The sequence below is a fragment of the Bactrocera dorsalis genome, chromosome 2, assembly GCF_023373825.1.
Source record: "Bactrocera dorsalis isolate Fly_Bdor chromosome 2, ASM2337382v1, whole genome shotgun sequence".
Lineage (NCBI taxonomy): Eukaryota > Metazoa > Arthropoda > Insecta > Diptera > Tephritidae > Bactrocera > Bactrocera dorsalis.
Genome location: NC_064304.1, coordinates 80,839,800 through 80,961,925, shown reverse-complemented (window position 1 = coordinate 80,961,925; position 122,126 = coordinate 80,839,800). Strand labels below are relative to the sequence as shown.

The 122,126-nt window shown below is 36.6% G+C and overlaps 3 protein-coding genes and 2 long non-coding RNA genes across 9 annotated transcripts; 2 read left to right on the top strand and 3 right to left on the bottom strand.

Moving 5' to 3' along the window:
• Positions 1 to 6,350: 6,350 nt before the first annotated feature.
• Positions 6,351 to 16,975, bottom strand: LOC105226616 (ubiquitin-conjugating enzyme E2-17 kDa). Of its 3 annotated transcripts, none has more exons than XM_049446929.1 (4): positions 16,911 to 16,975; positions 16,041 to 16,405; positions 7,658 to 7,943; positions 6,351 to 7,579 (listed from the first exon to the last, which is right to left on the bottom strand). In XM_049446929.1, the coding sequence occupies exons 2-4, from the start codon at positions 16,082 to 16,084 to the stop codon at positions 7,454 to 7,456; spliced, it is 456 nt and encodes a 151-aa protein (XP_049302886.1). In that variant the 5' UTR covers positions 16,085 to 16,405; positions 16,911 to 16,975; the 3' UTR covers positions 6,351 to 7,453. The 3 variants fall into 3 exon arrangements, with proteins under 3 accessions (XP_049302886.1, XP_029406194.1, XP_011203885.1); XM_029550334.2 differs by having other exon boundaries at positions 16,808 to 16,971; XM_011205583.4 differs by lacking the exons at positions 16,041 to 16,405; positions 16,911 to 16,975 and adding an exon at positions 15,641 to 15,785.
• On the top strand, positions 14,734 to 15,633 carry LOC109579566 (uncharacterized). The gene is made up of 2 exons (XR_007421468.1): positions 14,734 to 15,202; positions 15,261 to 15,633. It is a non-coding gene; the product is annotated as an uncharacterized LOC109579566 (long non-coding RNA).
• Positions 16,976 to 17,886: 911 nt separating the features above from the next.
• On the bottom strand, positions 17,887 to 19,044 carry LOC105226617 (uncharacterized). Its single transcript, XM_011205584.4, has 6 exons — positions 18,888 to 19,044; positions 18,565 to 18,682; positions 18,349 to 18,509; positions 18,178 to 18,277; positions 18,071 to 18,121; positions 17,887 to 18,013 (listed from the first exon to the last, which is right to left on the bottom strand). Exons 2-6 carry the CDS (start codon positions 18,676 to 18,678, stop codon positions 17,927 to 17,929), a joined length of 513 nt encoding a protein of 170 aa, XP_011203886.1. The 5' UTR covers positions 18,679 to 18,682; positions 18,888 to 19,044; the 3' UTR covers positions 17,887 to 17,926.
• An 8,719-nt stretch (positions 19,045 to 27,763) lies between these two features.
• LOC105226650 (uncharacterized) lies at positions 27,764 to 119,118 on the top strand. The gene is made up of 20 exons (XM_029550361.2): positions 27,764 to 28,192; positions 29,837 to 30,504; positions 77,388 to 77,529; positions 77,971 to 78,227; positions 80,105 to 84,018; positions 95,969 to 98,442; positions 98,541 to 99,138; positions 109,221 to 109,481; positions 109,559 to 109,749; positions 109,821 to 110,171; positions 110,230 to 110,324; positions 110,385 to 110,607; positions 110,666 to 110,757; positions 110,825 to 111,552; positions 111,624 to 111,775; positions 111,833 to 111,900; positions 112,063 to 112,202; positions 112,267 to 112,388; positions 113,278 to 113,640; positions 113,697 to 119,118. Exons 3-20 carry the CDS (start codon positions 77,411 to 77,413, stop codon positions 113,854 to 113,856), a joined length of 10,308 nt encoding a protein of 3,435 aa, XP_029406221.2. The 5' UTR covers positions 27,764 to 28,192; positions 29,837 to 30,504; positions 77,388 to 77,410; the 3' UTR covers positions 113,857 to 119,118.
• On the bottom strand, positions 100,051 to 102,328 carry LOC125776598 (uncharacterized). 3 transcript variants are annotated; one of them, XR_007421851.1, is made up of 3 exons: positions 101,847 to 102,328; positions 101,475 to 101,786; positions 100,051 to 101,415 (listed from the first exon to the last, which is right to left on the bottom strand). It is a non-coding gene; the product is annotated as an uncharacterized LOC125776598 (long non-coding RNA). The 3 variants fall into 3 exon arrangements; XR_007421853.1 differs by having other exon boundaries at positions 100,051 to 101,398; XR_007421852.1 differs by having other exon boundaries at positions 101,475 to 101,768.
• Positions 119,119 to 122,126: the final 3,008 nt, after the last annotated feature.

Sequence of the window (122,126 nt, the reverse complement as noted above, 5' to 3'; positions counted from 1 at the left end):
CGAATTATGTTCCAACAGAGACTTATACTTATAACCGTCCATTTCACCTTCGATAAAGTCCGATTTTCTAACTCCAGAGGCCGCAACAGCTCCCCAAACCATTACGCTGCGGCCACCGAGCTTCACAATTGATACTACGTTCTTCGATTCAAGCGTGGCGTTAGTTTTCCTTCAAATTTTAGCCCTTTCTTCACTACCAAAAAGGGTGAATTTAGAATCATCTGTAAATGAAACTTTTTTCTAAAAATCCATTTCCTTTTCTTTGTGTTTTTTTTTTTTGCGAACTTTAAACGAAGTTTCCGATTTTTTCAGAAATAAAATTTTTCTTCCGTGGTGTTCTACTGTGGAATCCGTTATCGTTTAGAGTTTTTTTTTATTGTTCTTGGTTGGATACTCATTTGTGACGTACTTACTATGCGTTCGGCTATATTTGGAGCATTTACTTTTGGATTTTGGTCTACTTCGTTGAGAATCAGGCTGACGTCTCTACAAGATTGTTTTTTTGGGCGTCCACTGCGCGGTTTATTTTCGTTGGAACCATTATTTTTAAAGTTTTTTAGAATTGTCTGTACTGTTGCTCGACTCAAGTTTAAAATTTTAGAAATTTCACCATATGATTTTTTTTCTTTTCTTTCTTTTATCACCAAATTTCTTACATCAATTGATATTTCATTTCGCGGAGCCATTATAGCTATTGAAATGTTTAAACCACAACTAAATTCAATAAATATCAAACAATAAACATATTGAAATAAAAGAAAAAGTCTAACGTTACCTTACTGTTAATATAACAATGTACAAAGTATGAGATTTGAACTGTATGTAGACTTTTGTCAAAGCAATTTTTGAGTTTTTCTTCCATAAATTTGTTGCTTTATGTTAAATAATGAATTTTTTTAGTTAATTGTTATTATAATAAATATTAGAATAAAACTGTATAAATACATTTTTCTAAAAACTTTTTGTACTCTCATATCAATGGAAATAGGGGGTGTATGTAGACTTTTGTCCGCCACTGTACATAAGTAATAATAATTATGTGCTTCAATTTCAATATTTTTATTATATATTTAACTAAAAAATATTTCATATTTTACATATTTTTAAATATAATGAAATTATAATAAAAATATAAAAGATTCTACATAAAAAACTTTAGGCACACATGGAAAATATTGTATTGAATCTCATTTTTTTAATTATAATATTTTCCTAAACCTCCTTTAGCCTGAATAACTGCTGCTAAAAGTCGACTCATGCTTCCAACTGGCTTAGATGTTTGCCCATTCTGTACGTATGGCCTCTTTAAGAGAATCCACGGATGTTATACGGTGAATCCGTATTTTTTTTCTCCAGTAGGTGCCAAATATGCACTATAGGGTTAGTGTTTGTTTTTAATTGCTTACAAGCCATTACAGCCATTCTTGCACAAGAAAAGACGCATGCTTCGGGTCATTGTCTTGCTGACACAAGAATGACTGCGCACTTAAGCCCAACTTTTCAACGCTTGGCGCTAAATTTTCCTTTAAGATTTTCAAATATGAGTGCCCATCCATTTTATTATCTATAAAAACGAGATTTTCCACACCAGATACTGCAATGCATCCCCATACCATTACGTTACCGCCGCCATGTTTCACAACCTTAATTACGAGTATATTATTTTCCTGGAGCTCTATGTTTAATTCCTGACTCATGATAAACAGTAAAGTGTTACGTACAGTTTGGGGATCAAAGTTTTTTTCAAAGCTTGTTGTATCTCTTAACGCAGCTTTACTGTTGAAATCTTCGGATTCTGGGTTACTGTAGCTATTACAGCTCGTTTCTGACGTGGTGGGAATTTTTTGGGCGTCCAGATCTGTTCTCACGCTCTAAATTTCCGATGTTGATGTACTGTTTTATAATATTTAGCGCAACCAATTTCACGATAAGATTTTTGCTGCATGTTTAATATGTACAGTGGCGGACAAAAGTCTACATACACCCCCTGTTTTCTTCGATGTGAGAGTACAAAAACTTTTTAGAAAAATGTGTTGATACAGTTTTATTCTAATCTTCTTTCTAATAACAACAAACTTAAAAAATCCATTAATTAATATAAAACTACAAATTTATGGAATAAAAACTCAAATATTGTGTTGACAAAAGTCTACATACAGTACAAAAATATCTTAGTTCAGTGCGAAAAACTGTAAAAAATGCTAGTTATTAAGACGTTTTAGTATTTAGTTGGGTCCCCATTGGTATCTATAACTGCTTGAAGACGCCGTGGCATTGATTCTGCTAAATTTGTCAACGCTGCAAATGTAATGCTGTTCCAAGGTCCCAATATGCGCTCTTAGAGTAGAGCAGAGCTAGAAATTTGGTTCTTTCTAATTCTAACTCTCACATCGAAGAAAACAGGGGGTGTATGTAGACTTTTGTCCGCCACTGTATAATTATACGATAAGCTAAATAGAGAAAAAAATTAAAAATAAAACGTATATTTCCTATAAACTTAACTTACTCACAATTTCACATGTAACAGAATATTGCTTTGCTTACTATAATATGCATATCTACATGTAAATATGTACCTATGTATGTACGTATGTGCTAATAATACGTACTGTGTCGAAAATTGAACAACTTCAAAATAACTGTGAGTAATAAGCCGTAGAACCTTGAAAAAATTGTCATTTCAATTTTAAATATATTTTTTAGCAAAGGCAATGTCTGTGCCAAAACTTTCTTGATTCACAGTATCTACCAAACCATTCAACTAAATTCGCTTAGGCAAAAATCGACGTGGCACTGTCCACATTTAGATTCCTATGTTGGATACTGTAGTAGGTAAAACTTCTACTTATCCAGAATAGGCCCTGACATATCAAATATATGGTCAGCGTGCAATGAGTCCCCGCATGATACTGGGCACAACAATGGGTCGCTCGCTTCCGTTCTGGAAATTTCGATTTATACTGACGGATTAATGTCTCTAGCGGAAAAATGGCAAAAACTGGTCGACCGAAATTGTACATATTTTTTTATTTATTTATTATTATAAAAAATAAAAGCAAAAATAAGTTAAAATTTAATTAGAAATACGAAAAGGCATTTTCGACTACCCAATATATGTAATTACTTGGATTCCGATCCTGTGGTACTTTAATGTATTTTCCTGGCTTTAGTTCTAGCAAATTGCAAGAGTATAAACTATTCAGTTACAACCGAACTTAGCCCTTCCTTACCTGTTTGATATGAGAATTGTTTGACCATATACCTTTTTGATGCTTTTTTAACATTGAGAGCTCTGCTCTCTCCGTTTAAGTTAGTACCCAGCGGGATAATGGTTCACCGTTTACATTTTTCTTTGAAGAAAATTTTATGTAGAATTCTTCAAAACCAAGTAATGTATAAAAGTATAAGTAAGTATGCTATAAATTCTACAATCAAGCAAGTACGTGAGAAACGTTACGATACAATATAAAGGGTGATTTTTTAAGAGCTTGATAACTTTTTTTAAAAAAAAAACGCATAAAATTTGCAAAATCTCATCGGTTCTTTATTTGAAACGTTAGATTGGTTCATGACATTTACTTTTTGAAGATAATTTCATTTAAATGTTGACCGCGGCTGCGTCTTAGGTGGTCCATTCGGAAAGTCCAATTTTGGGCAACTTTTTCGAGCATTTCGGCCGGAATAGCCCGAATTTCTTCGGAAATGTTGTCTTCCAAAGCTGGAATAGTTGCTGGCTTATTTCTGTAGACTTTAGACTTGACGTAGCCCCACAAAAAATAGTCTAAAGGCGTTAAATCGCATGATCTTGGTGGCCAACTTACGGGTCCATTTCTTGAGATGAATTGTTGTCCGAAGTTTTCCCTCAAAATGGCCATAGAATCGCGAGCTGTGTGGCATGTAGCGCCATCTTGTTGAAACCACATGTCAACCAAGTTCAGTTCTTCCATTTTTGGCAACAAAAAGTTTGTTAGCATCGAACGATAGCGATCGCCATTCACCGTAACGTTGCGTCCAACAGCATCTTTGAAAAAATACGGTCCAATGATTCCACCAGCGTACAAACCACACCAAACAGTGCATTTTTCGGGATGCATGGGCAGTTCTTGAACGGCTTCTGGTTGCTCTTCACCCCAAATGCGGCAATTTTGCTTATTTACGTAGCCATTCAACCAGAAATGAGCCTCATCGCTGAACAAAACACGCGCGCGAAACACATTTCGAACCGAACACTGATTTTGGTAATAAAATTCAATGATTTGCAAGCGTTGCTCGTTAGTAAGTCTATTCATGATGAAATGTCAAAGCATACTGAGCATCTTTCTCTTTGACACCATGTCTGAAATCCCACGTGATCTGTCAAATACTAATGCATGAAAATCCTAACCTCAAAAAAATCACCCGTTACTATAAACAACAAATACAAATTGAAGGAATAAAATTTATAAGTAAATATTTTCATTATTTCGTCAAATCGTCAAGCATTTGAAGAAAATTTGCAGAAAGTTGTGTTTAGGTGAGCTGCTATTTTAATTAAAAATTTAATTTTATGTTTAAATTTTGAATAAAGAAATAATATTATTATTCTCGAAAAGGGATATGAGAAGACTAATTAAAAAACCACCAACAATGTCAGCCTGGAAATCCAACGCAGGATTACTCTTGCCAACAGGTGCTACTTCGGACTGAGTAGGCAATTGAAAAGTAAAGTCCTCTCTCGACGACCAAAAACCAAACTCTATAAGTCGCTCATAATTCCCGTCCTGCTATGACAACAACCGATGAGTCGACGTTGCGAGTTTTCGAGAGAAAAGTTCTGCGAAAGATTTATGGTCCTTGCGCGTTGGCCACGGCGAATATCGCATTCGATGGAACGATGAGCTGTACGAGATATACGACGACATTAACATAGTTCAGCGAATTAAAAGACAGCGGCTACGCTGGCTAGGACATGTTGTACGGATGGATGAAAACACTCCAGCTCTAAAAGTATTCGACGCAGTACCCGCCGAGGAAAGCAGAGGAAGAGGAAGACCTCCACTCCGGTGGAAGGACCAAGTGGAGAAGGACCTGGCCTCGCTTGGAATATCTAATTGGCGCCACGTAGCGAAAAGAAGAAACGACTGGCGCGTTGTTGTTGACTCGGCTATAATCGCGTAAGCGGTGTCTACGCCAGTAAAGAAGAAGAAGAAGAATTAAAAATTAATAAGCGAAGCACTTTGATGCGTTACTATTTGGTAAGTTTTTCGTGTTTTCATCAATGATGGAAATTTATAATTACATACAGTTTCATCTTTTTTTGTAGAAAGTGTAAAAGTAGAAGGCTTCACCGAATCGGATGTGTTCACCAAACTCAAAAAAGCATCAGACTCGCCAAAGGCCCTTTCTTTAAGTCTCGTTGCTTGGAAAAAAAGAAAAGAGACTCATCCATAAAATTAAAATAAAATCATTCCCTTTTATACATAAATACTTATTTTTATAACGAATTACTGTTACTGGGGCATCGAAGAATTCTTCGTCTCTATGGTAAGCGAAGGGGTGATCTGTTTCTTTTCGTAGGACATTGCCGTGTTAATTTTCATTGGTCGGAGCAAGCGATACAATCATACTGCATCATTTACCTTGCTCGCTTACCAATGTCTACCATATCCCGCTGGGTTGTATTCTCTCAACCCTCAATCACTTCATTTTTTAATTTTTAAAATATGTATGTATCCCACCAAATGCTCCAGAGTGTTTAATTTCAGTTCCAATAACTCTTTGTTAGTATTTGGTTCCCTAGTGATTTTCACTAGGAGTTTTAGTAAGAGTATAACTAAAATATATTGTCATCGAATATAATGGGATTTTAATTTTTTTGAATATTTGCAAAGGTTGTAAAATGGATTTTGATTTTACAATTTTATAGTATGCTAGGTATTCAATATCTTTAACCACATTCGTCTATACGCAAGTGTACAAACTCACATACTCGGTCTGCATTATTTCCCTTTGAATGACTTATGCTCTTACTTTTGGACTGCTTTCTAATAAAAAAAAATCGTGGATATAAAATAGCTTGTCCGAACTATAAAAATTCACGAATTTGTCAAGTATACTTCGAGTTGACCTTTTGAAAACTGAAATAAGAGACAACTTATATTATCATATAGTAATTCTTATAATGTATTTTTATAATAGTTTTATTTATGTTAAATATATGTATATGCTTCTGTTGTTTATTTGTAATTGCTTAATAACAGTAAAATGATTTCTGCTTTTTATTGGATCATGTGGAGCGTACTTAAATATACGATAATTTAAGAATTACATGCACAAAACAAATATCAGTAGCAAAATGAAAAGCTTCTTGGTCGTAGGAGTGAGTTTAATAAAGCAAATTCAAAAATTTATTTCAAACATCAGTTCAATTTTGCTACAAATCAAATTTCTCCATCAAAACAATTACAAAGAATGCGACGAGAATTACATTTTCTTATTTCCTCTTAACAATATTGACACTGGTGGTTTATATTAGTAATAATATTGTGAGTTAGATAATCAATGTGATTTTATTTCTAAAACGAGAGTGGTAATAAGCAAATCTTTTGAGCACCCATTCAATGTTAGTTGTAACAAGAGAGGAAGTAGGGTTTGCAGGTTGCTGACGTCACCAAACAGCCTGCGTATAGTAAGCTGGAGTTAGGAAATCTTAAATGGACAACTGGTTAGGTAACATACATTTCCGGCTAAACCTTATTTCAATGGCTTAAACTGCGTTTCTCGAAATTTAACAACGTCGGTCACTTATAGCGTTGGTGTTTCTATTTTCTAAATTTCCACTCAAATTACACTGAAGTTAATTTCCATTAAGGTACATACACATATTAATGTAATAGGTTTTTATTTGTTAATATATTGTTTTCTTCTACAAATTCTATTTATTTCTGAAGATGTGAAGCGCGACGAAACAGCATTTCGCAGATCAACATTAATCGCATGTTTTTCTTTAACCGCAGTATCGATTTAACATTGAATTGTTAACGACAAATCCTTCATGTTAATCGGTCATTAAAGAGTTGCACATAGCAATCACATTGCTATTTTTACGAATATATTGTTGAGTTCTCCATTTCGAGCTTTGCCACTTTTATTCATACAGTTTTGTTTTTGTTTTTTGTCTTGTTTGTTTTTGCTGCCATAAGTGCAACTTCATCTTTCTTTGATGAGTTTGTTTTTATTGCAATTTTTAGCAACACAACTTATCCGACTGAAAAAGATGTGCGAATGTGTATGATTTTTGTTTTTATGTATTGTATATTATGCATTATATATATGTATTTTAAATTTTAATATTTTAATTTTTTCTTCGAATTTTATTTCAATAAAACATTGTAGACGCTGCAGTTACAGTTCCTCTTCCTACTGCACTAGCAGCTGCAGTTGATTTGCGTGTTGTAGCTGCTGTGGCGGATGGCTAGTCGATGAAACTTTGTTCAACACAAGCTTTCACTCGCTTCTCATATTCGCGACGATTCTCTTTATAGAGCTGAGCAGCTGTGGAATTAGCTGGTGAATTTGGATTCGGATCACTTAATAGAGACTAAAAATAAATATTCAAAAAATTGTTGAAATGAGTATTAATCATTTGTTGACGTGCTGGGAATATTATGATACACACCTGTATAGATGTTAGAATAGCTGAAACATCATATGTGGGACTCCATCTGTTTTGCAAGATGTCCAAACAAATTCCTCCATCTGCATACACATTCGGATGAAATACTTTTGATACGAATCTAACCGTTGGCGGTTTATTTGGATACTCTTCCGTAAATTCTATTGTTAATTTAAAGGTACCGTCTTCGAATGGGGTGTCGTGTGGACCGAAAATCACAGCATTCCAAATCATAATATTGTTATCTGTTGGCGCTCCAGAAACTCCAGTTGGTGGATCTTCTTGAAGTCTGCAATAAAAGCAAAGATAGTCAATGCGGTGCAATTTTATTATCGGAAAATAATTTTTGTAAATGTGTTGTTTGATTACACGTAAAATTCTCATTTAAATGCATTGCATAGACCTTTTGAACCATATATGTATACATACAGTTGCGTGCAACTAATTAACAATGGCATGCCTGTGTATATATTTTGCACCTATTGCGTATGCCTCTCGACTGTCAAAACTCGTATTAAATATATTATATTTTGAAGAAATTGAGTTTTATTGAAAACGTGATAAAAAGCGGGGGATTAGTGTTACATATTAGCATATTTTATGCACTGTTTTTCTTATAATATTTTAATTATTATTTTTATTTTAATAATTATTTTAATTGAAAATTGCTAAATTTAATATTTTTAGTGAAAAAAGTATGGGTAAAAGGAAATATTGAGTTGAAGCAACTATGTTATCGCCCATTTGAGAGAGAATGGTAAACATATGGTGAAATCGCAAATTAGTTAAAAATTTCTTGTTGTTATTGTTGTTTTATTGCGGTATAAAACATTGCTGAAGTATCTTCGAGCCATGGTGCCGGTTAAAAATCCGGGTCCGTTCCGGTTTCTTCGACTTGACTATAGTGGGAACGGGGTTGGTAATGTTCTTGTGTAAGCATTTAATTCATAATATAATTCTCAAAATGTTTGAGATCTTAAACCGTTTGAAAATTTTATCAGGTATTTAAAAAAAAAAAATAAGATTTCATACTTCAAGACTTAAATAATTGTTACATATGTATATGTACATAGTTAGGGGTTTCATATAGTCTCATAAAGTTATAAGTTATAACGAACTGATAACATAGAATTGTAATTGCGTAAAATGTATGATTTTTATATAATTAACAATTGTAATTAAAATATTAATCATACATATGAATACTATCGTCACCTGAAATGCAAAATAACGTATCATCAAAAAATTCGAATTGAGTGTCTTATTGATTACGCTTCATTACTCCAAATTACATATGTACATACATAATATTACATATGTTCAACATTTTCAGGTTCTGCGGTCAGATATAAACCACTTTTAACCAATATTAAAATTTTGTTTCACTCATGTTCCATTTTATTTCGTGTTTCATTCATGCCACTGTAAATTTCCGAAAATGTTGTTACCTTATTTTGCATTTCAGATGACGATATGTACTTAATAACTACTTTTCATGTTTTCTTAAAATTTGTATTTTTAACATTAACGAAAACTGCAATCCAGGAACAGTTTTCGCAATTTCAAATAATGTATTAGGAGGCCCCAATAATACCGTATTCAAATCAGAAAATTAGCTTCGTTGGGACTTTGAAACAACAATTTCATTTCTAGTTTTCAAATTGGAACGTAATGATATTTAATAGCTCCTATATGTGCTTCTTTGGCTTTTAAAATGTTTATTTACTTGAACTAATGTATAAGTTAATTATATTTTAGTTCAAATGTATACTAAAAATAATATAATAAAGCAAAAATTTGATACACATTTGTTTTGTTTCATTCGCTAAGCACAGCACTGTACATATGAATATACATATGTATGTGCGTGCCATGAAGTACCTCTTAGTTGTTGTTGTCGTTAGCGTAGGCTACCTCTTAGTTCTTTCACCTCACTAATATGTAAATAAATATTTTTTTTTTTTTATATTTATACATCCACATAGATGTATGCACATATGTGTATATACAGATGATCCATCTTTCATTATGCAGTCGTATAGGATTATATAAACCAAATTTAGTAGAGTAAATGTACACCCGTATATACAGTTGCCCACAAAAAAAAAAAAAACAGTGGCCATATGAACAAAACGAATCTTTCAATTTTCAAGAAGAAAAATGTCTATTTTCTTAAAATTTTTGCAGAACATATTAACTTCGTTAATGATGTATTAATATTTCCACAGTCCAAATATTTCAATAGAACGTAAACGGATTCCTAGCATACATAGAATATTAGCGTATCACGCATCCAAGAAATAGAGTCTATGGGGCCCTGGTAATGTTGAAATGATAATCTTTCACAAACTCGTAATTGGATGGTTTTTGTTCAGCAACACTTTTTTCATATCGGTCATGAAGTTTTTTATGAGGTTGATAACAAAAATAGATTTCTGAAGCAAAACTTATGTGAAAGTTCAAATTTTATTTGTTGCTCATACACAATGACACGTAACCCTATCAAGTACCAACCAACTAATAACAAAAACGTGGAATGAAGCCAGTTGTCAGTGAGAGAAGTCAATTCAATTGTCAGATACTCAAAGCAGTTTCGATTTGTGGCTGGTCCAGATATAAAAGATGTCTCTAATGTAGCTTCAAGTATTAAAACTGTAAAGCGGCGTTTGCACGATCACGACCTGAGTGCCCACAGTCCAAGAAGAGTGTTGTTATTGACTAAAACGCATGTTGAAAAGACTTCGATTCGTCAAAAAACATTTAAATTGGTCTTCGACAAAACGCCGGAACAGTTTATGGTCGGACGAATCTTTTGATTGTTAAGTATAACGGAAAGAGATCGCGTCAATATGTAAGGCTCTCATCCAATACCGAACACCTGCCGTAATATACAACATAAACGGTAAAACATGGAGGTGCAAATATCATAGTTTGGTCAGGCTTTTCTTAGCAAGGTGTAGGACGCATTTATTGGATTAAGGAAAACATGATTGATGACGTCGAAATACTGTGGAAAACCATGCAGCCGTATGCCAGTGAAAAAATTACGCTTGTTTGGACGTTCCAATAGGAGGGTGGTGTCCTCTCCCCGCTTCTGTTTAACTTCTACATTTCGAAACTCCCCCCGCCACCAAAGGGAGTTTCCATAACCTCGTACGCTGATGATTGCACGATATTGACGCCGGGCAATGGAATAATATATTATAATATTGTTCTTTGAATATTTTTTTCAAAAGTTCAACAATTAAAAAATTGTACATACGGTAATTCACACTGTAAGTTGACAAATAATAACGGTATGATATTTACCTTTATTTTGCAGAATGTGCACTTGTTGATGATCAGTTGAACTTTGCAGGCGACAAAATTATGTATACCGTGGCAATATTTGTGCGTAGTGCTTCTTTGGGTAAATAGTTTTTGCAAATATTTAGAAACAAACTCGACAAAGGTAAAATTTCATGATTTCATTCTCGATAAAAGTGTTTGGGTAAATAATATAAAGATGTTATTTAGTGAAATGCCAAGATCTGCAGAAATAAGCGTTGACCTGCGAAAATTGATTGTTCATGATCATTTAGACGGAATGAGATACGGAAAAATTGCAAACAAATATTCTAAAAGCAAGACCACAATCCAAAAAGTGATAAAAAATTACCAAAAAAATGGTGGGCTCCAAGATCAGGCCGCCCTAGAGTAACTACAGTGCGCGAAGAGACAAAAATAGGTGAGAGAAGTGAAAAAAGATCCGACTGTATCAGCCCGATTTATTAAGCAGAGCCTTTAAATAGATGTTTCCGAGCGAACAATTCAATTCGAATATACGGGTATTCCCGCCACTACAAGATTAAAAACCCGTTCATCAGCAAGAAAAATTTAAAGGCACGATTGGAGTTTGCAAAAAAGTATTACAAACTGCCACCAAATTTTTGGAAAAAAGTAATTTGGAGTGATGAAAGCAAATTTGAATTTAAAAATACTAAAGGACGGCAAAAAGTTTGGCGAAAGAGCCACGAGAAGCTTCAGAGTAAATGCATTCAAAGCCCCATAAAGTTTGGAGGCGGAAATGTATTGGTTTGGTGTTGTTTTAACTACAGTGGTCACTCAAATCTCGTAATGATCGAAGGTAATTTGACAGGAGAGTCTTATGTTCAAATGTTAAGTACCAATTTGGAGCCAGCTACGCAAAAAATTGGCATACAGGATAACTTCATATACCAGCGGTACAACGACCCCAAGCATACAAGTCGGGGTGCAAAAGAATACTTCGAACAAAAATCGATAGAACTCCTACCATGCCCTGCCCAAAGCCCCGACTTATGGCAATATTTGGATGACAAGCTTGACCGATTTTCTTGCCGTTCAAATAAAGGCGGGATTTTTAATAAATTGAAAGACTCCTGGGAAAACATACCCTAATGACTTCTTCAAAACTTGGTTGACAGCATGCCTCGACATCTATTGGCAGTAATTAATGCTAAGGGTGGCAACACTAAATATTGAAACTCTAGTGTGAAGGTAACCTCAAAATTTATTCGGGTATACATACTTTTGTCGTTGCTAAGAATTTCTCTTTTTCTGATTACCGCGTATTTCGCAGTCACTAGCACTAAAATGCAGAAAATTAAATTAATTTAATATGTAGTGTACTAATAAGCAATAACAAAAACCATGCAAAAAATAAACTTCACTTTTCAAAAGATATGACAATTTTCTTTTCAACTTTGATGGGGTATACGGCACGATTCCGATTACTTTGGCGGCGGGGTAAAAAAACCGAATTTCCGTATAAATGGGGTATGTACGGATAGGGGGGCTTCTATAGAGGTGGAATATCCAAAAATCATGTGAAAATAGCTAATATTTTTAAAAATATTCACGTTTAAAAATTCAAAAATTCGCACTAAGACACATGATTTCTCCATGTTTCACAGAATTTTTCACGTTTTTCTTTCACTATAATTAAATATACACTCTTAACATTGAAATCAGTTCGATTTTCACTTTCATTTCTTAATTTCAGCCAAATTTAGTTACGAGGAAAACCAGCGTTGCCACACCTTATGAAGAATTTTTTAGCGTTTCACAGCGTTTTTATATCGATATTCGCAATATACGAGTCTGATCGTGAATTGGCAAAAATGAGAAATACATACTAGGAAAATTTATAATTCATTATTATTGCAGAAAGAAGAAGAATTTGGACACAGAAGAATTTTGAACACCGGGGTTTTGGACCGCTCGAGCGCTCGAAAAATAATATCCCTGGTCGGTCCAAAACCCCGGTGTTCAAAATTCTTCTGTGTCCAAATTCTTCTTCTTTCTGCAATAATAATGAATTATAAATTTTCCTAGTATGTATTTCTCATTTTTGCCAATTCACGATCAGACTCGTATACAGTATACTCTCGAAAAGTAAATCGATTGGTATTTTGGGTAATTTACTTTTTCGAATAATTTACTTTTCCAAATATATACTTAAATTATCTGTTTTCATAATATTAAATGCATTTTTAAACTTAAAAAATTCATTAATTTATTTGCTTCAATAAAACATATGGATTTACATGAAAAACATATTTACATTTAAATACATACATATGTATTTACTATGAAGAGAAAAAATCTTGAATATTCTTTTCTTTTGCAATATATTTTCTGACCATTTTTGTACGACAATTCAAAAAGTCTGACACCTGATTTGCATCGTTTTCATTTTTAAACCAGTGGATCAAGTTGTTTACGCTTTGAATTGCTTCCCCATATGTCACTTTGGGTTCCTAGCTGACTTCTTCTCCATCTGAAGTGTCTGACAAAATTTCTATTTCATCAGCAGTTTCTTTGTTTACTAAAAAGTCGCGATAAACAAGAAAGTAAGTGTTTTTGCAACATCGTAAAAAACGCTGCTTGCTTCGTTTCGAATTTTTTATCACACTCTCTGAAAAGTAAATTAAAAAATTTACTTTTTCGAGGTGCATGTGTAATCTTAAAGGTGATTTACTTTTCCGCGATTATTTACTTTCTGAGAATTTACTTTTCGAGAGTATACTGTATTGCGAATATCGATATTTTTATTTTTCCAATTATTATTATTTTTATAATATGTATTTCTCATTTTTACAAATTTTCTTTCTGACTCGAATATTGAGAATATCGATTTTTTAATTTCTTTTTATTTTTCCAATTAATAACATAAAATTAGATAACGCGCCATACATATTCGTTATCATCACATGGCAGCGCTCCATTTCGTTTGGTAAACAAATGAGGTTCAAAACAAAGATTTTTTAGTAAAAAACCTGTTAAATGTGTAAAATGTGGTTTTATTTAAAAGTTAATAGTGTAAATTAATTAATTTGAAGTGAAAAATGTGAAAAAAGTGCGTTTAATGTGGTGAAATAGCGTCTTGAAATGGTCCAATTTTGCGATTTTTCGGACTTTAAGGTCGAATATTTCGTAAACTAAGCGTTTGCGGACCCTATAACCCTATATAGGGGTATACATAGTCTCGCATGACACTGGCCTCCTCTTTGCATGCCCTGCCAACCCCTTTCCCTTTGGTCCGACCCCGTCGAAAAAGCACGTTTCCTGGCCGTCGACGACAACATGGATAACCCCTACTATCCGAACGGGGATTGATAAACCGTTATCACAACAACAACGTTTCAGCAGGATAACACAAGTAAAGTTGCTAAAAGGTGATTTGAGGAACGGAATGTCAATGAATGGCTGCCACAGACCCCTGACATCAACCCCATCAAAATTTTCTGATGACTGCGATGTAAGCCGACATCTGGCACGCAACTATGGGACTTAATGCCCCGACGCTGAGCTGCAACACTAAAAAATAAAGGTCACGCAACTAAATACTGATTACATAAAAAGTCAATATCGAATTTGAAAAAAAAAATAATAGAAAAATATTTTACTACCTTTTTTGTCGCAATTTTTTACTTTCAAGTTGTTACACTACTAAGTTTTTGACCGCTCCAAAATTCTCATAATTTTTTGGATATATTTATAATTTATTGAAATTAATTAAACAATTATTATTATTATTTTTTGTTATTTGTTTTACTTGCTGTTAGGGCTTTTATGGTTCCTCTTCTACGTTTGCACACTACTAAAAATTTGACCGCAGTGTATGTTATCCGGAAAATTTAAAACAATTTAATTTTTAAGATTCTTTTATTTTGAATCATATTTATTTCTTGGTATTTGGCTTTTTGATTTTAGTACCACAACAAAACGTACCAATTCAGCCAAGCTGTTTGGCAATTGTGACATGACAAACCTATATAATATATTGCCGTCATAATATGCACGAAAATCTAAACATTCAGAAAAATATATGTATGTATATACGCAATAATACAAAAGCAACCAATTTATATAGTATACTAATTTTGCTACAGTTATATCGAACAAACTTACACATTTGTACGAATCCCATGGGAACTTTAAATACATAAGTAACACAAAATTAAAATCTGATATCGCCCATTGTAAAATTATGTGTTTATATTGGAGTACTTCAAGGACGGGCTGGTAACATATAGTTGTGTTTTTAAAGAGTCATGTACATTTTCAATTCACATTCTTTCAGAGTTTTATATTTTCATAGCCATTAGTAAAGCAAAAATAATAGATTACATATGTATATAATTACAAAGTGAATTTCGCAAATATGTGGATGTTTATGAATAACAAAATCGTGATCATTCTCTCAACAGATGAGTCAAGGCAAATGTCTACCGTTTCTGTACCCACAAGTGGAGTCATACAAGCGTTGAACTAGGAAGTGAAAATCAAGAGGAAGCACCAAAAAATATCATGTAATCAATAAGTGACTTAAATATAAAAGGATTATTAAAAACAAATGATTATTGGATAAATACATTACTGTAGATAAATATGCACACATATTTTTAACCATTACGGTTTTTTAATAATAATGCATCATGATTGGTAAAAATTTATGCATACATTTTTTGAGATTCAAAGACAATAACAACTACCATGTCATAACATGAGGCTTAGGCGAATTTTCGGGAAAGTGTAGAAGTTCCGTAAAATATAATACGTAAAACACTAAATTCACAATGCCAATGCCAATATTTCTGTGGCCAAGTAAAACGCATAACGAAGAATTACATACATAGTTGTATATGTATGTTCAAATATTCATGAACAAACAAAATAAAAAAGACAATGCAAAAATAAAAACCATGTGAAGAAAATATCACAAGTAATTTTTCATAAGCACCTCTTTTAATAAACTTCTGCGTTATTTCGAAAATCATTTTCATGGGTGATTATCTACGATAAATTGGGCTGAACTTCAGCAAGTTTCACTCATCGTGTTCGAGAAGATTTCTGTTCTTACCTTTTAAAATCTCTCATAAGACGTCTGCGTGCGGGTGTTGACATTTTCCTTTTATTATTGTAGCGCTTTTACGCTTTTCAACAATGAAATTAACAATTTTTACAAATTTTAACTTGGCAGCGAAATTTTTTCCTTATTACACGAACACAACTAGAAATCGTTTCGTTTTACTTCTTTCTGCAATTCTTCTTTGCTGCGTTTTTATTCGTGTGTGTTACTACAGTTTTCTATTGCTTCTTCTTCACTTATATCTATATACGTTTTCTTATTGCTTTTACACTGTACGATGTTCGCCTCTAGGTCAATATTGAAATTATATTCCAATTGATTCCAATGATCTTTTTCCTTGCGCGTACAATTTTTTACTAAAAGTCAACGAAATATATTGACAAATTGGATGGAATCATCAACAACACACTAGTAAACCGATAACACTTCAAAAAACGACAGTAATACAAGACGAAGAAATAAACGATTGAGAAGAGACAAACAAATATATCATAATTGACAAGAACAAGCCAACTAGGTAAGGCACTTGTCAAGTCATCAGCTGACAGTCCCTCAAGTCACATATGCGCGAAAAAGACAGTAATCTGAGAAATAAATGAGTTAAGGCTTTTATCTCTGTTGCACGAAATTTGGAACCCTCATTAAAATAATCAAGTAGTTATCTCTTTCATTTAATTTCTATGATGCCCGACTGTGTGAAATACGCGTTCAATTATTTAAACTGTCACATATATAAATTTAAATTCCTTCTTATTCACCGATTTCTTGATGAATTTAATATACTTTAATAGGTATAGAAACTAGAGAGTGTGTTTTCACTACTTAAAACACACTTAATTATCCATGCTTTTCGAATCACACCTAAATAGACAATTTATTGGGCACAAAAATATAAACCGACGTCGACTACAGAGACTTTCTATGTGGCAATGCCAGAGGGGATTTAACATATTCAGTGTAACCATATCTAAAAGAAATCATCTTGGTTAAAAATTCATATTCGAAAATTGTATAATTCGAGGAAAATCATATAACATTTAAAGAGTTATATCCGCTTATGAATTTAAATTAAATCAAATTTTTCTTTTGCAAATGTTGCTAATGAATATATATATGAATAAAATATATAATATACTTGATATTTGAAGTTGATCCAGCAAAAAGTTTCGGAGACTTCAGAAAACTTTAAACGCGTTTTCGTGAAATGTTATGTCTTTTGATAATAATTTCGATTTTTAAGGTATTCCGAAATCTACAACTTTTTCATAAAACAACACAAAAAGTCTAATAACAAATATTTTACAAAAACGCGTTCTTTTTGTTACAATCCCTTAACATATATTTAAGGAAAAGTTAGTTTTTAGCTTCGGCTATGCATTTTAAAGTTCGACGTACATATATCGGTAAAATGTAAATATTTTATATATTGAGTTAATACAAAAACATAAGTTGGTCATTAAAAATTTTTATTAAAATATTTTAAGGTATATCAAATAGTTTTCGTTTTAAGGAAAGTTTCAAATTTATTAATGAACACAATCCATTTACTTAATACAAAAAATGGATAGGAAATGTGCGTTTTATCGTTTATATCATTTCATTCATTTAAAATTTACAAATTTGTCAGGGGAAAATATATAAGGTATATAGTATTTTTATCTCAGAAAGATATTTTTTTATACAACAAATGTATAAAAAATGGACGGAATGTTAAGTCTTTTCTTTTTTGTCATATAGAAGCATAAATATATGCTTTCATTTACGTAGAGGTTCGATATGTTTTACATTTGATATGTAAATAATTCTATATCTTAACAACTTAAGTTTCATTCGAATATTGTTTTTTTATTTAATCTGCAAGTGGAGTATCAACCACCTTAAAATGGCTCCAAGAGAACGATATTGGGATTTTGCATCTCCAAAAATAATTGGTACTGTGAGAACACGCACAACCAGCAATAAATCTGTAATTATATTGCAATTAGGAAATTTGATTTATTAACTGGGTAAAATTTATTTACATTGTAAGCCATCCAGCAAAAATTTAGAAGAGCGGAAAACGTTTGCTCGAGCTGTAAAATATAAAAATACATAATACCTATAATTATATTATGCACTTAAAACTTACATAAATGTAGTAGCCGCCAATAAGCCAAAGACCCCAACAAAACTGAAACAATATTCCTAAGCCGACTAATATTAGCCAGGGTAGTAGCCAACCTCGCGTACTATGGTATTTGTAAATATCGGGAAAAATAAATAACCAAATGTGAATGACACATAAAATATGTGATGTTACCTTATTCTTATTCCATAATATACAAAATATGATGCGATTATGAGGAGAATAAAGTAGGATATGAATATTGCTCCATAGACTGGCATCGAGTACCTAATATCCGTTTCAAAAAGTGGTGAATACAGTTGAGCTGATTCTCCGCCCGATAACATATAAGTGATCTAAAATGTAATGCTTTATATTATTGTTGGGACGAAGGTAATATTATTTGTTTACCAATGTGATAAAAATCACTGATACCGCCGCTGTATACACTGCCACGGCATAACTTCCGGTTTTCACAGAATTCGACCAAATGATTGGTGACCAGCAGGACTCCAAAACAACCATTGCGCTATAAAATAATTACATTTATCAGAAATTGTATTTTTTGACTGGCATCGCCCAACGACGCAAATCAATTTAAGCCCATCTTTATACTCATTGAATCAACTTAGGCGTGGCTTAAGTCACGCCCTTAGTCTTAAACGCACAGACTACACGCATTCGCACCAATTCATAAGGGATTTAAGGCCATTATTAATTATTTTATACCTCACCTTTAAAATGTTTGCCCACTAATAGTAATAATTGAATCCAATTTAGGTTTTTAATAATTCCCCAAAAGTAAACAATATATGTATATAATCAAAGAACCACTTGCAGCAATGAAACAAATTGGAATGAAACATGTAAACGAAATGACAACAATGTGATTAGACATATTTTACTTTGCCAGACTCATACGAATTAAACAAGTTTTTCCAATTAATATTTTTGTTGCTAATGCTTTCGTATTTGAGATAATGCATTTAATTAAATAAAAAAAGTTTGTTTAACTATTCGTACTAAAATATTTTGAATTTTAATTATACGTTCAAAAATAAAAATATATGAAATGAACTGAAAACCAAACTGCTATCTATAAATAACAAACTATATTAATTAATTAGTTTTCTAAATAATATTGATAAAATTACTAATGTTACTTAAGTTGATTTGAAAGACTAGAATAAGTTATGAATCTTTGGATCTATCAAATCAGAAACTCAAAGCCAAGCAAAAATAATTTATATACCCTGGTTAGGGTATGTTAAGTTTGTTGTGGCAACCTGCGCATATCCTTTTCCCTACAAGAAGCTGCTCCCTTGTTGGAATCGCTGATATCGGCCCTCTATAGCATATTGTTTCCATACAAACTGAACGACCATAAACATCGTTATTTGTTTAGGGTTTTTTAGCTTCAATGAAATCGAAGTTAACGTTTTTTCTATTTTTACCGTCACTTAGGGTGCCCGCAGAGTGGACGCTTAAAGTCCAGCCAAAGTTGACGTAAAGCGAGATATCAGCTTCCAAACCTCTATGTATATTTTCGTACTGAATTGCGCAGGCACCGCAGAGTAAACCCTGGCCAAAAGCCGAAGCGCATATTGGTCTCATGTTTTACTTACAAGCAATTACCATTCTTGTGGTAGAACAATCTTTATTTAGAATAACCACCATTATTAGTTTTCAGGAGAAACTTATGAAGGAAATTCGTTAATCTATCAAAATTTATTAATTACCCGCATCATGGCAAAATTTCGGCTCGCCTTTTAGCGTCCACTCTGCGAGCATCCTTAGACCAATTTTAAACAAAACGCTCTTGAAAACATGAGAACAAATTTAAACCAATTAATGGAACCAATAAATGGATGGTAGTGGCCAGAAATGATTCTTTTACATATGACTGGATTGTCACAACTTCCGGTCTTAGATCAAGTATCCTCAGTGTAGTCAGAGAACATCCGTTTCGAAAGCGAGCTAAAGGGAGAAGGCGAATTATCCCTTCCCAGGGTTGTGCACTGGGTTTGAGACCCGCGATGAAAAAAACGCACCCAATGAAAAGGAAACAACACCCTGGTATTAGAAATTCCATTTCTGATGACGACCACGGAAACGCATTAAGGATAACGATTTAAAGGTGTCGCTGCTAAAGTCCTTGTGGTACTTACTACAGTGGCCATATAAGCGAAAAACATTCGGTGTGGGATTCGTAGCGGGAGAGAGATTTCGTCGAGAATTCACCCCGGTGGGAGAACGTCTAGCCACAAACCGCATCAAAGTGAAATTCTTTAACATATCGCTGATTTGCGTCCACGCCCCGATGGAAGAGAAGGACGATATGAGCAATGATAACTTCTATGAGCGCTTGGAATGCACTTATGAGAGCTGTCCCAGCAACGATGTCAAAAACGTGTTTGGTGAATTTAACGCCAGGATGGGCAAAGAAGGTATCTGTGGAACAAGAGTCGGTAAATTCAACTTCCATCATCAAACATCCCCAAATGGCTTCAGGCTGATGGACTTCGCCGGAGCCCGAAATATGATTATCTGTAGTAGCAGATTCCAGTATAGAAAAATTCATGAAGCTGCCTGACTGTATCCGAATCCAACCAGATTGATCATATTTTGATAGGCTGAAGACACGTCAGTCGTGTTTGAGATGTGCGCATGCTCCGGGGTCCTAACATAGATTCGGTCCCGTACGCACCCGCCTTAGAGCAACAAAAAACGCACGTCAACAAACACAAGGAAGGTTCGACGTCGAAAAGCTGAAATCACAACAGACAGCCAAACGATTTTCTACTCAACTTGTACTTCTGCTCTCTGAGAGCACTCAACAGGAACTCGCTCATTACGTACAGCTGCAAACGAAACTATTAGTTTTCGGAAAATTCAAAAGAACAGCTGGTACGATCTGGAGTGCCGTGTCGAAGTGTGAATGGAAGTGAAAGCTTAATACCAGGAGATGGTGAACGCGATTTCTCAAACGATTACGATGGAGCGGACGTTCCATTGCACGACCATGAAGAAGTTCGAATAGTAATAAGCCGTCTGACGAACAACAAAGCAGCGGGGGCCGATGGATTGCCGGCCGATCTACGCAAATACGGCCGGCGAAGGAATTTAAGTTTGCTCTGCCCAATCCTCAAAAAGGGAGACCTCACAATCTGCACCAACTACCATGTGATAAGACTCCTCAAAATCGCACCTCAGGTTCTATCGAGCGTATTGTGTGAAAGACTAAAGCCCACCGCCAATAATCTGATAGGAGCTTATCTTACTTGTACTTCCGCCTGGAAAATTAACAACTGACCAGATATTCAACATGCGCCAAATCTTAAAAAAGACCCTTGAAAAGAGAATCGATACACAGCACCCCATCGTCGATTTCAAAGCTGCTTTTGACAGCACGAAAAGGAGCTGCCTTTATGCCGCGGTGTTTGAATTTGGCAAACCTAATACGGCTGTGTAAACTTAAGTTGAGCAATACCAAAAGCTCCATCAGAATCGAAAAGAACATCTCCGAGCCATTCGATACCAAACGAGATTTCAGACAAGATGGCTCCCTATCGTGCGACTTCTTCAATCTGCTGCTGGAGCAAATATTTCGAGCTGCTAAACTAAATAGAGAAGGTACTATCTTCTATAAGAATGTACAGCTGCTGGCTTACGCTGATGATATTTGCATTATTGTCCAACCGCGCTGTTGGTTCTGTTTTCTCCAGAGTGGATAAGGAAGCGAAGCAAATGGGTCTGGTAGTGAACGAGGGCAAGACGAAATATTTCATGTTATTAAACAAAATGGGGGGTCCCATTCAGCTAATACCAAAAATGGGCAAATGGGGTTGGTGATGCGAATATATAGCCTATCCCTCCCAAACGTCAACCTCACCTTCGCGCGGTACCCCCTGTTCACTACAAACGAGGCTCTGTCGACCGAGAAAAGGCGGTATAACCTTAGCACCTGCGAGGAGGAAATTCCTACGCCATTGCCTGCCTAGAGGCGAAACCGGCAGCCCCGGAACTAGGCTCGGATGCAGAAGGCTAATCACCTACTCATCTTAAACCCTCTGATTACCGAAACCGAAATAAACAAAGTGAAGATTAAGAACGATAAATTGATGACGACCTTCAGCATGAAAAATGGATTACGAATAGGAACCTGGAATGTGCGTTCATTGCTAGAACTAACTAAGCTACCGCAACTTTGTAAAGAATTTAACCGCTACAAACTAATTCTTCTTGGTCTTTGCGAGGTTAGATGGACCGAATCAGGCGAAGTTACAACAACCTCTGGCGAAAAATTCATTTTTTCTGGAAATAAGTCCACTCAAAGACGAGAAAATGGCGACGGATTTCTTCTTTCTAAGTTAGCCTCTGCGGCGCTTATAGAATGGAAAGCTCACTCGGATAGAATCATCTCAGCGAGGCTGCGCACAAGAGCTAGAAACATGACTGTAGTACAAAGTTATGCTCCAACGAATGTAGCGGGAAAATATATAACGGGTGATTTTTTTGAGGTTAGGATTTTCATGCATTAGTATTTGACAGATCACGTGGGATTTCAGACATGGTGTCAAAGAGAAAGATGCTCAGTATGCTTTGACATTTCATCATGAATAGACTTACTAACGAGCAACGCTTGCAAATCATTGAATTTTATTACCAAAATCAGTGTTCGACAATTTTTTTTTTTATCGACAAATTTTGTTCAGCGATGAGGCTCATTTCTGGTTGAATGGCTACGTAAATAAGCAAAATTGCCGCATTTGGGGTGAAGAGCAACCAGAAGCCGTTCAAGAACTGCCCATGCATCCCGAAAAATGCACTGTTTGGTGTGGTTTGTACGCTGGTGGAATCATTGGACCGTATTTTTTCAAAGATGCTGTTGGACGCAACGTTACGGTGAATGGCGATCGCTATCGTTCGATGCTAACAAACTTTTTGTTGCCAAAAATGGAAGAACTGAACTTGGTTGACATGTGGTTTCAACAAGATGGCGCTACATGCCACACAGCTCGCGATTCTATGGCCATTTTGAGGGAAAACTTCGGACAACAATTCATCTCAAGAAATGGACCCGTAAGTTGGCCACCAAGATCATGCGATTTAACGCCTTTAGACTATTTTTTGTGGGGCTACGTCAAGTCTAAAGTCTACAGAAATAAGCCAGCAACTATTCCAGCTTTGGAAGACAACATTTCCGAAGAAATTCGGGCTATTCCGGCCGAAATGCTCGAAAAAGTTGCCCAAAATTGGACTTTCCGAATGGACCACCTAAGACGCAGCCGCGGTCAACATTTAAATGAAATTATCTTCAAAAAGTAAATGTCATGAACCAATCTAACGTTTCAAATAAAGAACCGATGAGATTTTATGCGTTTTTTTTTTAAAAAAAGTTATCACGCTCTTAAAAAATCACCCTTTATATTGTTGATATCAATAACCTTTAAGTCGAATTAAGGAAAAGAGATCTTTTATGAAAACTTTTATTTTCATTGTATCTGTTTAAGTGACAGGTAAATGTTATTAGTGGTTGGAGCCGTGTGTAGAAGTTCACGCAAGTGAAGAAAGTTCTTTGAGGCGAAGCGATTTTTTTTTCATATGGCTCATGCAGCTCAAGTCTTTCGGCCTTAGACCAAGTATCCTCTGGGTAGCGAAAAAACATCCGTTTGAAGGCGAGCTAAATGAGCATGGCGAATTATCCCTCCCCAAGGTTGTGCGGACAGAGACAGAGACGAGTAGGTCCTTGTGGCATTTACTACAGTGGCCATACGAGTATAAAGGAGCGCAAGTTTGGTGTGGGATTCGTGGTGGGAGAGAGCTCCGTCGCCGAGTACTATCATTCACTCCGGTGAATGAACGTCTAGCCACAATCTGCATCAAAGCTGGTTCTTCAACATATCGCTGATTTGCGCCACGCCCCGACGGAAGAGAAGGACAATATGATCAATGATGTCTTCTATGAGTGCTTGGAATGCACTTATGAAACCTCTCCCAGCAACGATGTCAAAAACGTGTTTGGTGACTTTAACGCCAGGATGGGCAAAGCCATTGGTTTTTGGAAAATACAAAAGAAAGGACCGACGGATTGGCGGCCGAGCTATTCAAACACGGCGGCGAAGAATATTGGTTGGACAAAGGCATACCCGACGATTGGAATTTAAGTGTACTTTGCCCAATCCACAAGAAGGGAGACCCACCAAACTGTGCCAACTACTTACCGTGGAATAAGCCTCCAAAACATCGCATTTAAGGTTCTGTCGAGCTTATTGTGTGAAAGATTAAAGCTCACCGTCAACAAACTGATTGGACCTTATCAGTATGGTTTTAGTCCTGGAAAATCAACAACCCACCAGATATTCACCATGTGCCAAATTTTGGAAAAGACTCGTGAAAAAAGAATCGACAAACAACACCACTTCGTCGATTTCAAAGCTTCTTTTGACAGCACAATGCCGCGATGTTTGAATTTGGTATCCCCGCAAAACTAATACGTCTAAAAGCTCCGTCAGGATCGGGAAGGACCTCTCCGAGGCGTTCGATACCAAGCGAGGTTTCAGACAAGGGGACTCTCTATCGTGCGACTTCTTCAGTCAGATGCTGGAGAAAATAATTCGAGCTGTAGAACTTAATAGAGCAGGTAGAATCTTTTATAAGAGGGTACAGCTGCTGGCGTATGCCGATGATATTAATACCATTGGCCTCAACACTCGCGCCGTTAGTTCTGTTTTCTCCAGACTGGACAAGGAAGCAAATCACAGTTTGGCAGTGAATGAGGGCAAGAGGAAATATGTCCTGTCATCAAACAAACAGTCGTCGCACTCGCGACTTGGCACTCACGTCACTGTTGACAGTCAGAACTTTGAAGCCGTAGATAATTCCGTCTATCTTGGAACCAGCGTAAACACCACCAACAATGTCAGCCTGGAAATCCAACGCAGTATATTCGCTTGCCAACAGGTGCTACTTCGGACTGAAGCAAAGTCCTCTCTCGACGAACAAAAACCGAACTCTATAAGTCACTCATAATTCCCATCCTGCTATATGGTGCAGAGGCTTGGACGATGCCAACAACTGATGAGTCGACGTTGCGAGTTTTCGAGAGAAAAGTTCTGCGAAAGATTTATGGTTCTTTGCGCGTTGTCCACGGTGAGATATATGACGACATTGATATACATAGTTCAGCGAATTAAAAGAGGAAGCAGATGAAGAGGAAGACCTCCGTTGGAAGGACCAAGTGGAGAAGGACTTGGAATATCCAACTGGCGCCACGTAGCGATAAGAAGAAACGACTAGCGCGCTGTTGTAAACTCGGCTATAACCGCGTAACCGGTATCCTCGCCAATCTCTTAGATCTTGACTATATCTTTGGAGACTTTCGCAGATTGCAGTATGATCTTGGACTATAAGCTATGCCAAATTTCGTAAAAATATCCTGTAAAATTAAAAAGTTTCGGTACAAGAAATTGATTTTGATTGATCAGTCACTACATGACAACTACAAGTATGTACAAAAACATTTAAGGACGATAGCATAAGTAGAAAACTGTAATAATTTGTGAGAAAATTTGAGTTTAATTGTAGTTAGATAGACTTATGGCCAATTCAAATAGAACATTTCCTAGTTCGATGTACGCTTATATGAGTCCCTTTCCAGTTCACATAAAAAGTTTTCGATGAAGTTTTTACGCTTTATTAGAGAGAAACACTGGAACGTTCATTGTGGCACACGCACATAAGCCTCGCTTCGCTGTGTCAGTATGAACTTGCATGCAAAGCGATGAATTTTGTATGTGAATGGGCCTTTAGTTCTTAAATACTTTCAAGATACCTCAATTCTTAATAATATTAACGCTTGAAAACACAGATACCATAAACGAATACCTTCAACTATGAAATTATGATTGAATTATCTAGCTTAACCCCATTTTATTTGACGGCTTTAAGGTAAACTAAGTTAAAATAGTATACTTATGCAACACGTTGAGACGTTATGGAAATTTAAATAACATAAATAGGGAAAGTTCAGGTTCAAGATAAAAGCTTTTGAAGTTTGTTGTAAAAAGCAAAAAAAGTTAAATATTCATAGCTGACTGTTAAAACAAAAACTAAAAGTTAAGTTGATTCAAAGATTAATGCCCCCAGGAGCGGTCGTTTGAGTTTGTTAAATATAGAAGTCACAAGGAGCTCAATCAGGCGAATACGGTGAATGCGGCATGATATTGATGAAATTGAAGTATCGCGACAAACTCACGAAGAATCAATGCAGTATTGAATACGAATAGCTTCGCGCAAACGACGACAACACCTCCATAAACGAACAAAACCGTCAATATAACCTTGATTTTTGTTGACCCGCTTGGACGTGCTATTTTCTGCTTCGGCTCTCCTTTGCCACGGTATTCGGTCATTTGATCGTCTGTTTCCGGGTCGTAAGCACTGATCCAATACTCTTCGCTAGAAATAATATATTTTATTATATCCTGGTTGTCGGGAAGCATTGTTTCACAGACGTTACGAACGCTCTTTTTTTTTCGAAGAAATTTAGTGATTTTGGAACCAATCGTGCTTTCCCTTTTCTTAGGCCCAAATTATCTTTGAAATAGTTTTCACTGACCCTTCTGACATTCTAACGATGCCACTAAGATCGCTGACTATTAATCGTCGATTGTCAATCACATTCTGAAGGTTCGGCACCAGAAATATAATTCCGCACACAAAATTTAATGAAACTTCTTTGTTCAATACTTTCACTTCTTGTAAAACTCACCGAAGGCGCTTTACGTATTTCAGAAAAATTATTGAATTGATTATTTTTTCTACGCCAGTAAAGAAGAAGAATAATGATTATTCTGATGTGACATTTGGCAAGCCACTGACACTCAAACAAATTATGAAAAAAATATTTCGACGAATGGGGATTCGCGCGCAATTTAAAGTAAAGTTGCTTACAGTAGTAAGAAGTTCTAACTCTTTAATTCTCTAATTGTTGGACTTTCAATTTTCTGGTCAAACGGGATACATACATATTTATTTTAGGCGTCCATTTTGTCTACGTTATAAGGAGTTTTACTATGGAAACATTTTCATATCGACAATTTTTTTGGTTTACAGAATTATAACTTAAAAAAACTTGGATTTTCTATTTAATAACATACAAGAACGATATACTCGTACATACATAGATACATAGTATTCCGTTAATCAAAGACCCTAATTGCTTATTGTGAAAATTTTAAAAAGTAGTATGTGCTCCGGAAGATAAAAGGTTTAGAAAAGGCGCCAAAAATGTAAACAAAATCTTATAAAACCGCAGCAGTGAAATGATATTTAACTCACAGAGGTGACAAAATGAGTTTGCTTTGCCAAAGTTACGCTCTCAAATACATCTGACTTTGTGCTCTCTTCCAACTCTTGCAGCTGATCAGCTAGGAGCGCAAAGCGATTGCAATTGATGCCGCGAGTAGCTACGCAGACAAGAGAGCATGTGTAAGTCCAAACAGGTGAGAAAAGGGTGCCAAATCTACTACTAAGTGCAGAGTGGCGCCTTGCCAATGGCCGATGGCGAGAGCACCCGGAGTGTGCCAACGAATGCCACCGGAAGACAAGCGCGTGCACTCGAGCGCCAGTCGTCATTACAAAAGTGCGCCGCGTCGCGTGGAGACGTGCAATTGCGCTCCAATTTGAATCGTTTTCGTTTCGCTTTGTTTCGTTTGAACCCAAGTAAGTTTGTGGCGTGCGCCGTACGGAATTGCGTGGCGTTGGCTTGTGCTGTGTCGTATGCTTTTCTGTGCCGTTCATTTGTGTTCTCTGCGCTGCAGCATCAGGTTGTAGCGCCAACGTGCGGGGCGCACACGTGAGCTTGTGCCAGTACTTGTGCATCCAAGGGATCGCGAGTCGGAACGCGAAATGTGTCCGCACATATTCACAGGAAATGAAGCGACAATCACATTACAATAATAGTCAAAAGGCTGGCAGTGGATATGATAATTACAGCAGCCGAAATGAAACACGAGAAACAGCAGATTTAAATTGGGTAAAATGCACGTCGTTTGTGCGAAACCTATGTGTTTTTGTGAGTGCTGATATTTGTGGTTCAAGTGAAAAAAATGGAAATATATAAACTTTAGCTCGTAAGCTCATTCGCTTGCATGTATGTGTGGTATGTGTAAGTGCGCGTGCACGCTTGTTGAAGAGGCGTGCAACTTAGTTGTATGGGCGTCTTGATGATAGCGCGGCAGGCAGCTGCGTGCGTTTTGGGCAGTGGTCGAATTGCAAAGTGCCGGACGTTGGCCAGTGGGCGACAGGTCCGTAACATACATAACATACATATGAGTGGGGAAGTAATAGTAGTAGAAATATACAGGACGTAGTGGGATGCCAACTGCCAACTGATCAACCCAGGAGAGAATTGGTTAGCGAGCAATATTTAGTTGTGTGCCAAAAAGCAGATCAGCGCACTCAGAAATGAGTTTCTGATCACTGTTTGTTTGACTGGACATGTCACTTTCAAAATTTTCGAAACGAAAGCACTTTGAAATATTTCCAAAAAAAAAATTTCTATCTTCGGTCCTTACCGAAACATAGAAAAGTTTCGTTTAATAGCATAAACTATCGTAAATATGTCAGCAGTATTAAATAAGTCAAAGCGCAAGCAGAGGTATGAAAAAGCAGTCGAATTTCTTTCTTTCAAGTTTCTTTAAGAATATAGTTCAGCTTTTAAAAAATGGAAATATGGACGTTTTGATACAAATTTGTAGCTAATCGGTCAATCTTCGAATTTAATAAAAAAGAGATAATAGGCATAAAAGGTTTTGAAACCCAAAAGTTTAAGCCAAAAAATTTTCAATTTAAAAAATCCTAGATTGACCTAATCTTTTCATTAGTTCCATGTGTTCTATTTTTGTTGCAAACTGTTTTTAAACTTTTTTGTTGTTGTGGGTAAATTTTAAAGTCTGGGAAGGGTCTGTTATTTTGAGATAAACAAATTTTTAATGACTGGAGACTGGAGATTTAGCATGACAACTACGAGCTCAGTTTTTTCTAGGGGTTTTTTTAGCGTGCCACGGCTTAATTTTTATCGGCTCTACTTTTGATGGCGGCTCTTTTGCGCACCTCTGCTTCACAGCAGAAAGTTTCGTTTCTTTGGTTAAAAAAATTCAATAAGTTGGCTTCATGATTTTCGCGCGTTCTTCTCGATAGGTAATTATACAGCTCAGTAAGAACAGGGTCAAGTTTTGCTTTAATTTATTATTTGTTTGGCCTCATTATCAACGCCAACCTGTTTCAAGCCGAAAATGTTTATTTGAAATCCAAGCGATGGTTGAAGTAGCCACAGGATGAAAACCACACGAAAGACGCTTGAAACACTCCGCATCTTCTAGAGTTGTTATTATTTCGAAATCATGTGCAGAACAAACAGGAAAGAAATGAAAAATTAAAGAAATGTATTTGAGGGGCGGAGTGACGGCTTTGATTGCGACAGTGGCAGTGGCGAAAATGCGCGTAATATGCCTTCACGTCGGTTTCGCATCGACCCATTTAACGTGTCCCATTAAAAGTAATTTAAGTGTTCGAAAATAAGTAAAATATACACCAAAAACTCTCAAGAAGCAAAATATACTACACATATGTACATACATACATATATCTCTGTCTATATATGTATGTACATATGTAGGCATGTAAAGCGTTCACAGATCCAAATACACAAGTAAGACTCGCGAAGAGGCCAGATTTCGTACATGCATGCATACATATCAGCACATGTGAGCAAACGTATGGAGACGTATGTCTGTATATTTAAGAGTTGGTAAGTATCTACAAGATACTCGCGACTCGCGACCAGTCCACAACCGTCTGCTTGCACGACTGGCCATCGTACTTTGCATTCGTATGCAAATAAGTCAAAGTCCATGGCAAAAATAATAATAGCAAAAAATATCTGTAGTGTTAAGAAAACATTACAATTGACAGTGTGTATGAAAAAGTAAAAAATTAAAACATAAAGCAAAAGTAAAACACATTTCACCAAACCAAAACAACTGTAACCCACCAGAAGCAGCAGCCAGCATTGAGAAGCGTCGAGTGCGTCTCTTTGTGTAACAAGCGGCAGTTTCCAAAAGTAAAAACACCGGCAACAAGAGCAAAATTGCTATGAAAGAAAATTAAAATTAATAACAATAACAATAATAATAATAAGAATAATGAATGCATAAATAAACAATCACTTGCTCTTCACTTCACGGCTGCAATAACAACTGGGCTATTTACTTCGAGATTTGACCTTAAAGCAGCCACAGCTACTTCCTCGATTATTTGAGTGTGGATGGAGTATTTTTCTTACTGGTGAGTTAACAATTATTACATAATATTTGAAAAAGTACTATAGCCGTTTATGTACATAATATTATACACACAGAAGTCAGCAAAGAAGTTTCGCCTAATTTTTTAAATTTAGGAACCTACAAATTCAATTATCACTATTACTTAATTTTTAATAAATGAGAATTGAATTGTATATTATTCCAAAGAAGCAAAATCTAATCATTATTTTAGGTTAGCTTCCAGTTTCACAATTTGAAAAGACACTAAAACAGAATGCATAATTGGTTCATTAATCAAATGTATTTCCACAAAATACAAATATATTTTCAATATTTCCTAAATTTTTTCGTTACTAATGTCTATTCTTTGTCACTTTTTATACTACAGAGTATAATTCTTTTCACCTAACTTTGTATTACTTAAAACCAATTGAGATAGATATTTGGTTAAATATACAATATATAAATATATTAGGAAGTCGAGACGAGTTGAACTCCGTGTTATTGCAGTAGCAATAAATTTTTAAAAAGTGGGAGTTTCCCCGCCATCTATTAAGTTTAATGTACATATCTTCTAAACCGCTAAAGCTACAACAACCAAGTTTGCCAAGCGCAAATATTATGAAAACTTCTGCCGACATGTGAAAATGGATGACATCGGGAGATATCCTCATCCACTCTCTATATAACAGCACTGTTAAAAACGACTAGAAGTGTGATAACTCAATAACTAAATGCGACAGAGACATTTACATCCAGGATGGCATAAGAAGGCGGTGTCAAAATTAGAAAATGGGCGTGACTCCGCCCACCTTTAGGTGAAATAGTATACATATCTCGTGATCTGTTCGACCGTTTTCAACCAAATTCGGCACATAACATTCTCTTGACTTTTCTATGTTACTTTGTAGAAATGAGCGAACTCGGGAAAACTCCACACCTACTTCCCATATAGCATAATTTTAAATTAAATTAATTAAATTCAGAGTAAATTAATATAACGGGAAAAAACTTTGCACGAATAAGTCATTTAAAGTATGCCACTTTAGGACCAAATCCAACCAAAACTGTTCAAGCCCCTATATAGACCTCCGTATCTATAGTTTACTTTTGACCGAAAATATCAGTCAATGTATGGAATATACAGATGAAACTCAGAGAGATTGCTTTCCTGATAATAGGAAATGTATCAAAAGTGGGTTGAATCGAGTCAATTCATTCCTGAACCCTCATATATGTACCGAATAAAAAAGATTTTCTAACTTCCGGTTGATTTTACACCGCATATATCAGCCAATATGTTATCAATGAAAATAAGAGAGCGTGTTTTACTCATAGCAGTGTACCTTTGTGCTTAAAATAGTTGAAAATGGGCGATAACTAGACCTAGTCCCCATTAACTAATATCAAGATTTTCGAACATCCGGCTGACTTCACTTCATATGATTGGTGATTGTATGCACATAAGGTACCTTGGTGAAACCCAGGGAAAATATGTATGTATGTAGTATCTGGCATGATAATATTATGTAGAATTGGCAAAAATAGATAAAGTCGGGTCGATACTACCCCTACTCCCTATATATAGTATATGGATATTTAAAATTGCTTGAATTCCGATCATCTGGTTGACGTTTACACCCTAAGTATTTCCTTGGCTTTGATTTCTGCAAGTTGCAAAAGTATAAAATTTTCGGTTGCACCCGAACTTAGCCTTCCTTATTTGTTGTTTGTTTATTTTCTAAATAGTATAATTTATTTTACTCCTCGAAGGCATATAACGGGTGTTCTTTTAGACGAGTGATTTTTAATGCTCCAATATTTTTGTCGTAGTTGGTCTCTTTGACAGCTGTTACTTGATTAATGCTTGGATAGTTCGACATTTCTAAATCAATACATACTCCCGAACAACGTTTGCAAATGGGCCCAAAACGATTTGGCTACCGATCCCGTTTTTCACAAGAAATCTTTGTTCAGCGAAGAATGAATGGGAATGTTAAGAAACAAAATTGTCGCTTTTGGAGTGACGATAATCCTCATGTCATTGTGGAGACGCCGTTAAATACTCAGACAGTCACTATTTGGTGTGCTCTATGGACAGAGGGAATTATTGGTCCATATTTCTTCAAAAATGAAACTTTGGTTTGTAACGAAACAATCAATTTATTGACGGACAATTTTGGCGAACGCATTACCTTGGCTCGTGGGTCTGTGGCGCGGTCTTAAAGATCGTGCGATTTAACACAGCTGTGAAGTATGCAGATAAGCCAGAGACGATTGACGCCTTGGCAGAAAATATTGGTCGAAATTGGTTCTCTCGGCCGGAGTTTATTCGTAAGGCGGTCACTTGCGTGAAATAATTTTTAAAATATATTGACAAACCCTTATCTTTATAATAAAGCTACATAAATTCTTGGCTATAACATTAAAACATATGTATGCCTTTTATTTCTTGACAGCCACTCGTCTAAAAGAACCCTTCATTTTATTGTCTCTGTGAGAAAGATTAATTTTCTTTCTATTGATTCAAATGTTGATTTTTATGTACATATGTATGTATGTATATTAATAAAATTAATGATTTGTTTGTTTGGTTACTTTTTAGTTCTGACAGCGGAAAATAGGGTATCGTAAAGTAGTGTCACAGAAAGCTAACAGTTTTATTCCGTTCCAGCTCTGTACTCGCATATTTTTGTGTTGTTGTTTGACTCAGCATACACAAATTACTCGTTGGAAATAATTTGGAAGGTATCATGAATACGTAAAAGTTTTTACGACATTGAGAAGAAAGAAAATATTTATAGATCCACAATGCTCAGAAGTCAAGGTTTAAAAATCGTACAATTTCTCAATTGAAGCTGCGTCAACAAGGAATTACATACTACGAGTACGAGTATATATCAACAATTCGGTTTTCGAAGTATTAGAAAGATGTTAGGAATGTACAAGAAAACTCGGTTATGGAATAAATATTCTCTAGAAATGTTCAAGCCGATTTCAAATATGTACATTTCTTAAGATGCTTGATTTCACTGCAATAACAAATTTTGAGTCTTTGTAATGAAAATTGTTTTTTGTATTTCCGGTAGAACATATGGGCTTCTTCTTTTGAGAGATGTTCCAGGTAGGAAAATATGCGAATAGAGTTTTTTCACGAATAGGTTCCAAAATGATTAGGTAATATTTCTTATGAACCATTTTATCATCCAGAACTAATTGCTCGATTTTACTTTTTCTTACCATACAGTCTCGATAAATCCAAGTTTCCATGCGCTCGATGAATAAAGGGTCGGCAGTAATATTTGGATGCTCCACTTTATATGCACCTCATTCATTCGGTTTACTTAAATCGATTTTTTGGAGATAGTTTTGTTTCTAATCAATTAAGATAAAATTTAATGAAATCAAGATGAAGATGAGATCAAGTATCACATCATACTTCACCAAAACCTAGTAAATTGTAGTAACCCAAGCGATACATTTATTTCTATCCATTGTATGTCTTAGCTCTAGTATAAATGAAAAGAGTCATACTTTTAATTTCAGATATCAACAAATAAAAGATGACTTTAAAACGCTTGCTCGCTTTAAGATTTTTTTCTAACATTTTTGTAACTAGACTAAATGGATCAGTGTTTATTTGCTTCTTATGGCTTAAGAAAGCTTTCATTTCGACCGACCTGAGTTTTGTTCCTGTAAGAATATATAATGTGTATGTTTTATATAGATAATTTTCGTACTCGCATGTGTCCAATTAAGCAGCTCCACATGAGTGTACTTATGCTCGTATACGAACACCAAATATTCGCGAATGAACGCAACACAGAAACACGATAAAGCAATGGGCGACAATTTTTTCGGGTTTTTTGGTGTTGCACTGACCGTGATATACAAACATTGGAGACGCAAAAGTTGCGCAGGCGCAAACTCCATAACTCCAATTGAAACCACACTGTTTCTATGTATGTGAGTATGTGCGTTCGCTTGGTTGCAGATTGTTTGCGGTGAAGTACGGATACCGGTGCAAGAGCAGGTGAGTGGCAGCCACTTCAGCGACGCTGCAACACGTCCCAGGGACGCGGCGACTGCAGCTAAAGGTAGAAGGTTCAAAGTGAGGCAACACGCTGAAATGCCCTCTTGTCTTCTCTCATTTTTACGAGTATTTGCAGTTTTATTTCTTTAAGTGGGTTTTTAATATTGTTGGACTTTAACTTATTGACCAGTTCTATCCCCATTTTATTGTGTTTAATGTAAGCAAACAATTCGCAGACACCCAGTCCGAAGTGGTAAGAGATGAATGCCGTAAAATAAAAGCAGAAACGTGGTACTCACTTGGCTGGGCGTCCAGTTAGAGCGTTTCAATGCCAATAGGATGGACTGTAAAATGTGGCGTGTGGCGTGTGGCAGCTTCGTATATTCATATGCTTGTATTTAAATCATTGCGGCGCATGATGTTCCCTGTTGACAGACTTAACAAAATCGTACAATATAAATGAGATAGACCAACCCCACGACAAGGAGACTGACAAATAAACGCGGTTACAAACTCGTCGCGGAGGGAAAAATTTTATAAAATATTATTGATGCTCTATGACCGATCAGTTGTAGCTAAAATATTATATTTTTTTAATCTTTGAAGTATCTTGATATTTCTTGTTGCACCGTAAAACGGGAACTAGATAAGAAGAGGAAATTAAAAATAGATTTTATTGCTAATTTCGAGAGAATTTTATATTAATGTGTGTTGGCAGCTCTGCTCAAAAACGTCTTCAACAAATGCTAAACCAATGTAGTTGGAAATTACCGTAATATTTTAGGTATTTTAGGAATTTCATTGAGCTTTAGTTTAAACAAGGGGCAATCTTGCACTAAGAAACATTTAACTCTTCAGTTTAATATTCACATTTTAATATTTTTTGTTTTCATTAAAAATAAACAAAGTGGCAAGCTTTAACTTCTTTTTTTCTAAGCAATTCGAGTATTATATCAATGAATCCGAGCATAATTCGATTTGGTCCAGCTGCCAGTACGGCGCTGTATACTACCAATGTGACTGACTTTTGTTGCGCAACGGTCGTTTCAGTTGATTGCGTGAATGTTACTAAAATTAATTTTTGAAAATCATAGATTTTAATCGTTAACACTGTTTAACTTTATTTTTTTTGTTCAATATTTCCAAATACATTAGTTTAATATCATGTCTCGGTACTCACGGTACATTGATTTTAAGACATACATTTACAAATATTCCTCAATTCTTTTTCCTAATATTTGATAATCTTAATTGTCAAGAGATTTGTTTCTTAAGTTTAAACAACCAAAACCCCCTAATTTACAACTGATGCAAACACGGCATAGGACGAATCGTCAAGTGCATATATACATACTTATACTTATATACAGAAATGGATACCTTGTTAAACCGCTATTGAGCATATGCCCGAATCCCACTTTAGAGTGCTCAATCACCGGATCTATGAAGCATGTGAAATCTCACCGAAAGTGGATGCTCAAGGCTAGACAGGATGTTACTTTGCTTGTAGCTTTCCTTTCAGCCAATGGAAATTCACATATTCCTTTATCTTTGATGGTTAATGAATTTAAGCACAATATTAAAATAAACAATGATGTTTAGGTAAAATTGGCAAACTTCTTTGTTAAATACGTGAGTTTTATTTGCGGTAGTTATATTTAACAACAATAATATATTATATAATAACAGAAGTAAGTGAAGGGTAAGTTGGGTTGCAACCGAATATTTTATACTCTAGCAACTTGTAAGAAACAAATCCAGAGCAATAATACCTTGAGATGTAAAACGTCAACTAGAGGATCGGAATCCAAGAAATTTTATATGAACATCCTTATATATAAAAATTACGTGTCCCGTTGTTTATCCGCGATGGACTACTAAACTACTGAACCGATTTTAGCAAAAAGATAGGATAGTAAAAATAATTCATAAATAAAAAAATAGTGAAAGCACTATTAAATGGACGCCCTATTAAACGCACATCTCCATTAACCATGCATATTGGCCGGTCCCACAATTAAGCGGACAACTCTATTAACTGGACAGAAAGACTGGTAACCAGACATTCAGAAAGCAGCCTTAAATTCCCAATCCCTTCGATTCTTATACCGACGTAAAAGTTTTCGCCTTTACTCGTAAACAAAATTTCATTGTATTGAATAGTTTATTATATGAGTAATAGTATAAAATGTATACCACAGCAATGCGCGGCCGGTTCCACTAGTATATTATATGTAACTCATACACTGGCCGACAAATTCGGCCGAAGGTTTGTTAGAAAAACGAAGATTATTATACGTACATAGTATATGGAAATTGGGATAGTATCGACCCGAATTTATCCATTAACTATTGTACTTTAAATTTAAGTATTAGAGTGCGGGACTTTTTCAAAATTTTTTGGTCACAGGTGTCCCTTGCTACTGTGAACTCTTGTGCCTAATTACAGTTTTATATCTTGATTTAGTGCTTAGTTATAGTCCTTTATAGGTTTTCGGTTAATGGCGATTTGTTGGAGTGGCAGTGGTTCCATTACGCCCATCTACGAATTCGTAATTTCTTTGTACTAAGGAACCTAAAGTTTACAGCTTGCACGGACGGACGGACGGACAGACAGACGGCCACCCGTATTTAAAATTTTTTCGTCATCCTGATCATTTAAATAAATATATACATATGTATATTATATAACCCTATATCTATCTCACTTAGTTTTAGGTGACACCTTTAACCGTTGGGTGAACAAAACTATAATATTCTCTAGCAATTGGTTGTAAAAGTATAAAAATGACTACCGAGTGTTGAGCAATTTTAAAAATGTGAGAAGATGTTCACTAATTTTTTGATATGTTATATTTTTGGTGAATAACAAAGAGTGAATTAATGATTTTTTTGTCTATCTATTGAGTTGTTCCTTTAGTGCTCATGATAGCGTACAGTGTTTCCGAACAGATCTAAAATTAGATAGATAAATGTATTGGGAGGGTAGAATGTTTCTTTAAGGATAAAAAATCGAAAAATCGATTTTTTTATTTTCGTAGTAAATTCTACAACACCTCTAGAATATTGTTCTAAATTGATCCGAGTAATAGCTTCGGAGATACAGCCTTGAGAATTTATACGCTCGAGGCCAGCTAGGCTAAGTCCGTCATCTTTAAACGCGTTTTTCTCGAAACTGTGTTTTTACAAACACGTCGGTTGACAAAATTTCTTGAGAACAACTCAACCGATCTTCATGAAATTTGACACAGGTCTTTAAGATACAATTCTTAAAAACTTGGACAAAGGATTTTTTTTCGATTACAACTATTTTCACTGAATTTTTTATTTTTTTGTAAAAACGTTTGTCAAAAATCCAATTTTCAGTTTTTTTCTCTTCGTCCAAGTTTTAAGTTAAGGTTTTAACTAAAATACGTATGATCCTGTAAGGTGTTATCATGACAACGCGGGCGCATCTTTTTTCCGGAAATGGCATCGCAATGGCCGAGTTTAAAATATTTTTTAACAAAAATTTCAGAATTTCTTTGTTAATATGTAGTCTATATTTGTAACAATAAAAAATTCTAATAAAATATTTAACTTTTTATATGAGAAAAAATGTTTGAAGAAAATCTGTTTTAACCCGATTAACCCGATTAAACCCATGTAACCCCTTAAACAATCTTCGAAACTCTTTAGTCCCAGTTTTCCTTTGTAAGACAATTTTTGTAAAAGCAAGTACGACTCTTGCTATATACATAGTTTAGTGACTTAAAGATTAAAGATTAATATTTTTAATATGTAGACATATAATATGTATCGTAATATAATACCAACTTGCAATACCTGAAACGATATTGTCGCAATGAAAACCTTAAGCGAAATCCCGATTTTTTATAACTATTTTGTATGTGTTTTAAATTTAAAATATTCTTTAACAGGATTTCCAAATTTTAAACTAAGTTAGAAATGCATTTCTATTTTCGTGTAAAATTTTTTGACTTAACTTTTTCATTTTGTTTTTATAAAAAGTTTCTACTGTACTGTACTGTACTGTACTACTGTTTCTACTAATAATTGCCCGTCAGTTAATTAATATGTGCCATTCGTCATCAGTTTGAAAATAGTGGTTAAAACAGTGTTTTGAAATATTTTGTGCCTTTTCTTTGTATCTAAATTTGTTGTCGCTTCGACAGCTGAAGCATCTTGACACACCTGGGTATCATAAGTCATGGTATCTATTCAAAACACTAATTAGAATATATGGCTTGATTCCACATACCAATTAGGCTGGCTATTTGGGGTTCCCTGGAAAGTAAATGAGTTTACATACATATGCACATATGATTATACAAATCAATAGGTTATGAATGTGTAAATTAATACCTACATAGGTAGGTATATCTGTCTGCAGAAATATCAAAATTAATACCGTTAAGACAGAAAGGTAGAAAATTGTTTCCAATCAAATTTTAAACATCTCTTACAGTTAGTTTATTTCTCTCACTGATTGATTGATGTTTGTTTCGAAAACTTTCTTCTGTTCCATGTTAGCCAAAACATAACTTAAATGTAACCAATAATTACCGCGTCCACGAAATGTCGTTGTTAAGTCGCAAATTCAGATACTTAACTGCAATTTGGTACAGCAAATAACAAATAACTAGAAGCAGCATCTGTGGTTCAAAAAGCCTCGCTTCCTAATAATATCAAATAACTAAACATGCGATAACTCACCAAATAACAACGTTAGAAGCTTTAAATTTCAAATGTTGAATGAAACATAAATCTATGATGGAATTAGTAATAAAATTGGATGATGAACGTGTTGCTGACCACCTTTAGGCGAAATACCAAATCTCAGGAACTATTTTGCCAATTTAAGCCAAATTGTGTGCTTTAAATTATTCCAATGTGAAAATGGGAAAAATCGGACGGAAAACAACTTTACGTTTCACCTAATTTTTTCAGCTAAATCAATGAAACTCAATGAATATGTCGAGATATAACTCAAATAGTGCCTTTAATATACAAATTGAATTGGCAAAGTCGGATCGTAAGATATGGAGACTTTTTATTGAACATTTCGGTCAATGTGTGAGATATAAAAATGAAATTTGGAGAAAATCATTTTCCGACAGTAGTTCCTTAGTCTCTATATAAATACCTAATAGAAATAACTTCTACCTTCTTACCTTAATAATACGTAATTCGAATGCTAAAAAATATATAAAATTGGGTCAATATTATCCCTATCTCCTATATATCTAATATAAGAGTTTCAAACTTCCGGTTGGCTTTATACCGTTTGCATCGGGCAATATGTAACACAATAAAATTAAATGAACAAATAATTCTGGGTATATTTTAATTTAATGCTAAAAATTTTGTGAATTTAGTCTTCGAATAACGCCCACTCCCTTACATTACATACAAGTATATTATGATTTCCGTTTTTCTAACAAACCTTATTCCGAATATGTCGGTCAGTGTGTGGAAAATAAATATTTTTAAAGTTGTTTGGAAATAAGTTTTCGAGTGGTCCTAACGCAAAATAAAGCAAGCCCAGAGCTTTCTCTGACCATTTTAATTTGTCAGCATTTTCAATTTTAAATTGATTGGCACACAACCTAAATAATTCTTTTTTAAATTAAGTTAAAGCAGATCAATTAGCGGATTGATTAATTTCGACTGGCTTTCAATTATTTAGTATTTGGCAACTCTGAGGAAAATTCTTTCGATTTTGCTTTTAAAAACTTCTATGTACGTATAATTCATATAAATTAACCGTTACTAAGTCTTGGATACACCAGCAGCATAAAATTTCAGTTATAATTCATTCATTCGTAATTTTGGTAGTGGACTTGAGGTCATCATTCATTCCATCCTAAGTATAGACGTTTCTATGTGCATTGGTCTATGCTATGTAGCACAATTTGGACCACCTAATACAAATTTCCTTAAATATAGACATCGTTTTCTTTAAACAATCTATTTCTTTCTTTTGTAGGGATGGGTCGAGACTAACAGTAATTTTTTGTTAATTAAATATTGATTGGGTAGCTAAATAATCGTTTTACCTATACTATTTTGCAAAACCCCTGAACTAATATGTTTTTTATTTGTATATTACTAAATTATGTCAAATTCTTGGTAACCCACGTTCACTTATTAGTTTTCGGGAGCTTCCTTAGTCTGCTGTATTCTAGTCCCTGAGTACCTTATATATTCTACCTACATATATATAAACTTGGCACGCAGCCTCATTATACTCGTATCATATGTACTAAAGAATGGAAACTCTAACAAGTCTCTTGTCGTGGCTTTATTTCAGAGTTCCCGCTGATATTACTTCTTCATTTAAACGCTACAAATATTAAATGAAGCGAATTAAATACATACATTGATGAAAAGACTAACATATTAAGACTTAATGGACTTAATAGAATACTTATTATTCTGCTCAGAAGACTTTCTTCTAAGTTTAGCTCTCCTTTTGGAGTATGGTTAGACAATTGAATGTAGACCAAATTGAACACTTCTGATATGAACGACTAAGAAGAATAGAAACAATACAAATAATTGCGAACGAGGTTTGTGCAGTATTATCTGCAATTTCGCACTTAAAAGTAAAGATTATTATATTGATTTATTTCTTCAACTACAATTTATGGACCTACCAAAGGTCAAAGTGGACAAATTCGAAGCCATGAATTCCAATGGCCAAGTATAAATTTAAGATATGATCGATCTTATTTCTTTTTTACTTTTTACTTTTTTATTATGAGCAAAATTAAGTCATTGAGGTTTTACATATTTGCGGTGCAACCGCACGGATTTATTTATCGCCTCGCGTATACTTCTGTTCTTATCCAGACGAGAGTCCATATGTTTGTCGCGTTCATAGCATGCCACACATTCATCTAATCTCCAGAATTTCATGTTTAATTGCCAACTGCAACATGCAATTCATTGCCCCATTTTGTATTTTTTTTTTTGAGTTTTGCATTAAACGGATTTGTTTATGAAAATATACCCAGCAAGAAAATAATTGAGCAAATAAATATTAGCAATTCAAAAGCTCCATTGCTGTAAGAAATTTACATAACTGTCGATATATTTACATCAACAAGGTTAGGTTAGGCTAGTTTTCACACAAGCCCTCATAGTATTTGGCCATTGATAAGTAGCAGCACTCACAGTTTCTATTGGTATTGACGCTGCTACTCGAAAGAGAGATTCTAAAAATTACTTTGAGGCAACGACAGCCCATGTTCTCCAACTTTGGCCACAAACTGTTGTCCAATGGATTTCGTTTTCCAGACGGCCAGTCGACTGCGGAAATGTAACCAGGAATACTGCTTGTAAGCCACTGCTTGGTGATTTTTGTTTTGTGTGCTGGAACAGAATCGTGCTAGAAGACACAATGCACTCAATTAAAGAAAGTATTGCTTCACTATGCCTTCCAAAACATTCTGATGATACACTTTTGTCGCAGTTTTAACCCCTTCTTTAAAGAAGTGAAGAAGTGCCACGTCATTTATTGCCATATCATACTTTCGTGGCCGTTTCGTGGTCGTTTCGTGGTTCTAGCTACGCCAGAGATCACTTATCTTTCTATCATCAACTGTAGACGTTTTGAAAAAAAGCATTTGCGAAATATTTAGAAGCTTATAAATTTCACTTGATCTTCTTCCTTCTTGCGGTTTCTTAAAGAGCCATATGACCAATTATGCGAGGCAACATACATAGAATTAGCTCGTCGTCCTTATCATTTTAAGGAGACTGGGTAAGTCTTTTTGAGTTGAATAACTATTTTTAAATCAGTACTTACTTCTCGATCGTTCAGGTTTTCGCAAAGGGTCAAGTATAAGAGCACATAGAATGTTCAGCTCGTGCAGATATTTATAAACATAAGTAAAATTGCAAAACGTCACGACAGTTAGACAGCCTGAAGAACAGCATAACGCATACATATATGTATTTATATTCGAAGTCCCATTTAGGAAGGTGTCATAGTTGTATTAAAATTAAATGGTCTGCTTTAATCGCTAAAGCTACTAATCAACTGCAAGTCGCGAATACGATTGCAGCAGGTACTGATAGAGATATGAGTGTTGTGAGCCTTCAACTCCAGCTGAAGGAGAAAACGAATTATTTCCTAGCACACCAACACGGAGTTGTTCTGCAGATATCTGAATAGATACAAGTGCATATACATACGGATTATATGCTCGTACACATGCTGCTTTGTGGCTCAAGAGCACTTTCTTGTTATATATGTATGTATGTATTTTAACTTGTACTCGTACCATACCACTGACTGGCCATTTGACGCTGTCGCTGTCGCCGTCGGCGTCGCCGTGGGCAAAATTATTTTCCGATTCCGATTGTCTATTGGCTGTGGACCACAGCACGGCTGGACGGTAGCCGCCACATAAACGACTTTAATTACCATTTTTTCTTAGTGTTGCCTTTTTCGAAAAGTTTTATGAGCATCTTTACACTGCTGACGCTCCATTTAATTCCTTCCTGCCGTCATCGCTCGCGCTATCGCCATCGACATCATCATCCTGAGTCTTCGCAATGTTTTAGCCGTTTAACCATCGTAATCGCTTTTTTCTGCGACTTTGCGTTTGGCTTGGCACTCGTTCCGTTCGCCTCGCAATTTGGCTTTACTTCAATTCTATGCGAAATATCGAGCTAAGTCACCGTGATATCCTCATTTTTAATGAATGTGTAAAGGAGGTGAAGTTATGCCGCATTTGACGATGTGCTGTGTCGCGCAGGGCGGAGAGGGGTACCAGTTGCAAAACACGAAAATAACAACACCATCAATAGCAACAACGCAGAAGTGGTATACGGAAACCAATGCGGCAGCAGCAGCAGTAAAAGCCATAGTCGCCGCTGCTCCGAAATAAAAATAGTTTTGCGCAATCCTCACAAATCTGATAAGACGGTTAATACCAGTGCGACGTGCACTGCTGGCTTGTTGATGCACTCGTTCGCGCGCTCGTCGGCTAAGCTCAGCGCGCGGTCTCGGCATGATCTCTACCGCCATGCGCCATGTGCCCGCCGCGCAACGGAGTTGCAGTGCCACATACAAGTATTATATGCATGTGCGAGCGTGTATGTGGTTGGAGTGCAGCGTAGCACCATGAAATATTTTGCAGCTTACATCCAGTGCATCTAGCATCTAGCGCTGGTCGCGTCCACCCATCGATGCGGCAGCTAGCTGCGGATCAGCGAGGTTCCTATTATTTGATTTTGGTGTTTTTTTTCGTACATACATTTAGTATGGGTATTTGTTAAATATTTTCGTTTAGTTTATTTTTCATGTGAAGTCCGACGGAGTTTCAGTTATTTCGGTTTTTGTTATTTGGGTTGTCTGGCCGGGTTAGATGGTCGGTGGCAGAGGATTGGCTAGATGGCTGAATGGTTGAATGGCATTGCATGGCTTGGCTGGCATGAAATACCCAACATGCAACATTACATGCCTATAATTTGTTTTCACACAGCAGGACGTTTTCACTCCATAAGCCATCAGAAAGAGGTCTTAAATGGTCACATTACTGCCATCTCCAGCAGCGTTCAAATGGCAACACTGTTCCGCTGTTGTTGTGCCACATTGTTGTTGCAATGTTGTTACTGTTGTTTGCATTTTCCGAGTCAGTTGTTGTTGCTAATGATGTACAAGACTATGTTGTTGTTATTGTTTCTAATAAAGTCACTGTCAATTTTATGGTTTTTATGGTTTGTGTGTGCACACACTTTCAGACACATTTGCTCGATGCACTTTCATTGCTGCAGTTTGGAAATTGGGTAAAGGTTTACATTTCAGCAATTACGTACGCAGATGGCACATATGTATATGCAAGGCACTTGAAAAAAGTGGTGGCGGCTAATTATTAGTGGATATATTTAGCAATAAGTATTTCAATACCCTGAACAGGGTATACTGAAATTTTGTGACACCCAGAAGCAAGCGTCGGAGACCTATAAAACCTATGCACTTTAGTAAATAAATGATCAACGCGACGAGCTGAGTCGACTTAATCATATCCGTCTGTATAAACGTGAGCTCGTCCCTTAGTTTCTGAGGCATAGAGCCGCACACGTCATTTTCTGTCTGGGAAGCTGTTTCTTTGTCGGAACTGCCGAAGTAGGACTAGCATAATGTTGATAAAATACAATTTTTTCTTATTAAGTAACCCAAAGAGTTTGTATATATCAAACAACATGAATAGAAAAAACATGCAACCGTCAACCAATTACGTTTTCAGATTTATATATGTAAGTATACATATGTAGTTGCTTTAATTCAATTGTCATTCAAATTGCTTCGACAATTGGTTCAAAGCCATGAAAAAGTGTAAAGGTCTTAATGGAGAATAGTTTGTAAAACAATAAAGCGATGTTAAATATTTGTTTTTGTTCTCGAATCCTAAAATATACAGCGCAGCCTTCGTAGTACTCATTCTTGGTAAGACATTAGCTATAAGCAAAACCTAGTTTCATTAAGATATGTATACTAAAGTAAGGTTTTTGAGCTTATCGATAAAACCTTTATAGTGGGTTTAACTCTGGATTTAAAATTGACCTATATATCAACGATTACATGTCCATTCTCTCCGAATTTGTCTGGGAAAAGAAAGGTTACCAATTTGAAGCTCAATTCTTGCAATTTTGCGATCGTGTTTCAGATAAATATTTATACAATTGTTTTCAAGAATCCCAATTTTTTCTTTTTTACATAAGGCCTTTTTCGCGATTTCTTTTCGTACTGCCGCACATATGAACATTTACGACCGTAAAGGTCCAAAACTTTAGTCCAAAATTATTTTTTTAAATTTTGTTTTGATGTTGTTGCAAGTCACTTTTGCATTTATGAATGGCTGCTGCGCTTGCAGCAAAGAATGAAAATTTGGGGGTTATTATTTATTTTATTAGAGGAAAAGAGATATATCGTTAAAGGTTGAAAGCCGACCTTCTCCTGTTTCTTATCTGCATTTTCGAGCGCCTGTCATCTAGCGGTTGGCAATGCATGATTACTTGCCACTTTTATTTAAACCAGCTTCGTAGCTGTCGTTCCTTGTCCCCGCCAGACACGGTTGTTGCCAATCATTTTTGTAAGCCGAACATATTTATATATGTACATACTTATATATTGTGTGTAAATATGTTGAACTTTGACTCCCTAGCTGAGTTGGAGTTTCTTATCAGAAGTCAATCACACCTTTCCATCACATCAGCTTTTTTGATGTTTCGTATTTTTATACCCTGAACAGGGTATATTGAGTTTGCCACGAGTTTTAAGACAAGAAGGAAACGTCGGAGACCTTTAGGGTATACATACAGTGTCTTATTAAGGTATTCTGAGTTTTTTTTCAATTGTAAAAGATCACAAGATCTTTTTTTTTACTCTTTATTGATGTCTGGAAAACTTATTCAATTAATTAAATGTAACTTAAGTTTTAAATTAAATACAAATATAGAACCTTGTTCGAAGAAAAACTTGAGTAATTACTGCTTCACCTTAAAACTATGCGCAATAACATCACAAAAGTATTTGGAAAAGCAAATTCATTTATACATCCATAATATAGTATTAGTAATAGTTAATAGCTGGTGGAGTATTCTTTCATATTAATAACCTCCTTAATTTATTCTGCATTGAAAATACAAAATTTTTGATTCTCCAGCTAAAATCTCCCTCCATTTCTTGATGCTTCTTTAAGATTGTCCGTTAACGCAAATTCGTGTTTCCGAATGGCATGCTCTAAATCTGCCCATAGGTGCTCGATCGGATTGAGACCAACGACGGGTGTGGCGTTTCCAAAACATTGACTGAAAATACTAAGGGTATAACATAACGAGACTCTTAATAATTTCTAATGCAGAAGTAGGTAGATGTTCCTTGATTTTCCTGATTATAACTGCTTTTTCGTGAGACTTCAATTTTTCAGCGCTTCCTGATCGCTGTTCTTAAATCATTAAACTTATGAAATCCCCTACAGATTGCTGTGGAATGTCGTTTTGTGACACTAGATGACTCTTTCAATGTTTCTCTTTCATTTCTAAATTAAATATTTCTTTTCTGGAGGACAAGGTAGTTTTTCTTGACTTTCGACACAAATTCCGAAACTCCCAAACTTCAATTCGCGCAAAGTTAAAACTGCCGAAACCACTAAGTGTTACATACAGAACGATTATAATATTCTGCCAAAAGCGACACCCATTTATGCCGATAGCAATGCTTTCCGTTCGTCCTAAGATTATATATTCCGACTACTTTTGTGATGTGAACTCATGTAATTTATTCTAAATCAATTTATTTTATTCAAAATAGTCTCTTTCTGCTTCAATACAGTTTTTTTCACGGTCCAAAGGCATGTCAAACGAGTGTTTAAGGTCGTTGGCCGGTATGGCCACTCTTACGCCGGTGCAAGCCTTTTGAATGGCCTCTACGTCTGCATAACGCTTTGGGAAAATGCATTTTTTCGAAAAGTAAGAAGTCGCACGGTGCCATATCAGGTGAAAACGGGAAGTGGTTGCTGGTTAAAATGTGATTTTTGGCCAAATAATCGTCCTTCGAATGTTGGATACTGAGGAATATTTGGTCATCAGTCAATTTGTGAGGAACAAACCGTGCACACACTTTTCGTAAGCCCAAATGTTCGGTCAAAATGCGATAAATCGATGTTTTGGAGATGACCAATTCCATTTCCATGAATTTCAAAGATGATTTCGACTGATTTTTGATGAATTCACGCACAGTTTCGGTGGAATTTCGGGTGATCACGGATTTTGATTGGCCCACATGTTGATCGTCATTTATGTCCTCACGACCATTTTGAAAACGTTGAAACCACTCGTGCACTCTGCTACGGGATAGGCAATCATCGCCATAAACTTGTTTCATGAATTGAAACGTTTCGGTAAAAGTTTTACCAATTTTAAAACAAAATTTCATGTTGGCTCTTTGTTCGAAGCTCATTTTCGCACCTGTAACACAAACATACTGACATTTAAAACGCAATAATGTTACTTCCAATCTATGAAATGACATGAAATTTTCACTGGACAATCGATAAAGATAGCAGATTCTAACGCACCAGTCGACATATAGATGGCACCAGGGGGGCGCTAGATTCAAAAAGTCTTGTCCGCGCTTTCCTTATGGGCGTTACAGACATCGTAGTAAACTTAATATATCTGGTTCAGGGTATAATTATGCTGGGTCTGGAAATCGTGGATTTAATGTTAGAAAGTTAATTGTATTGTATTTGCGTGCCTATGGAGTCTCAGAATACTCAATTTCCATAGAAGCGGTGTTTCCTTATATAAAAAAGTAAATAGTGAAAATATTAAAGGAAGAAACAAACTAGGAACCAGAAACAACTTTGAAACATTTGATGAATTTACCTGAGTACAGTTCGTGTTAACTATGAATACTGAAAGATCTCAAGTTGTTGTTGTTGTGGTAGAAAATAATTACATGTTTAATTTATAGGAAAGCTGTCGAGTAGATATTCCTTGTCTGGATAAAAATCGGCTCCGGTTTGGGCATCACAACGGATAGGCCTCTCTACCTGTCCAAAAAGAATACGAAAAACCAGCCTATTTACCTAACCTAATCTAATTTCTAATTTATGTAGGCTCTATTATCCTTCTTGTATATTTCTCTCTTGTATAGGGTATATTAGTAAGTGGACATTAATATGGCTGACGATCATTGTGAACGGGCTAGTTCAAATCAATTGATCAGTCTACCAGAAATAGAAGGAAGCCGATAGAAAAATATATTAATTTTGCTCCTCATTTTTTGGCACGAAGACTTCTGACAATTCTTTGACAAGTTAAGCCAATTTACTGAAGCTGCTAATGAACCGACAAATCGACTATTAAATGTTCTCTTGCAAGAAGCTCTTAGACATTTTTTAATGATTTTATTCTCAGATTGTCTTATGGAATAAAATTAAGAACATATTTGTGTACTGAACGTATAGTGCCCTGGGAGTGTTCTAAGCAGTATTCGTTAGCAGTGTCGGAGAAAATTAAGAAGGGTATTGGAAATCAACACTGGCCGAACACGCAACTTGTGTTGACTTCAAAATGCGAGTGGAAAAAACTTGAAAATTGTGCTTTGTAACTTGATAATATTTTGGGAATTTCATAAATTGTATTTATAAGGTTTCAGCACTGATTTCTTACATATACTCCAATTTTCATTAAATTTAATGACATAAACGCCCTTCGAAATCCAACGGTATGATTGCAGAGAAAGAAAAATACAAAAGCAAAAAGGCAAATCTTCCCTAAACTTCAGTGAAATGGGTGCAAATGCAACGGCGAAGACGTAATGAGCAAACACAATAACCATTCATCGATTGCCTACGTGCACCTCATCATTTTCGAAACATTTTATTTGGGTTTAGATTTCGCCGACCTTTTCGGTTGCCCCGGCACCGATTAACAAATGCAATGGGACTTGAGCAAAAAAACGAGAAAGAAATTTACCAAAACCACTAAAAAGTTGAACGCAAAAACAATCAATTAGTGAATATTAAGTTTGGTCTTAAACAATAAAGCGGAACTTGTAGCGAAAGAAATTGTTACGAAAGTATAAGAAACGTTTACTTTTCCACGGCTTGCCGATTTTTGCTGTTGTTATCACGATTTTTGATGAAGCGATCGCGATTGTAATTTTGCTAAAAACAAAAGCAATAAGAAATCCATCGACCTCGAACGTACGATTTGTTCGATGTATGTACTTTGTATACGGGAACATAGGTCTGCGAGTTGAAAATCGAATGTAAGAAGAAAGTGGCAAAAAAATTAATCAACTTATCCTTTTTGACTTTTGACTTCGACAGGGATAATAAAATGCAGTAACAAGCCACAACAACGTGTTGGCAACAAGCAACAAGTCAACAACAATAGATGCCAGTAGTGGCAACAGGCTTCTTACATATACAGTATATGGACAACACAAGAAGTTTGAGATCATATGACGGAAGCCAAGAAGAAAATTTACTTCGGCACATAATGTTATATGAAAGTTATTTTTTTATGTAAAAACTGCACATGGTCATCAATTGGTTAGCATAATGTTGTCTAACTGTACTGTACTGATGCTTGGAGTGCAAGTAGACGAAGCTCTGCGTTACTTATGCGAAGTGGAAAGTCCTTTAGGGTAATTAACCAGTAACTGTAATGGAAACGGTTCTTTATTGTGTGGTTAAACTGGGTAACCGATTCCCCTTTGGGGAGATTGGAATAATACTGGTACCCACAGGGCAAAATACATATATTAAACGAGCTGACTACAAAATTTCTCTCCGCATAGGTTAACATGTCATACACCTCATAATGTTAAGCTCAAGAGACGTTTAGGTTAAAGAATGAGTAGGAAACATTTAGAATTTTTATTAAGTCAGAAAAACGCAAATGGGTCCAACTTTTCCCAACCCGAGAAGAAGAATAGACATAGACCTATTATCTGGTGCCATTGTGCATCCGCATTAATGTTCCATCATGAATTAAACAAAATTCCAGTTTCCGTCGATTTGAAGTTCCGTCAAGTTGTATTTTATTCCGAATTCCCGAGTAAATCGATGTGACTATGGAAGCAAAGGTTCTCTTTGCCGAATGGTAGTTTCTAGAACCTCTGCAGTGTTTTTAGCAAATGTTTGTATGTATGTATGTGAAAGTCGCATTACTCAAACTATTTAGTACCACTATTAAACTGATGGCCGCGGCGGCGCATGCCCTCAGATACCCCCGACGATAGCTGGAGCATTTCACTTTCATTCGCTTCGTAATACTAACAACCTCAATAAGAAAAGCAACAACAACGTTAGTAATGCCATATTTAGGGATAATGATACCGCAATAGGGACAGCGTTGGGGGGCTGTAGTGAGACGACTATAAATTTGCTGAAATGCAGATGGCCAGGTATTGTGACGTCAACAGTTTCTCGACCAATCCCAGCCATGCAAACACAGCGGACAAACAAATGGCACACGCGAAAGCAAATGGATCGTAGAGGCGAAGAGGGTCAAACTTACATCACCACGCACGCCAAGCCAGACACAATGGCCCAGGTCGATTGTTGTCAAATTTCATACCATTTGCTTTTTCTCTTTTGGACGGCATCTTACTATTGTTGTCGATTGTTGTTTGTTGTTCCGACGGCCGATAACAAAAATGTTCCATAATTTGTAGTTTATAGCGGTACTTCATACGAAAGTGAATGCGAATGCGCCGCAGCTATCGGCAGCGGCAGCGACGCCGGTAGATAGCGCGCGCTTAGTCTGTTGCGATCGGCATGGCATACACGCGCCAGACATATTCTGATTGGACGCGAGAGCATGCAAATTCGGACTGCAAAAAGAAACGTTAAAAGATGAAAAGTAAAAGCCATCATTATAAATCAAATAATTTTTAAATTTAAATCTCTGGCCGCTCGGCGCTGGACCAGCTGGCTATGCACTACACGTTACACGACCAGTACTTATGCCGGGGGCTAAGGTTGGGGGCTGCCTAAACACTCAACGCCCTTCGCGTGGAAGCCTCCATTCACACCGCAGTGGCTGAGATTGCGGTTTCGCGACCGCACGGCTGTCGATAGCCAATTGGGCCATAATAATTGTTGCTACTGTTGTTGTTGTATGTTGATTATTCTCCTTGCGGATGCATAAAATAACCATAATAAATGCAAATAATCAGCGTAATCGTATTACTTAAGTATTAAATTGAATTATTGCCGTTTCCTTGAAAGACTTAAAATGCCTTTTCACTTTTCATCAAGAAATTATTTATGAGCACTTATGTAAAATACTTTTTTCTTTTTTAATTAAAGTCATATCGAAAACAGCACATAGTACACATACATACATACATACATTTGTATCTACTTATGTTAGCACGAAAGTACGCATTTTACAATTGTAAAAGTTATTTCGCACAAAAAGCCATAGTTTCTCGTACGTCGAGGTGAGGTCCCATATATGCCTGGAAAACTTCTGTACCTGTGTATGCGTGTATGCCGGTATGTTTGTGCAGGTGAGCATTTTGCTTTGCAAAATCAAAAAATGTCTGTGCGCATTGATAACAACGCAGATCTCTGAAGTAACTTACAGCAACAAATGAAAAGAGAAATGCGAGAGTCTATACTAAGTAACGGTACTCAGTGATAAATATTTTTGGCGATAAAATCTTATCTTATTTACATTTCCGAACACTTTGCAGTTTGTTTCATATTCTCAACTCACATTTTCTTGTCACTTGTGATGCTTGGGTAAATGAGCGCACACATATACAGACTATGTACATATGTATATATTAACATACGTTGATAGTAAAAGAAATGGGTGTTTTATTTATTTTTTCTAAAATGGAACAAGTTTACATGCGAATGATCTTGAAAATCATTCATTTATTATAAACTAGAGGATCCGTCCACGCTTCACTGTGGCTGATACATATGGGGTATTCCATACCAAATCGACCACTTTTGAACCCGACCCCTTTAGATTTTGCTGAAACTTATTCATCCTTTTCTACCTTTTGAAAAATATTTTTGAGAATTTTTTCAAAATTTTTTGTCCAACTTCAAAAAAGTTATGAATTTTGCTATTTTTTGCTTTTTTATTTTCAAATAGCCATAACTTTTGTAGAAATTGACTTTTGGGGAACTTTTTTTTTTAATTTTTGTTTTTGAATGAACTTTTCGAAAAATTCACGAAAAAAATTTAACACGATCAACTATATAAAATAATCGGTTTTTTTTAAGTAAAATCGTAATTTTTTTTTGTTTCCTTAAAAAAACCTTCAATTAATTTGACAACTATACCTGCTAATCCCGGAGTGGGCCGATTTTTTTTATTTATTAAAAAGAAATTTTTTTTCCGTAAACTTTATTTCTATCATATGAAAAATATAATTTAACGATTTTATGATTTCACAGAAACAATACAAAAAATTATTTATTAATTTTTTCTCTGGCGTTTAAATATTTTACAAATTTTATGTTCAGTAGAGTTTGAAAATTTTTTAACATACAAAATGGTTAAAAAGAATCAATATTAGTGAGAAAAAATCCTCGATTAATTACCAAAAAATATATTCAAGAAGCTCGTCTTAAAAATTGAGATTAATCGGCTTAGACATTTTCGAGTAATGTTGGTCACCGACTTTGAAAACACCATTTTGAGAAAAACGCATTTAAAGTTTGGAATGCGCTTCCAAGCGCTCTGAAACGCCTTTTCAAATTTCCGTGCAATTTCGAAAATATTCAACGAAACGATATGAAATTTTCTATGTGTATTCTTAAATATATATACATTAAGAAACAAAATTAAAAAGAAATAGATTTTCTGAAAATTGTAACTGTATATAACCCCTTAACAGAGCGGGTAATCTAATGACAATTTTGAATAATTTCCTTTTGCCAGTAAATTATTTTATTTTATAAAACAAAAACATAGCATCACTAATATGGTGTCGACTTGACTTGACTGAAATTGAAAAAATTGAATAATTTTAAAAGTAATGGCTTTTGGAGATTCAGCAAAAATCAATCGGGAAAAAAAAATTAATTTTATTAATAATTATCTATAATCTAGTTCTTGACCGAAGACAAAATGGCGGCCTCTGGATTTGTTTTGTTTAGGTTTCCGGGCAAAAACCAACTAATTGTTTATAAAACATTAAAATTAAAAAAAAAAATCGATCAGATACTAGTTTCTCAAGTTTTCAAAAACCCGTATAAATACCAGTGAATTTACCGAGCGATTTTCGAGTTGCAGTGGTCAATGGTTCAAGAAACATGGTTGTGAGAAAAACGAATTTAATGTTTTATTGTGAAGTGAATCGGTCGCTTTCAGCTACTGCTAGCTCTCGAACGTTCCAGAGCACCCGAGGAACCTTTGCTACTCGAAAAGTATTTGTCAACTTTACTTACAAATTTCAGAGAACAGTTCTTAAATATAGTATTATACACCCAGCGAAACAAATAGCCACATTCAAAATAATTCGAATTTTTGATGTTTAAAGTGAAAAATGTCAGGTGAAAATTGTAACAACCCCTTAAATTTAATTTTAAAATTTGTTTCAGTTTATTTTAATAACGTTTGCATAAAAATACTTAGTACAACATAAATATATATACATACATATATGCAAAATAGTCGAAACATAAAGTGTTGAATTCTCCTTAAAATAAAGTGCATTGTTTACAGTCTTATAGTGACGATATCAATATTTTACTAAAATATATTTTATATTACAATTTTTTCTTGTAAATCTTCATTTTAAACACATGTTAATTAAATTTTGTAACAAAAATTCGCTTTCTATCTCTTTATCAACTCGTAACTCGTTTTGGGATGGATTAAATATTTGGCGATTACTGCTTTGAATCACACTTCATCTATTGTTTACCTCTACCATTTTAGAGATCCGGTCGCTTGATGGCCATTCCAATGAAGTAGTCCTTTAATTTACCAACTTCAGATGTTAAAATTAGCAAATTAACTTAAAAATATGACGAGTGAAAAATCTTCATTGTGTAACTTACGGAGCGAGTGCGATAACAAGGTGCAGAATTATCCTAAAAAATTAAGCTTGAATCAGATTTCTACTTAGTCTGCATCTAGTTAATTTTATTTTTAATTCCACTTAACCGCTTTTTTTCATTTTTCTGGTGACGAGTGGCTTTTTTGCAGGTTTTCTTCTTTTGAGCCGATTTTGAACGGTTCGAGTTAAATTATCATTATTAAATGATTTCTGCAACTCTGCTTTAAAATGGACTTAAGTCTTTGGACGAATAGACTTTTCAAAAAATTATAGAAATGTTTATATAATTGGGAATCTAGCTAGCACTAGCTTAAAAACGCTACTAAAAACCACAAAAATTAACTTTTCTTCTAGCTATGTGTTCTATGAGTACAGGAATATGAAGTTTTCTTTCAAAACACAAGATCTATAACTAAATCTCAAAGGGAACATTTTCGCTGCTGTGTTAGAATTTCAGTGATACCTAAAGTAAATTAATTTATTATAATAAATATGTACATATGTATGTAGATATGTATACATATATATATATTTTTAACAATCTACATATGTACATAGGTACATAAGTTTAAACAACGACTTTTGTTAGAATGTGCTTTTGTGCAGGTGGATATAAAACCCATATATGCATATCATATAGTATTTTGATTTATGTATGTGTATGCGGGAATATCTGTGCGATTCTAGGTGCAACTTGTGTTACGCTCTCAAAACGTTCCGAAAATGATATGCGTCGTCGTTGAGGTGTTTGTTTCTGCGGTTTATCTGCTCATTCGCCTTTGTTACCAACGTTGTCAAGATTGTCGCTAATTTCGTGTTGTTGGTGTTGCCTTTGCTTTCCCTTTTGTCACAAATTGCTTGCTGGGTGCATACACACATACAAATACATACAACACCTTGGCGACATCTTAAAGCACGTACACTGATGTGGAAAAATATTGAAGTTTTAAGCAATCTTTCAAAAGTATTTGGATGGCATAAGAGATCATGAGATCGTGTTGAAATATAATGAAATAAGAAAATTAGCAGAGAATTGTAACATTTCTTTATATCTTCATAATACTTTTCAGTTGATGTTCTGTCACTTTCGCGATTTTTGTGTATAAAGTTTCCAGGAGAAAACTATGCTAAGAAATCTTCAAATATTTAAGTAGTATATCCGGTCACAAGTAATTGGGAAACGTAGCTAAATTGAGAAGTCATTGAAAAAGAGAACCAGAATACTTCTGAAGGATGTATTTGAAGAGTCAACTTCAAAAACTCCTGTATCAATGTTTTCGGTAGTTTTGGTGATAGTGTGATGCTCCCAAGACAATCGGAAATTTGAAAAAAAGATTTGTTAACTAAGAACTAGTATTTCTGTAACGGTGACCTCAGTTTGGCCAAGAAATTTAATAAAAAATATTATAAAGACACAATTTTGTGAGCAATTGTCATTTTGCGATAGTGTATCTATATATAGTATACATACCACTAAGAGCAAAAAATTGTAAGACTTAGTTCATAATTCTAAAATTCTTAATTTATTCTTCAAAATTTATGTCATTCCTTTTAAAGTAATTCCCCTTGGCCCCAATACACTTGTGCCAACGTTTTTTTCCAATCCTCGAAACAGCCTTCAAAGACTCATCAAGAATCAATGCAGTGTGCGACGGTGCATGATCGTGTTGCAAATAGCAGTTCTCGACCCATAATTCCGGCCTTACGGCTTATTATGAAAAGCTTCGCACAAACGACGAATAACACTCAAATAGTAGGATCACACTTCGATAATCGAAGAAAACCGTCAACATAACTTTGATTTTTTACCTGCTTTGACGTGGTTCTTTCGGCTTCGGCTCACTTTTGCCACGATATTCAGTCGATTAATCATCTGTGCCCGGGTCGTAAGCATAGATCCAAGATTAATCGCCAGTAATAGTATGTTAATAACATCGTGGTAGTCGGAAAACATTATTGTACAGAATTCAATTCAAGGCTGTGCTCGTGCTTTCATGTGTAATTGTGCTTTCTTTTTTCTTAGGCCCAAATGATCTTTCAAAATGGTTTTCACCGACTCTTCCGATATTCTATTGATGCCAGTAAGATCCCTGACCCTGAACTGATTATCACCGAAGGCCTTTTCCAACAAAATTTAATGGAATTTCTTCGTTGAATAATTCCAGTCATAGCAAAAATCGCCGTATACAATTTATGTGCTTCAGAAACGCAAGTGTATACTAAACACTAATTTTTATTCTGATGTGACATTTGACACAGATATCACTGACAGTCAAAGCAAACTAGAAAAAAATATTTTTTTTACGAATGGGTTTTCGCGTGAAATTTAAAATGAAAAATGAAATGTAAACATATTCTAATTATAAATAAATTTGAACATAATTAAATAATTAAACTAAAGAACAGGCTAGCATTTTTTTTTGCGCAATACTGTATTTATAAGTATGTGTTTGTTTGTTTGATGAACATTGCACTCACTCATTGTCAATCTCAGCTGACAGGGAATTTGGAACGTGTGCTCATTACGCATGTTCGTTCTCTCAATTAGTGTGTTTAAAAAAAAAAGAAGCATACTATACATCATTGTTACAAAATTTGCACACTTAAACTGCACTTGAACTGTAATATTGAATTTCGCGCCAAGTCTCCGAGTCGGTTGCGCCATTGAGAATGCCCATATGAAGCATTGTTGCATTTGATTATGTGTTTTATTGGTTGTGTAAATTTATGCGTTTGTGAGCACTTCTTTAATTACTTCTTTTGAGTTTTACGTTAATTCTCCACATCAACAATGTAATTGTACTAAGTATTTGCAGATAAGCGCTTTTGTATACACAATTCTGTATAGCGAACATACATATGTACATATATACATATGTACATTGGTTTGGACTTACATAGGTGCCTATTGCTTCCGCATTTTCAGTTAAACTTGTCCTCAACACTTTGCTCATTTATTCACGAGTATTTGAATTCAGTGGTACTTTGGAGGAAGTGTCTTGGTCGGGAATTCGATATTCTCACAGGCAGTTGCTTACTCTAAAAGCCCAGTGCTAAATAAAAGATTTCTGTAAAGCACTTATTGTTTTTACAACCTCCCTAGATCTAAGTATCTCCAGTTACTCAAAGCAGGTTCTGAATGCACTTGCAAAATCTAAACGCAACCTTAAGGGGCATAACTAGTACGATCGCTAAAAAAAGTGAAAAGTAAAAAAGTTTCTGGAATTTTGTAAAGGAAACTACGGCTTAATGAAATAATATGGAAATAGTAAACATAATAAGCTTAAATAAATTAAAACGATCGGATTGTTCATATACCAGTTACAACTGTAGCTAATATGAAAAATGTGGTTTCGAGGGAAAAGCTTTCAAAAATAAACTGACCGGCTCAAAACGTGTCTCAATAAATCCATTGATTGATGCGATATGTGGGATGTCTTCTTGAAACCAAATGTCGCCGAGATCACGAGCTTCAATTGCAGGCAGCAGATTGGTCGGCGCGATTACGGACGCCATTGATGGTTACGTTCTCACCGGCATCATTTTTTAAGCAATGTGTACCGATAATTCCACCGGTTCACGAACCACACCAGACCGTTGTTTTTTCTGGATGAAATGGCAGCTCTTGAATCTCTTCAGGTTGGTCTTCATCCTAAAGGCAGCAATTTTGCTGGTTTACATTCCCATTGAGCCAGAAATGGGCCTCATCGCTGAACAAAGTGCGGCTCGAAAACGTTGAATCTCCGTGCGCCATACGTCAATCCGAGTTGCTGCTGAATTTGTGTGTCTTTGTGTACACACTCAACTATGGCTGCTATATTTTCTTTACTACGAGCAGGACGCGGTCTATTTGGTCAAATATTACACAATAATGAATGCTGGGTCTCAGTAGGCCGATTATATTGACCATAAGTTAAGCGAAGCGCGCGAAACACATTCTTTACAGAACATGAATTTTCGTAGTAAAGTTGAACGATTTGTAAACGTTTTTCAGACTTAAGTCTTTCCATGATGAAATACCAAACAATACTGAACAAAAATAACATGATAGCTTGACAAACTCATGCGTGATCTGTCAAAAAAATAATATTGAAAAAAGTACATCTACTTAGATTAAACGTTATATGTAAAAGTATAGATTCCTTGAAATTATATGTTAATATAAATAATTAATAATTGAAGTCTCAATTGCCTGAAGATCGATGTCTACTATATACATATGTAAGATATCAATTCTATGTGCATTTCATTTCCACAAAAGTATATCGCGAAAACGCCCTTTTTGGTTTCTACAGGTTCTTCCCTTTAAAGAATGCCTATAAGCAAAATTTCATTCCGACAACGGGAATCCCTTAAAAAAAAAATAACACCAACAATGGATTATTGAGGATACTACCGTTTTGTGTGCTTGGGAATGGCCCATATTGAAGTAGAAATTGGTTTGATTTACCAACATTTTATTCTACCACTTAAATAGTCTTTTAATTGAAAATAACAGAAAAGTGTATGGTATAACAGAAATTTGAACAAACAAGTTATACTTGCACTGTTAATATGTATAATAATGTTGAAAGAATGAAAATGTAGTTTCTCCATAATAAATCAACCCGCTTTGTGCCGAAAACAATTTACAAATGCGAGTACATTAAAATCAAGCGCAACAATGACATATGGAGCCAAGAATAATCCTCACCTTCGCTAATTTGTCACGGAGGTTGGGAAAAGACTCCTCAAATAGAGGCTTACTTATATTTTGCATGGAATTCTACTTGTACATGTGTTCGTATGTATATATATTCATGCATATAGTATGTACGCCACGAGTAGTCCAACCACAGGTTTCAACTAGGAATATGGCACACATAGTTGATGTATGGCCGGTCACCTCTTAAGTGATTTTACGCGAACCCGCGAATTTGCGAATATGCTGCCGTTGTGCTGACTCTCTGTTCGGAGCTATGAAGATATAGAGGCAAAGTAAAATTAATAACGCCAGCTAAGTGCAAATAAAACAGAGAAAAATTATGGACGAAGTGACGTAAAAGATGATGTTTCACGAAGATGGCATAGAAGCTGAAAAATGTGGTGGCGTGACGTCGCTTTTGGTCGAATGCGGTTTCCAGTTCTAAGAAGTAACTGCACTATAATGTTGAGGTCTGTTTTAGGATAGACAAATATAATTAATCGAATTTGAGAAACAAATGGACGCTATTGGAAGTGCTGCTTATGTTCCAAATAGACGTCACTGCTAGTTTTAAGGTATGTGCATATGTGCATATGTGATATCAAAATTCTAGAATCGTCCAAGGTACATTTAATCTATACGTAAACTTTTAATTATATAAAACCACTGTAGTACAAATAAAACCCTGCTTTTTACGGCGTACTATGAAGGAGCCTTTCAGCCTGTGTGGATAGTACCTCAGGAAATATCGGACAACCTTATCTATGTTCATCTTATAAGTGAAGGCTTTCTCGTCTTTGGTGCAGTTTAAAAATATTGAAAATTAACATTTGGCAACTAAGTTCAATTGTTTTTGATTCTATCGAACTAACTTGAAGTAGCTAATAACATTACAAATCTATCTTATCAAATGCAGGGGAGAATAGGTTTTAGAGTGTTTGGAATGTCTTTTTATCGGTTCCCATTCCCTCCAATGCTAGACTGACACCTACGTGCGTTACATTCTCGTGTTGCGTCCGAGCTTCTCCTTCACTTACTTTATGTTTATAAATCTTCGTCTGCAGCAACCAGCTTCATTGCAGTTTTCAATTTCAGTTTCGGTTTCGATTTCAATTTGGTATACGCTGGCGGTGATGTGAGAAATTTACGAGGCGGTTGAAAACAAAAACAGGCGACTTGCGATGCAGAAAAGGCGTTGCTGATGTCCGTTGTGAATATTAATCATAAAATACTGTTGTGCTGCAGCAGCGACCAAAATAGTGTATAAGTGCACACCATGTCTGCATCATGTCTTCAGTGAACCTGCATGTGTTTATGGCGTATAAATGCGCAGCAGACAAGAAGAGGAGTCGTTGAAACAAATGACGATTTTGGGGAGGAAACTGAAAAATGGCGCGCAATTCTTTTAAATGGGTTTTCTTTAACTGCGCTGTCAGATGTCAGTCAGGCGTAGTAAAAATAGTAAAACAGTCAGTCAAATGAGGTGCCAAATAATAACACCGCAAAAACTTACTTAAAAATAAACACTTTCGATGAGTGCCATAAAAATAGCATATGAAAAAGTAATAAACCGATTCATAGTAAGCGGCGCGTTTGTTACGGACGCTAAGCGCCAAAGCGTGCAACTATTAGCCGAAGGGACTTCTTGTTCGTGAACACAACTGGTTGAAGGTCCAGTAAAACCCCTATCATAGTTAGTTATTAAGACTAGAAAAAGTGCAACGGCGAAAAGTCAAGCTAACGAAGCGCGTTCAACAGGATATAGCACTTAATTGCTATTATTGTTGTAATTTTGACAGATGAAGTGCAGCTGACAGCGAAGTGTCCGCGGCATGTCAAATGGTTGTGGTTGAGAAATGAATGCGTTCCATTTAATTGAATTACCTGTATTCAATGGTGGAGAGAAATGTGGGAATAGATGCAAAGAATCCAAGTGTGATCTTAGAAATATTTCAAAACCGTCAATAGGACGTTGATTTTCAAGACAGTGAATTATATATTTGAACATAACTGTTTACATATAATATTGGGAAGTCGAGATTTTCGTATTTTGTCAATTGATGTCGTTGCTGTCGTATATCTCCAGTGTTACCAATCACATTGTGTCATACCTTTTAGTGATTGAAAGGTGAGATTTTAAGCTTCACTTAAACAAGAAAAATGAAATTCGGGGAAGTTGAAAAAAAGTTACTGCTGTTCAAAAATGAGTGAAAATAATGAAGAAATTCGCTATATTTTGAAATTTCTGTATAAAAAAGGAAAGAATGCCATGCAAGCGACCGATGAACTTTGTGAAATTTACGGAGACGATGCTGTGTCAGTTTGTGTAGCACAACAATGGTTCGCTCACTTTGGTTCTGGAAATTTCGATTTACACTGATGGAATAATGTCACTAGCGGAAAAATGGCAAAAAGTGGCCGACCCAAATTATATACATATTTTTTTAAATTGTATAAATACAAAAAAATAAGTTGAAGTTTGATTAGAAATACGAAAATACTTTTTCGACTACCATATAGATGCCAAAAGTGAATGAAAGAAAGGAGGTAAAAAAAAAGCCGAGTTGACTTTAAATATTTGGAATATTGGACCAAATGCCTTTCTGAAGGCTGCTGAGTACGTGGCTCTTAAATGTGGTGTTTTGAATGCGGCAATACTTTTTTGGAGTTGGTCTCTTTGACAGTTGCTACTTGATTTAAACTCAGTTTGGTTTGCCATTTCATAATGAACAAATTTACTCCGAAATAACTTTTTCAAATTGTGAAAATTTTTACCAAAACGAGATAGCCAACGATCCCGATTTTTGCAAGAAAATTTTGTTCAACGATGAAGCTCATTTTTGACTGCATGGATACATTAGTAGCTACATTTTTTGCATTTGGATTGATGATAATCCATAAGCCATTCTTGAGACGCTATTATGCTGCATCCTCAGTCACTCTTTGGTGTGCTCTATGGAAAGAAGAAATAATTGGTTCCAATTTCTTCAAATATTAAGATATAGAGGCAAGATTAATGACTTTTTCGTTCGTGTAATGACAGAAATTTTTTATTTGTTTTTACTACACAAGTATGTCGAAAACTTTTAAATTTTGATTTTTAATGTTTCGCTTACAAAATAAGAGTGTTTCTGTTATAACTTTTATGCAATAAGAATTGAAGGGTAAGCCTTTTGTTTTGCCTTTGCGGTTGGACAGCTATAAAGTCAGAGTATTATTTTTCAAGTCCGTATATTTAGTATTCTGTGAGGATGGAAATCTAACATTGATTTGTATTCGCTTTATTTCATCTTAGAAACCATATATCTAAACAAAAACAACTGTAATTTAACAAAAATTAATATACAGGGTAGGCCATTTAAAGTTGACCCATTTGTTTCTAAAAAAAAAGAACAAAAGAAAACAATGTTTTTTGTTCATTTCAAAAATAATTTATTTTGGTCCAAGGGGATTTGTTTCAGCTAATATTTAAAAATTAGATCGCGTAAATGGGCACCTTTAGCTTTGACAGCTAAATGCACTCTTTTTTCGACATTTTCCATGACTTTGGCCAATGTTTCGGATGGTATGGCGGCTGTTTCACGTCGAATGTTGGCTTTCAGTTGAGCTAAGGTCTTTGGCTTATTAGCGTATACCTTGGATTTCAAATAACCCCACAAATAAAAGTCTGGTGGCGTCAAATCTGGTGATCTCGGTGGCCAGTCAACATCACCATTTTTCGATATCAATCGCCCGGGGAAATTTCGATGGCCCATTTGCCAAAATTAAGGCGTCGCGGATAATCAGCTGGGTTTAGTTTTTGTGCCATTTGAATTTTATATGGAAACATCTTCAAATCTTTATGAATTATGCGTCGGAGAGTGGTGCGAGAGATGTCTAATTCCTGAGAGCGGCGATAACTCGATGTCGATGGAGTCTCCTCAATACTGGCTCGTACAGCTTCGATATTTTCATCAGAACGTCTTGTGCGTTGTCTGGATGCATGACTGGCATTACTGAGATTACCGGTGTTCACAAATTTTGCGTATAAAGACTTAATTGTGTTCTTAACTGGAGCACTTTTCACTTTATTTTTTTTGCGAAACGCACGTTGAGTTAACACAATTGAAAAGTTATTTTGAATATAAAGCTGAACAATTTCAGCGCGTTCTTTTGGAGTGTACTGTTCCATGGTATAAATTGTCTTCGAATGACGCTTCTAACGCGGTATGACATTAGCCGATTTGTCAGCGCTGTTAAAAGTTACAGCGTTGCCAGATGGGTCAACTTTAACTAGCAATGAGGACAACTCGTTTTCAAAATTTCAGCAAAAAATTAAATTAATTTTCAAAATTATAACAATCACTTGGGGTGAAATATTAAGCTTTATTTAAAGTTCGGTGCAATATTTTTTGAAACTTTCTTTATACCTTGAACAAGTTATATTAAGCCGGTCATGATGTTTGTAACACCCAGAAGAAAAAGTCGGAGATCTTATAAAGCATTTACATAAATTATCAGCAAGACCAGCTGGGTTGATTTGGTCATGTCCGTCCCTTCTTGAAGTTGTTAGCAAAATGCACCGGTGTAGGGTATTATAGCTTCGCTGTAGCCGAAGATAACGTTTCTTCTTGTTTTAATTTGATTATAAAACTATTTTATCATGCATTGTAAGAGCATTCGTACTTACCTCATTTTATTTTCATTACAAAGCCGTTAGAATGTGTTAAATGCGAAAATACTGAAGGAATGCGAAAACCAAATATTTGGATTACGCGAATTTTTCAAGATTCCTTGATAGTATTTAATCTACGATAAGGCGCAACAGCTGACATGCCTAACAAATACTCACACTCGGCAAAGTGGGCATAACTAATACCAGTCAAGGTGCGGTCTAAAAAATATAAGTATGAATCAGTGTAATTAAATACAAATATTAATGTATATCCCTATATATATAAATGTACATATGTATGTATATATGAATGCTTTTATGTGTGTGTTCGTAAACATGAGAGAGCAAGTGGGATTTTGTTATAATTTGCTAATTTTTTAGTCATTGCTTTAAATAGATTTTCAAGCGTTTCCAGTAATTCCTACATGAAAGTGATATATGTATGTAATGGCGCTAATTTGAAATATAAAGTTATTAAGAACAAATCAATGAGGACGCCTCCAAACTCATCGACACTAAAATAATAATAAAAAAGGAACAAGTCAGGAAGAGCTAAGGTATAACCGAACATTTCATACTTTTGCAGCTTGCAAGGGTTAAAGCTAAGGAAATACCTTCAGGTGCATAAGGCGGGTGTATGAATTAGCCCCCACTGCATTAACCCCCACCGGGCAAAATGACTTAAGCCCCACCAATTTCTTAGTGAATCTTTCCCCACCAAAAATGACGGAATCCCCACGAAAAAAAAATGAATTAAACCCCACGAAAATGATTTTATCCCCACCAATCGAAATGAATTAAGCCCCACCAAACGTGGGTGTTCTTACATGACAGAATCCCCACGAAAAAAAAATGAATTAAACCCCACGAAAATGATTTTATCCCCACCAATCGAAATGAATTAAGCCCCACCAAACGTGGGTGTTCTTACATGACAGAATCCCCACGAAAAAAAAAAGGAATTAATCCCCACGAAAATGACTTTAGCCCCACTTTACTTCATTTTTAATTTATTTTGCTTGCTTTAAACGTCAAGTTTTTAAATCAAAATTTTAACAAAAATTCAATTATACATACGTATGTAATATTTAAAAAAAAGGTAAAGAATTAAATGAAAATATGAAAATGTGAGAAAAAGAAAATAATTAAAGAAAAATGTGTAAATATTCGTCAACATCTTGACGACAAAAAGGGCATTTAAATTTATTAAAATTGTTTGCCACACTCTCTTATGGTTTCTCCTTTTACGAAATGTACATACACTGTGATTTTAACCTTTCGTAAAAGGAAAAATTTTCTTCTATTATTTTATAATTTACAAAATTATGGTTTCTCCTTTTACGAAATGTGCACTATTAGTGATTTTAATACTTTTCACAGAAGAATTATGAACACCGGGGTTTTGGACCGACCAGGGATATTTTTTTTCGAGCGCTCGAAAAAAAATATCCCTGGTCGGTCCAAAACCCCGGTGTTCATAATTCTTCTGTGTCCAAATTCTTCTTCTTTCTGCTATAATAATTAATTATAAATTTTCCTATTATGTATTTCTCATTTTTACCAATTCTCGTTCAGACTCTTATATTGTGAATATCGATAATTCGAAAACGATCAGTGCATGAATCAATAGTGGCCATTCGAATTTACAACAGCTGTGCCATAATTTCGAACATAACCTTGCCATTTTTGTTAAAGTGAAGTGATTGTGAAGTTTTTCATATTTTTATAAAAATAACATAAAAACCAATTTCTGTTATTGATTAACTAAACAACATCAATCGAGCGCTCGAAAAAAAATATCCTTGGTCGGTCCAAAACCCCGGTGTTCATAATTCTTCTGTGAAAAGTATTACGTTGCTAACTGTTTGATTTATTTTTATAAAAGATCACGGAATTAAAATGAATTAAGCCCCACGAAAATACTTTTATCCCCACCAATCAAAATGAATTAAGCCCCACCAAACGTGGGTGTTCTTACATGACAGAATCCCCACGAAAAAAAAAAATGAATTAAACCCCACGAAAATGTTTTTATCCCCACCAACCGAAATGAATTAAGCCCCACCAAACGTGGGGGTTCTTACATGACAGAATCCCCACTAAAAAAAAAAGAATTAATCCCCACGAAAATGACTTTAGCCCCACTTTCCGCCATTTTTAATTTTGTTGTAAAATTGGTGGGGCTTAAGTCATTTTGCCCGGTGGGGGTTAATTCAGTGGGGGCTAATTCATACACCCGCATAAGGCTTTTTAGTTGTATGGGGACTAGGGCTAGTTTTCATCCGATTTTATTCATTCTAAGCACAAATATTCACCGTTATACGAGAAACATGCTAAATCCATTTTATTAAGATAACTCACATATTGTCAATATATACGGTATAGTCACCCGGAAATTCGAAAATCTTTACATTAGGTATATGGGGGCCAAGGGTAGGATTGACTCAATTCAACCCATTTGTAATACACAGGCATACGGCTATCACGAAATGATTCTCGCAGAGTTTCAATTATATACATATCCCACACATTGACCGATGTTTTCGGTAAAAAGTCAACTATAAGCCCTGGGTCCACATATAGGAGCTTGAACAGTTTTGGTTCGATATATTGATTGATTCCTGATTTGTATACTGGAAGGTAAAAGTTTCAAATGGAATTTAGTATTATGTTATATGGGAAGTAGGCGTGGCTGTAGGTCGATTTCGCCCATTTTCACATTGTAACATAAGAACGTCAAAGGAATGTCACGTACCAAATTTTGTTGAAATAAATCGGGCGGATCTCGAGATATGTGAAAGAATTTACCAAAAATTTAGTAGGCCATATGACATTTTTCTATGTTACCTTTTCTCATTATTAAATTCACGATGTCACGATGGCCCAATCTTGGTAGCTGGTTAAAGTTTTCGGTCAAAAATAACAATGCTATCGTGATATCTATGTTGTCAAAGAATAACTGTTATACTCCAAGCCTTTTCTTGGGGAGAAAAAGACGTATGCAAAATTTCTGAACGATATCTCAAAAACTGACCGATTACTTCACATATATGTATATAGACGGATAGATCAACGAACATGACTAAATCGACCCAGCTGGTCATGCTGATCATTTATGTATATATTTTATAGCGCTCCCGATGTTTCCTTCAAGGAAAACCTAATATACCCTGTTCAGGATTCAAATATCTAAGGCTTTTCGAGAACTAATTCTGTGCGATAAATCAATTGAGAATTAGAGCATTTATTTTATACTTTTAATTGAATGCAATAAATTTCAATTTCACCAATCGAGTGTGCGGACCATTACAGCGGACCTCGAGCGGCGTTAAGGGATTGTTTGCATTGCATTGTTTGCAAATATTATCTATACAGGTACTCTTGCAACATGTTGCTACAGAGTATTTTGTTCACCCAAAGGTTGTATGTTTTACTTGAGTTAGATATACATATGGTATATAAATGATCGGCATGACTGGACGAGTTGAAATCCGGATATCTGTCTGTTCGTCCGTCTGTCTGATTGTTCAACCCGTAACTTGAATAAAAAGTGAAATATCCTAATGAACCTTGGTACACGATTTTCTTGCCAATAAATTTTACACCCGAGTTGGTATGAAGGGGCTTTATAGCAGGCGGTTTCAAATTTCAACGACGGGAGTGGCACCACCTACATTTTTGTGAAAACATATATCTCGGGACCTACTTTACCGCTTTCAACCAAATTTGGAAGGTCTTAGCATTTATAATTTACAGTGAGAAAATGGGCTAAAAATCGGACTGCAATCACGCCTACTTACCATATAACACAATTTTAAATTCTGATTCCTCCGCTTTCTTGTATACAAATCAAGAACCAATCAATCGATATATCAAGATAAAACTTGACAATAATAGGGCTTATGAGGTGTGCCACCTTATAACCAAAAATTGTCCAAATCGGACTAAAACTATTCAAGCTCCCAGTTACCGACTATGTGGAGTTTATACTGAAAATATCGGCCAACCTGTGATTCGAAAAAAATTTTATCTTTGAATCTTGCAAGTTACGATAGCATAAAATTTACGGTTACACTCGAACTTAGTCCTTCCTTACTTGTTTCTTATTAATTTATTTTCTTTTTTTATTAGAAGCTAATCGTCATCTACGGCGAAGCAGGTCAGATTGAGTGGCGTGAAAAATGAGTGATGAAATGAATTTTTTGCAAAACTGTGCAAAGTGTTTGAGATAATTACCGAAATGTAATATTACGAAGGGCAACTGATTGATTTGTATTAGCATAATCTTTTGCAGTTTCTTGCTGCGCAGTAGACTTAAAAACAAATTCGCTTTTTACTTTGTAATCCCACTTCATTCATCTCGAATTTTATCTCACATTTTCAAACGGTAAACTAAAACAACATGTGAAATAGACACACGAGTGTGTGTGCATATGTGTGGCTATGTGTGTGATGTAAGATAGTTGGTAAGTTGAAGGTAACGCGATAATTTTGTTGGAGATAAACTGACAACAGCGACAGCAACAGCAGCAAAAACGGTAACGGCAGTCTGAGCAGATATCAACGATAAATTGAAAAGATTAGATTTAGTCGAACACCGACGGCATGAAACAGGGCGTCCGCGTGACGATGCGCAATGGGGTCGCTTGAATTTCGCGGTGATTTCCTCATTGTAATTTTAGCAAAAAATGCAAATTAATAAATCGGCCATTAAGTCAAAATGAATGTTAAGTAATTAATAATTAAACTGCGATTCATTTGCGAGCGCCGCGGCTCAATCGCACAAGATCGTTAAGCACAAAACGAAAGTCACTTTAATAAATCCGTTCGTTGTGAAGTTGGCAAAAGTTTTGGCGGCAGCGTGCAAAGCGAAAAGTGAGATATCAATGATGCAACGGACAGATGTGTAACTTCAAGGTGATTAATCACACTACAAAATCGCTTTTCCAACACTTTATCACAAAAAAGAGAGTGCAAATTCCTTTTGTGTCTTTCCTTTTTATTTAATGCAGACGTAAACGACTTTGTTAAGCGTAAATGTGTTGGTGAGCAAGCGTTAATAAGCGGGTGATTGTTGTAATTGTATATCGGTTATAATCAAAGGGTGTGTGTGCCAATGGAAGTTCAGCAACTTCTCGAAAAGGCACAAGTGAAGTAAAAAATAAAAAAGTAAGTTTCAACTGATAAATGAAGATACAAAATGCTTTTCATTCTTCGATTTAAAAAACTTAATACTTAAAATATACTTATAATAGTTTATAGAGATCAAACCTAAGAGGTTACCCTCTAGAAAGTATCGTAGGATAATCTCAAATTTTTATCGTTTGATTCTTTTCTTTCAAATATTTAATCTAACCAAGTTTGGAACTAATATGAAATTTTTCTGCTAAATTAATTTTTTTAAAGTTAGTATTTTCTTTTATGATTGCTATGAAATTCATGATAAATTGGGGTAAATCATATCAAAAAACTGTCCAATTTAAAATTAGAAATGAGTGGAAAATCTCATCTCAAATTTCTCAAAAACAGCTTCTAAATGATAATTTGACATTTTTATTATGATTTAATTAAATGATCTCGTTTAGAAAAAAATGGGTGTTACCACCACGTAAAGAGAGGGACGGGAGCCTTTTATTGCCTGAGGTCTAACGATAACGTCCATTGCTACAAGTAAGCCTTCTCCAGCGAGTTCTATCCGTCCATATATCCCAGCTCTCAGCCGCTTCCGTTGCACCTGTTCCCGGCGTTAAATCAGGAATTTTTTCATTGTGCCTTTCACCACAACAATTCACTTTATTTTGCTATGGGAGGAATGACACTTTTGTAGAGCAAATACATATATAATTTGGTGTCGCACACTCCTCTTTGCGCACACAATAATAAACTTTAAGAGAGAAATGCTATATGTTATACTCAATCTTATTTGATTTTTGAAATATATATTATATGTCGATATATGTTTCCTAAACCTAATGTTACCATTTTTGAACGGAACCCAAACAAATATTACAATCATAGGATCAGATCCAAATTATTCTAGAAATAGCTGCTAGATTTAAACGAACAAAACTTAAAATATTACCAGATATGCAAAATATACATCATCACATTTCCATACCTATTATAAAATATGAGCGAATTTGTATTCCAAAGGTGTTTGAAAAGTTTTGAATGTAGATGTATGTAATACAAACTTGAATATACAAAATGCTTTTCATGATGTAGACTAGATGTCAACCCATCAATTCTTCTTCTCTTCTTCTTCTTTACTGGCGTAGACACCGCTTACGCGATTATAGCCGAGTCAACAACAGCGCGCCAGACGTTTCTTCTCTTCGCTACGTGGCGCCAATTGGATATTCCAAGCGAAGCCAGGTCCTTCTCCACTTGGTCCTTCCAACGAAGTGGAGGTCTTCCTCTGCTTCCCGCGGCGGGTACTGCGTCGAATACTTTCAGAGCTGGAGTGTTTTCATTCATCCGGACTACATGACCTAGCCAGCGTAGCCGCTGTCTCTTAATTCGCTGAACTATGTCAATGTCGTCGTATATCTCATACAGCTCATCGTTCCATGGAATGCGATATTCGCCGTCGCCAACGCGCAAAGGACCATAAATCTTTCGCAGAACTTTTCTCACGAAAATTCGCAACGTCGACTCATCGGTTGTTGTCATCGTCCAAGCCTCTGCACCATATAGCAGGACGGGAATTATAAGCGAGTTATAGAGTTTGGCTTTTGTTAGTCGAGAGAGGACTTTACTTTTCAATTGCCTACTCAGTCCGAAGTAGCACCTGTTGGCAAGAGTAATCCTGCGTTGGATTTCCAGGCTGACATTGTTGGTGGTGTTAATGCTGGTTCCTAAATAGACGAAATTCTCTACAACTTCAAAGTGATGACTGTGAGAGCTAAGTCGCGAGTGCGACGACTGTTTGTTTGATGACAGGAGATATTTCGTCTTGCCCTCGTTCACTGCCAGACCTATTTGCGTTGCTTCCTTGTTCAGTCTGGAGAAAGCAGAACTAACGGCGCGGGTGTTGTGGCCGATGATATCAATATCATCAGCATACGCCAGCAGCTGAAGAAGAAGTCGCACGATAGGGAGTCGCCTTGTCTGAAACCTCGTTTGGTATCGAACGGTTAAGGTCCAATCAGTTTGTTGACGGTGGGCTTTAACCTTTCACACAATACGCTCGACAGAACCTTATATGCGATGTTGAGGAGGCTAATCCCACGGTAGTTGGCGCAGATAGTGGGGTCTCCTTTTTTATGGATTGGGCATAGCACACTTAAATTCCAATCGTTGGGCATACTTTCGTCCGACCATATTTTGCAAAGAAGTTGATGCAGCTCGGCCGGCAATCCATCGGCCCCTGCCGCTTTGTTGTTTTTCAGGCGGGCAATTGCTATTCGAAATCAATTGCGTACTTTTATTTTTACCAAAAGGTGAAGTACTGTGTGACGTAGTCAAAAAGACAAAGCTTAAATAAAAAGAAGGGTGTAACTTTGATAGAAGGCACAGATCTCGTCTAAATTTCAAAGCCATTCAGGCGAGGCCAATGTCATACCTAATTTGTCACTCTCAATACATTGGTATGTATATACTTGTATATAAATATATAATTTGTATTTGTATATGGAAACCATATCAGACAATATATTTCTAGGGAAACAAAAAAGCCTGGATAGACCCTGCAGCTCCCTAAATACTGCAATATACACTCGAAGAAAACGTCGCCTCAGTCGATTTAGCCGCGTCCCTATTTCCGTCTGCATAAATATGTTCCAAGAAGCAGCTCATCGGAACCGTCGATATCGAAAAACTATAGCATATTACTGCCGTGAAGGGTAGTTTCTGTGCAGCCAAAGTTAACGTTTTACCTTGTTCAAATATCCGTTGAGGCACATTGACTCACATTGCTGATATCTGCGAAGTCCTCTGTAAATTAGTCAGATACAACAGTAGTACAGGAAGTAAGCAAAATAAAGAGGCAAATAGTCGATTCTACATTTTCATCGAAAAGAAAGTTCATTCGTAGATATTTTTGGAAATTATAAACCTTGAAAATCTAAAGATTATCTTTGACCCTTGTATACATGCACACATAAATATTTGAACGAGTTTTCTAAGAATTCGTTATTTGCGTTCATAAATATTTGTGTGCATTGTAGAGAATATTTAAGGTTATGTTTTCTTTCTTCTACTATTTTCTTTGCATTAGACGTTTTGCGGCTGAGCTAACCCACCCACACAACATCGCCTGCTTTTGTTTTTGCGCTGCTTGCATCTGGTTATATGCCGTCTGCACCGTCGGCTGTCATCGTTGTCATTTCGGTTTGTTTATTTACCATTTCCAGAAACCAAATGCATATCTTGTATACAATATTGAAGCAGTATGAGGAACGGCCAGGGTGTGCATTTTCAAAGAAGCATGGACCAGTTATACGAGTATATTGTGGCCTAAAATATACTTGGGTAATTTCAACAAGAATATTCGTTTCGAAGAAAATTTTAGAATCGTTCAATTCCTAGTTCATTCAATTAAATTTATTCTTCTCTGTGTTTGTATATGTGTATCTTCGTATATACAAATGCACTACTTATAGGTTACTTACCTTCGAGAACTCTTACATGTACGTACATATATCTTGGCCACACTAAAATTATCTCTTCTTTACCAAATGCCGGCAAACACTTTAGGTCTTTTCCACCGAAAATAAATAAAGTCTGAAATGAATTGGAGGAATTAAGTAATTAATGTTAACAGAACGAAACGGATATTTATGCGTTGTGGGAAAGAATTTAATTGCTCATCGGGCTTATCGGAAAATACAGGGAGCCCATCAGTGCCACTAGCGTAAGATATCCACCTTTGGTCTTGCTGCAGGGCACGCAGCTCGCGTGGCATTTTCCACGACGCACATTTAACACAGAACTGTGATTTTTTAGGTAAGGTGTAAATGAACTCTGCACAAGTTGAAAATAGATGCCCATTGCAGCGAGTTCATTTACGCATACATACATACGTAGCCACATGCTATCTGAAATTGCTAGAGATCGACGCGTGCGACCTTGGTCGACTTATAACAAAGTTTCCGATAATTAGTAAGCACGTCAATGTTGTTACTTATTTGAAAAAAAAATCGTTTGCTTCTAAAGAAGACAAGCGCCTCTAACCCAAGGGATTCTATTGGAAATGAAATAAAAATTCGTAATTAACAAATATGAGCGTTGATAGTGTTAATGATAAATGATTTATAAGAAATTATTATGTTACATACACATAAGACACATAAGAATATTTTTAGTAGGGGGAAGAATCTAAAGCCGGCGTGCGGATCTTTATTCTGCTAAACCTAACATATTTTACATGCATATCTCACCCCCCGGTTTAGGTATTATTTAGTAGGAGCGAGAAAATATTTTAAGTGTCCTCTAGGGTACGGACTGATAGACACCTAACCTGCTGTAGTCTCAGTTTTGTCACGATTGAGGCTACCGCTTCCATTTCTCAAAGTACTGACACATGAGCGACGGTTCGGACTAATGTCGCCATGCAATCTGTCCAAATAGTTTACATAGCACCCATGTCCACTTAATATTTTTGTCAAGTGGAAATACAAGTCCTCACGTCGTTTGTACATTCACTAATGGATGTCCGGTATCAGTCTGTGGATTCACCGGTATTTAGGTGAGGTTTGACAGCGTTGCTGCCACATTGTGATGCTTTTAGTTATTTATTCTCTTCCTATTCCAGGGTTCTGTTCGACACCCTGGATATCAATGGGTGGCATATTGAATATTAGCACGGCTTATTCACCTTTCCACATTGAAGTCGAATATGTACATATAACCGATCTCATTGGATTTGCGGGTAAAAATGGCCAGTTGGATCGCAAGCAGATTTTATTTGCCATATTTTTTGCTAAGCCGTTTAGAATTTTATTCGTTTTATCTGAAATGTATTCCAAATGCTCCTTAAATTTGAGTCTTTAGTCTATGGTAATATTATGCCCAGATACTTTAGTTGAGGGTGTAAAAGAGTCTCACAAACACCTATGGTGGGCAATCTTCTTTTTTCAATTTCATAGTGCTTATCGGCACAACTGTCTTGTATCTTGCAGTGCATCAATAACGAACCTCTTTTCATGAAGCCGTTTGGTCTTTCAGACAATCCGCCGGCTTTCTGGATTAATAACCCCAAGCGGTTTTTTACTATGCTTTCGCAAGGCTACATTTAAGGCTCTGTTTGGTACGCTATCTATTCCAGGCGCTTTGTTGCTTTATAATTTTCTCCCTTTGCCCAATATTGGCTTTTTTACAAACTAGCAGTGGGGGCCTGCAACTTTGGTGTTTCGACTTTTAAGGAAGGAGGACTAAAGTCATCCGGATGTTTGAAATGTTGTTATAATTATATGGGAGCTTAAACCCGATTTTATCTAATTTAGATACAGAGATGTACCGTTATTAGAAAAACATACTTACTCAAATGTATTAAGATAAGTTCGGAAATCTTTCCAATAGGTATGCGGAAGCTAAGGGAAGGAGCGAAATCAATCCGTTGTTGATACACAGAGATAATATTATCAGGAAAAGATTTTTTCCGAATATAAATTATATTTTTCCACATATTCAAAATGAGGGCTTGAATAGTTATCATCTGATTTTGACAATTTATAGACTTGAGATGTCTTCCCTTAAAGGTATTATTTTGCATAGTTCTACCTCGATATATTCATTGGTACTTGATTTGTATACTGGAAAATGAAAGGAATTTAAGTTGTTACGTGGGTGTAGTTAAAGTTAACTTAACTTAACTGTAACTAAGAAATATCAGGTAACTTGATTGAAATTTGTCTAGTATCTAGATGCGGAAATAAGTAATTTTGCATCGGCTCCATGCCGGATACAAAATGGAATGATTCTGACGCTTTTAGTTATTGATTTTTCGCGCTTTTAGTCGTTGAGCTAATTTGGTTGATTTGGTGTTGGTGTTGTTATCCACTTAAATTTGATAACATTTCACATTTTAAATAGTATAAACGCTATGAAATCACATGAAAAGTAAGACAAATTGAATGCATCAACCTTAACCATTACTGAAGTACTTATACTCAAGACCTTACGTTACCTGCCGTACATTATGCCCGATATATACGGTAAAAGTCAGTATACTTATTAGGTTTAAAATAATGCTATAAAACATAATTGATTTTTTTTATTTTTATTAATTTCAATTTAAACTCTCTTAATCCCACATACCAGATTAGAAAAAACATCTAGCTTCTACAATTACTAACTCTTCTTGGAAGCCAAGGAACACGTGAAACATTGTCATCAAGTTATCACTTGCACGGACGGACAGACGAATGGACGGACGGACAGAAATTCATGCGTAATTCAACTCATCTCGTTAGCATGTTCATCTACATATTTATAAAAAACTAATTATCAATCTCGATTAGTTTTAGGTGATGCAAACATTTGTTAAGTGAGCAGAACTATTATAATTTCAGTTGCAAGGTGTTGCAAGATTATACAAATTATTATATTTACTTAGTTTTGCTATCATTTTTGTGTCATACAAGGTGAATTCCAAACAGTATTTAAAAAAAAAAAACAACAGAATAAATGTTTTTTTCGGCAAAATCAATTTATTTTGTTCAAAATAGTCTCCTTTTGCTTCAATACAGCTTTTTGCACGGTCCAAAAGCATGTCGAACGAGTGTTTTAGCTCGTTGGCCGGTATGACCGCTAGTATGCCGGTGCAAGACGTTTGAATGGCCTCTACGTCTGCAGAACGCTTTCCTTTCATGGACAAATGTATTTTTCTGAAAAAGAAGTCGCACGGTGCTATATCGGGTGAATACGGGGAGTGGTTAATTGTTAAAATGTTATTTTTGGTCAAATAAACGGTCACAACCGTCGATCGATGAGACGGCGCATTACCGTGCAACAAACGCCAACTTTCATCTTCGCGATATTCGGGCCGAACACGTCGAAAACGGCGCACTAAACGCTTCAAAACTGCAAGGTAGAATACCGCATTAACGGTTTGGATGGGTGGAACAAATTCTTTGTGAACAGTACCCTTGGAATCATAAAAACAAATCAGCATTGTCTTTACTTTTGACTTCTCCATGCGCGATTTTTGGGTTTCGGCTCTCCCGGTGCTTTCCATTCAGCACTGTGGCGTTTCGTTTCGGGATCGTATTGGAAACACCACGTTTCGTCATCAGTCACAATATTGTAAAGGAAGTTTTTGTCCTTTTAGACCTTTTTAATGATGTCCTTCGAATGTTGGATTCTGAGCAATTTTTGGTCGTCAGTCAATTTGTGCAGAACAAACCGTGCACACACCTTTCGTAAGCCCAAATGTTCGGTCAAAATGTGATAAATGTTCAATTCCATTTCGATGAGCTTCAATGATGATGTCGGTTGATTTTTGATGAATTCACGCACAGTTTCGATGGAATTTCCGATGATCATGGATTTTGATTGGCCCACTTGTTGATCGTCATTTATGTCCTCACGACCACTTTGAAAACTTTGAAACCACTCGTGCACTTGTTTGTTTCATGAATTGAAACGTTTCGGTAAATGTTTTACTATTTTTAAAACAAAATTTAATGTGGGCCTTTGTTCGAAGCTCATTTTCTCACCGATAACACAAACATACTGACACTTAAAACGCAATAACTTCACTTCCAAATAATGAAATGTCATGCAATTCTCACTGGACAATCGATAAAGATAGCAGATTCTATCGCACCAGTCGACGTATAGATGACGGCGCTACACGTTTAAAATGTATGTAGGGCAGTCGAATGCCCAAAGAAGACATTATTTTTTACCATAATTTGTTTGCAGTGTCAATCATGTATAATAATGAGTTTAAAGTTTGCTTTTTAACAATGGAGTCGGGAGCTAAAGTGCATGCGGTTAATAGGCTTGAAGACTTTTACAGATAAAAAAGTTTTCACCGTTGAAGCAGGTTTTTCTAAGCAAAATGATAAAGTCTAGGCAAAAGCTTCCGAATCCCCAAAAAAAGTGATTTCAAATGTTCAACGTCGTCCCAGGTGCTGTAATGATTTGGTCATACGCTCCCATAAATATCGTTTGTCTAAGTTAGTACCACACTATCTACTTGATTATTTTCAATATTAAACAAAAAAAAAAAACGTTGCGCCGAAGTTAGAATATCCTTTACAGGATGAGTTTACACTATTTCCATAGAGCTAATTTAATGATTAAATGTATGTATACACAACAACTTTCAAAGATTCATTTATTTCATGATATTATTTATAAAAACTTACCGAGCAGTTGGAAAAATTATTGTGATTTCTGCTAAAATGAGATTTGCTTTAATGCGCTGTGTAAGAAGGCTGATTTGAACATTGCGAAGATGTGCAATACACACATACATGTGTACTATGTACACATGCAAACACCGGTCTGAGTCATTTATCATGGTGTGCAATGCGTGTCAACACTTTAAAATGCGTTCATTTGTTTAAAACTAAAAATAACCGCAACAACTTGCAAATGAACAATGTGTCCCAGCGCGGCGCGGACACTTGCTGCTGTACGGGTATGCTGCGGCGCGAGTGCGAGGCGTGTGCGTGTGCGTATGCGTACTTCACGCTGACATGCGAATGTGGGTTAAGTGATGCCTCGCGTTGTTTGCCCGAAGAAGTTCTAGACGTGTTGGCTTTTATGTTTGTGTGTGTGTTTGTGTATTTGTATGTGTGTAAGCATCTCAGTAAAGACATGAAAAATATGTGTATAGATATGTGAATTGTTTGTCATTATCAGCTGGCTCTATTTATAGGACGTTCCGTAATTGGGGATTCTGCTTTACGCCTAAAACCCGTCAGCTCCCAATTGTGCTGTGGATTTGTTTATTTGCATACAAGCACACTTCTCTACATACTCATTATAAATTCCTTTTTTATACTTGAACAAAATTACAGTTAATATCGGAGGAATAAACAAAATGCCAGAAACTTGCCGAACTTCTGCCACAGAACGCCGAGCGCTGAATTCAAATGAAGCGAGCTGGAGGGAGAGTGCCCAAAGTGTTTGCGATAATAAACAACGAATTGCTTGGAGCAGGTGAAAACATTCACACTTACATACATATTGTTGTTGTTGTTTGCTTTGTCTTTCTTCTTGTATCTCCTCCCGCATGTTTGTGTTGACCCACCCACAACTTTCCGTACTTTTAATTATAAACACTAAATACATACATACATACATTCCTCCTATGCATAAATAACCAGTTAATATGTGTGCCTTGGGCGCAGCTAATGTCAATTCAAGTGTATGAGTAGTCTGCCTGCTAAGTATACTCGGGGCCAACGCACTGATCCAACACTGGCGCACTTACCCTATAAAACGCTTGAAAAACAAAATATTTGCATACCTTTAGGCGCACGTACAAGCGGTCGCCGCGAGTGTACGAACATTATACACAATATGAGCAGAATTTTTGAAAAACGCTCTTATCCGAATTTCTATTTATGCAAATAATAACTTTATTCCACTTTCTTTTAGATTTAAATGCAACGAATCGAAAAAATTGAGACCAGCGACTTCCAATCACAGCGAAAACTTTAAGAACGAGCCGTTTGACGAGCACTGCGAGGGTTCTAAGAGCCGCTGTCGTTCACTGAGCAGTAGTGACTCCGCGGTCGAAACGAGTAAGGGCTGCTGCTGTCCGAGTCACTCGGATAGCTCGAAATCGTGTTGGAAAACCAAGCGAAAACAGATAATTCGGCAAAGTTCACATGCTTCCGGCTTAAACGAAAACGGTATGTGACTCCTTTAACTTATCATGCCACAAAATAAAACAATGCTAAGAGGTGTTGTTGCAAAAATAAAACATGAAACTCGAAAAATTTAGAAAATTGAACGGACATTTGAAAAATTTCCAATGAATTTTGAATTTTTAATTAATGGTTAACAGCGACAAGAGGGTTTTTTGAATTTTTTTGTAAGGTTTTGGAATCTATTTTCTACTTAGAATTACCTTAGCTGTAATGCTGTTCACATGTGCATATCATAAAAGCATATATGCACATCTTTATCTTGATTTCAATCGGTCAGTTTTTCAGCTATATGCTATAGTAGTCCTATTTGAAAAATATAATCAGAGATGAAAGCTCTGCCTTCGACTGTATTCTATGAAAAATTTCGTGATTTCGTGAAGATATTTTGCGAACTATCACACCATGTTAACCGACTATTTGATGCCTGAAATTGGAGCTCGTGATCTCGGCGACGTTTTGTTTCAACAAGCTTCCGGCAACTGAAGAGACAGGTTGGTATGGCTAAATCGGTTCAGCTCGTCACGCTGATCATTTATATTATACTTTGTGTAGCCTCCGAAGTTACTTTCTGGGTGTTATAAACTTCGTGGCAACTTAATATACCCTGTTCAGGGTATAAAAAATAAGTCATAAAAGCCAAATTTGTATCATTCAAAGAAAGAGCTTAGTAAATGCATATTAAATCTTTAAATAACATTTAAGACAGACCAATTGATCCCGAATACTTTATTTATACCCTCGTCAACAATGTTTGCAAGTTTGAAATCACAATGAAAATGAGCATTGCTGAAGTTCCGTATGTGAAACTTCTGTCACGAGAGTCCTTAACTTCTTTAAAATAATAACAATAAATTGGAGCATTTTATGGTGATACCATAGTGACCTTACCAAAGCGCGACTCCTTTGTCGGAACTGTCGATATCGAACAACTTCAAATCAGACAACTAAAAGATATTGCTGCGGTACAAACTGATCGATCAAATTCAAGTCCATGATAAGATATCTTCTCGAAATTTAGCACAGATTATTATCCAAAACTTCGCTATGATCTACAAAGACATTTTTCAGATCGCATTACTACAACATCGTATACTTGCAATACAAATTGACCGATCACACTTACGGCCTTATATGGAAAACTGTTTTATTTGACCAGATATTTTCACGAAATTTGGAACAGATCATTGTCAAGGCACTGCTATAACATTCTAATAAGTTGTTCGGATTGAATCACTGTAGCAAATACATACATACATGTAGCTGTCATCCAAGCCGAGCGATCAAAATCAGATCTTTGCGTGTAAACTTTTTTATTTATGAAGGGTCTTCCAGCTCGATACAACTGAAGTTAACGTTTTTTCTTGTTATTATTAAAATTTGCAAAATAACTGTGAAAATCTTAAAATCAACAGATATTATTTTTAATTTATGTATGTTGCCGAGAAATGTCGCTTCAAAAATAGACTAATTCTCTAGACAGCGAATACAGGAATTAATTACGTTCAGAAATATTTACAACTGCACACGCACATGCACACTCGTGCCGCGAAATGCCGAGTAAATTAAGTTGGCACACATTTCATATTTCATTCGCGTTCCTCTTCGCCACATCCCTCCGCAAGAGCTGGAAGTACGCCCAACATATAAAATAAACTACTATATAAAAATAGGCTCAGCACATCTACACATATGTATATAAATAAGTATATGTACGAGCATATACATACGAGTATATATGTATGTGAAAACTTTAATAATAAAATATGACTTTTGTGTTTTATTGTTAGCCTCAGCGATTTATTTTTAAATCAAGTGTCTCATCTTTTTCTGTTTTGGTTTCTATTTTTCAACAATTGCAGCTAGGACAACCACAGAGGCACCAGTGCAATCCGCTACAACAACGGCAGCATCAGCGACTACATCGCATTTGGCAATATTTCGCGGCCGATATGCAAGCTGCGGTGAGCATACGCTTCTAGCCGGTCCACGAGATGTGCCACAGAAGAGCGGGCGTGTGAATAAAAAGACCTCGACATCGCTGCCAACAACGCCGAACTTGAGTCATTTGCGACGGCCGAAGCCGGTGCAATACCAGAAGCTATCGCTGGAGTCCGCGGATGTCGATGATGCGAGACAGTTGACGCGTTCGCCTAGACAGCCGTATGCAAACAGCCTGCAACAGCTTCAGATTTCAACAAAGAAGTTGCAAAATACGACGAGCGAAAGGGGCTACACGCTGTTGGGGCAACAGCACGCCCAAGCGCACCAACCAGTACGAGAGCAACAGCAGCAGTCGCTGCCGCTGCAACAGCAAATGATCATCGGCAATGTACTGCCGGCATTGGCAGTCCATGGTGATGGTACCAATAAAAGGCGGCATGTACTGGAAGTAGCGCACACAAAGAAAAACGAATTTATATATGCGAATAACGACAACAATAATACTAACAACGAAAATTTGAATGAGAGCTCATCAGTTGAGCATCTTCCCACTTTGACGCCTACAGCATTGGCAACAGCTAGCGATTTGGCAACGCAACCACTGATCGATCAATACGCCAGCAGCCAGCCGAACGATCAGAATGATCAAAATAATGGCCACGCGCCCTTATTATTATCGCGGCTGCCATCTCACATGCCACTGTCGGCTCCGCAATGCTCAGTTAGCACAACGTCGGCAATACAAACGACTCAACCCGCCAACTCGGCCAACACGGCCCACTCGACAGTTGTTGCCAAAAACACACTGGGCTTTTGTGAACATTGCTGTGCAGAAAGAAGTAGCATGGCTAGCGGTGATTATTCTCAGGGCGCATACGCCGAGCGCAAACCGAATTTCAGTGGTGAGGACTACGCGCGATGTTATCGCGAGAACACCGATTCAGTCTCCGATCTGTCGTCGTACCGATTCGTTTCCGATGAGGATGAAGTAAGCGCGTGCATCGCCGCTAACGAAACAGCTGCCACAGAGAATAATTCCAACAATAAAACTAAACTTTACAATATCAAAAGAAACAACAGCAATAGTAATAACAACAACGTAGCACAAGACAGAATATTAGCCAAAAACTGTCGCGTTTTATCCCCCGCACCGTCGCGCAAGCAAACGCACTCGCACTCGCATTCGTGTTCGTGTACGTCCCCGCCAACGTCGCCGCCGTTGTCGCCAACACCGTCGGCGCGAACGAGTGGTCTGTTGCCAACATTGTTGACACCCGCCGCCACACAAACGACAAAAACAACAGCGACGCGTCGTGCTTCCCCCGCCATTTGTTGTTATACAATTGACAAACCCGTCAGCGTACATTATAACGCGACTGTTTTGGAATACATACCAAATGAAACAAACACATTCTTAGTAACACCCACGTCGGGGCAGATAACCGCATCAGCTCCTCTGCCAATTCGCGGCACTTGTACCGCTAGGAGCGCCTATACCTTACCACCAGAAGCGCGCGACTCTAGCAAATTCCCATGTCAAGAGGGTCTCCTATCTACGTCTTTACCCAGTGATTATGGTAGTGTGAGGAGCGCTGCCAATCACCTGCAGCACACGCCACAGTCGTCACAAAAATATAAGCCCCCGCCACCAGAACCACCTCCCAAACCAAAGCACGAAGCAAGAACTATCTATCAGACAGCAATTTATTCGAGTTCAAGTGCGTCAGTACAAGACCAACTGGGTGTGTTGGAGACGCGTTTCCATAACGGCGAGCAGATTTGTAGCAATGGTCAAAATATCCAAAGTAAGGTAAAAAAGTTTGAACATCCAAGTGTCTTGATTGAGCCACAAACGCAAACATCTTCAAGCTATCTATCGCCTTTTATTCCCAAAAGCGTAGGAAATTATACGCCTAATGAGGATTCCAACAGAACCGAGGAACGTTGGTCACAATCGTTGCGCTCTCTTGAACGTTCCGTTTCACCAGAACACTGTGAGCTGTTGAGTTGCTTTGGAACGGTTAAAAATACCCGAAGCGAGTCCGCAAACACCACAACAAAAATAAATAAGCTCGACGAGCGACGAGCAGATGACGCACGGCGAAGCAAAGAAAATAGCCGCCACGAAGAAGACTGCTTAAAAAGAAACGATAGAGACAATAACGACGACAAGGAAACGAAATTTGTCGCGCGTAGCTTAAGCGAAAGCAGCTGCTCGGTGTCGGTAGCAACGTCGATTGCCAATGAAAAGTGTGCCATCGAAAACAAAAATAATCATCAGCAGCAGAAGCAAAAGGCGCAATCACATCCACAGCAACCACGTCACCAACAACAACAGTCACCCGTGCAACCACCAACACCACCGACACATCACCATAATAATATTAATAATAAACGGCGTAATTGTGGAGACTCCGAGCAAACTCAACCGAGTGCAGCCAACGGGAAAAAATCAGCGTCGACAAGTGTTAATTCTGTCGCCACTGTAACTAACGGTGTGCTCAACGCGTCTGACACATCTGACACGCACACCGTGTTCAGTGCTGGCAGCAGCGCCTGTGGGGAGTGCAATAACAACTACAACTGCAGGGCAAGGAGTCACGCGGAATATACGCGTTCGGAGCCCGCATCATCTGCATATCCGTTTACCGCAAGTTCGGAGTCGTCGTGCCAAAGTTCGCAATCATCAGTAGCCTACGCAACTTCGCCGTTACTGAAACACACGCTGCGCTACGATAGTTACGGTCGTTTGAAGTCGGAACGCGTTTCGCGCCTTCCCACCATCACCAGGTCACTAGCCAATGGTCGCAAAGCGGCTAGTGAGACGCGTCTGCATCGTGCATATCAAAATGTCTCTACCACGTCTAAATATGACTTGTCCACATCTTTGTCGGCCACCAATATTAAGCTAACACCGACTTTTTGTCGTAAATTCAATTATTTAAGTGACAAATTTGAAGACTGTGTGGCCGAATGTGAAGAATTTGAGTCAGAAATCGAGTCTACAGTTGTTGAATGTGAGAACCCCCAACAACAAAAGCGGGACACTATTGAAAAAGTTGTGCAAAACCTTGTGCCAGCTGTCACCAATGCGGGACAAATAGAAGCAAATACAACAGATGTATCTCAATCGGCACCTGTTCGTAATGCCAGCACTTGCCTCGAGTTCGACAAACAATTGGACTTGAATTTTACAAAGACAGTGCCACCACAACAACAGATCTATAAATCTTTTAGTGATACTCAAAATTTTGTGTCTATTCATAAAGAGAACCAAGAAAATAACAATAACAACAATATAACTGGGAGTAAATCAAAACGCTTTTTTAGTGACTACTCGCTGAAATCGGACTTTGCCGAGTCAGACAGTAATTTGCCGTGTCGGTGTTCTGTTAAGCAACTCGCATCACTGACCGAAGCGATATCTCCCACTTCGCCAACGTCACCGATCTCATTAAAGTCACCGAAATCTTCTGGTGGTTTGAATCAAAAGAATTCACAATCTCTGCCAAGTGTTCCACAGTCGAATGGTATACAAAGTCCGTTATGGCTTAGTAGTGAGACCATCGAATCGTCGCGCGAGAAATCTTTTGTCGACGATTTGCAATCGAATTGTAGTGATCAGACAACAATCTTTCATTTGGATAACGAATTTTCGCATTCTGCTACATCTTTGTCTTCGAATACACAAACCGCAACTGAGAGTGGTGGCAACACTCTACACAGACCTATTGTGCTCAAACGCATTCCAGCCATACAATCGTTTGGATATAGTCCATCAATCGAAACAAGCTCGCTGGGTGCTAATGCGCCTGAAAACGACGAGAGGGAGGTGAGTACTAGTGCTTAGTCGATGTAACTCAGGTTGAAATTATAAATCCATCTCTCTCAAGGGCTTTAACACAGGGGTTAGTGTAAAAATAAACGTAAATACTAGGGCATGTAGAGAAAAATTACTGTAAGAGAAATTGCAGTTCCCCTTTCACTTCATATACATACATATATTGTAGCTCATAGGAATACATGTTTCGTATCAGAGATAAAGAGATGATCAACTCTCCTCTCACTTGAAAAAGAGTGTAAACATATATCCTTGACATTTGACTGAATCGCGAAGGTTTTGACGTTTATCAATTGGGACGACTGGAACGGCCTAATTGAAATCCTACCGAAAATACATATTGGCAAAAGTATATATGTACATATGTATTTGTAACCGTCGCTCAAGATCACTATTAAAAATGGAAAACAATGAAAATTAATGGAAACGCGAAAGTTAAAAGTATTTGATCAAATATGTGTAAATTTCCAGAATTTTTATTAAATTACAAAAAGTGGACAAAATAGATTTTTAAGTCCAACAGACTTATGAAATTAAATGTTAACTTTCGTCAAATAAATAAGTTAATTTCTCCAAATTGATAATCGAAATTTAGGGACTAATGCGCGTATAAGTATATAGACAGACGAACAGACAAAGGGTCCATGTGTATATTTTAAAGGGCTCGATATTTCCTACAGGGTGTTACAAACTTTGTAGAAAACTTAATATACCTTGTTCTATCGAAGTACAAATTCGGAAAGAACTAAAGTATTTTATTCTTGGTAGACTAGTAGACCATACTCGTACATATGTATGTTTAGACAATAATATGTATAGCGGCTAAAATGAACAGTTGTCTCTGATATTTACGTCAAGTAGATCTGACAAATTATCTTGTTATGAATTACATCGCGGCAAGATTTAAGAATCTGGGAAGATTATTTCCAAAACTCGTGTTCTGTGCGGCTAACCTAATATCTACATTTCTACTTTAGAATCATTCATTTCCGATGAATATATTCATCTAAGTGCGAATGGTTCAAACAACCTACAAGCGAATCAAACATTTTATTGCAATAAATTTCAATTAGCCAATTGAAAGCCTGACTAGGGCCGGGCGATTAGGTCATTTGAATAGGTTCCCTCAGGCAACTGGTTATTTACATTTACCGTGCAATTCTGTACTGTGATACAGTCATAATTCTCTAAATTCGAGATTTAAAGTTAGAGACAATTTTTGTGACTTGAGACGATTTTGCTATTCTGTAAGTCACAAAATCTATTATACTTCATTATTCAGAGATGTTTTTACAATTGAATAGAGATAAATATGTCGATAACAAATATAAACTTTTAAATAACATAGTTAAAAGCATATTTACCAATAAAAATGAAAATATATGTTGCTTGACTTTGTTTCATAAAATTTACTAAATTTATGTTTAATTGATTTATTTTTGACCTTTTCGTGTTTGAGTTGCTTACAATATATAAAAAACGAAAACATCTATGATGATCTTTATTTAGTATATTCAAAATGGCAAACAAGAGTTCTTTTTAGATTTGTGTCCTGCTAACTATTATGTCTCAAATTTGAGACAATATTTTGAGACTAACTCTGAAGACTCTTTAGTGAATAGTAACTATTCACAAATTAAGACTTTGCCTGAAAATGTCTCAAATAGTGACTAGAGACTGCTTACAGAATTCCGCTATTAGCCCACTGTATGTGCTGATAAAACAGCTATCACTGGCCAGCTCGGAACCAGATTACGTCGCGATTTTGGAGAGATAAGACATTAAGTTGAAGGCTGAATAAAATTAGTACAAAATTGGGCACAGGATGGTGTTTAAAACAAGCAGTCACGCGGGTCAGTTGTCAGAAATTCTGTTCAAATGCAAAACTTTATGAGCAGTCTTTCACATAAATATTCACTGATTAGTCTTGTGTCTAACTAATGTTTAATGGAAATCAGCTGGTTTATTTGCAAGCAATTTCTTGAACGTATTAAAAAATTCGATCAAAGGTAATGTGAGGAAGTGCCAAGTTCGGGTGCAACTGAACATTCTATACACTTTCAACTTGCAGGAATCAAAGTCAGGGAAATACCTTAAGGTGTGAAACGTCAACCAGAGACACGAAATTTGATAAATTTTATATATACACATACTCTAAATAACTCATGCACTGGTCGACAAATTCGGCAGAAGATTTGTTAGAAAAACGAAAGGCATATGTAATCTATGGATGTTGGGTTGGTATCTTAATATTTTTGCCAATACATACTATTAACAGGCCACATATTAAAAAAATGTTTCCTGCGTAGCATTGAGGTATCTCACATACAATCACCTGTTATATAGAGTAAAGTTACTCGGAAGTTCGAATATCTGCATATTAGGTATATGGGGCTCAGGGAAGAATTGACCCGATTCAACCCATTTTTGATACGCACAGATACTACATATTATAAGGAAAGGAAAGGAAAGGAAAGGAAGGGTTTAAAATCAATCGGGCCATCGTCCAATTTATACTCCGGCTTTCATAAAGCCCTCCCATACAATCTCGAGAATTGAATTATCGCACTTTTAGTAGTTTTTGTACCGTTACATGGGGAGTGGTCGGGGTTATCTTCCGTTTCATTCACTTTTACAGAGGCGATAGGCGTAATTAAGGGATTTGTTACGAAGTTGGTTATTGTAGCTTAAGTGGTTTGGGAGATATGTGCATTAAACAAATTAGAAGAACATCTTACTACATACGGGTATATTTATCTATATTTATATTTCTTACGAAGCCAAAGAAGTATCTCAATTTTTAGTCAAGTTAGAAGGACGGACGGCCGCACGGAAAGATAGGCTCTGGTATTTCAGCATTAGATGTCGATTAGTTTTAGGTGATACAAACAACCGTTCGGTGAACAAAACTTTTGTACTCTGTAGCAACATGTTGCAAGAGCATAAAAAGTATTCCAAGTGCACACATACATATATGTACCATATATACATACATATAAGTGTGTATGTATTTGTTATATCTATTCTTTCCATACGCAATATGTACTTGAAAGCACACATGTATGTATGTACATGAGTATGTGGGTCTATAAGACTTCAAAGTGTGGCAATCACTCTCTGGCAAGCTGAATATTTTATGAAAACAAACAAAGCTATTTCGCTTTTCACAAGCTCGATGCCACACATTCGCACATGCAAGAGTCCGTTTAGCAGAAACAAGCGAATTTTCCATTCATTTACTCACCCTTATTTATCTTTATTAGATTTGAATTTCGATATTTATTGAATCGCCATTAATGGACTGGCTGGCACGCCGCACTGAGCTGAATTTCCAGCCAACTTTTAATATGATTTATGACAAAAACAACTTGGACCCCTGTTTTCGCAGGCACAAGATCGTAAATCTTCGAAGACAAGTGGAAACTATAACAAAATAATATTTTTCTTCGAAGAAATTTAAGGTGCTGAATTTGTATATTGACATACTTACACACATACATACATACATGTACATCCATTTAAAATGTAAATATTATATTGTGTAGTTACATTCATGGTTTATCCATTAATCTTTGATACCGGAACTGGAAAATGTGACGTAACTTGAAAATGCTTTCTCAGAAAGCTAAGAGTAGCCTACAGGTGTTGAAAAACTTTATATACCCTTTATGTATATACCCCGCTTCACTTTAATAGGCAAATATTTTATTTTCAATATAAGGACCAATATTTCTTCATTTAGACATCGCAAAAACTCCGTTTGAGCCTGGGTCTAAAGACGGATCTATTTTGAAAAAAATGTTGTGAAAATGAAAAATATACCAATCATAATGTTTTTATATGTATGTGGTGTTTTAAATTTGCTTCACTTGAATAGGAAGATTAGTTTCAATATAATAATTTATTCAGATTAATCATAGAGGTGTAAATGGTTTATTAATTTTTTAGAAATTGATGATTTTAGTATATAGTTCTACCTCCTTTATTTAGGATTATTGAAAAAAAGTCTGTCCGGAAGGCTATCACACAGGCTATTTAAGTAGTCCAAGGATCTCTCACTGTATGCAATTTTTACCGCTGTTATAACGGATTCCCGGTCATCGAATTGCCGGGCTGACTCATTATACTCTCGCAACAAAGTTGCTAAAGAGAGTATTATAGTTTTGTTCACATAACGGTTGTTTGTAAGTCCTAAAACTAAAAGAGTCAGATATAGGGTTATACATATATACCAAAGTGATCAGGGTGACGAGTAGAGTTGAAATCCGGATGTCTGTCTGTCCGTCCGTCCGTGCAAGCTGTAACTTGAGTAAAAATTGAGATATCATGATGAAACTTGGTACACGTATTTCTTGGCTCCATAAGAAGGTTAAGTTCGAAGATGGGCAAAATCGGCCCACTGCCACGCCCACAAAATGGCGGAAACCGAAAACATATAAAGTGTCATAACTAAGCCATAAATAAAGAAATTAAAGTGAAATTTGGCACAAAGGATCACATTAGGGAGGAGCATATTTGGACGTAATCTTTTTGGAAAAGTGGGCGTGGCCCCGCCCCCTATTAAGTTTTTTGTACATATCTCGGAAACTACTATAGCTATGTCAACCAAACTCTGTAGAGTCGTTTCCTTCCGGCATTTCCATATACAGTTCAAAAATGGAAGAAATCGGATAATAACCACGCCCACCTCCCATACAAAGGTTATGTTGAAAATCACTAAAAGTGCGTTAACCGACTAACAAAAAACGTCAGAAACACTAAATTTTACGGAAGGAATGGCAGAAGGAAGCTGCACCCAGGCTTTTAATAAAAATTGAAAATGGGCGTGGCGTCGCCCGCTTATGGACCAAAAACCATATCTCAGGAACTACTCGACCGATTTCAATGAAATTCGGTATATAGTATTTTCTTAGCACCCTGATGACATGTACGAAATATGGGTGAAATCGGTTCACAACCACGCCTTCTTCCAATATAACGCTATTTTGAATTCCATCTGATGCCTTCTCTGTATAATACAATATATACATTAGGAACCAAAATAAAAAAAATATGTAAATGACGGATAATGAAATCTCGATTATCACTTTATCATGCGAGAGTATAAAATGTTCGGTGACACCCGAACTTAGCCCTTCCTTACTTGTTTTCATTATATTCAGTTCAGCATAATAAGGTGGTCACTTCAACAGAACGCACATTTTGAGCTGTCATCCCGATTTTACTGCCCTTGCGGTGTGGATTGGAGCTTTGTCCTGTTAGTATGTCCAGGAAATGGGTTTAAAATATTGGAAATTTGCCGAAATACAGATTCGAGTTTTTGTTTGTAACGAAGATACAGTCATTTTTGATGCTTGAAATTGTAGCTCAATTGTTTCACAATAACATACCGCTCCTATAAATTGGTTTTTGGTAGGTTCACTTTGATCAAAGCTGTGAGAAAATTTGTAAATATTATATACATATGAATGTATGTATGTAGCTATCACAAGGAATCTAATATACATATGTATATGTATATGTGTGTTTATCTATGGTATAATGGCTTAGAAGTAAAGGATCACATATTTATGAAGCTGAAAACGAAGATCTTATCGAAAGTTCAAACAATAAACGCTCTTACTTACATATTTCAAACTCAAATTCGAAACTTTCTAAGAACATTTTTCTCTTCCCGAGTTTTCCAAATAGGAAAGTTGTGTTTGTTCTATTTCTTCTAATACCTTCTTAAATACATTACTTGTATGTTTGGATTCTTGTGTGTACTTATGTATATATGTACGTACGTATGTAATATTTAGCATTCAATAATATCTTGTGAGTAATTTCGGTCGTGAATAACCCGCTACGTACTTACGCAAAAGCACTCACACTACTACACAAAGTGAAAATTTATGCACAAATGGGAAAACAAAAACCAAATAAAAACTAAATAATACAAAACTAGAAGATAATAAGTAAAATTGCTAAAACAACAAAAACAAAAACAAAAAAGCGGCGATGAAAAAACAGAAGCCAAAGAAGAACATAAAAGAAAATTGGTGAAAATTCATTCAGTGCACACTAATACACGAATTCATATATATGTAATTATAATTGTATGTGTGCATTGTAAGGTGCATGCGTTTGTGAGTGTGTTGATTAATGCCTCGTTGCCTTTATTATTCGCTCATTTCATGGCTCCTCCGCAGCGCTTTTGAGTATCGAAAACAAACTAGCGAACTGTCAGCCGCCAATTCAGCGCCGATCGGATCGTTACAATTGTGTCCGTACATACGGACATTTTTATGTATGCTAAAAATACCGTTGTGTTTGTATCTAGCGAAGTATGATTACAAGCAATGAGAAATCTACGTCATGCAATGGAAACGTACTGTGGGGCAGAATGACATTTCACGCGATGAAATCAAGTGAAGACGCTCGTGGGGCGCCACTTTTTATTTATTATTGTAAACAAGATTTACATCTATAAACAGTTATTCTTAATTCAGAAACATAGCAGATCCATTTTTATAATTTTGCTAATGTGCATTTTACGGTTGGTATGGGGGTTTCACATACATAATTGTTTTTACCCCAAGATGTTTTACTGCCAATAACATCTTTTCTTGCTAGAATTCGAAATTTCTTCTAGAAAGAGAATTAAATATTCCAAACTTTTTATACCCTTTATATACAATTTACATATGTATGTAAGCATATAGATATATTAAATTTGCCGCGATATATGATCGTGCGTCGTACATACATATACGAACTAGTCCCTCAGCTTTTGAGACACCGATGCGAAGATTTACACCCGTTCATTTCTCACCATAAAGCTGGTCGGTTGTCGGATCGTTCGATATCGGACCACTATATCAAAAAGCTGCCATGCAAACTGAACGATTGGAATAAAATGAGTGCGAGGTACTTATGTATATTCAAGAAATTATCCAAGGAAATGGTGGTATCTTTGAGAAAATTGTTTAGATTGAGTCATTAAAGTATATAGTATATGTATATGGATCAAAAGTTCGAAACCACAATCACCAATCTACATATATGGAGTAAAGTCGGCCGGATGTACGAAAATTATGATAGTTATTAGTTCTACAGGGGCTAGCTCAAGTTTTCAACCGATTTTATCCACTTTAGGCACATTTTAGGTACAAAGAGATGTTATTACTCAAAACATGCTCTCTCATTTTCTTTTAGGTAACACACATATTGGTCGATATATGCGGCTTAGAGTCACCCGGAAGTTCGAAACAATTTATAATATGTAAATCGGGGCTAAGGAATTATTGACCAATTTTTATCGCGCAGACATATTATCTTAAGGAAAAGATTTTCTGCAAATAAGATTTATATATCACGCACTTTGACACATATTTTCGGTAAAAAGTCAACTATAGACATTGGGATCCACATATTCGGTAGCTACGGACTTGAACCGTCCGATTTGAACAACTTTGGTCATAAGGTGGCACACTGCAACGCACTAACCGGGAAATTTCCATCCCACTACATTAATTGGTGCTTTGTTTATGGAAATTAAAATTGTGTTATGTGGAAAGTAGGCGTGGTCGTAGTCCGATTTACTCCATTTTCACACTGTGCCATAGAAATATCAGAAGAATTTTGATTAATCATACTTTAAGTAGATTAAAAAAACGTTATATTAGGAATGGGCGGTGTCCACATCTGATTTCAGCTATTTCCAATTATCCTAGTAAAGGTTAAAAACAATTGTCTTTATTTGTTTGAAAGATATACTTTATATACGTTAAACTTATTATGGTGCGTTGTGTAAAATTTTAGTTCTGTATCTTAATTTACGGCTTCGACCAGATCATGTGGACAGCTCAACTTTTCATTATTAAATTGTAATACTCTACGAAGTGTCGATTGTGAATTTAAATTCAGTTAGAAATATACTACAATAGTTGAAAATTTTCAAAATCTTCAGTTTTATTACACCATAGAGAAATAACTTCATATAACCCCACAAAAAACAGTCAAGAGGTATTAAATCGCACTATCTTGGAGGCTACGCCACAGACCCACGAGGGGAGTGGTTCCGTCTTGTTGGAACCTAAAGTTGTTCACATCTTTCAATTCAAGATGGAAAAGGCCACTAATCATGGTTTCATTTGATTGCATTATGGCATATTAATTTTTTGAGGTCACCAATTGGAGATTCCAAGTCTTCGTCCACTTGGTTTTTCTAATGGAGTGGAGATCTTCCTCTTACTCTGCTTCCCCCGGCGCGTACCGCGTTGAATACTCCCAGAGCTGAAATGTTTTCACCACTGTCTCTTAATTCACTGAACTATGTCAATGTTGTTCTATATCTAGTATAGTTCACTGTTCTATCGACTGGGATCATAAATCTTCGGCAGAATCTTTCTCTCGTAAACTGGTAGCGCCGACTAATCAGATATTGTTATCATCCATGCCTCTGCACCATATAGCAGGACGAGGATGATGTGTGACTCGTATGATTTGATCTTTGTTTGTCGAGAAGGGACTTCACTTTTCAATTGCCTACTCAGTCCGAAGTAGCAGTAGTAGTTGTCGCGAGTGTGACGAATGTTTATCTGGTTACAGGATATTTTGTCTTGCCCTCGTTCATTACCAGACCCATTTACTTCGCTTCCTTATCCATTCTGGAGAAAGCAGAACTAACGGCGTGGTTGTTATGACTCCTTTTTAGAAGATTGAACCTTCTCTATGTATGTAGCTCGAATTATTTTCTTGAGGAGCGAACGATATAGAGTCGTCTTGTTTGCTCGTTTGGTATCGAACGGCTCGGAGTAGTTTTTCTCGATCCTGACGGAGCTTTTAGAACAGCGTATTAGTTTTGCGGGGATATCAAATTAAGACATCGCGGCATAAAGACAGCTTCTTTTCGTGCTGTCAAAAGCAGCTTTGAAATCGACGAAGGTCGATCCACAGGTATTCTACAAGTGGTGTGTGTCGATGCTCTTTTCTCGGGTCTTTTCCAAGATATAGCGCATGGTGAATATCTGGTCAATTGTTGATTTTCCAGGCCTGAAGCCACACTTTTCTTGAATCTTTCACACAATACGCTCGAAAGAACATCATATGCGATTTTCACGGTAGTTGGCGCAGATTGTGAGGTCTCTCTTTCTGTGGGTTGTGCAGAGCATACTTAAATTCTAATCATCAGGCATGCTTTCGTCCTACCATATTCTAAGCTGAGTTTTTGTTCTTCAGACGAGTAATTTGCTATTCGAACTTCTTCATAGTCGGACAATGGAACGTCTGCTCCATTGTCAACGATTGGGCAATCGGATTTGCCATCTCCTGGTGTTATGCCATTCAGCAGGCTGAGAAGTTTTCCCTCCATAATTTCAGTATGCTCTGGGTATCAGTTCGTGGATCATCACAGGGTGGATAATTACAGCGCTGAGTGAAATTCGTGAATTCGAGTTGTGCTAACCGAACTATTATTAAGGTAATAAATTTGCGCGATACATACATATATCAAGTAAAAGCTGTCTGAAAGATAAATTCCGAAAAAAGTATTGCCTTATTGAAGACCAAATGGCTAAAAAACACACTTTATTTGCAATGTCGTTTCAACCAAGTAAAAGCTTTTACACGATCTCATAACTACGAATATTAGATAATTATACTATGCAGCGAAATCGATTTTTATTTTGAATATTGGACCAAAACAACTTTTTTCTGAAATTGAAGCATAAGTAAAAAAGTTATTCCTAAGTTTCTTGAATTTAGCCTCCGAAATCGAAATTTTTAACTTCAAGTTTGAAATTAGTTTTATATTACATGTTGGGCGAATGTTGTAGAATATTATTAGTAATTTCTACAGTTTTGTGCTTATGTTTTGCAAAATCTTAAAAAAATACACAAGTGTAGTTACTTTCATATTTAGATAATTGCCATGTATCAACCACTGACTTTTATAATCAGAGTTCATTGACCCAAAAGAACCCGGAAATTGTAAATAGCAATACATATTTAATTATCCATCAATATTATCGATCGACTGAAAACGGGTTCCAAGGAGCGGCAATTTCAGTTTGAGGAACAAGAAAAAATAACACGGAGTCATTTTTTCTCTCCGTTTCGATGATTGTCGACTTGTTTGCATGTCAAACTAATAAACCTATATCTCATCGGCAGTTATAATGTTGTCCATGAATGTGGCATCCAAATTAGCACGATCAAGCATGTCTAAAGAGACTTGTTTATGGTACTGTTTATGAAAAAAATTCAGCTTTATTGAGACGAGTCGAGCATGAACGCCTTTCATATCCAAAATATCCACCAAATTATTCGAATGTACTCACGAGAGACGTTGAGCTCTGTTGCAATCTCTTTAACACTTTGCTAACCATTTTCAAGCACCCTATCCTTCACTTTTTTAATATTTTCATCAGTTGAAGAGGTGGAAGGTCATCATGTCTTCACCGATCGCCTCACCGTCTTTGAAGACTTTATACCACTCGTAGACTTGTGTTTTTGATAACACTGAATCGCCGTAAGCCTTCTCCAACATTCGCAATGTTACGAGTACAAAATTTGAGAAAAATTTTTTGTTCGATATTTTTATCCATTGTAAAATCACAACGCACTACGGAGGCATACCGACCTAAGAAGCTGTTGTAAACAATCTTTCACAGATCGCGCTCGCAGTCCTACCAACTTGGCAAAGTACATTTTTTTGAAATATAATTTACCCGGGGAATTTAAATACGATTTTCGGGTTCACACAATAAAGTTGGCGTATATGTAGACAGATGAGGAGCTCTAATGTTGATCATTGGTGGGTGTACCATATATCGTAGAGTCTCTAACATTTCTTTTAGGGTGTTACAAACATCGTGGCAAACTTAACGCCCTTGTTCAGGGTATAAAAAAAAAAACTTAAGTTGATTTGCTAGTGAAATATGTACATTTCTGCTTTATATAAATTGTTGGTGGACCTTCGGTATTTCGGTCACTTGTTTACGATAGTATCAATTAATGGACGTCTGATTAATGTGGGTAGTGCACGAAATTATGGCCGCGAAGGTCGTTCTGCAATAAAAAGTCGATTGTTATATTTTTGCTTTGCCCGGGCCTTGAACTTTCGATCCACAGACATGAATTTTGTGCACTCGGCAACGCCGCAATCTTGTTGCAATATCTACTATCGGCATATTTTCCAAGAATTTCACTTTTCTCTTAATTGATAAGCTGCAATATTTTATTATGAATAATTAATATAAAATTTAACGCTTTACCGAATTTATTTTAAACAAGCCGAAGTGTGTATTTATTGCAAAATTCTAATTAAGTTGCCCATTGTTTTCGTGTAAATAAAGCCATTCGACATAAACAAATTAGTATGCACCTCCCCACCCTTACCTACGAGCACACATTTTCATACACTTGTAGTGGGGCTAGTATTTTTGTTGGTGTAGGCATGGCATGAGTAAGTCCCAGTCCCAGTACAAGTGCCGCACATGAAAATGCTTTTCCGAAGCAAATAAAATGAGAGATAAACGCACTCGCAACAGCACACCACCACATACACAAAAGCACACATCCAAACTACTGGTACACTTGCCATAATGGGCGTCCCGAATCTGTAGGAGGGTGTGTGTGTGTGTTTACGTGGTTGTGCTCCTCGCCTGTACATAAATGAATATTGCGATATTTCGCTCGGTGAAAATTTGGTTTTATTTGTGCATTTCGTCGATATCCTCCATTTAACGGCGCAGTGTGTGGAAATTCGGCGAAATCGGGTCTCAATTGAAAGACGTCTACGAAATGTGTGTTAAACAGACACTCGCGCAGCCACAGCAAAGCAATGTTTATCAAATAGGCAATAACTAGTATGATAAAGGGAGGGGAGGACGGATAATATTTATGATGAAACGGTCATCGTGAGCAATAATAAAAATTTGTTTATTTTTCATTCTAGATTAATATGGAGAAGCGTAGAAATACCTTGGATCGTTTCCAACGTTTGGGTTTTGGTCGGAAGTCGACTCCAGCATCGAGCGGTGCATCAGCGGACGGCAGTGGCTCGTCGCGAAATCGAAAATCGAACGAAAAATCCGAAAGACTAAGAGAACTAACTGAGCTACTGCGCGGAAATAGATCCTCGCCAACTCCACCGCCTGTACCGCCGCCACGTAAGCCGCGTAATGGATCACATTCGGCGTCGAATAGTTTGGAGCGGGCAGATACACAAGTACATACCCCTGCAGTGAGGACTGCTTCTGCCGGCACCTATTCCATTGAAAGCCTCGAGCCGCCAACGTCATTCACGTCAAATCGCATTGATGATATTATGTTGATGGACCAGGAGGAGGACCAAAGTGTACACAAGACGAAATCAGGTGTTGGCGATTGTGCAAAACAAATCCATAATTCCTCGCTTGTGGCATCAACCACAGCAGGAGAAGATGTAGCTATGCGAACTGGAGCTGCAGTGGCACAAGCATCAACAAACCGTTTATACGATACACTCAAACCAAATACGAGTCTGTCGAATTTCGAATCGTTAATGAGCAGAGAGAAATCAAAGTCGCCGCCGCCGCGATCTTTTGCTAACATCGTTGCGAGTAGCGTTGTGAATACGGACGATGCGCGACTGGCCGACAGTTCAGGTATAGCTACGAAACTGGCGAGACCAGAATCTCGCACGGTAATCGGTTCATATACCCAAAAGGGTATACCGTTTCGGTCGGCGTCGTTTTCACAAATTGACCTTTCGTCTGGAAAGTACAAAAAGTCTTCGTGGAGCGCATTGCGTGATCGGTTGTGGCGTGACAAAGTTGTTGGCTCAGTGGATTCAGCAACCAATACGAAAAAGCCAAGTAATAGTGAAGAGGCGAGAAACGACTTGACTCCTGCAGTAAAAGTCGAAGGGAAAGTGAAGTCCGAACCCGATTGGATTTACATTCCATTGAAGAAGAAATCCGAAATGAGTATTAATTTGAACTACGGTCAGGATATGAAGAGCTTAGAATCGCCAGACGTTATACCGGAGGAAGATATATTTAACACCGATTTGGAACATGCATCAACTACTACAGAAGACTGCAGTGCTGAAGGTTTACAGCACAACCTCATTATTGCGCACGCGAAAATGGAATCGTTGACAGATACAATACAATCTGAAAATGACTACACCATTGATGCGAAAGAAATTGCGGTCTCTATTGAACCAGTGCCGGCAGTTGGGGAGGCGGAGGAAGGTGCTGTTGAAAAAGCCAAAGTGATTGAACAGCCGACCATTCTAGAACCCATTATTGCCGATGTTATCGAACCAAATGTAGCCACTTTAGTGGAAGAAAGAATCGCGTTAGAATCTCCGCCAGACAATTTGCTGCAGACGGCTACTACATGCCTTATACCAGTGCCAGTATATGAATGTGCTGCACAGGATTGGCGCTTGGAGAATCCACCACAGGAGTGGGTGGAAGTGCAACCTGAAGAATTTGGCATTATACCGGAAACAATAGAGCCACTACACTCACTAAACGATTGTGTGAATGTGAAACCTATACCAAAAACCGCGCAGGAGTATCGTGTGGAAAATGTACCGACGATCTCAGTCAGCCGTTCCTCTGAAGAGGCAGATGATAAATGTATTTTAAGAAGAAAGGACACGTTCGACGAGGAATTCAGTGATCTCGTAGAGCGCCGTCAAGCTTCAATAGATACTGCAGAGCTCAGTAAACGATATAGCCAAGACGATATAGATGTCGGAAAGGAAAAGCGAGCATCATTTGATGCAATCACTACACGACACAGTGCAGACGAACGTAAACGTATCGATAAGTCGAAACGAAGGAAGGGTATGTACATTGACAATGCTGCGTGGAATGAAGCTGATAGTGTAGAGGCGCACAATCGAGGTCTGGCACTGGACATTTCATTAGCAACCAACATGAATGTGATTAAGCCGAATACATCGGAGGATTGTGGTATTATGTATATCAATAGCCCACCCACTGATGAAAACAGAACCCCAGGTTCGCTATACTCACCCGAAATAAATACTCCCGAATCTGACAAACCATTAGTTTGGACAAAAGCTGATCGGCTTACTAGTTTTAGTTTGCAAAGCTCCGAAGAAAAGGATGAATTACAGAGTGGGAGCCTTAGTGCGGGTAGTGGCAATGCTGCATTAGCTGGTCTTTCTCGCAACAATAAAAGTTTTCCCTTTCTGCGCACAGATTCGGTGTCTGATAACGAGAGCGATCGAGGTACATCGCAATGCCGACAACGTGCCAGCCCCAGTCCCGTTCCAGGCGATTACGATTTCAAACGATTTTCCAAACGACCACTACGTGGACCATATGGCCAAATGTTGGAGAAGGAAATGAAAAAGCCTAATAAAATGCACTACGAGGAAATTTTAGAAGACCTTCGCGAGTCCGAAATGTAAGTACAAAGAATTGTTTAAGAATTTCAGACCTTTTAGTAACATTTACAACACAGCAAAAATATTTACATATATGATATATAATATTAACCCCCAGCTCATCGCAACCACGTCGCCCACGTGCCGCCTGCGATGACTCCAGCGCCCTTACAACGAATACAGTGCGCAACATACCTCACCATTCGAACTCGATGCGAGTTCGCAAGTCGAACACATACCTGCCCGTACCTGCTCACACGCGTGCTGCGTCCACACCTTCCAAAATAGAGAATGTGAATAAAGACAGCGGCATCGGCAGCTTGGATAAGATAAATCTACATGAAAAACGCTACCAAAGCACTTTGGATAACTCCGTGACTCGCGATGATAAGAATTATCTTGATGCAGGTCATCATTATGCCCAACAACATCATCATCAGCGTGAAATAAAACGCGCTGCCTCCGAGGCTCCGGTCCAGAAAAGCCATCACAGCAAACGCAGCCAGTCTATGAGTGGTGAGAAAACAGCCTCAGGCGGCAATCACATAGCACATCAAGCGAAGCGAAGCCTCGATGCGACCACTGGCGCAGGTGCCAAGGCCAAAAGCGGTGCGGGTAAAAACTCAACTGTGGTGCCCTCACAGGAACTGCTGGCCGAGTTGCTGAAAGGCTCCAGCGAAAAGCTGATATCTGAGCAGAGGAAACAAATGGCTGCGGTAAGTTAAAGTCTGCACTCTACTATGTCCTAATATAAAATTTATAAATTTCCGGTTGCGTAGACAGTGGCATGCAAAAGTGTGCAGTCGAATACTGAAGTTTCATTACTTTTATGTTCTACTATACGATATTGAGTGTTTCGGTTTTCCGTGGTGCTACTAAAATTTTCACAATTGCACGAGTTATTGTATTTACTAGTTGCCGGAAGACATTGCTAGAGCAAAGAGCAAATCGTTATGTAAGCATCGACGCCGTGCAACAGGTTTTGTTCATTTCACATTTAACTTCGCCAATCAAGGGCCCATCGGGAGGCACTAAGAAGCCAGAGAGTATTTGATTAAGAGTCCGCATATGTATATGTATATCCAGTTATGTCTAAATTAATGGTAGTGCGAGTGAGGAAATGCTTTTATGCGAAACAAAATGATCCCTTTGTAATATCAATTACACTTGAAATTCTATTTTCAGATTAACATAACTAAAGACTAAAGTAAGCGTAAACCTATTTTCACAATAGTATAATACATTTCACGTGGACCGACCTTTTCGAGTTATATGTAAAATGTACTCGTATATACAAGTATAATCGGGGCTTAAAGCGCATCATAACTATTAAGGCAACACAATTAGAATTTTTTTATAGAAAATATTAAATTAAAGCAAAAAATAAATGTATTTTACAAGCCCTACGTCGAAGGATCTATACATTTGCTGAAAACTTTAAAATCATAGCTTTGTGGCAAATTTAATATATCCTATTCAGAGTATAATATATTTTAATCAAAGATATTTTAATCAAAGATAAACACATGTGGTCAAAATGGATAGCCAGACAAATAAACTGACTTGACTTCAAAAAAAAAAAGCTTTAAAATTGTTGGTCACCAGTGGCATGAGTAAATATACGAGTACATAATACTTGTACAATTTGAATAAATTTTGGAAAAGCGAAAGCACTTTTCTCACCCATAAGTTAGCACTGCTTTTTGTGAACATAACTGTGCTATACATACATAAATATGGAGGTGCGTGGATTGTTACTACTTAAGAAGAGATATGTAATTCATTGGATTTTGATTTTGAAGGAAAAACATTTTCTTTATCGGATCGTTGATTAAACTTCTTTTTGGCTTAATTTATTGTTTAATCGATATGAAATACAATAGTTCTGGTTTTCGGTATATTTACCCTATAAACATATAAACGTTAGATGGGTCAAAAAAAAGTAATTTCTCTAGAACACTGGCGTGTAACAATTTGAAATGATATTTTTTTATTATTATTCATTTAGTTAAAAAATGTATAAAAAAAATGTGGCTTAAAATAATGAAACTTCACCGGTTATATCTTCTGTTGAGCATTCAATATCCTAAACATGAAGCAAGATATTTTTTCAAGCTGTTGCAATCGAGATTTGCATTTTTTATGTGATAATAAGAAAATAGAAAACTATAAGGTGAACAACATTCATGTTACAATTAAGAGCTAATTTTTATAGAGATGTCTTAGAACCTATTTCTCCGAGTACCAAGCGAAAAAAACTTCGGTTTTTTAATCAACCGTTATATACAAAGAGCGTTCTTAAGTAAAAACAGAACAAACGGTTTTTTCGGCAAAATAAATTTATTTTATTCAAATAGTCTCCTTCTGCTTCCGAACGAGTGTTTCAGCTTGTTGGCCGGTATGGCCGCCAGTGCAAGCTCTTTGAAGAGCCCCTGCGTCTGCATAACGCTTTCCTTTCATGGGCAAATGCATTTTGCCGAAAAGGAACAAGTCGCTCGGTGCCATATCAGGTGAATACGGGGAGTGGTTAATGGTTAAAATGTGATTTTTGTTTAAATAATCGTCCTTCGCAATTGATAGCAGATTCTAACGCACCAGTCGACATACAGACGGCGCCACCAGAGGGCGCTAGATTCCTGTTTACTTTGGAAAGCACCTTGTGCCACTATGACCTAAAAATAGTACTGTGATCTAATTTTTAAATTCTTAATTTTTTCACTACAATATATGTATGTCTCTCCTCAAAGTAATCTTCCTTGGTCTTAATACACCTGTGCCAACGTTTTCTTCAATCCTCCAAACAGTTCTTAAAGTAATTTTTTTAGGAATGGCCTTCAAAGCGCATAGCGATTCACATTTAATGTCTTCAATCAACTCAAAACGGTTTTCCCGGAGCTGTTGTTTGAGTTAGCTGAATGGCTTTGTATTCTTTGTTGACAGTTTGGCCGCTCGAAAAGAACACGGAGTACACCACACCTTCATAATCGAAAAAACTGTCAACATAACTTTAATTCTGACCTGATTTGACGTGTTTTTTTCGAGTTGGGCTCACCTTTGCCGTGATATTCGGCCGTTTCATCTGTTTCCGGGTCGTAAGCATAGATCCAAAACTCATCGCTAGTAGCAAAACGTTGCATGTCATCCTGGTATTCGGAAAGCATTGTTTCACACGTGTATATTAACCATTTCTCTGGTCTAAAGAACCTCAGTTATAAGTATGTATTGTTGAATAGAAAACTCCTCCCAACTTTAATCAAGAACATAGCATTGTGTCCTACGCCATTCAGATGCTTGAACCGAATCTGCCAACGGATTCGATCCCAATTGATCTATTCTGGTCATGTATCTAGATTTACCAAAAATACTATAATAGTTATAGATGGACATTTACTGTATTTATAACTATAGAAAAATTGAATTATACCTAAAATCCCACGTCACCATTGAACGGAATTCACACTTGTCTAGTCCAAAGGCATTCTGAACTTCGAACTCATACTTATTTCTCGAAATAAATTTCAACAGTTTAAGATCTTTGAGAACTTCATGACTTCTTTTTTAATGCTTTTTCAATAGGTTAGAATAACCTTGCCGAGTGGGTAGAGAAAAAATAGAGTAATTTTGTACCGTTGTTTTCAAGTTGACACCATTTACCGTTTCCTTGAAAACTGCTGTCAAATGAGCAAAGAGAAAAGTTCACAGCCGCGACGACGCGAGTTAATACAGTAGCATCCAAATTGCGAAAGTTTGGAAAAGAGAGCTTGTTGCTTTGTGCGCATGTAGCCATTCCCGAGTGCTTTCACAATGCCTACCATAAGTATAAACAAGCTGAGGGTAGTGTTTATGTTTGTGGGAGCGCCAAAATATAATTTCACCGTGTTTTCCAGTCCATGAAGAAACGTTTTTTTTTTTTGCTCACATGTCGTAAACATGTCTGTATGTATATTTTCACTTGTGCTGTAAATATTGCGTAGAAATAATATGTGGCTTTGTTGTACTTATCGCCAAAATGAAATTACGAAGTGACCTGGTGGGCAATTCGTGTGGCTTTCCGCTCCAAACACTTGTTGTTGCCGCTACAGGTCTCCGAGCGCACATTCCTACGGACTTCCGTGAGAAGAGCGCGCAAGTTTTGTAAGAATGCTTTTCAATTGCGGCGCTCAGAGAGCGCACGTCGAAAATATACAAGACAATATTGAAAGGAAGAAGAAGAAGAAGCAAAGAGACAAGCGGAAGAAGAAGAGCGCGTGTTCGCCAAGAAGAAGAGTCGCTAGCAGTGGCAGTCGTAGCGAAGTAGCGAAAATTTAGCCTTTTTACGTGCGTCGGTTGTGGCGAAAAATTGTTTAATTTGTTTTATTTTTCACGTCGAACATTTAAGCAACGCATCAAACAATTAATTTTCCATAGTTTAGGCGCGAATACAAAAATAAAAAATTGTAACAAAACAACAACAATAACAAAATACAATCATTTAAAAAACGAAACGAAAGTGACCACCAGAAAACCCAAACAACACATACAAAAAGTAGGACAACCGTTGTCGGCAACACTTGAAAAATTTCCGAATTTCAGTAGAAAAACGCTTTCCAAACGATTTGCTGTGAAATTGTGTACCAGGAGAAGGCCAATAATTGCAGCTGAAAAGTTGATGTCGAAAATTTTCAAATCCCCTCTGTGTATGTATGTGCGTATAGGCGTCTGTCCAGCCAGATAACCAGCTGCAGGCATGTGACTTTGTGTGTTGGGTGTGTGCGTTCAATGGCGCACGAAGACATGCGGAATATTTCCGAAATTTGCGAAATCTGCATCTGGCGCGGACACGGCTTGTGTGTTTTGAATATTAGTCTAGGAAAATCAAGCTTGCCAAAGCTAACAGCAACAATAAAAAATGTATAAATTTTCAAATACGCAGCTGCAAAGCAAGGCGTTCGTATATACATGTGTGTGTGTGTGTGTGTGTGTGCATGGCACTTACAAGTGGCTTAAGTGGCAGTCGAATCCTTTTTTCACTCGTAAAAAGCCAGTGGAGTGTAGAAATTTTACGTTGTGTACACATAAAATCGCACCTGCGTATACGCTACATAGCTACACTGCCGTACAAACATACATACATGTGTATGTATACACAAAATCGGTGAATACAAGCGCATATATGAGTGAGTGAATTGCAGCAAATGTAATTTGGCAGCCTGTGGCAGGCTGCTGGCTGCTGCTGCAGTGGTACGTCCTTGCGACAGGCCGAAGGAGAGCTTTGCAAGTTGCGCGTTGAATGTTCTAAAGTTGATAAATACTTAAGTTTAAATTTGAGAAAAACAAAATACGTTTTTCAAATATTTGCTTTGTCTACAACGAGTGTGTTGAATCCTTAGCTTTGCTGCCAAAATGTTGCTGAAAGAGCGCGTAATCTTTCATAGCGCACACTGCTCTCGCGCATCCCCGCTCTCACCTGGCTACTGTAAATAATTCGTATCGGAGAATTTGTTTTTTCGCTTTTATTTTGCGCTTGAGTACATCTGCGTGCGTGTGCATGTATATACATATAACGGAATTGCTACTAAAAAATGGGTGTTTGGCATATTTATGCGCATTTTGCATTTTTGGGGATTTCATATAATATGTATGTACCGTCATACTCGTAGAAGAAATCGGAATGCTGAAATGAGAAAATAGAAATTAAACCTAATAATATTTGCGGATTATTAAAAAGTGAAATCTTTTGGACTACTTGGTAGAGCATGCAGGCAGTTCTACGTATGTATGTACATAGTTGTTGTGGCCACAAACACGCGCATGCCATCATCATTAGTCCGTTGGCGTACGCTTGGCGAAATCCGAAAATAATCAAACATTCATACTTACATACACGCGTTGAAGTATGTACATATGTATGTATGTATGTGGCAATCGGTGTCTCATGCGCCTGTTGCCTTACTCTATCAGGCGGCTGCGATTATGCTATAATAACAAGTAGACAGAAATTGAAATGTTTCCGCTCGTCCTCTCCTGCCCACCACTCCGGCGCCGACATCTTGCTCACAAAAGCGAAAGAACAGAAAATACTAGCGAATGTGGCAACCACTGTGCCTTGCGCGCTATCAGCACCTGCGGGCAGCACTGTAGTCCTCAGCACCCCGTGCACGCTGTCAAGCCCCACAACGCTGACGTGTGAATGTTAGCACATGTAACAAGCACGCGACAAGCTTGTTAGTGCTTTCAGATAATTTTCTATAAAATATTTTCAACACAACAAAAGCGACCGTTCGACTGCTGCCTTGAGTGTTTGTTGTTGTGGTTGCCAGTGCCATTGTGGGTTATGCGCTGCTCGGTGGAGTTGGGTTGTTGAATTGCTGGCACACGCCTCACCAAGAGTGCGCGGCGGAAGCGCAACGTCACCCGAGAGCGGTGAAGTGACATGCGGGTGATGAGGGTGCTGTGTCGGGAATAAGTGCAGTAGCAAAGTCATTATTCCTATGAGTATCTAAAGGGGCACATACTTATATGCATGGCTAGATACATATACATATGTATGTGTGAGTGTGTAAAGTCACATAAGAGCCTTGTATGCCAGTCAGCGGAAGCGCTTTTTATTCAAAGCCGTTACATCCCACTGGCTGGTTAGTCGATTGGTTAAATGGGGTAGCGTGCCAAAGGCAACTATTGTTAGGCCTTTGTGGCTGGATACATGCCTGCACACACACACACACAGCCACTTACTCGCGTATAAACTCGGGCGCATGCAGACTACTCAACCGAAAGTGGGTCGCTGCTGCAGCATTAATTGATGTCGCTGCCAATAGGTTTGTTTTGTACAGCGTTGTTCACTTACAACGCCACACATGCATACTCACATGCACGCAACCGCACTCAGTCAGCTGCAGCTGCAGTGTCTGCTGTTTTAATAGTCGCGTTGAGTGGCGCGGGCGTCATTGCCAAGCGAACGCTATTTAACGCTGTCATTGTTGCCGAGACATTGTGTTAGCGTTAAATGCAGCGTTTAGTGGCGTGCCAAAGCGTAGCTTCCGTGATTGCTCATACGCAGTGCACAACCTGGAGTATGCGCATCGATGTGTTGTTCTGCTTTGCTTTGGAACGCCAACACGCAGGTACTCCTGCACTTACGCACCCAAGCGTTCAGCATTTGGAGTTCAGTTAAACCTTTACGCTGCTCCTCATCGTTTGTGGTTTGAATGAGTTTTTGTTAGTGTTGAAAATCGCTGTGAGCGCTTGAAATTCTGTCAGCTTTGAAAAATATTCAAGTGAAATTGAAGTGAAGCTTTTTTGCGATTTTTCGAGTGAAGTAAAAAAATTTCAAAAAAAAAAAGAAAGTGAAAAAAACTGTTTTATAGCTAGTGGGAAATGTAGTGAATCTTTTACATGAGTAACAACTGTATTGCTTTTTTATGGCATAAATCCGTTGGAGAAAGGATGCAAATCAGCTTCTGAACTCTTTCAACCTGTTTGCAATTTAGAAATTTAAGCGAATATGCTGTAAAGACGGTCTTCGGTGCGCTCTGCTTGCATTTATATGCTCGGTTCACCGTTTTCTTATTCCATTTTTGTTTTTGTTGTATTTTTTTACCGCCATTTGCTTACATCCTTCTGGCTGTGGCATTTGGCAGCCTTGAATAAAACACTTCAAAGTGAGGAGCAAATAGCGCCGCGAAACTATAAACACCCTGAGTGGGCATAGAGGTGAAAACAAGTTTTCATGCAAAATATAACAGCCTTGACAGGCGACAGCATCAACAATAACAATAACTAGTGCACAACATGTTTTTTCCTTTCAGGTGTAGTTTAGTACACTCGTTCGTACTTAGTTTATGATGGGCGGAAAAAAATACCTGTTTACAATGCCATGGGTTGCATTAGGGTGGATCGGGTTTTTATTACTTTTCTCTTCCACACTTCAATAGTCGAAAGGTTTGGAAATTTTGAAAAGGCGCAATTTTTTAACTTTCACGCCTTGGCACTTATTTCAGGTTGCTTAATTTTGAAAATGTTGTCATACATCGACCAAGGTATTTCAAGCCATAATTATCAATATGTGATGTCTTCGTATCTATGTAAGTCTACATAAGCTTCCTGTCCTGGGGAACGTGCCTGCAGAAATCGCTAATATATTCAGAGCAATGTACAATTTTTGTAGAGAGAATATATTGTAATGGTCGTCTACAATTCAACAAGCGTTGGAAAGTGGCGAATCGAACATACTATACGCGATGCTCAAACAAACGAACGGCAGTTGTGGTGCAACGCTGCGCTAACATGTCTTTTCACGCATGCCCAATAGTGTAATCATAACTGGGATAAAAAAATTGCAGAAGTAGTGTAGTTCCAATCAAATGTACATATAGGAGCGCACTTAAGTTATTAAACCTCTTAGGTTATAAATTGGCATAGATTGGGGACTTCGGGGAATTCGCCTACAAAGTCGCAGGTCTTAGATAAAAGCAAACTAGAGGCCTGTTGGCTTATACTGTGCAATTTGAACCATAACCAGTCACCTTTATCCTTTAAACGTTAACAGATAGCTTCTAATTTTCGAATACGACTATTTCATTTCATATTCTTCCAGAAGTCCAATCTTGTCCCATACTTATTTGATCACGACAATTACATAGAAGTATTGAGTTCGCCTTGTAAAATATACCAATAATACCACTCTCTTATACCCTGAACAGGGTACACGCATTACAAACTGATCGCACAAAGTCTAGTTCTTGCATGGAAAACTTTTTTAATTTCAAGAGAATTCCTCACGAAATTTGGCAGGGAATATTGTCCAAGACAACGTTTTCACCTCGGAGGAAATTGTTCAAATCATATAGATGGCATACACAATGACCGATCAAAATGAAGACAAAAACCTTTTTGTACTTTTTTATGCTATAAGAAATGTACTTGTTGAGGGTATTACAGTTTCGGTGCAGCCGAAGTAAATTTGTTTTCTTTTCTGTCATCAATCACCCTAATATAACCTTTGTAGCACACATTTGTATGCTTGTATGAATATCCATATTTATTTATATAATATTGAATAAGTACTGCAACATACATGTACATATATATATAATATATGTATGTACATAAATGCTCTTCTCATGGAGCCTCAACTGCATATTTTGCTGTTTTATTTCCTGTTTTAGCCTATTTAAAGTCCTCGGCTGCGTAACTATCCGCGCGTATCAACTAGTGGATGAGCTAAAATTCTAACATTGCCACCTGAGTGCTTCGACAAAAGCAGGCGGGCATGCCCGCTAGTTAACTGTACATTGCTTTCTGACTGCAACTCGGTGGGTGTATCATGTGCTAAAGCTGGGAATAATTGGGAGTAAAAATATAAAAATAATTGCAACGGCATTTCAGCCTTAACAATAGATGACCTCTCACGAGTCCTGAATGCTTTGTTGCCACAATAAAGCTCACATAAGCACCAAAGCGTTTAGTAAGCTCTTCAAGTGGGTGATGTATTGTAGAACAATAAACAATTTTATCAAATTTAAGAATCTATTATTCTTTCAGAGAAAAAGTTGTTCGAATGTAATGAAATCAGGGATATTCAGCCAAGTGAATAGTTTGTCATAGCTATACCGTTAGATAATATTAATGTTTTGTGCTGACATTAAATGAGAAGGGAGGAATAAGAGTGATGGGGTAGATTAAATTTCGATATTCAAATTTAGGAAATGGTCAAGTGTGGACAGTGCTCGGTTGAGATACACACTGCCACGTCCGTTTAGCTTGGGTTACATATACTGGGGTACTCGTATATCATACAATACTAAGCGTTAGTTCTTGGTAACTCTTTTAGTAACCGAAAACTAAATTAGTCGAATAAAGAGAGAAGAGAAGTAACAGGCTGACATGGTCACTTCTGCATTAAGTGAATTTTAATAAGGCCTGACACATTAAGTTGGTGTCAGTGTAATAAGAACTTATTTGTTTATAATAGTTTTGATAAACTGCTTACAAGTTCACAGCAAATAGTCCACTTCTGAATCAAGTGCTTGAGATCTATACGTGATATGAAGATGTTTGTCATTCTTTATGGCTCAAGGGACTAAATGGTACAGCTTATTGTAATTTAATATCGGTAGAATATTTGATGTCCAGCCCCCTATCTGTGATGGTCCCAATGTTAGCGAAAATCTTTCAAAAAGAGCAGTTCAATACATGCGTACCTTATTCCACAGAGCTCATCAAAGGAAAATGCTGTTAATAACTAACCTAAAGTGAATAGTAACTAACAAGTTTAGAAAGAAAACAAAAACAAACAAAAAGTTCAAAGTAGTGAAAAATATTATCTTAACATAACCTCTAGATACCAAATACAATAATATATGTAAAATATTTTAACAAACAACAAACATAATCAGTAAGCATTGAAAATGACTCATAACCGTGAAAGTTTGCGGCTCAGCTTGCTTGATTTGCAACAGAACACACCGGCGACTTCAAACGGCAGTAGTAATAATGTCAGTGTTTCACAAACCATGTCTGTGATGGCCAATCAAGCCATCACTACCGCCGTGAATCGAATCAACAAAGTCATTGTCGCACATCAAAACGACAAGTGCGAGCGGCTGAAGAAAATGCAATCCATCACCTGTTCCGATTCGGAGGATGACTCCGAACGCCGCGCACAACTCGAAATTAATAATCGTTGGAATTACGGGCACTATGATGGTGTAAGTGGAATGCTAAACATTTTATTTGATGTCTATGCAACTGGAGATAGTTTGTAGCTGAACATTGTTATGAACACTAATTAATTTTGCGGCAAATCTTTCGCTTTCAGGACACACGTACACATGTGGTGCAGGAGATCTTACGCAATGAACAGTCATATGTCGAGTCACTGCAAACAATCGTCTCAAAATATTTTAAGGTACTCAAGTCTCCCGAACATGCTGGCATGATCGATTCTCGCACCGTGGATGAGATATTCTTTATGGTACCCGACATACTGGAAATACACCAAAAATTCCTGGCTGAATTGAAATCGCGTTGGGATAGTTGGGAGGCAAACCAAAAAGTTGGCGATGCTTTCCTGGAAACGGTGAGTTGCGTTTACACAGTTGTGAGAATATTTTTTCAAGAAAATCATTTAACGTTTTGCTGCATTGATCGCCACAGTTTTCCAAGTTGGAGGTTTTGGAGGTGTATACATCTTTTGTGAATAACTGTAATCGTGCCAAGAATGCTATCCGCTCTACGAAACATCAGCGACCCTCGTTTGCGAAATTCCTAGAAATGACTGCACGTGAGCATAAAGGCAAATTGACCCTGGACAATTTGCTCATCAAACCGGTGCAGAAATTTCCAAAGTAAACCCTCCTTGTGATTCAACAACTAATTGTAGTTGCTATATGATTGCTTCTTTCGCTCTCTTTTGCAGTTACGAAATGCTCTTTCAAAGACTCATAAAACACACCGATCGCGATCATCCCGATCAGAAACATCTGCAGGATGTGCTCAAGCTTGTTCACGATATACTTGTCCATATCAATTGTAAAGAGCGTGAAATTCTCGAAAATGGTCAACGCGAGGCGACATTGCGTGAACTTGAGGGTGTCATCGAGGGCATAACAGATCTGATAACATCCGATCGACAGTTTCTACTTTTCGATTTGGTTTCGATGCCATCGGGTCAAGGGGCGCGCAAAGAGCGTGGTTTCTTTCTCTTTAATGACCTATTGGTGTTGACGAGCATCAAGAAACGCAGCGGCACAATACGAAAACCCAACCCGTGAGTTTGATTTCAGTGTGTAAAGTCACATCTCATACATGTGTATGGTTTCTTACAGTTCTACCTGCCCAGGCACCGTGGCCTCAACACTGGATACCAACAAATATAAGTTCCTTACCAAGATCTCACTGGATTGCTTAGAAATCGTGAAGAGTAAGTATTTTATTGAGTTTGATTTTCAATAATTAAAGAGACTTCTTCCGTAACTAATAGCGAAAGATGAAAATGTGAAGCGCATAATGAACGAAATCGAAAATTTAGCCGAAGACTGTAATAAGTTACAACAAATCGCCGATGTCACTGCATCACTCAAGTATCCACACCAGTATCTGGAGGATGTCATACGTGAATTACTGCGAGATGTACAGCGTCAGCTATCGGAGCGTCAGACCAATGACACACAATTGAATATGCTGGATCTGCTGGTTAACTCACCGTAAGCTGCCAACAAAAACTTACAATGAATACATTTTAACGCGCAAATTTCTCTCTAGGAATGGAAGTCAGAAACTCTCGATCGTCTTCAGCAAAGCTGAGAAACGAACACAGTGGGAGGAGACCTTCAATGAAGCCAAACAGAAGTTGGGTAAGCTTAGTGTTATGCCATTCGTTTCCAAGTTTTACTTAATGTGTCTTTTTTTTACTTTTCACAGCTGCCACTCTCGAGCGACATCCCATTCCAGAGTTTCTGATGTCGATACCGATACGTAAAACCCGCGCTGGTTTACAGTTCACTTGCGCCGCAGCAACGCTCAGCGAAAAGCGAGACGTGTGGGTGTGCAACAGTGACGGCTATGTGGGCCAAGTCTGCATAATGTCCCTCTACCCGGAACCGAACGTCACTAGCTGTAATGGCGTCTGCAATGCGCGCATACTTTGTGTAGCCTCCGTACCCGCCTACAATTCGAGCAATAGAAATTCCACAGGCAGTGGAACGCAGCTTCAACAACAGGCACAACAAACGCTCCCACGCAGCGCCAGCACCACACCGCAGCACAGTTACACACAACAATTGCGCGATTATCGCAAAAGCATTTCTCCAAACTTCCAGCCGCCCACAATGATTGGCACGCCGGAGAAGAAAAAAACGCCGTCGGCACCGACAGCTGGTGCGGTGAACCCTATTGGCTCCTGCGTTGGTAAGGACAGTGCAAATGGTGACACTAGCGGTGACAACCAACTGGATTTGAATCTCAGCTCCAGCGATGACGAAACCGACACAGCTCTAGCGAACGTCAGTGCCTCCGTTGGCGGCGCCGTCAACACTGACAGCGGCACAATTGAACGCGTACCAAGTCCGGCGCCGTCAACACAGACGATCGCCTCGATGACATTGCCGGGTAGCAGCAGCAGCGGCACGCCATCGCACCACTCACATCAAGTAAGCCACTCTGGATGCTCTATTGTTAAGTGTCTAGTTGCTCATGTGGAATTCTCTTTGAATATTTGTAGGACTCGAATCCAGATGAAGGAGAAGGTAATTTATCAACAATGTGGATCGGCACGGAAGACGGTTGCATTCATGTCTACAATAGCACCGATAATATACGCATCAAGAAGAACCGCATAAAGATCGAACATCAGTCGGCTGTGTATTCCATATTGTATGTCGAAGTAGATCGAGGGTTCTGAACTCATTTGTAATTATTCATATTTTTCAGGTACCTAGACAATAGGGTTTTTGTCTCCTTAGCTAATGGTGATATTTGTGTTTACTTGCGTGATGGTGGTGAGTTTCTTTTGCATTTGCTGGACATAAAATTTCTAACCTAACAACTTATAACTACCATATACCATGTCTTCAGTACAGACTAGTTTGAGTTCGATATTCTTTGTTGAATATTCTTATCTAGATCCTATATTTGGATTAATTTACAATTTGTATTTGCAGTTGTCTGGAATACCAGTTCGTCGCATTGTCTTTCAATCGGTACTGTAACAAGTCCCGTTACGAAGTTGCTGAATGTGCACGGAAAACTATGGTGCTCCATTCAAGGCATCATAAAGGTTTTAGATACAGAGACTTTGTTGGTGAGTATCGGTTCCCAACCTTTTCTGTAATATTAGGAAAATGTGTTGCAATTTATACTTTCAGGTGGTAAACCAAATACAAATCTCATCTGATTCGAAACCTATTACCAACATGACGGTGTCGAATAATTACGTGTGGATTTCGATACAAAACTCGGCACATATCAAGTGTTTTCATTCCATGAGGTAAATATTTGAGGTTATATTTAATTGTTAATGAATATACATAACGGAATATATTTAGAAAATATATTTCTGGTTAATTAGAGGGATTCGAGTTATATCGCCATTTTATTAGGAACTATGTCGCAAAGACCCCTTGCGTAACAAGTAATATTTTTTTACTATAACTTGTCCATTATAATTTCATTCTTCGGTATTCAAGTATGCCAACTCTATTGCCTTTGAAAACCCTGTTGGTTCAGTCCTAATCCTTCTGAGTAGGCTCATCAACCGATTATCTATTACCGAGTCTGTGCTTTTTCTTTTCTTTTCATTTTCTCAAAAAAAAAAATTTGGTTGATAAAGACAGCTGAGCAGCACCTTAAATATATAAAAAAGACATGGTGCTCGTACCGTTCAAGAACCGCATTCTTCGTGGCACGAATCACTGAACACAATGGTAAAATGGTAACGATTTAAGCTTGGAATTGGGGCACCGTATTTTCGAGCCTGATCTATAGAATCAGTGTATCGTTCATCTATGTTAATTGAATTTGACAGTAAAATCTACTTCTTTTCAAACGATTACAACCTTTTACACCACCCGTATGTACCTATAATATAATACAACATGAATACATATGGAGACTTGTAGTTGTGATTTATAAATATAATATATAAGAATTTGCGATTTAGTTGACTTCAGTCCACTTTATATCGTATCGGGGTGAGCGCCTCTTTGTTCATCAGATGTCTTCTATTAAGCCCTTCAGGTTGCCGTAAAATCCGGCTCATCACTGCAGCATTCTTAGGACCGTTTAATCCACTTTAGCTCAAATAGAGAAACTCGTTTTCAATAATTCTAAATATTTTTGCCAGAAAATATAATTAATAATAAATTCTGACATTTTAGCCATCAGTTAATAGCCGAAGTTAACTTAGCGCCAGCTGTGAATAAAATGCTCTCGAATTGTGATGAGATTATACGCCAGCACAAGGCCGCCTGTTTGCGTGTCACCTCGCTGCTGTCCTGCCGCGATCTCATTTGGATTGGCACCAGTGCGGGCGTGTTGCTCACCATACCAGCGCAAGGCTTCGAGAAGGGCGTACAAACTGTGGTGCCCACTGGCATTCCACACGGCCACACCGGTCATGTGCGTTTCCTGACATTCGTAGAGACGAGTGGTCTCAGTGCAGAAGGCAGCGGCAGCAGTACAGGGTCGACGGGACGAGATAACGATAGCGCTGTGAGCAGCAATGAATACAGGAGTCATAGGTATGTGCTTTGGCATTTAACTATTTTCTACTATGCTTATACAAATCTGCTTACAGTTCCACGAAGCATATGAAACCGAAAGCGGAATCGAGTACCATACTAGTGATATCCGGCGGTGATGGCTACGAGGACTTCCGTAATTCGGGTGCAAATTCGTTAAGTGAAATCGCCGGCCGCGAAGACAGCACCAATCATTTACTGATATGGCAAATTTGAAGTAGGCGACGCAAGAACCGTTGGAAGGAATTGCTTTCACGGTGGAAAAACAACAACTAGTGGTGGCAGCGTAGTCCGGGCGGATACCGGCGAAAGCGTGGAATCAATCGACACACCAGCACGAGCATCTAAAATGCGACGTTGCAGCGACGAGCGATTCTCACGAAACAGGTGCGATTTTATATTGCGTAACAAGCTTCGCGGGAGCCGACCGTTCACTACATAAGGATAAACACAACCCCCAAAACAAACACACAAATAAACACGCAAATTGACGAAGTTGTTGGGTAATGTGAATGGACAATTTATAATTTGCCATTTCGAGAGAGAAAGATTTTGTGAGAGAATTTAAATTTTTTTGTTTACCTTTTTGGCGGGAAAAGTGCGCGAATGTGCGGAAATGGAAAATGTGAGATCGACAGTTGGCTGTTGGAATTTAGTACTGATCAGTGAGATTAAAATTGCTGAGAAACTCACTTACATACAACCCTTGGCGTCTACCGTTGACGGCACTTTCGTCACGTGTGTCGAATTCAAACGATAACAATTCGAAAAGCGATCGTGCAAAACGCTTTTATCGTTAAGTAAACCAAACCATGTTTGAAATCGTGTGTACCTTCATACATACCTACATTTATATATATATGTATATGTATGTGCATGTGCATACATACATATGTATACAGGCAAATGGCGACTGTGAAGTGTTTATTCACAACATTTGAGAATTTGCCTGAAATCTAAACCTCTTTGCTCCATTCTAAACAGCTGTTTACAACATACTCGTACATAGCTGCAATGCATACATACATACTTACAAATAAAATTAAGAACAATATTCCTATACATATAAATATATTTACATATTACTTGCATACATACACACACATATTTTAATTACATTTGTAGACTAAATTACCGCACACACTTTTATATGGAAGACCGTTAAATACTTGCGCACACGCAAACACACACATACACGTGTGTACATGCAAAAAAGGCAAATGAAACATGCAAAAAGCGGAAATAATAAATTTTATTGAACTGAAACTGAATAATGTGCCAAAATGTGTTTCCTTTGCTATAACAATTGAAAATTATGAAATTTCAAACAATTACATATGTACATATATACAGGCATACACTAATTTATGTACATACATACATATGTATCTAAACAAACATACGCATATTCGTATGTATTGGATTTAGACAAATCAGCTCGGACAGCTCCAACTTGTGGGGTTTGTGCGAGAAACTATTTTCCTTATTTAAAAACAAAAACTAAAACAAAAAGAGAAACACAAACAATCTTTTTTGTATATTAAGCAACTTAAAAACGTAGCAGAATGTATAAAAAATATATACTATATATGTATATATGTATGAATTTAGTACATAATAACTGTATACACACTACTTACAAACAAATTAATTGAGAACAAACATACATACCTAGAAAATTATATTTAATGGGCGCAAATGCAGAGCCCCGGAAATATATATTTGAACCGATTGAACAATAATAAAATAAATCTACTATTTAAGCACTATTTACAATAAACATTAACTAAGCTGAAACTAATAACAAATTATACTGGTAATTGTTTAAAATAAAATATTAAATAATTATATAAATTATATTGAAGGTTATCATCATTGAAGCTATAAAGTTAAAGTTAATAAAACTGTAAAAACAGAACTCTTCCAAAATTAAGTTTTCCAGCGAAATGTTATGAATGTATAGCTTATATAAGGAGTGTTAAGGAGCTCAAGTTTCGAAACTGGCATGTGTGATTCAGTGAGAAATTGCAACTCAAGCTTGACTAAGCTGGGAGTGGTGTGACATACGTGAGATTTCGAAAACAAAAATCAAAAGTAGTTGTATTTACTTTTATAAAACTAAGTTGCTGAGTGTTAGCCGCAAGTCTATATAAATGTATAAAGGTCGCCTTTCTGTCTGTAACCAGTGACGGGTCGAGATTTGTAACCCAATCCCCTTTTTTCTACTAATTAACTGAACTCTTAAGGGAGCTTGACTCGGCTATAATCGCATAAGCGGTGTCTACGCCAATTAAGAAGAAGAAGAAGGGAGCTGCAATTTTCCACAACTTTTCGAACTGAAAACCGAACCACTTTTATAAAAGTTTAATGTCGGTGCAACATTTTTACCAAATGTAAAGTTAACTTTTTGGTAAATTACAAATGATTTATACAATACACATTCATTTAGCTGAATTGAAGCGTTTGCGTTGCTCGGAGAAATATAATAAAAGAATCTGCGAAAAATTTGATAAATTCTGTGCCAAGAGGATGCTTTAAATTTCACGTTTGTCTGTACGTGCACACACACACACAAATACTTAAGCATTCTTTATTATATGCTGGATTTAACTTATAGTAATCTAAAAACATTATTTAATCTTTTTTGTTTTTGTAGTTCACATTTGTATTTAGTAATTAATTTGTATTTTATTGTAAGAGTTCACATATTTTGGTTATGTTGTTGTGTACAATTTTGTTCAATAACTTGTAAAAATAAATACTTAAATATACGGGATAATACTAAGGCACTTCAGTAACTGGACAATCGCAAAAGTTTGTGTTGCAAGTCTTCCACTTACAAGAAACTAGAAAATTTACAACACTCACCAGAAATGCCTTTCGCTAACTGTTATGTTATGTTTCTATGTTCAATATGTTATGCTTGTTTCTTAGAATTTAACATAATAACGGAGGCCGATAATCTTGCCGATAATTAGACCACAATCAACCATTTAGTTGCATTTAGATTCTTAGCAGTTCCGAATTCCGAGGCTATTTTTGAAGATTGTCGAAATTGTCCTTTCGTATTGATCAGCAATAAATGATGTAAGCTTTCTAAAATTTCCCATGTAATCTTAAACTGAAAAGAGTGTCTGCGACCGACTTCATTGAGAATTATTCATAAATAATTGCACATCTATTATTGTTGTGCTTTTATAGTGGCATGACGCAATGATAAAATGTTGCCGAGGTGGAAGTTTGAAGTGAACTCAAATAGGGGTCAATCAGTTTATATGCAGAGATCTGACTATTCCTTTTTAAAAATGATGCTTTCGCTTAAAGTATCAAGTATTCGACTAGCTGTTTCAGAGAAGTTAAGTTCCTGTCGAATTCTTCGGTTATGTATTCAGACTGAGTTTTACGGCAAGTTTCCTTTAACAAGAAGTAAACCTACACTCAAAGTTAACAAAAGAAACATTCGAATTATTGCAATATTAAGTTTTTTCTGTTCGGCAACCTGACAGTTGTTGTGGTCCAGCTGGGTTGCCTGTTATGTTGAAACACCCGTTGTTCTCGTCATTTTTGTGTGCACTCTTGTACGTACGAGCATCTCCCGTATCTTCAGAACTACTAAAAAAACATACATACATACTTACATATATGGACAGACAATTTATGTGGATAGAAAAAGTAAAGAATTTAGTATAAAACATTAATATATTGAAGTTGGTTAACATTAACGGAATATTAAATTAAACAATTAAATTAAACAACTAAAAAACACATTCGTAAATCAATGTAAACTTAACGAGTTAAATGCATAAATGTTTAAACAAATACCTTTGCTACTGAATCTTAATCCAAAAAGCTAAAAAAACAGTAAATAAAACAACCATATTAAACAAACCGTTAAATTTTAAATAACATTTATTGCATTGATATTTTACCGGTATCAAGATGAATATATAAATATACAAATACATACAAACAGTTGTAAATTGAGGCCATAGCCGGGCAAAAGAAAATAATTGAAAATATTTAAAGTTTCTTATACAAAAATAAACGGTTGTTTTCTAATTTTCTATGAAGCATAACATTTGATATCATCATTTTATTGGAACTTTTAAGACTTTATATAAAGAAATAAAAACATAAATGCAAATTTAAACGAGCAAAGACTTGCAAAAAAATAATAATTCATAAGCAAATAATTATATAAAATTGTATTGTAAATTATATTAATTAAGTACGCATGTATGTATATTTGTAATTTTCAACGGTAAAAACACTTACTTAAGGATTTTTGTGTCAGGCAAAGTTCAAAAGCAGTTTCGAAGTAGTTCTACATATATGATTGTACTCATATTTCGTATTCGAAATCAAAAATCTCACTTCACTATTAAAAAAATCTATATTCTTATTTTTCACTTCACTGTATATATGTATGTATGTACAAATCTCTATCTAGACGTTTTTCTAAAGCATACTTATCTGATAATTCGAGCCTGTCTTCATTTGCTTTGACAACCTCAGTGCTTGCACGTACTTACTTACATATCTGAACTTTTGTGTCCGCTTTCACTTGCATTACTAACGGTATTGGCATGATCCCCAACAATAGCTGCTTGAGCTTTCAAACTCTCAATACACATACAACGTAAAGCATTACATGTAGTACTTACACCAACAACAGTAAACAACAATATATCCATACACACATACAAAATACATACATATGTATATAAGAGTGCACATATGTACTTTGAGCTACATACATTTGTATTATGTACAAATGGTGGTTTTCAGCAGCATCAGAGGAGTTGAATTTACCGTTAAACCGATATACAATATACAAACTGGAGAAATACCATACAAAAAAATAATAAATATTTGATATTTTCGATGTGAATTTATTGCATTCATTTTGTGTATTTGTAATGTAATTAGTTGGTATTATATTTAATAAGAAGTAATGTAATGATAGGCGATGCGTTAATGCGTTAATTAATAATCTCACTTAGTACATACACACATACATATGTACTTACTATCTATTTTGAAGAAGCCGAACGGATTTGACGAAATATATGTATGTAAATCGGTGATTAAGTTATTATTGTTGTATTGTATAAAAAATAAATTAAGTGTTGTTATATTCTACATACATACAAACATTTACTACTTATAAATACATACATACATATGCACATGCTCGCACACATGGAGAATACATTGATTAATATGTACCTACATATGTGCTTATGTATGTAATTGTATATTTGGAGTGTTTTTGATAAAATTGCAATCTACTATGTCAGTTCAGTTGAGAATGCGGAGTGTTGTGAAGAGACGTGAGTGAAATAAGATTTGACTACTGAAATTTAAAACTAATAAAAGCACAAGTGATTTGGAAAGTGGTTATGGCGGCTGCTTATTGTAAGAACCGATGAAATATTTAATAAAAAATAAATTAATTGAGTTGATTTGTTTATGATGGATTGTGCGTTTTATTTAATTATTTCACACTTTTAGAAAAAAATAAAAACAAGAAAAAACCTTTAATTTCGACTGCACCGAACCTTTCACAACCGCATCGTTGCCTCAGACAATAATTTATGTCCAACCTCGCAAAGATATCTTTTCAAATGAAAAAGTTTTCCACACAAACACTTGATTCCGATTGTTCAGTTTGTATGGCAGCTGTATTCCATAATGGTATGATAACAAAAGTTCCGACAAATAATAATATTTTTGGGGATAAAAGTAGGTATGCAAAATTTCAGATAGATATCTCAAAATCTAAGGGTGTAGCTCCCATATATGCAGACAAATGGACTTGACACATCACTAAATCGACTCAACTCCTCATACTTATCATTTATATATGTATATAATGTCTTTTATACATATACATATGTATGTACATATATATTTTTCGGTCTACGATGTTTTCTTCTGCTAAACATAATATACAAGGTCTGTCGCAAAAGAAACAGAACTTTTTAAATATAACTGTTTCTGGTAGTGCCACCTATTTGTGGTTATATGAAATAAAAATTTTGATCTCCTGTTGACATTTCGTAAAAATTTTAAGACAATTGGATAACTACAATCGATGTTATCGATCAAAAAGTGACAGCAGCTTTTGGTCATTGGTCGTAAAATGGATTTTGAATAAAAAGCAAATATGAAATTTTGTTTTAAACTTGGGAAAACGTTTACTGAAACATTTCAAATGATGAAAAAAAGCTTATGGTGCTCCCGTAGTAATGTGCATGAGTGGTTTAAGCGATTCCAAGAAGGTCGTGAGGACCTCTGTGATCACCGAAAAAAGTCGTCTTCAGAAGTCAAAAATAAAAACAATGCTGATTTGTTTTTACGATTCCGAGGGTATTGTATACCGAGAGTTCGTCCCACCTGGCCAAATAATTAATGCTGTGTTTTACTTTGGTATTATGAAGCGTCTTTTGTCACGCATTCGTCGTGCTCGACCACAATACCGTGAGGCAGGGTTCTGGCGTATGTTGCAAGATAATGCGCCGTGTCATCGGTCGACGCTTGTCACTGATTTTTTGACAAAAAACTCCATATTTGGAAACCTTCATTTGCCCATGAAAGGACACTGGTTTCAGGACATTTCAGCTATCCAAAAGACGACGACCGATATTCTCAAGAACATTCCGAAAAATGACCTTAAACTCTCATTTAAAAAGCTAATTGACCGGGCTAAGCGCTGTATCGAAGCACAAGAAAACTACTTTGAATAAAAAAATATAACTTTTAAAAAATATTAATTTTTTGTTGTTTTTGTTTTACAGTCTTGTTTCTTTTGCGACAGACCTTGTACACTTAATATTCACTGTCAATACTTTACAGTCAGTTTGTTTTCTTATTTAGTTTTATATACTTATACAAGCATAACGCTTCCTGAGTAGGAAAATCAGCGGAATTGTACTGAATTGAGGTTTCCATACATATTCAGCTCAATCGGTAGTTCTCCAGCGTCGCCTTCCCGCTTAGTAGTCAGGACAACCTGGTTACTGGAATTAGGTACAGGAATTTACTTGTTTCGGATCCACAGACAATCTCGAATGACACTATTTTGAAGTATCTTGCGCATCAACACCACTGCATACTTGTCTGAGATTTCGGCTGAGAGCTAGAGACACATCCAAGTCCGTAGCTGCTCACCCCACTTTTACCCGACTCCAGTATGCTGGTATGATCAGATTCCCGATAAGTCGGTCCAATTTCAGATTCCTTGCATTTACCGTACAAATGCTGGCGATTTCGTCTCTTACCTCAACCTTATTTACATTTCCAATTGCCGAACCTCACTTGCTTACTATCCTAACGCCGATTTCGTCGCCCCAAGCAGTGACCCACCTGGAACAATATTCAATTTACATGTTCTTTTGGAACCCCATACAGAGACGCTGTCCTTTATCTATCAGGTAGTCGCCTTTAATGGTCCCAAGTTCATCTCTGTTGAGAAGACAAGGTGCCCTAATGGAGCGCGTGCAGAGCCGGCCAGTGCAAGGATAGAATCTCAGCTTACAGCCCAAAGTGCAAACCTTAACAAAAAATTTAAGTTGTGAAATATTCGTGACAAAGACAAGGTCAAAAATCCGTTAGAAGTTTTACAGGCCATGAAGGCCACATGTTATTTAATATTACATCTCTCAGAAATACAAGAATTACTCGCTTCGAAAAACTACAATTACAACAGATCACGAAACTCAGAGGGTCATTATAGAGAGTTGATAAAGAGTACCTTAGCCGAAATAAAAAATTTTAACAAAGAAGGAACACATTAACTTCGTCTGCGTCGAAGCTATAATTCCTTTCGCAAATAAAAATAAAACTTAGTATTGATCGGTCAGTTTGTTTAACTGACGAATAAATTTCTTTGATTTAGTTATAGAGAATACATACATACATACTTACATCGTCTGTCGTTGCAAAATTATGTTCATCAAATGCTTAACTCCTTTTGGTTTGCCATTGTCCTGATCTATATCTTTTTGACCTCATTAAAATAGAAGTTTCACATTTACAACATGCCCAGAAAAGTATTAATCTAGCACTTTAAAAATTTTTAATGAAAATTTTATATTTATATAAAAATTTCCATCAAATTTCCATCTAGAGTTCTCCTTGTAATGATTCCCCAACATTTCGGCATCGATTCGGTGAAGCTTCGAGGTCTGAAAATATGTGTCTGTTTCCATTTAACTTTTATCCTGTATTGAAAACGATTTTTTTGGGGGAAACGGAATAGTCTTGAGGTCTGATTTTGTTATCTGTTACACGCATATTTAATTTTGTCATACCTCATTCGATTTCATTTTATCTAGGCCACCAACATAATTTTACATTTACACGCATAATTATCTCGTGGGGACTTTCTGCAAAGGTGTATTATTACATTATTGTTACAATCACGCCAAAATTCCGAAATAATTAAGTAAGTAATCACTTACCGATAATTTATTAAGCCATTT

Coding starts and splice junctions, on each gene's coding strand:
- LOC105226616 (XM_049446929.1), bottom strand. CDS start 16,084: ATGTCAACACCCGCACGCAGACGTCTTATGAGAGATTTTAAAAG. Junction 7,944..16,040: donor CTTATGAGAGATTTTAAAAG/GTAAGAACAGAA, acceptor CTTTTATTGCAG/ACTTCAAGAAGATCCACCAA. Junction 7,580..7,657: donor CTATTCTAACATCTATACAG/GTGTGTATCATA, acceptor ATTTATTTTTAG/TCTCTATTAAGTGATCCGAA.
- LOC105226617 (XM_011205584.4), bottom strand. CDS start 18,678: ATGGTTGTTTTGGAGTCCTGCTGGTCACCAATCATTTGGTCGAATTCT. Junction 18,122..18,177: donor TTGGCGGCTACTACATTTAT/GTAAGTTTTAAG, acceptor TATATTTTACAG/CTCGAGCAAACGTTTTCCGC. Junction 18,014..18,070: donor TTTGCTGGATGGCTTACAAT/GTAAATAAATTT, acceptor ATATAATTACAG/ATTTATTGCTGGTTGTGCGT.
- LOC105226650 (XM_029550361.2), top strand. CDS start 77,411: ATGCCAGAAACTTGCCGAACTTCTGCCACAGAACGCCGAGCGCTGAAT. Junction 110,325..110,384: donor TTGCTTAGAAATCGTGAAGA/GTAAGTATTTTA, acceptor CGTAACTAATAG/CGAAAGATGAAAATGTGAAG. Junction 112,203..112,266: donor TAGATACAGAGACTTTGTTG/GTGAGTATCGGT, acceptor TTATACTTTCAG/GTGGTAAACCAAATACAAAT.